The sequence below is a fragment of the Pelodiscus sinensis genome, chromosome 2 (genome assembly GCF_049634645.1).
Source record: "Pelodiscus sinensis isolate JC-2024 chromosome 2, ASM4963464v1, whole genome shotgun sequence".
NCBI lineage: Eukaryota > Metazoa > Chordata > Testudines > Trionychidae > Pelodiscus > Pelodiscus sinensis.
The window spans coordinates 38,153,115-38,297,293 of NC_134712.1; the positions used below are offsets into that span (position 1 = coordinate 38,153,115).

The following is a 144,179-nucleotide window of genomic DNA, read 5'->3' on the forward strand; positions in this document are numbered from 1 at the left end:
CATTACTTATGGTATTCAAACCCCTCAGAATGCCACTTCTAGCCAAGTGCAGAGACTGGGAGCCATGCAAAATAGTTTTGGATATTCACTACAAAACTAAAAGAGGTAAAGTATTTGTCATTAAAAAAGCAAGCAAAATGGGACTGTTATTTAAAAAAAAAAAAGCAAAAGCTTAATATATTTAATGTTTATAACATCTTTAATGTTCCCTTTTTAAAAATCCTTATGGAAAACTATTTCAGTTCAGTTTACATGGAATCCTGGATATGCATCAAGGCTTAAGTGTTACTCCCTCCCAATAAATAAAACAATATTATCAATTTGCTCAATTTATTTTAAACAAATCAACTTAGAAATTTCATTGAATTAAACAAAACTTTTGAACATATAAACATATTTGCCATGTTCTTGACAGGTATGGATACCTGTATAAGTTAGTATTCATTTATTATGAAAGCTGTCAATTAGTAAGGCATGTCTTCAGTACAATTAAGATCAGCTTGTTTAACTATTCTTGTCTTGCAAGTAAATACTATCAAACTGCAGTCCTGTATAAGATAACATTTATGGTTGATCAGTACCATTGGTTACAGCTTCATTTCTTTGCCATACAAAACCAACAAAGCCAATCACATCAAATAAATCATGGCTCTTTACTATAATTCAGTAAGTGATGTTAATTATGGTCCTTATCAAAACACAAGTTTGGAAAGGCTATTTACAGTGTACATGGCTGAGCATGCACATTTATAGATACAAAGAAACCTGCCAGTTTGATACGATGCAATTACATAGTGCCTGAAAATAATAATTCTCAAACACCATTTTAATCAACAGTTTCAAGTGGGAAATATTCTTTATTTTACAACTGCTACACTTGCATGGAATCTCTTATAAAAACACAAATACCCTTCAAGAAGTCTAGATGCATTTTCTACATACTACAGGTTAAGGCAGTAAAAAAATGTATTCCTGATAACTGGTGGTCTTGACAATGTCAATTAAAGCTGTCTGAAGCCATTTTTTCATTCTCCATCAAATCCTTCAGGTCTGTACAGTTAGTGAATAACAGCTGATCTTGCTTTAAAAAACAAACAAGGAAAAAGGAACAAAATTATAATAAATGATAAGGTGAAAGGAAAATATGAATTAATTTTAAGAGGTTAAAAATGATCAGGGATGAGTTTTAAATGCAAGTCTGAATTTATCAACAAAAAACTACAAAGGATAACAGAAAACAATAGAACTGATTTTATGCACATTGCCAGTATCTTAATTAAAATATACTGTTACTCTGAACAATTCAAGTAATGTAATAGAGGCCATCAAAAATAACTTCATGAATCCATCTCAACTTTCAGCAATCACATTCTCAACCATTTAAGCCCACTGATTTTTATTTTCTTTAACTTTTTATAATAAACATGAAACTTAAACTGTACACTGGATTTTTTACACTTAATGATTTTATTTGCACTTGTGATTCCTTTAATGGTTAGCTTGGCTAACCAGCATGTTGTAAAAATATGGCAGATTATGTATTTAATCAAAGCACTTTGATTTAGGCATGAAACAAATTCAAATGGTAGACATTCTGAATTCCTTATGCATCACATGAGATGCAAGAAACACCATCTATTTTACAGACAGGTATATTTCAGACAATCCTTTCTTAAAAAAAAAAATCAATACTTTATTCCCAGCTGCAGATGAGATAGGGCATAATCTGTTGTAAACAGGGCACTGTGTTGTAAAACCAGGTGTTTGTTTATTTGTTTTAAGATCTCTCTGAACGTTGGAAAAAAAAAAAAAAAGACTCTTCAAAGCATCTTCCAGCATTGTAGCATTTTCTGCTGCTTCATCACAATTTCCTTTGATTCCTTCTTAAAGATGGTTGTGTTCACAGCAGGTTTGTTTTTAAAAATCAGTTGAAATATATAAAATTCTGTACACGTTCACAAATTATTGCATAAACAGCATAATCTTCATGACAGCGTTTCAGCAACACACGTCCATCTCTGGAAATTCACGTTTCCCTTCTTGCTTTTTTCTTCTTTTTAACTTGTTTTGGGGACTCCCAGCTATCTTCAGACTTAGCTAAAAAATTATGACAAACAAAATGAAACCAATGGACAGGATAAGGACATTTATGCACAATTCACTTACAAATATTTAGTAACTTTCACATTAATATAAGATTAAGTTAAATTATGCAGAAATATAGCATGCACTGTTAAAGCAATTTTTGCAAAGTTCTACTCCCACTCCTGACAGAAGCATTATTTGATCAACCATGCAAAAGATGACAACCTAAATTTAAAATAGTATATTTATATTCTTCTCATGATGGGATCTGGTTTTGTGCTTTAAAACATTTAGGAATCTTCCCAATTATTACACAATAGTGATTATACTCAAGTAACAGTGTTTTAGCATACTAGTTGGTTCTTTTCTAGATACTTTAAATTAGGGCTACTCAACTTTGGAAGCCCTGGGGGCCACAATGATACCCACAGCATATGCTGTGGGCTATAACTTAAGTGTGGTTGCATATATATGCAAATATATACAAATAACTTTTCACACTGACGGGCATGAATACAAAGATTAAGGCAAGACTATACAACACGCAGACCCCATTTAAGTCAGTTCTGCTGTTATTAGTAAAATGCAATATTTACCTGATTTCCACCCATATAGCAGCACTTTTAATGAGCAATGACAGTTCAGGAATTTAACTACTAAAACACATATCAACAGAAGACCATTACTGACTACTTTTTTGTTTTGGCTTCCTCTCGCAGGCCACGTGTCGAGCCTCACATAAACCTAAACCACACCATGCACTGCAAACAAAGGGGCTGCTTGTTGAGTAGCCCTGCTTTAAATACACAATTACAATTATCTCACTGTCACCTTGTACTCTCCCCCCTGCATGTTGCAATATTCATCTGTTGGCTTCCTTCATACTTACTAGGAATATTACAATTCAATTATTTTTGTAAGTGTGTAACTAAAGAACACAAGAATGCCAATACTGGATCAGACCAATTGTTCATCCAGCCCAGCATCCTATCTGCTGACAGTGGACAATACCAAATGCCCCAGAGGGAGATAACACAACAGGTAATCCTCACATGATCCCTCCTCTATCACCCACCTCCACAGCAACCGAGGGTAGGGTGATTCCATTCCTGTCTGTCCTGTCTAATAACCATTGATGGATTTAACCTCCATGAATCTATCTAGCTCTATTTTGAACCCTATTAAAATCCTAACCTTCACCACATCCTCTGGCAAGGAATTCCACAGGTTGACTGTGCACTGAATGAAGAAAAACTTCCTTTTGTTTATTTTTAACCTGCTGCCTATTAATTTCATTTGTGACCCCTAGTTCTTATATTGTGGGAATAAGTAAATAACTTTTCCTTATTCACTTTTTCCACACCAGTCATGATTTTATAGACCTCTATCATATCTCCCCTTAGTCTTCTCTTTTCTAAGATGAAAAGTCCAAGTCTTTTTAATCTCTTCATATGGGACCTGTTCCAACCCCCTAATCATTTTTGTTGCCCTTTTCTGAACCTTTACCAATGCCAGTATATCTTTTTTGAGATGAGGCGACCACATCTGTATGCAGTATTCAAGATGTGGGCATACCATGGTTTTATATATTAGAGAGAATAAGACAGAAAAGAACTTATTGCCTCTCTCTTTTTTAATGATGCCTAACATTCTATTTGTTTTTCTGACTGCCACTGCACACTGAATATATGTTTTCAGAGAACTATCCCAATGACTCCAAATTAGTCCCCATCATATTGTACATATAGCTGCAATTCTTTTTTTTCCAATGTGCATTACTTTACATTTATCAACATTAAATTTCATTTGCCATTTTGTTGCCCAATCCTTAGTCTGGTGAGATCTTTTTGAAGCTCTTCACAGTCTGCTTTGATCTTAACTATCTTGAGGAGTGTGGTATCATCTGCAAATTTTGCCATCTCACTGTTTATTCCTTTCTTCATATCATTAATAAAAAAGTTAATAGTACTAGTCCCAGGACAGACCCTCAGAAGACTCCATTAGTTACCTCTCTCCACTTGGAAAACTTATATTTATTCCTACCCTTTGTTTCCTGTCTTTTAGCCAGTCATCAATCCATGAAAGGACCTGCCTTCTTAGCTCATGACAACTTAGTTGAAGAGCCTTTGGTGAGGGACCTTGTCAAAGGCTTTCTGGAAATCCAAGTATACTATATTCACCAGATCCCCTTTGTCAGACACATAGATGAACATAATTTGTTTGGGGGAAAGTCAACATGGTTTCTATAAAGGAAATCATGCCTTACTAATCTGCTAGAGTTCTTTTAGTGGGGGTCAACAGATATGTAGACAATTTTATTCTTTACTATAGTTTCAATTAATTTGCTCAGTACTGACATTAGACTTATCTAATTGCCAGGATCACAGAAATTTAAAGCAGTTACACGTTTACACAGAGAGGACTGGCAGGACTGGCTCCCCCCTGCCCCTACTGCCTCTGATACAGAGGCAGCAGTGCAGGGGAGGTGAATAGACTCAGTGGGAGCTGGTACCATGAGCACCAGTTCCCACACTCTCCCCGTGCTGCTGCCTCACTCTGTGGGAGGGCGTGGTTGGTGGGAAGGCTTCGTGTAACTCTGAGGGTTAAGCAATAAGCGCACATGCCTAGTACATTGTAACATCTTTGAGGTAGGCAGCATCTTTTTGTTATCCTGAGTACAGTGCCTAGAAGAACAGGCTCTGATCTCTGATTTGAGACCGCTAGGCACTAACTAGCACAATGGAAATAAAAACCACATCACCACCAGTAGTTCATGCTAAGGTGCATAATGGCAGAATTACAGAAGGAAACCCATGCTGCAAACATCTGCCCAGCTACTCCCATATTATCACTTGCTATTTCATCATTACTTCAATTCTCTGAAACATTCTCTACTACAGTCCACCACTGATGTATTAATATTCAAATCTGTTCAAAGGAAAAAACAAACATTCAACTGTTAATGTTTTTCAACAAGGCTGGTCTTTAGGGTGATTGGCCCCTTACAAATTCTAAAATAGACAAGATAACCAAGACTAATGGCACTTCTTACACAGTAATTAATATGACAGGTAGAAGTTCATACGGGTCTGCCAAAGTATCTTAGTCATATCCTGAATCAGAGGGCTGAAGTAACCAAAATTTACTAAGTGTACTGAGTTGTTCATATTCTACAGTAGGGGTGGGGAACATTTTTGGGTCAGGGGCTGCTGACAGGAAAAAAAAAAAAAATCAGTTGGGGGCCACTCACAAGCGAGAAGCAAAACCAAAAATACCTCTCTTTGATGTTGCCCTGACTGAGAAGGAGAAAGACACTTCTCACATTCCCCTTGCACATGAGAACCTAGGAGGGCCCAGGCTAGTAGATTTTGTGTGCTCCAGCCCCATGGTGAGACGGTGGAGGGGCTGGAGCACCAGAGTGGGCTCCCAATGCTGGGGGGCGGGAGGGGAGAGAAGAGGCCTGAGCATTGGGGGCCAAATCCAGTCAAGCTGGGAGCTTCATCCAGCCAATGCTTGAGGTTCCCCACCCCTATTCTACAGATATGATCCAAGTGACCAGTAAGGACTCTGAAAACACTATGCATCAGTTTAATTTGTGAGAGAAAAAACAAAAAAAAAGATTGGAATCCAGGTTTCCATATAGTGAAAGGCTAGTGCAATTGTCAAATATAGATATTCAGTCTCTTCTCCCCGCACCCAGATGGCTGAATATTACTCCAATTAAGTATGTACATTTAGCAGAAAAAGCCAGTGTGACGATCTTCAGACTGAGTGTTACTTACTTTGTGGAGGAGGCACGCTGTTTTGTTTAGTATTAGAACTGGAAATATCTGTCTCTTGTAGCATCTGTGGCACTTGGGAAGAGATCTTGTCAGAATCACTCTCTGATACAATTACAGATGGCTCAGTAGAAACAGCAAGTGGAGGAGTCTCCTCAGGCTATTTTGAAACAAAGATTTTTGTCATTAATCTGGTGAGACAGAATACTTACACATCTTTTGAAAAGTTGGTAAAATTGATTTTGTTCAGTACCAAGTCATAAGATCATGGTTGCCCTCTAGTGACAAAACTGAATTAGTCTGAATATAATCCAAAGGATCATATTCTCTTTAGTTTATGGGAATAGATTTATTACAGGGGCTGCATGCAGTGTGAAATATATACCATGAAATAAAAACTATGCAATAATTGATCATTTAAGCAAGACTATGCAGAACTCCAATTACTACATGGTTTACAAGATCACACATGCTACAGTATTCAGAAAGTGCATCTAATTATTAATGTTGCTTAAGTATTCACAATCCCTTCTATTTATTTTGAGTTTCCTTATCCTCTAATCATAACTCCGGTCATCTGAAGAAGTGTGCTGTGCCCACGAAAGCTCATGATACCATCTACATGTTTTGTTAGTCTATAAAGTGCTACCAGACCATCTGCTTGCTGCGTTTTTTTTTCTGTAACAGACTAACTCAGCTATCCCCTGAAGCTCCAGTCAAGAATGGGTTAGTAAAAATGGGGCAGTTACGCATCATGAGCATACAGATACTGCAATCCATTCCTCCGTATGCCCGCCTCAATGCTTAGGTAAACATGTACAAGATTAACTTCATCACCCTCCAACCAGTGATGAACACAGCAAGTCTACAGCAGACTCACCTACACACAACCAAAAAAACCAGCTTCATTACTATTTGGTCAACAGTATTCAGCAAAGACAGTGCTATCCATCACTCATGGTCAACCTCACCAATGAGATCATTTGGGGCCAAGATAAGAAATTAGCTCTTAATAATCTTAACCAATCAAGACCATATGTACCAAACAATAAAATATGGTACAATAGATTAAGATATTCTTGCAACAGATACTGAGCTATAGGCTTTGCTGTATTCCAGTGTACACAGACTAGAAGGCTTCATTAGTGTCAAGCAACATTTATGAATAAGAAACTCTTGAAAATAATGAAGGGAAAAAAGAGAGTCTCTTTTAGTGTTCTGATAAGCAATATGAAGTGGGATATGTGGTATACTAGAAGTTGTATCCACTTCCATTAGCTACCATATAGCCATCTGATGCAAATGAATAAAAAAAATCCAGGTTTTATTTTGCAACTGTAAGGTCTTCATATATACACGATACAAAAAACAGGAAAACAGCAAATAAAGCAGAAACTAAAAGCACTAAGAAAAATTACTAGATTTCTAAACTCCAAAGTGTTGCCCATTTGCACGGTGAGGACAAGAAATCAAATAATTTTCATTCAAATCACTACATAGAGTACAGTACAGAAGAGAGGAAATATTATTGTATTGTTGAGAGGTAAGTGAGGGGATCAGAACCTATCCTCTCTCGTGATGACTAATGCAAAGTCTTTATATATTAAAAAAAAGAGGCAAGTGGAGCAAGCAACCCCAATGAATGTGAAAAACTGTCCACTACTGCAACAAACTAGAAGGATTTACTAAATGCCTGGTTCTGTCCAGATAGAACACTACATTTCTTCTGACGTCCAAGGTAATCAAATGCCCGTCTTCCCTGCTCAAATGCAGTTTCAAGTGGAATGTGAGCAAATAAATTGGCTAGTTGATGTGAAAAAGATTACACCACTTTTAGGATGAAATTTGGACAAGGATGCAGGTATAACTTGCCTTTAAAAAGAGGCCCATACATGCAGTCCTCAATATTAATTCAGGCAGCCTCTTTTACTCTTCTGAATGAGGTAAAACACCAAAATACCACCTTCAATGACAGATGCAGAAAAGAGTATACTCTCAACCGTTCCAATGAGGAACACCTAAATCCTGCTAATACTAAATTTCAGATCCCATGGGGAAATGCACTTGAGGGTACACTTTGACTAAGCATTTCAAGCAATATAATTCTAGTATCTAGATATGGAGCATACATGCACTTAAGTGAAGAAACTTTAGTGTGGAGTGGAGTGGGCTCAAGTGTGTAGTAAGATGAGGGCTTGAAACAAAAGCCCATAGAGCACAGGCCTGGTTTGAGGCCCTCATCTTACTATAGAGTGTAGTAGGCCCCCAACCAAAAAAATCTCTTGCAGTTTGAGAGATGAAACTGGCTGTCAGATCATTTATGGACTTGGATGACAAAACAATTCTCCTTTTCACACTTGTTAAATGCAACTTCTACATGCAATTTTCCTCCAATTTTTCAATTCTGGGAGTGCATTTTAAAATTGATTATGAGACAGATTAAGGGAATTTAATCTTGCGAGTAGAGATTTCAAAAACGAATGTGATTTGTTTCAATTACCTCTTCACATTAAATCTAAAGTTTTTTTCTACCTACCAACTCTGAACTCAGACTGTCATTTGAAGGGCCAACAACTCATTGTTACAACCTGAATAAAAATGATGTAACTGGAAGAACAAATCTGTTAATGTGGATGAATATAATAATCCAGGCACCACTCCCATCTTTATATCAGGTCTAACACATTAACTGGGGGCTTTCAAAGTAATAAGTGAATAAAGTAAACTTTTATATTTGCTTACTTGAATAATAAACAGAGTAAAAGTCTACCGAGTCAGCATACCTGCCCTTTAAATCGAGGAAAAAATGCAGCTAATCAATGTCCCAAGCTTATTTCATATTTGAAACTACACTGAAGTAATAGTAAATGTTTTAATTTGTCTATATCCATACAACATTTCAATGCTCCCTCCCCCCATCTTGATTATTTCAAAACAGGAAAAACAGTATCATCATCTTTGTTGATTCATACCTCAGCTGGTTCACTAGTGCTTATGGTCTTCAAAGAAAAAGCTATTTCCTGTTGTGGTTCAGCTTTTGCATTATCCTCCTGAAATTCTTCAACCTCTCTATCCAGGTCATCAGCATCCTAAAGAAAAAAAGAAGCCAACACTGCAGAAGATTCCATTTACCCTTTTCCTTTAAAGTATTGATTCTGTTGTGATACTAACAACTAGGTTGCATGAATGGTAAGAGAAGTAAACATGTAAAGAAAGTATTTGTTTAATACAACTACAAGACATACAGCACAAGACAGGATTATTACAAATCAATTACATATCAAACAAACATGCATCTGACGAAGTGGGTCTTTGCCCACGAAAGCTTATGCTCCTACACTTCAGTTAGTCTATAAGGTGCCACAGGACTCCTCATCGCTTTTGCAGATTCAGACTAACATGGCTACCCCTCTGATACTTGATATCAAACAAAATAATTCAGTGGGCTCAATTAACCTTAACTGTTACATGCAGCTCCCCACCCTCATCTCAAAAGAGGCAGTGGGGGGAATGGGGGGGGGGGATGGAGGAGAAGAACAGAGGGAAGAAGAGAGGTGTGAGGGGGAGGGGGAAGAGAGGGAACAATGGAGGCTCCACAGGAGCCAGTGTTCTGGGGAGCTGGCTGAAAAGCTAACCTGCCTCCCACCTCCCGCCCCATGCTGCTGCCTATAATAAAGCGGCAGTAGCGTAGGGATGAGGGGAGATGTGCAGGCAGCTGCCTCCCTCTGCCCCCCCACACTGCATGTAAACATGTAACTGCTGACATTTTAAGCAGTTATACACTTACAACCCCCCCCCCCATTTTTAACATCCCTACCTTTCTTCTTTAAAGAAGAATCTTACTTGAAGTACAGCATCTCTCCCTCTCCTCAAAGGCATTAGTTACAAATCCCAGGTTACTGGTACATAAATCTCTTTATGAAATGATCTCTGCAGAATCTCAAAGTAAGTTATTTGCAAGCAGTCTCAGTCCGAAGGAGCAAGACTAATTAAAAAACGACCCAAGGACTGCTTCCTCAAAATAGTCCATGTGACTCCAGATTTGAGACAGTAATGATCTGTAAAAAGTCTAAACTGAACTGTGAAAAGCAGCCCTGCATATATCAGGAAGACATATACATTTGAGCACAAGCAGCTAGTCTCCAAAGAAAGAGCTAACAACCTGGGAACACAAATAGCACGAGACAGCACAAGTTTCACCTCTATCTTGCAAATGCTATAAAATATTGAGGCGGCCTAAGGAACTCTTACTCCTGGTCAGGTAACTAACATTTTATTCAGCCCCAGCTAACGGAAGATTGTTCCTCCGATGCATTTATAGAGCGCAAATGTCCGAGTAAGGGAGCCTGGACGGCTTTGCCAATTATAATGTCAGTCTTGACCACAGTGCAGATCTGCAACAAGCAAAACCCAGGCCTATCTCAAGTCTGGTTGCACATAAACACAAAGGCAAGGCTTGTGAGGAGGGAAGCTCTGAAAGGCAGGAATGCTTTTCACAATCATGCAGATAGAGCATGGTACTGTGAGACCATGCCAAGGACATCGGGAGGAACCTTGTACTGATACTTCTATTTCTAATAAGCAAAAATTACAGATGCAGCCATTAACAGTTAACTACGCACATAGTTTTTGAAACATCCTGAATAGCAGGATGTACCCCAAATAAGGGCATTGGGCATTTTAGTTATCTTACATAATATGTAATTAATTGATAAATATTATTAGAACAACCAAGATTTGCTTTGCTATAAAATGGGCTTAGTAAGAAGAATCAATGGGAGGGAATGAGCAGGATTGACCCACAGGTCCTGCTCGTCGTAACTAGAAGCAAATAGATCCTTCACACCGGCTACAGCAGTGCATGGCGTCCCAACAGGTGGGAATCAAAGGGACCACAACTTCCTGCCTGGTACTGTAGGTGGTATACAGGTGAAGTGTAAGTGAACTAGGCTTAATTGTATTATAATAATCTTCTATGAATTGCTTTTGCATTGCATTAATTGCTTTAGAATTTATAGTATTTAAGGTTTCAATTGTATAGTAATTGTTTTTAAGGCTTGTAAAACTAACAATATTAACTGCTTAAAGCTTGCAATAAATAAAGTGGTTAAGTTTCCCTGGAGTGTCCTGGTTTCCTCTGGATCTAAAATAAATCGAACCACACAACAGTCGGGGATGGAAAGTTATTTAAGGGCCAAAGTTGGCACAAAAATAAATGGATACAAATAGCCATCAGCAAGTTTAGGCTTGAAATTGGACAAAGGATCTAACCATTAGAGGACTGGCGCTCTCAATCACCATGACAAGGGACTAGTGGGGACAAAAAGCCTAACTTGTTTCAAGACTTAGTTTTATAGAGGGGGTCTGCATGATGTGGTTACTTATAATGACATGAGGCCCATCCACGACTGTTCTTAGGAAGTATCTCCAATGGCTGAAGATATCCCCCATCTTGAATTACTACAGAGAATTATTTATCAAGCATCTAACTCAGGGCTACTCAACTTTAGAAGCTCTGGGGGCCACAATGATACTCACAGCACATGCCATGGGCCGCAACTTAAGTATGGCTGCATATACATGAAAATAAATATGCAAATAAATGCAAATAGCTTCTTTCACACTAACGGGTATGAATACAAAGATTAAGGCAAGACTATACAACACGCAGACTCCATTTAAGTCAGTTCTGCTGATATTAATAAAATGCAATATTTACCCGATTTCCACCCATATGACAGCACTTTTAATGAGCAATGACAGTCCAGGAATTTAACTACTAAAACACATATCAACAGAAGACCATTATATTGACTACTTTTTTGTTTTGGCTTCTACCCGCAGGCTGTATGTTGAGTCACCCGTAAACCCAAACTTGTACCGCGGGACGCAAACAAACGGGCTGCAGACTGCATGTGGCCCACCAGCTACGTGTTGAGTAGCCATGGTCTAACTTGTGGATCTAGCCCACATACTCAGGCTGTGTCTACATTACAAAGTTCTATCAGAAAAAGTTACGCAAATTGTGCTCCGCCATTTGCGTACCTTTTTCCAATAGTTTTTTCGGAAGAGGCTTCCTGAAATTTGGCCCATCTACAATGGGCCAGATTTTGCAAAAGTCTCCTCTTTCAGAAGAGCCCTTCTTCCTTGTGGGAGGAGGAGACAGAGCTTCCGAAAGAGCGCATCTGCTTTTTTTTTTTGGTGTGTAGAAAAGAGGAAGAGCGGATACTCCCTTGGATGTGGCGGAGTTTTTCTAGGATACTGCCAGTATTGTGGAAAAACCTCAGTGTAGACATAGCCTCACTGTCTGATTACCATGTTTGGGTTCAGGAAGATTGGCAAAGACCCTGCTTTCCTTTGCAACATGGGGTTTTGGTCTGTTATTGTTTGAACTAGAGTAAATTGTGGATTATGTGTAACTTAAAATCTTTAAATCAAGCTTCAAAGACTTCATTAACTCCTCCAGAGATTGTGGTTTTATTACAGGAATGGGTACATAGGATTCTGTGACCTGTAATATTAAGGAAGTCAAACTAGAGTATTACAATGGTCCCTTTTGGCCTTAAAGTCTGAGTCATTCTGCTATTTATACAATATCAAAGCAGTCTCTTCTAAAAAGACAGGCCTCCCAATGCAGAAGAAAACAATGGTGCACCCATTAGATGCACCCTTAGTGAAAATCAAAAACCTTATTTTACTGAGGATGATAAATAGTCCAGGATAAGCAAAACTAGTTTGTCAAGAAGACCTACCTTTCCCATGTGTTTCATAACTTTTCTGAAATTAAAATATATGCTGTTGAAATAAACTGATAATTCAAAAATATATTCACCGAAAAAGTCTGGCAGCTATTTATAATTGGCATTGATGGTTTTATAGCAGTCAAGTATTTGAAGACCCATGTTTAATTTTGAAATGTGTGCTTGATATTTTCAGTACTCTTAAATTCTTCTGTTGCTGCTTGTCAAAAATTATCAAGGATTTTGCCCCTGATAGATCAGTAATACATGTTCTTTTATTTTACCTGTGCAGGCGAGCCAGCTTCTTCACCCTGCTTCTTTTTCTTTTTCTTCTTCTTCTTGGATTTGCCACTAGTACAGCTCTGGAGAGTTGGCTCTACTTTTTCTCTCTCCTCATCTGAAGCCTGAGTATTTTAAGTACAAGAGTGAGTCCAAAGAAAGTTTCTTACTGCTTTTTGCTGACTTTCTAAGACAGTTCACATGTCAATTATTTGTAATGTTTATATTTAAATTTTTAAAGCTGCAAACAGCTAGATAGATTTAACTGGTAAAATTAAGAATATTTTGGTAAAAGAAGACATCATTTTCATAGTATTTAGCAAATGCAGTAGACACCAACTTAAAGAGCAAATGACCAAGATCATGACATCCACCCGCTCTGTACAATTAAAATATCATAGTTATGGTAGGCACTATAAGCTTTGCTCTCAATACCAACATAATACTTTGAAATTTTTAGTCTACAGTAAGAGCTTTATTTCTATCCCTCCCTGCATACATTACTCTAGTGCAATGGTTCTCAACCTATTTATTGTTGTGGGCCACATGTGTCTCCCACAATGTGTTATGTGCACTACATTCAATACTACTTGTATAGCCCTTAGGATGTAATAACGTTTTCAGTAATGGAGAGGTTCACTCTTGATTGCCCAAATTAAGATTGGTATGGGACAGCAATTCCTTGAACATTTTCTCAGTGCTTCCATTTTTCCTATGCATCCCTCCCATACAGTTGTAGGTGGATGACATTTTTTCAAACTATCTTTAATATAACTTATCACAGCATTGGCTCTACCTTTATACACTGGAGCAGTGGTTCTCCATCTGCAGCTCATCTTTTTGACAACTGTGCTTTTACATTTGTAATAATAATAATGGCACCTCTATCTATGTTCAATGAAAGGTCAATGTAAAGTGGGAATGACACTGTTTATTGCTATCAAGCACTACAAAAATAAAGTAGTAGTAAAGTATAGTATAAGTAGGCAATAACTTAGCTTATCTACCTTCTGAACATCAGATAATGGTTCCTCAGGCTGTGGAATAGATGCAACCTTTTCTTCATCTACCCAGTTTCCCCACTCTTCTGATGGCGCATTCCAATCAGAGCTGGGATCAGCAGAAGAAAGACCATCTACAAAGGTTAAAAACAACAGCTTCAGGGAAACCTACTTACTCTACAATTCAATTGCCAGTTTTCAGAAAAATTATAAAAAAAAAATCATAAAATAAACTCTACAATTTCTAGCTGTAAAGATAATACAAATAATATAATATTTTTAAAATGTGTGTATATAATTAATGGGAAGAGGCTTGATGGGGGTTTGAGGTAGGTAAAATAGAAAACTAAATAGAATACCTTTATTTGTTACTTTATCGTGCATTAACAGTGAAACAGCCAATGCAGCAAACTGAAATGCTGGCTAATCATACAATACGAAAAACAAGATCTAACTGCTTTGTGCTTTTTCAATGTAACGCATAAACAAAGACAATATGTAAGATATTATAAGATTTTAAATTTCTTCTCTAAAGTGATTTTTCCTACATGGGCAATACTGTTACTTCATTAATGTACAAAATCCTAAAAGTCCTTAAAGATTCAAATTTCTGGATAATTAGTTTTCTTGGCCAAAATTGCTATCAATATGAATTCTTTATGAACAGAATCCACTGACAAATTCAGATGATGAAAGAATCTTATCAAATAAACTGGTACAAAGAAAATATTAGCTCTCACTTTCAACAATTAGCCCTGTTCTTCAAGCTATGTTATGAGCAGACAAGATGACTGTTACCAAACTGCTATATAAATGCATTCTGTTGATTTCAATCTTGAACTTAAAAGTTAATTTACTGATTTTTGTACTTTTATTCAAGTTTTGCGGGTGTTTGCTCCATTTTCCCACTATGTTTTTTATTTCCTGAAGATGCTGCAAATATGTTGTCAGTGATAAATGTGACATTTAATAAGTCATATTTCACAGAACAGAAGTACTGATTAAAGCAGGGGTGGGCAATAAGCAGTCTGCAGGCTGGATGCAGTTTGCCAAAGTTAGCTTCTGGTGCGCTACCAGACACTTTACTTGTGCATCAACAGTACAGCTACTCACAGCTCCCATTGATTGTCAGTCACCATTCCTGGCCAATGGGAGCTGCAGGAAGCAGCAAGGGCCAGCCTAACACTTCCCGCAACTTCCATTGGCCAGGGATGGCAAACTGCACCCAACCCAGCAGCCGTATCTGCAGACGTGCAGGTAAATAAAGCATCTGGTGGCCTGCCAGGGGCTAACCCTGGCAAACTGCATCCAGATTGAAAGCTACTTATTGCCCACCTGTGATTTAGAGAGAATTATGAAGACAGGTGTACATACTGTCTTGCACAGTGACAGCAAATTGGTTTCAAAGTTAACAGCTGATGCCAGGTGCCATAAATGAGAGGCTAAAAAAAAAAATCAGAGGTAAAGGGAGAACAAGAAAAAACAAATCAACCTGTTCGCCAATGATGAATAGTTTGAATTTAGAATACTCATATTTGCACCCTTTTTGTCCATGCACTGATTGCTCTAATCACTTAAAATTCTGCCAAAACTGAATTCTCTTCCACCTTGGGGAAAGTTAGTAAGAAAACATAAGCATGGACATACTGGGTCAGACCAAAGGTCCATCTAGCCCAGTAGCCTGTCTGCCAACAGTGGCCAATGCAAGGTACCCCCAGAAGGTAATCATCAAGTGATTCCACCTGTCACCCATTCCCAGCCTCTGACAAACAGAGGCTAGGGATACCATTCCTACCCATTCTGGCTAATAAGCATTGATGGACCCTCCCCTCCATGAATGTATCTAATTTGTTTCTGAAACCTGTTAGACTGATATGGTTCAATTTTAGATTAACATCTAAAATCCTTTCTAAAATACTGGCTTCTCACTTGGTCCCAAAGTTATCATTCCTTCCTACTGTTCAATCTGATACTGGAGCTACCACCACATCTGAGTAATTATTTTATTTGTAGACACCCTGAAATGGGATAATGTACACAAACATGTAGGCTTTATGTATTTTCTAATTCTCACGCTTTTGTACTTCGGTAACTTAATATCCATGACTGTGACACTATTAAACTCTTTAAACATAAATATTCCCAGAAGAGCAACAGACTCAGGATTTGGCTAACTATGTCCTTTATAATACAGATAAGTGATTGACACTTACAGATAAGTGATACATATCAGTGGTTGAGCTATAAAAGCAAGTTTGTATTAAACTGGATGACAAAAGATTGAGTGCTAGACTAGTTTAGTGTCAAATTGGTCATAAAGAATCAACACTGTTCTCCATATGTTACTTCCTTGCTTCTCTTCAAGATACTATCTTTCTACAAGCAATTTAGTAATCTACTGTATATCTACATGTCCGTCTATTCATGAGTCAGTCTGTTCAAGAATTCCTCCTCAACCATTAAGAGGTAGGACCACCAAATTTAGTATGCAATTTCCTCTTGTAACTTAAAAGGAAGCAAGAGTCTGGTTGGTGCCAGGACAATGGAATGTACTTGGAATAAGACAGTTTCTCATAAAATGGAAAAAGAAGGGTCTGATAGCAGGGACAGTTATACTTTATAAGGAGCCGGAGATGGAGACTGGGACAGCTATAACCCCATTGCAGGGATGGAATAAGGGACAGTAATCTACTATATATTTCTGCGTCCATCTGTCCACGTGTCTGTCCATCCCCCAGCTGAGGGACATACATCCTTCCACTCACTGCTGCAGCTATGGATAGGTGCTTCTCACCTGGCCATAAGCTGCTGCAGTGACAGAGGGCTGGGGTTGACCTCTTTGCTCAGGGCAGCCTGCATACTGAATCCCTCATCCCCAGCTCCACCTCAGAACAATGATTTAAATAAACAAAAATTGTTTCAGTTAAGGATCTGAGAACCTCTGAATAAATTCTCTAGTTGTTTCATAAATAATATAGTAGTATAGCTGACAGGATAAGATTTACTAGGCAGTAACATTGTAATAGGTATTGTTTCCTAGACTAGTCTGCCAATGGATAAGCAATAGATTCTATGGAGAGCTATCTGCTCATAAATAGGACCATGAAAATAAACATCCATGAGTATTAAGCAGCTTAATGTGAAAAAAATCGGAAGCTAGACAGTAAGCTTTCTTCATAAATTAATAGTTCAGACAGATTTAAATATTCAATTATATTAATATTTTATACCCTTCACATTTGGAAAGACTGATCTGTGTTAAGGAACCACAAGTATAATCATCTTTCAAATTTATAAGACAAATTCAATAATTAAGGATAAAATTGATCTTTATATACTAGTTCCGTGGTCACCAACCTGTCGATCACGATTGACTGGTCAATTTTGGGGGCATGACCAGTCTATTGTGAGGTGTTCCAGCCCCGCCACTTACCCACCACTCCCATGAAGCAGCCCGCACTGGCACTACCTGCTGAGAAAATGGAGGTAGCGCCGGATTCCTGTGGCATAGGGGGAGAAGTCCCACAGCTCTGTGCCAGAGCCAGCATCTCAGGAAGCATCCCCACCGCTCCCCTCCCCCAAACAGCTGGTGCTTTTCCTGAAAAGCTGGGTTTGGTGCACAGCTGGAGACTTCCTTCCTTCCTGTGCCAGTGGCGGGAGGGAGGGGGGGGGAAGAGGGGGAGAGAGAGGAAGTCCCAGGCTACAGGAACACTCTTCCTGTGTGGGGGGATGGGGAAGACAGGAAGCACAGGGAAAGACGTCCCCAGCTGCGTGCCAGATCCAACTTTTCAGGAAGCGTGATGGTTGTTTGGGGGAGGGGAGGAGCAGCCTGCGCATTTCCTGAGATGCTGGCTCTGGCGCACAGCCTGCGACTCCCCCCTTCCCAACCCCGCTGCAGGAAGGAAAGAAGGCTGGCAGCAGGGGAAAGGAAGTCCCCGGCTGCGCACTAAGGATGTTAAGGACTAGTCGCTAGTTAATGCCTGATAAGCGTTTGCTTATCGGATAGTCTGTTGACTAGTCAATTCCACCCCCCCTTGTTGCCTCTATCAGATAGAGGCAACAAAGGGGGGGGAAGGGATAGTTCAAAGCAGCAGCGCCGCACAGTTGAGCTGGGGCTCAGCTGTGCAGCACTGCCACTTTGAAACCCAAAGGCACCATTTCAAAGGGGCAGCCGCTGGACAGCTGATCCGCAGGTCACTGTGCAGCACTGCCCTTTTAAAACGCTGAAGCGTGGAGCCCGGGGTCTGGGGAAAGGCTGTGCAGAGCCTTGGATTAGCTGGAGAGTCCCCAGCTGACTCTGGGTTCCGGGGAAAAGCCATGGCAGTGCCGCACAGTTGAGACGGGGATCAGCTGTGTGGCAGCTGCCCTTTTGAAACGCTGCCTCCGCATTTCAAAGGGGCAGCCATGGAGCCCAGGATCAGCTGAGGACTCCCCAGATGATTCCAGGTTCCGCACGGCATTCCCCCGGAACCCGGGGTCAGTTGGCCTCTGGGGAGTCCCCCACTGACTCCGGGCTCTATGGCTTTGAAATGCACAAGAGCCTCCACTGGGGACTCTCATATACTTCAAAGCAGTTACCTGTGTGCAGTTTGGAGTCAGCGGGACTTCCCACTGGTCCCAGGCTGCATGTGGAGTTCCATATTCCTCCTCTGAAATGGACAAGAGCTCCAGTGGCATCCTGGCAATGCACCCTGGCCAAATCCCTGTCCTGCACCCCGACCCTACCTCCTGGCCAGACACCCACAAACACACGGCTCCTGCTTCTTGGCCAGACACCCACCAGCACCCTGCTCCTGCCCCCTCCCTTCTGGCCAGACACCTACCCACAGCTTGCTCCTGTACCCTAATTTCCACCCAGATTCTACACCCCTATCCCTATCCCACTCACTGGCAGCCCTGTCCCGCACACTGGATCCCTCCTTTTTGGCCCCACCTCAGAATGAAGAGGGGCACACAAGTTCCACTAAACCTGGAACCCCAGAAGAGTTAATCTGGCTTGAGGCCTTGAACTTCAGTTCTACCTACCCTCCCCCCACATGTGGCTAGAGCACCAGGGGACTGAGGTGTCTCAGTTGGGGGTCACATCAGTGAGGCTTGGAGGATTTTGGAGGGGTCTTTTTTTGCATTTCACTTGCATGGTTCCCAACTGATTTTTCTGTGGATCAGTGACTTCTGACCCAAAACAGGGTTCCTTTCCCCTCCCATAAGTAAAGACAATGCTGAAATGTTTTGTGTTGGACATATTTTATTTAAAAATGAAACCTGGCCAAAAAGCCCCCATCTGGCCGCAGCATTATAACACTCCTGCACCTCTCTCAGACACCAACCCTGAGCCCATCATACACCGGAACCCTCTGCCCTGAGTCCCTCACATCCCCAAATTTCTGCACCCCCACATTCCCAGCGTTCTGCCACAACACCCCTGCACCATGGCACACTGCAAATCTGTTGTGAGCCCATCATACTCGGAACCCCCCTGTCCTGAGCCCCGCTCACACTCCAATCCAAACTCTACTCTTGCACCCCACATCCACAAGTCTGCAGCTTACTCAGCACCCCAATCCTGCACCTGATCTCAACACTGCTCAGCCTGGAGTCCCCTCCCTGAATCAGCATCCCCTTCTCCACCTCTTCCTGCACCCAAATTCCCTCCCAGAGCTTGCACCTCTCACTCCTTCCCACATCCAAATCCCTCATTCCCACCCCAGAGCCCACATCTCCTGTCTCAACCCAGTGAGAGTGAGTAAGAGCTGGGGACAGCAAGTGATGGAGAGGAGAAGGGGAACAGAGAGGATGGGGCCTCAAGGAAGGGGTGGAGTTTTGGAGAAGGGATGGGATAGACCTTGGCTTGCCCTGACATTTAAAAAGTGATTTTGAGTGTTAAAAGGTTGGAGACCATTGTACTAGTTTTTCCAGTTATTTCAGGGATACTCTGGGAGGGACATTTATATAGTTGATAACTGTGTGCTTTTACTATAAGATCGTTCACAAAAAACAGACTGAAATCAAATGCCTTCCTATACTCAAAGCTTATAGTGTGCTATGAATAACAGGTAAAATGAGCTCAGAGCCCTGTTACGTTCTCTTATGCTGGAATATGAACCCACTCTGTTGGATCGATCCTATAGCTAGCTGTATCACCATATTAAGCCAGTACAGATCATTATGTGATTCAATTACCTATCAAGACTATATCTAGCAAAAACCAGAGAACTGGATAGAGTCTTTTCGTATTTGAAAGAGGTAAATTTCCTTAACCACGTGTTTTAGCTTAAAAATAACTATTGGAAGTGTATAAAAACAAGTAATCCTGTACAGTCTCTAAGATGCTACAGGACTACTCTTTTTTTAAAGTTACAGAATAACATGGCTACCTCCCCCCCCAAACTATTTGAGGACTACTTTATATTTACATAATTCTTAAAACTATGCAATTTAGTTGTAACTAAATTTCCTGGTATCGGTCTTAAATTGACATTTTATATTACAGAAATGAAACAGATATAAAGCAAAGCAACATAATATACAACCAGAAACCAGTTAAGGTAAATGTTCAGACTATGCAGCTGAAAAAGCAGAAAAAAAATTAAATCAAGAGAAATTTAGAGGAACATACTTAACCCAGACCATTCATCATCAACATGGGCCTGACTGCGGCTTAAATCCCACTGAAAATCAGAAGTACCAGGCTGAGTAACTGGCTCATTGCTGGATCCTGAAAGAGACCAGAAGGAATAAACTCATGAAAACTTAGGAATTTGTTAGCTTATAAACTTGGATCTGCACTGCTGAATTCTCTTAAGAACCCTCCCCTCCTCCACCCACCACCCACCACCCACACTAACAAGGTAAGGTAAGAAAAAAAAAGGGGGAGAATCCAGCCCCCCACCTCCAAATTAGAGAATTCTGAGTGAGCAAGAATTCTCTCCCTTCCTCCTGTGCATATTTCAAATCAGGAGAAACCTGCAGTAACAGAGTACACTTGTGCTGCACTTACACTCTTAGCAAGAGCAACTATCAGGATCTCAAGACTCAGATTCACTATGATATTTCTTGCAATTTGAAATTTTACATTCAGGAGGAGAGAGAAAGTCTGCATGAAGCAGACTAGCCTGCTAGTCTAGTTAGGCAAAAACATAATGGACTACAGTATCAAATTTCCATTTTTCTTCAAGCTATGAGAAGGGAAGATCACTGGAGACTGTACACATTTCAGTCAGTGATAAACTGCATAGAGTGAATCCAAAATGAGGCCTATTCAGAGGGAAGAGAAGGGAGTTGAGAGCCCAGTGAAAAAAGGATAGAAATATTAGAACAAAAACCAAGTTAAGGAATCAAAGGCCATGGGGAAAGAAACACTGACTACACAATATTCTATTGAACCTTGTTTACAATAGTTTCTTTGTATACTGGAAGGTGCAACAATCAGATTCTTATGAAAAAGGGTAAAATTACTTGCCTGTAATTGTGCTTTCCTGAATATATCTACAGTAAACTTCTGATAATCCGGCACCTTTAGGACCCGGGGGGTGCCTGATTATCAGATATGCCGGACTATCAGAAGGGGGGGCTATGAGGGGTCTGGGGTGGGGTGGGGCGATGCTACCCCAGACCCCCTCATAGCCCCCCCTCCCAATAGTCCGGCTCTGCCCCAGGAGTCCCTGGTTCAGCCGCTGCTGGTCAGTTTCAGCAGCTGCTGAATCGGGGATGTCTGCAGCAGAGCAGCTGGGGACAGGGTGCTGCCAGGTTGGTCCCGCAGCGCCGCTCCTCGGCGCTACTGGACAAACCTGGCAGCACCCCAGCTTCTTTGCCCCAGGTGTACCCAAGTCAGCTGCTGCTGAAACTGATCAGCGGCTGATTCCAGGAAGCTGGGGCAGAGCAGCTCTGCCTCGGGCTTCCTGGAGTCAGCTGCTGGTGAATTTCAGCAGCGGCTGAATCGGGGACAGCTGGGGTGCTGCCGGGTTGATCCCGCAGCCCCAAGGGGCAGCGCTACGGGACCTACCTGGCAGCACTCCAGCTGTTCTGCCCCCGGCTTCTCCAGTTCAGCCGCTGGTCAGTTTTAGCAGTGGCTGAATCGGGGAAGCTGGGGGCAGAGAAGCTCCAATGGTCCGGCTGCCCGGAGCACTTCCGGGTTCCTGATGGTGCCGGACCATCAGGAGTGCCAGACCATCAGATGCCGGACCATTGGAGTTTTACTGTAATAAAATTCTCACATGTTGCTCTTTACTACTTTAAGGTTTAAAGGTTTCACCACCTTGTGCAGTGTAGCAGGACATGGTGAGAGCAAGCATTGTTGCTGGCTGCAATATGTATACCCTGTTGAGTACAAATGCTTTCCTTCAAGTCAGTTTTCTTGATTGTGCAAGAGGCAATACTCTCAGGATAAACCTAAACTGGTGGAGTTTTGAAAGAGTGCTGGCAGAGTTTTCCAGCACCCAGAAGGCACAGTAGATGTCAGTATCCTGAAAGGTCTGAGAAATCTATGAATCCTCTTATTCATCCCCTTCCTTCCTGGTCTATGGGGAGAAAAGGATTGCCTGAACTGCTCTTAAATATATTCACAATCTTTGCAGGTCTATCAAATCTCATACTTCAGGGCTTCAGTCATTTATCTGCAAGAGTTGGGAAGGATTTTTTTCCTGATGCACAACTGACTGGATTTATTCTTCTCTGTTCTTTTCTCATCTTCTTCTAAAGCAAAGATTGGCCAGAACAGGGGAAGGGACACCAGACTGGGAAGATCAGCTTTGAGGTGGTAGATGCCTGACTGGTACATCTTGTTAACACAATCAAACTGACTCCCAGATTTTTGGGTGAGAAATGAATTTCTCTCCATGAGAGATTGGCATGGACCTTGGAGAATTTATGATCTCCTCTACAGCAGCGTTTCCCAAACTATGGGCCCAGTATCAGGCCACAGGAAAAAAATATCGGGCCTCAGCATGGCTGCCTAGAGGGGGGCGGGTTGGGAGGAGGTGTGTGTATGTGTGTGTGGGGGGAACTGGCTGCTGGGAAGCAGGGTTGGGGGCAGCGGGGCTGTACAGTGGAGATTGGGGCGGGAGGGGAGGGCGCAACCAGCGGAAGCAGGGCTGGACAGGGGGGTGGTTGTCCAGGGGAGATTGGGAGCAGGAGGGAGGAGGAGGATGGGAGAACCAGCCTCCGGAATCAGGGCTGGACGGGGGCAGTGGGGCTGGCCAGGGGAGATCAGGAGGAGAAGCGGGGGGAAAAAAATCAGCCAGTGGGGAGAGGGAGATGGGGGGTGGGGGGGAGGGAGGGGCCCGAACTAGCCACCAGAAGCAGGGCTGGCCAGGGGAGATTGGGAAGAGATGCAGGGGAGAATCAGCAAGCTGGGAGGGGGTTGGGGGAGTGGGGCTGGCCGGAGGGTGGGGGAAATCAGTGGGAAGCATGGGGAGGGAATGGGGGGAGTGAATCAGCTGGCCGGAAGCGGGACTGACCTGGACACATACAGACCCGGGCACACAAGTGAGTCCAGCCCTGGGGATTCCATTTTGCCCCTCCCCCCATACCTTCTCTCGAGTACTTGCGAACTGCCTAGCTGGTAGACACACTCATGCGGCATGAGCACATCTACCAGCCAGGCAGTTTGCAGCTACTGACTGACGCGCCTAATTATAATAAAATTTACCTAATTAGAAAATACTGAACATTTTATATGTCCGGTATTTTCTCAATTTGTTTCCTGGACAGAACCCTCAAATACCGGACTGACTGGTACAAAACTGGACACCTGGCAACCCTTCCCCTCCTTGTACCCTCCCTCCTAGCCAGATACCCTATTACCAATCTGCTCCTGCTCCCGGTCCCCGAAGCCCTGGCCCAGGCTGAGCCGAGCAGAGCATGCAGCCGGGTGAAACACTGAACATTTATTCATTTTTAATTCTTTTCTTTATATGCATTTATATTTTTGGGCTGCAAAAAACAGTACTGAAAAAAACGGGTTCCAACTAAAGTAAAAAGTTTGGGAAACCCTGGTCTAGCGAGCTTTCTATCCATCTTACAGTCCATTTATCCAGTCCATATTCCCTTAAACTTGCTGGCAAGAATATTATGGGTGACCATATCAAAAGCTTTGCTAAAGTTGGCACTGGGGGCTTTGGGAGGACCGGAAACAACTTATTTGAACATTCATCATTTGCTTAATGAATATACAAATACGCAAATGAACGTTACCAGTCCCCCAAAAGCTTGTGAGTGGATTTACTGGTCCCCATGTCAAAAAGTTTGGGAAAACCTGCTCTACAGGGAAGTGGGTACTTCAAAGTGGAAGTGCTGTTTGAAGACGGAGGCCAGCTAGGGTTTCCCTAGGCTGCACACAGTATTTCAAAGCGGCAGCACCTCAGGGAATCTACAGTTAGTGGGGGAGTCCCCTTTGAAGTGTAGCAACAGCCCTAGGGTTGTTGCTACACATCAAAGGTGGAGGCACCTACTGACTAATAAAATAGTCGATGCAAAATTGGATTAGTCAGTCGATATTTAGCATCCTTATTGAACACATTAGAGATCATCAACTTCTGGACCAGTTAATATGAAAAGCTGGATAATGGAAGGTCAAAGAGTGGAATAGGGGGGGGGGGGGGAATGCCACAGTAAAGGCAGAAGCACTGGAAAAAAGAAAACACTTGATAAGCATTACACAGCAGCACTCAATGCAACTGCTTCACAAAAAAAATAGGTAAATATGCCAAACTGATTGGAGGAATAGATAAATAAATATGCAAAGCAAGTCAGAGATGGAATGAAACAAAAACGCAGTCTCTAACATGCTGCTGCTTCTTTACTGACAGTGGTCTAGGAGGCAATGCAGTGTTTACTCAGCAGCATTTACATGGCAGAGGTAGCATACAAGAGTTATTACAAGGTCTAGCTTGAAATGCTTCATTACTGTACCTTTCTAGGTAAAAAATACCTTAAGAGCTAAGGAGCAAAGACATAGGGATTTACAATCCTACATATATGGGATCTTTAGGGGATTGTGTTTAAGCTCCTTCATTAGAAGTCTGAAGTTTAAAAAAGCCTTTCCTGCAAAGTGAAATTTAAATCTGCAGCAATGGCCAAATGTCCCTAAACACAGATTGCTTCTGATGAATGATGAGCAGAAAAAGAAGGATTTTGAAAAGACACCAAAGTGACACACTCATATTCGGTCATGCTTCTGGAGTTTTATTTATCATTTTGGAGAATGAGGTCTTAAATCTAACTGCATAACACTGTTAAACCACCTCCAATGTGTCAAATTCTTTTTCTACAAGTTGAGCTTACTCTATACTAGCAATTCACCTCAGTGTAACTGTTGCTCAGCAATGACAAAAGTCTACACTCCATGACCAACACAGTTGTACTGATCTAAATCCCAGTGTAAACAGTATTATCTCATTGGGAAGGTTCTCTCATTGACATAGCTATTGCCTATCAGGAGGTGGATTACCTATGCTCACTGGCATACCTAACATCTTCACTGAAGCACTATAGCAATGCAGCTGTAGTCATACTGATGCAGCCTTTTAATTGAAGGCAAGTCCTGGATCTTGAGCGCCGCAAGCTATAACCATTTCTGCATAATGATTATTGCAAAAAAAAAAAAAAAATCAAATTTAAGCATAATCACATACTCTTCTGCCACTTGTTGAAAAAGCTTTGAAAAGTTTAACATACCAGAAATTGCAGGATTCAGTCCTAAGGAAGCGAAAGAAGCAGAGTTTTGTTCAGAGGTCTTGATCCTTCCATCCACATTCCAGGGAGCTGAAATCAATAGTTTGGCATACATTTATACTTTATTTTGCCATGATGAAGGCATCTAAAAATCAGTTGTCTAAAGCTACAAGAATACTGTTAAAGAATCAGAAGTAATTTCAACTGCAAGACAAAGTCCCATCCTACTGAGATATTGCCTGTGGCTTTAAGTTTACTCTTGCTTACTGGGTACTATAAAAGATGACCAAGCGAATGAGGTAATGATTTTTAATTGAACTAGCTACTATTGTTGAAAGAGAAGCTTTCAAGCTATCCTACACTCTTCTTCAGGCCTGGGAAAGGTTCTCAGAGCAAGTATGTTTAAAAGACTGCAATTGCATAGCTTCTCCCATCAGCATACTTAATCCACCTCTGAGAGACCAGGGGTTGAGCCAATATAACAGCATTGATCAAGGGTGTAGATTTTTCATATCCCAGAGTGAGGTAGTTACACTGATTTAAGGGGACAATCCAGGATGAAATGGCCTGTTCACACTTCTGCAATCATAGAACAATAGGGGAGAGGGTTAGTGGGGTACAGACTGTTGAAACAGTATCAATAAAGAGATTGGGTTATGTTTTTAATGTCTAGCAAAGTTGTGAATTTGAGGCTCTACGTTTGTCTTCTGAAGGGCAGATATACACTTAAAATGATGCACTAGTCGTGCTCTCTTCAGTGAGGGTTAGGTCAGTATAACTACATCACTGATCCATCTGTGGAAGACATAGCTATACCAATGTAAGTCTGTAGGTTTCCTTTGAGGACAAAGATTAAAAGGTCAGTTATGAAGTAATAATTTTGTGAAAAGTGTCTACAGTGACAAGGCATTTGTCTTAGTTTTCTGCAGGAGTACATTTGAGACACAACTGATTCTTTGATTTCATCCTTAAGAGTTATTGGGGCATTTAGTGCACTGGATGAGGTATGCCATATGACAGGGTAGGGCCCATTGCTCTTGAAACATGATGTAGTGGAAGGTGTTCATAATCATAACAGTGGAAATATAACTGTGGGTCTTGCATCTGTTATGACAGTCTGGTACTGCTTTGAGTAGGCAGGTACTAGTCTGTATGGATTCTGATTATGAGCTTAGTAAGATGGGGAGGGCGGGCGAATGTTTCTGAACAGCAGAAAAGAGAGAGGGGCAAGATGTAGTCCTCATCAAGTGTGGGCTGTAACTGTTTAACAATACCTTATGTAGGTTCCAGTGCAAGGTGATAGGTGAAAATCGGGCAGTATTCTGTCCAATTCTGGGCACCCCATTATGGAAAGGATATGAACACATCGGAGAGAGTCCAGCGGTGAGCAACAAAAATGATTAGGGGGCTGAAGCACATGACTTATAAGGTGAAGCTGAGGGATTTGGACTTATTTAGTCCACAGAAGAGATGAGTGAGAGGGGATTGATAGCAATCTTCAACCTCCTAAAAGGGGGTTCCAAAGAGGATGGAGAGGTGCTATTCTCAGTGATGACAGAACAAGGAGCAATGGTTGTCAATTTACAGTGGGGGAGGTCTGCATTGGATATTAGGAAAAAAAAAAACCTATTTCACTAGCAGGGTGATGGAGCACTGGAACAGGTTACCTACGGAGGTGGTGGAATCTCCATCTCTAGATGATTTTAAGTTCTGGTTTGACAAAACCCTGACTGGTATGATTTTGTTGGGATTGGTCCTGCTTTGAGCAGAGGGTTAGACTCTATGACCTCCTGACGTCTCTTCAAACTCTATGATAGTAAAAGGTTCAAGAATGCTCGCCTGAAACAATACTTACCGATACCAGGGAACAAAGTGCGCTCACCCCAGGATCTGCTCACAATGGAAACACCCCAATCTTTTCCATTTCCACTAGCATCTCCAGTGTCCTGACCCCAAGCAGATGTCTCAGTTTTCCTCTTCCCTGCTGTAGCTGATGGAACAGATGCCCATTTCTCCTCCCCTACGCTGATCTCTGAGGAGATTTTTACAGATTTCTCATTCCAATTTCCTCCATTTACAGTAGGACTTTCATTCAATCCTGAAGAAACTTTAAAAAATAAATAAATACATGTTAAAAAACAGTGACTGGATAGAGAGTTAAAATATTACTTGAATATAAACCAATCAATTTCATTATTTAATTTCACTCAGTAACTATATTTTATATACCAGAATCATATGCAGTTGCAGAACAATTTTAACACAAACCATGAATTGAAACAATAAATCTCCTAGTCTCTAAAAGAGGTCAACTTAAGGCTGAAAAGTCTAAAGTACCACTCACGTTTCAAATGTCAACACTTCTACATCTGTCCTCCTCACTTCTACCTGTATATTTCATTCCTGCGAAGATACTGAAATGTTTTAACACTCTGCCTCCTTCCTGCTATGTTAGAGAACAGGTTCTATTTTTTGCCCTTCTTTCCCTCACCTCTTCATGGCTAGAGGGCCTCTATTATATCCTTTTTTGCTACACACCTTTCTTTTGCTTCACTTTCTTCCTAGCGGGGGTGTCAAAACACTGCTCCCTCCAAATACTGTTCAATATCGTCTGTCAATATTGTTCTTTCAGTCAGCTTTTGGGGAACAAGAGACAGCAGTGCGCAGCGCTTTTTAGAGGCTCACGTGTAGAACTCCAATACGAATGTGGCAGTATTGTGATATTTACATAAGCAAACATGACACTTTACAATGAAAGTGTGCAAAATAAATGAGAGTCCTAGATATTAAGAGTTTGGAATCTAGCAAGCTTAGTTGCAAGTCCATGAACCAGCCCAATTCTTGAGTACTTGAATACTCTTGAATGCTCATAAGAATAAAACCAGAAGAGCAGAAATATCCAAAAAAAACCCCTATATTCTGGATCAACTACTGATAGCAGAAAAAGCAACATTTTTTAACAATGCTGCAACATTGTTTGGGATCAAAAGAACACTGAAAGAGGAATGCCATTAGTGAGAAGAGGGAGTACTGATGATAGGAACTTCTGCAGATGCCAGGAGGGACCTAGTAGAAGGGAGCCAAAATGAGACATGATGGCAGCTTCTTTACATGTGGCATAGAAGAGGAGCAGATGTTCAATCTCTCTTGGCCCCCTGGTTCTTATTGCTAGAATATTAATAGCGAGAAGAATTTAGGAAGCAACACCAGAAGGCTGTACCTCACTTCCTGTCCTCCTTCTCTCCTTTAAAAGGCTACTACTTCCTGTCCACTGTTACTTCTCATTCCTGCATTAAAAAGGGGACCTCTAGGCTTATCAAGAGCTCTGTATCTGATGAAGACAACATGTCATCTCCCTTGCCCCTCCCACCAGAGGAGCAGCAATTGAGAGAGCTATGAGAAACCTCTTCAGGCAGTTCTAAACTAGGATGGGATGAAGGAAGGTTTCCACTTTATCGAGAAAGGCTAGTGAAATAATCAGGAGCTTTCCAAATCAAGAAGGGCAAATAAGCACTGGGCTTATCAAATCTGAAAATGTAGAGACAAATATTCCATGTTCTACCTTTTTGTTTTCTACCCTAAAAAGCATAAAAACATCCACAGCTTTTTAGGATACCCTAATCCTGAAAAAGCGACGAGGAGTCCTGTGGCACCTTATAGACTAACTGAAGTGTAGGAGCATAAGCTTTCGTGGGCAAAGACCCACTTCGTCAGATGCATGCATGCATCTGACGAAGTGGGTCTTTGCCCTCGAAAGCTTATGCTCCTACACTTCAGTTAGTCTATAAGGTGCCACAGGACTCCTCGTCGCTTTTGCAGATTCAGACTAACACGGCTACCCCTCTGATACCTAATCCTGAAGATGACCACAGTCTGCTTGGAAAGCTGTAAGTGCTAGTAAGGTGGACAGTAATGCTAGTAGTAAAAGAACCTGAATAAAAGAATCTCCTCATCCCACATATATCTTCTTCTCAAGCACTGCTGCACAGCAACTAGGGATGTTAAAATACGTTTAATCAGGTAAACACAGGGGGTAGGTGGCTCTTGACCATAGCCCAGGGATGGGAAACAGATCCAGGGGCCAGTTGCAGCCCCCAGCTTGCCTGGATCCAGCCCTCGAGGCTCAGGGCTCCCCCCCTGCATTGGGGAGCCTGCAGAGCTGGAGCACACAATCTATCTATTAACCTGGGCCCCACAATGCTCTGGTGTATGAGTGGAATGTGGGCAGTGTGTCTTTCCTTCTCAGTTGGGGGAAACGTGAATGAGGATTTGAGGTGTGGGCTTTTTTTGGGAGGAGAGGAGCGGGGGGGGGGGGTTGTTTCTCACTTGTGTTGCCCCAAATGATTTTTCTGTGGGCGCCCACTGGTTAACCTTTCACATCCCCACTTTCTAATGGATGTTATTTCTTATAATTCAAAATAATGCTGATTTGAAAGACTACATGGTCTATATCTGATCACAGCTACACTGGCTTATATAGTTACCATCTGGATTTGACAATGCTGGACTTGATTTCCCAAATGTTCTTGGATCAACTTCTTTTACTAGTAAGACTAACAATATAAGCTTCAACACTCTCATGTATTTATAGTTTGAGCCCAACTTTGAGAGAGTTTGGTTAAAATTATAGTAATTCCATGTACCAACAGGTATCTCCATGTGCAAAATATACATGTTCACTACTGTGGTATTTAGGTACCAAATGACCTATTTGTCCCCAAACTGCAGATCAGATTTCCTGAGAATCAGGACCTGCATGTCTAACTCAAAGCAATCATGCTGGGACTAACCTTTAATTTAATTTAATTTATTTATTTGTTAGGCAAATTGCCAACTCATTAACTTGAGAAAGTGGACTAAGGCTAGTCTGGTCAGCCCACAAATGTTGTTCCAAGACACAAATGTTTGTGATTTATTGAGTATAATTTTTCTATCAAGTATAAACAATGTAAAAATTATAGCTTATAATGTTATAGTATTACAGTAACTAAGGGTAAAGTGTCTGTATAGCCAGTGTACAGTTATTGAGAAATAACTGAACAATGATTGTTCACCCACAAATGAAGAGCAACAATTGCACAACTGAGAAAAAAGTTCTAGATCACAAGCAGTATAGCATGATGCACTCTAAGTGGAGTTCTATTTTTGTATAGGAGACTATTACTCAGATTAACAAATACACAAGTCAAATCCTTTACCTTGCGGAATTGTTGGATCTCCCTTTGAAGATTTTGAGCTGCTAACTTGAACATTCAGAATTGTATCACCTGATTAAAGAAAAGGTCTTTACAAACCATTGTACATCTCATTACATGCATCTATAGTCAGTATTCATTGCTAAAGGTCATATTATATTTCAGAAGGATAAGCTTTTTAGGAAACATTAATGTGCAAAACATTTACATCAAATGAAAGAAAAAGTGTGCAAATACAGCAAGTTTTAGAAATAATATTAAAACTAAAAATATGGGCACTTAATCTTAAAGGCTATTTGCTTTATGTACAGTTTAGACACCTCAATTTAAATCAAAGAACCTCTAAATCAGCTTCAAATTCAGTTTAAGAGTTAATTTGAAAGGAGCCCAGCTACTTTTCCAGTGCTCATGAGCACCATGCCCAGATCTCGTGGGAGAACTACCTCAAAACACCTCCACTAGCTTCTTACAGACATCATTACAAAAGGAAACTGCTGTTTCTACCTCTTACCTAACCCAGGCAGTGCTGAAGAAGCAGCTGAACTCCTTTCAACTTAACCTGGTGCAAGGTGACATCTGAGAACAGGAGGTGCACCTCACATTGCCATGATCCCTGCTCACATAGACTACAGCAGTCATTAACGTCAATAAAGATCACAACACAGTTGCAGTCAATACAGTTCTTGAAGTTGCTGGGTTGCCTTACTTCTTACATGCCTGCAGTGACAAAGGGAAAATGACTGATAGCACACAAGGGCAATGGCAGTGCATTCAGCCAAGATGAAAACAAGTTCTGATAAAGAAGAAACAAGGCTCTGAAGCATCAATGATGCAACGAGTTAAAGTCAGAATGTGAAAGTAATGTAGCAAAGCACCAGAGGGAAGCTAGGCTCAAACTTTCTGCTGCTCTGTCAGAACCTCTGATGCATTGTTCTTTGTTTAATTAGGCATTCAATGCATCAAATGGCACCAGACTGCCTACCGGATATCTGGTACCTTAGTATAACCAGGCATCTACTGAAAATGCAACTCATTATTTAGCAGGCCAACAAAACAACAGTGTCTTTCTGCTCTTCTTACGGGGCTGAGGAAACTGATGAAGCTGTGGTATCAACAGTTGCATCAACAATACCCAGACAAGTAAAACTGGTATGGTGGAGGAAGGGGAAGTCTGTGTTTCAGTTTAATAGGAAAAACTGACCACAAAGGGAAGGGAAGGATGAGAGGAAAATTGGTATAAAACCTTTGGGATCTACCCTCCTCCCTCAAAATGATGATCTCTGTAAGGAATCTCTCTCAACAGTCAGGAAAGAACATGGATAGTGGTGGGAAGAGGCCAAGCTAGGTACCTGATTCAGAGATGTGTCTATAGGTTTCAGTAAGCATAAGGCCTTACACATTTATTATATGCTCTACAGATGAAGTCATGGACGTAATGGGAATCTTAGTGGAGCAGGTCCACAGAAAGTACAACAACCTACAGTTCCAATAACGGTTATATAGATTTAATCCCCTTCCTATTATATTGCATTTCTAAGCGAACACTACTTATTATTCAAATACTCTCTCCTTTTCCCCCAACTTCATACCTTTACTTTTTCTGGGACCAACTGGAAAAGATGGTGTAGGTATTAGTTGTTCGTTGGCTATTGTAACTGCATTTTCCATCCCAGGGAGATTTGATTCTATTGGGCCAGCATCAGTCAGTACCTTGTCACGCTTACGCTGCTGCCTTTTCTCACGATTACTGATTTTAGTTTCCCAAGCTCCTAAAATATGTTCATAAATAAAAAAAGACATTAAACGAGTAATACAATGGCAAAAATAACCGAACTAAAATTGAAGTGGGAACCAAGTTTAATTTGTTTACAAGTTAGCAATATGATAAACTGAAATCAATAGGTAAAGGTGAGAACAAAGGTGACTGAACTTTACATGTAAGAGTTTAAATGGCATTCTTGAAATGCCAGTATGCCCTTTTTTGGGATGTGAAAACAGTAGTCTTTTGTTTTTACAGCCACACAAATCTTATGAACCATAACACTTCAGGTAGAACAAGGTGTAGGCTGAGTGTTCATCTAAGGCAATTTTACTATTTTTCAACTCTTATAATCCAACAATCACAAATCAATTTGCTAGCACTACAGTTCTGAATCTACCATGGTACCTTTCCTATTCCAGAAATCTTGGATTTTCAGATATTCAGCATGCAATCAGTCTTAAATTAAGAATCAGTCTTAAATTTTGCCAACTAGTAACCACTACATGCCCACAGATCAGATTTAAGATAACATGAGCTAATTAAATTCTTTATATGTTTAAAGAAGTAAAACTTAGGTAGAAGTAAGCAAAAATGTCTCACTGCACTGCTTGATCTATGCTGCTGTTAATACCTTCATCTGCTTCTTTTCCATCCAGACGTGACAAGTCCTGAACCGTTTTAGCATCTCCCTTTGATTTCTTCTTATTCTTTTTTGACTAAAATGAACAAAAATTAGGTTCTATGTTATTAAAGACACTAAATGTTTTTATTACAGATATTAAGAAAATACTGTTATCAAAAGAGTAAGATAATTTACAGATTAGAAATGAAAGACATACTTTGCACGATTAATATACTGGCTAGTGCCAAAGTAGTGGCTTTTAGAAAACATTTCTTCACTATGAAGAGCGGGAAAAATAAATTCCCCCTCTCTATTTGTTGCATTTAAATAAAGTGAATGCCCCCAGCCTTTGCTGACAATCTGCAAACAACAAATACTGGAAGAATGGAAAGTGAGGCTAGGTCAGTCATAAAGAGCAATCTGGATTGCTTGATAGACTACACCAGTTAGAACAAAATGAACTTTAATACAGTCACATGCAAAGTTTTACATCTAGTAACAAGGACTAATGGCCAGCCATATCTACAAAATGTGGGACTGTATCCTGGAATACAATGATTATGAAAGGGATTTATGGATTACCGTGCATGAACATCTCAAAAATGAGCTTCCGGTCCAACACTGACCAAAAGTTGTAATACATTCTTCAGAAATAGGGGAACGGTCAATAGGAAGTAGAAATAGAACAGTTGCTTACCTCGTAACTGTGATTCTTCCAGATGTGTTGCTCCTATCCATTCCAATATAGATGTGTGTGCGCAGCATGCACATGCCGTCAGAAGTTTTTCCCTCAGTAGTACCCTTAGGGCCAGCAGGGAGCCCCCTGGAGTGGCGCAGGTATACCAGTCCATATATACCCCTGATGGCCCCTTCACCCACTCAGTTCCTTCTTGCTGGCATATACTGGAGAAAGAGGGGTGGGCGGGGATTTGGAATGGACATGAGCAACACATCTCGAAGAATCACACTTACGAGGTAAGCAACCGTTCATTGTTCTTAGAGTGATTGCTCGTGTTGTATTCCAATATAGGTGACTCCAAAGCAGAACCTAAGGAGGAGGGCTGGAGGATGAAACTACAGAAGAGTGGAGGACTGCCCTACCCAGGGAGCGTTCCCTCTGGCCTGATGCGACAGTGTATAGTGGTTGACAAACATATGGACAGAGGACCATGTGGCGGCTCTGCAAATGTCCAGGATGGGAACCTGCGCTATGAAAGTGGTGGAGGCAGCCACCGGCCTTGCGGAGTGTGCTTTAAGAGGCGGAGCTGAAGCGTCCACCAGGGTGTAGCACTCCCTGATGCAAGTGGTTATCCAAGAGGCTATCCGCTGGGTGGACACAGGTTGGCCCCTCATGCACTCTGCAATAGCCACGAAAATTTGTGGCGACTTCTGGAATGGTTTGGTCCTGTCTAAATAAAAGGCTAGCGCCCTATTGATGTCTAAAGCGTGTAAAGCCTGCTGTTTCCCAGATGCATGCGGTTTAGGGTAAAAAACCGGCAGGAGGTGGTCCTGGGAGGTATGGAAGGATGACACCACCTTCGACAGGAAATCTGGGTGAGGGCGGAGCAGAACCTTATCCTTAAAAAAATACATCAGATCCTGCCTACACGGTGAGTGCCCTAAGTTCAGATACCCACCAGGCAGAAGAGATTGCCACCAGGAGAGCCACCATATAGGTTAGGTGGAGGAGGGAGCACGTTGCTAATCGTTTGAACAGAGGCCCCATAAGTTTGCAGAGAACCAAGTTTAGGTCCCACTGGGGAATGGGCTTGCGGATGTGGGGATAGAGCCTGTCCAGCCCTTTCAGGAACCTGTTGACCATTGGATTGGCAAACAGGGTTTTCCCCCTTTTCCCCAGGTGGAAGGCAGAGAAGGCCTCCCGGTGAACTTTGATGGAGGAGGGAGAGAGATGCTGGAGCCTAAGGTCTAACAGGTAATCTAGGATCAGGGGAATTGGAACCCACCTTGGGTACACCCCCTTCTGGGAAGCCCAAACAGCAGAATCACTTCCACTTAGCCAGATACATGGCCCTGGTAGAGGGTTTTCTGCTACCCAGGAGGACCTCCAGGACTACAGTGCCGGGAACGGTGCCAAGAGCAGGAGTGGCACCACGAGCGAGAACTGGAGGCCCTCGAGGACTGGACAGATTCTGCCTCTCAGTTGGACGAGTACTCCGAGGTGGACCAGGACGGTGCCAGCACAGATGACGAAGGAGTTGCGGTGCGCTGAGACATGGACTCAGGCTTGCCGCAGTGCTGAGGTGGTGGTGGAGGCATGGCTGCGCAGGAGTCCTGCATGGAGGTAGGTGCCAATGGGCCCTGGGACGGTGCTGGTGCTGGGTGATGTTGCCGTGCCTAGTCCGTGCCATACCTTTGGCCGGTACCAGGGGAGCCGGTGCCTCGATGGCCGGTGCCGCATGCGGTGCCGTTGGGACCAGGCGATGTCTGCCATCATGCACCATGCCTTCGGTTGTCCTGGGAGGCGATTGGTGCCGAATGTCCCCATGCCACCTAGGGGATGCTGGAGTCAGAGGAAGAGGGGTGGAGGAGGACTCAATTAGAACCCTCGCTGCTTCCAAGGCCTCCGGTGTGGATGGCTCTGGGAAGTCCTCCAGAGAGCTGACATCCCCTCGCTGGGAGGAAGGCATGCCCAACCCTAGAAGGCCCGGGCTCATCTGCACCACGTGCCCAGGCGGGGACCGACCCTTGTTAGGCTGCCTCTTCTTCTGAGGCGCCGGCAATTGAGAGCAGTGCCCCTGTGGTGCAGGAGAGGCACGGTGCGCAGAACTGTCGTACACCGAGGCCAGTGTGCTTCGGGAGGCTGGTGCCGAGTCCAGTGCTGGTTGAAGCACTGCTTCCATGAGGAGGATCCTAAGGTGCAACTCCCTCTCGCATTTCGTCTGGGGCTTGAAGACCTTACAGATTTTACACACCTCTGTAAGCTGCGCTTCTCCCAGGCACTTTAAGCACAATGAGTACGGGTCACCTCATGGCATAGGCCTATTACATTTTTTGCAGGGCTTAAAACCTTGTGGGCCTGGCACGCCCTGCCGCGGGCACACGGCACGTTGTGGCGGGGAACAGAATACAACAAAAGAGTCTTTAACTTAAACTGCAGACACTTAGCTGAAGATTAACTAAAGAAAAACAATGAAGACAACGATGACGTTGAGGAGCTGAGGGTTGTTCCAATGACCATAACCGCAGTAAGAAGGAACTGAGTGGGTGAGGGGGCCAGCAGGGGAATATAGCAGATGGCATACTGGCGCCACTCCAGGGGGCTCCCTGCTGGCCCTAAGGGTACTGCTGAGGGGAAAACTTCCGATGGTGTGTGCACGCTGCATGCACACACCTATATTGGAATGCGCATGAGCAATCACTCGAAGAAGAAAGAAAAGTTATTTTACTTCTGTATATGGAACTAGTGAGAGATTCTGGAATACAGTGTACAATTCTGCTGTCCACATTTTTAAAAAGATGTTGACAAACTGGACAATACAGAAAAGAGGCACAAAAGTTATTCAAGGGCTGGAGAAAACCTTACAGTGAGAGACTCGGTACAGTGTTTAGTTTTTCAGATGATGACAGGGGACTTGATTACATATAAGTACATTAATTGGGAGAAAATGACAAGTACTAACGTGCTCTATAATCACAGAAAAAGGTACATGAATCAATTGCTGGAAGCTGAAGCCACACAAACGCCAATTAGAAAGCAGACACAATGTTTTAACTTACTCCTGATGCCATTCTATAAAATACTAAAACTTCTGTGCACAATATTTTAAAGTTATTCAAATTTTGTCAAAATGCACTACATAATCACAAGTTTCAGTTACAGGCAGTCCCCAGGTTACATACAAGATAGGGACTGTAGGTTTGTTCTTAAATTGAATTTGTATGTAAGTCAGAACTGGTGTCCAGATTCAGCCGCTGTTGAAACTGACCAGCGGCTGACTACAGGAAGCCCAAGGCAGAGCTGCTCTTCCCCGGGGCTTCCTGGAATCAGCCGCTGATCAGATTCAGCCACTGTTGAAACTTGACACCTGGGACAGAGCAGCTGGGGTGCTGCCGGATTGGTCCAGGAGCGCCCAGGAACGGTGCTGCGGGACCAACCTGGCAGCGCCCGAGCTGCTCTACCCCAGGCGTCGGCGAGAAAAGCCTGGTCTGCTGGAGGGGGAAGGGGGGGGGCGCACTAGCTATCTAGTGCGCCCTCCCCCACCCCCAGCAGACCAGGCTTTTCTCGCCGTCTTCCACGGCGAGAAAAGCCGCTCCACATCTCCCTGGTCTGCTGGGGGGGCCCCCCAGCAGACCAGGGAGACGCGGAGCAAAGCCGTGGAGGACGTGGGCGGCAGGACCGCCGAGACGCGCCGGTCCCGCCGCCCGTGTCCTCCGTGGCTTTGCTCCGCATCTCCCATGTCTGCTGGGGTTGCCCCCCCAGCAGACCAGGGAGACACAGAGCGGCTTTTCTCGCCGTGGAAGACGGCGAGAAAAGCCTGGTCTGCTGGGGGGTGGGGGGCGCACTAGCTGCGCCTCCCCCCCCAGCAGACCAGGGAGACGTGGAGCAGCTTTTCTGGCCACGGAGGACGCGGGCGGCGGGACCGCGGCACGTCTGGGCGGTCCTGCTGCCCCTGTCCTCCGCGGCCAGAAAAGCCCCGTTCGTATGTAGGGATCCAACGTAAGTTCGTATGTAGGGAAATACGTAAGTCGGATCCACGTAACTCGGGGACTGCCTGTATTTTGGTTACTTATTTCAAATACCTACTATCAAGTATGTCTAACAATACAGACACAACATTCCACCAGGAGTAGAGTTAAAGAAACCCCTATGACCACCCAGTCCCTCTTTCTCTGCGCCCTCCCTCTCAGGTATGAGCGAGGTGCCTCAACACCCACTATTCCTCCTTCCTAGTCAATACACCCAAACCATAGGGCTAGCCACCCCAGTCCTGATACTGGACTCAGAGCAGGTGATTCAGAGGTAGAAAAAGCCTAATGCTTGGTTCCAGGCTAGCTCAGAGTTTCCAGCACTCCACTGTCTCCTTTCCACAGGCTGTGCTAGGAACTGCAGCTGCCAGAACCCTTTCACTCCCCCCTCTCTAGTACCTCTCAGCAGTGTGGACTTCCCTGGGTTCAGTGGCCCCTAGTGGAGGCCAGCAGCATTGCAGCCCATTTATGTGGAGAAAAGGAAATTCTGCAGCCACATTAATTTCTGCAACATTCTGTGCAGTGGGGCAGAATTTCCCCAGGAGTAAGCACTATACAAATAGCTAAGGCAAAGAACTTATTCTTAATTTTCTGAAGTCTTCAAATTGACACTTTCTGGAAGATGCCTTAATCAGGTGGGGAACCACTGTTTTGATACCACAGACCGGCAAACCCCTTCACAAACTTTTGGCAGACCAGTAATATTTTATTTGCATATGTATTAAGCAAATAATGAATATTCAAATAAAATGTTGCCAGTCCACCAAAAGGCCCCATCCTCAGAGCCGCCACCACCAACAGCCGTCTTCAGCTCCAGCAGTAGCCACGTCACAGGTGGCTGCTGCAGCTAAAGCCACCTGTTTGTAGCAGCTTTGGGGGCCAGGGTTCACCCCAGCCCCGAGCCCCACAGTGCCAGCCCTAACCCCTAGAGTCCCTCACCCCACTATTACCCCCCCCACCAGCCACTGACCCTAGAGTTCCCTGAACCCACCCCGTGCCAGCCTCCCACCCTCAGAATCCTCCAGTGCCAGCCACCCATCCCAAACGCTTCAGTGCCAGCCTCGTTTCCAGAGCTCCACTGCATTGAACCCCCCCCCCCCCCCCCGAGTCCCCAATTAGCCCAGTTCCCAGGGCCCCCAGTGCCAGCCCTGCCCTTGTAGCCTCCCAGTACTAGCGCCATCCCTAGAATTCCCCAGTGCCAGCTCCCCGCCTCTTAGAGCCCCCTACCCCTAGAGACGCCAGCACTAGCCCCATCCCCAGTGCCCGCCTCGTCCCCCTCACCTAGCCCTGCACTGTCTCCCAGCCACCAGCTGAGTGCTGCTGTCCAGGTCGTGGCTGCTCTAAGGCTGCCGTGCTGGGCTCTGCACAGCTCTCCCGCTGTGGGGTGAACTGCTCTTCCGCATCCAGGAAACCCCTCCCCTGCCCAGTGCTGGTTGGCTGAGAGGCAGGGCAGGATACACCTCTCCCAACAGCAGCAGCAGCAGCAGGAGAGGTGCTGGGGAGTGTACTCTACCCCCCCAGATCTGCTGAGGCACAGTAGCTAGTGGCTTGCAGCCCGGCAGTTGGGGACCACTGTGTTAGTCAATTTGGCTAAACTGGATGAAATTTTATGCGATATACAGAAATCAGATTACATCACTGAATAGCCCCTTCTGGCCTTAGACTGTATAAATACATGCAAAAAAGTACCTTGAACTAACTGATGCATTCTACTAGTGAACCCTACACCACTGTTAACTGTGCAGACACCATGGACCCAGAAAGTAAATTATACAGACTTGGCAGAATTAGATTTTTATTTTCTGCAATTAACAAAATTGATGGGGTAGGTTTGGCTTTAGGGTTGCACTGACAGTGGGGCTGCAGTGGGCTCAGCACAGCCAAGAGGTCCAAGACACCTGGGTGCAAAGGAGGTTGTGCAGGTAGGGCTGCAAAGATGACAAGCTCCGATTACAGCGAGGGCCACCTCACTGCTGCATAGTTCCTGACTGAGGATAGCTCTCTCACTTCTAGCTGAAGAGTAAGTGAGCAGGACCATGACAGCAGAGCTGTAGAGGGTTTTCTGCAATCCCATGGGGCTAGATACACCTGTAAAAACACGCTCCTCTCTGTTTAGGCGGCTAACAACTGATTTGCTATATTGATCAGTAAAGCAAAGTGAGCCAAACGTGGTCCCAGCAAAGTCGGGCCCAGTAAAGCTGCTAATACAATCAATCCTAGTATCTTTATACCCTTAGCCAAACAGTCTGACGTCAGGGCATCCAATTAGAGAAATCCTCAATTAAACTTGGAAAAACAAAGCCTTATCAACAAGATGGCGGACAGGTACGAGGGAGTACATCTCCTGTCCCAACCAGCCCAATTAACACATACCAATAGCCCATCCTGTAGGTCTCTTCTCACGGGGTGACAGAAAGTTCACTCTGGTCTACGTGCTTGAGAGAAAAGCTGAAATGGTTTCTGATGTACAAGATGGCTTCTAGCTAAACATAAAATAGCTTCTACACACCTGACCCCTGCAAGGATAAGATGCTGGTTCTGGCGGGCTGGAAGAGAGACTACAAGATTGGAAGCTTTTATTTCTCCTTGCAGATCTGGCCAGGAGTCTTTGTTTTGCCCTGCATGACAACAACTGCCCACGCACCTTGGGCCTACAGGGACTGGAAGTCACTGGCTCCGCACACATGCAGGGAGACCACTGCAGCCTAGCTATCATGGCCATTTTCTCACTCCCATGACAGTGGGACAATAAATGGCCTTCTGCACTGTCACAGGACTAGGGACACCTAATTCTCATAAACCTAAGGTGCCCCCCCCCCCAAAAAAAGTGCTTAGTCCTGGTGGAGCAGAGCAGGAACCCTTGAAACTCCCAGCTGGTGAGAGCAGGGATGTGACATTCGACATGCAGAAGGCTGTATGATGCCATAGGGCCAGAGACATCCAATTCTGCAGGTACAGGGTATGCGGAAGGCACTGGCACAACAGGGTAGAGAACCCTTCCCAGGATTGCAAGGAGGGAAAAGAGGATGAGCCCCCTGCCATGGGAGATGTCATCTTACTGCTAAATGGCTCCACCCCTGGACAGGAGCCATTCAGCAGCAGGATGGCCACCCCACAGTCAGAGACTGCTCCTCCTGCTAGCCATGGCCAGGGTCTTTGCTTTACCAGTTTCAGAGCTTTTTCCTCACTTGGGGCTACTAGGGATCCAGTGTCCCTAACTCCAGTGTCATGGCCACATTCTCTCATTCCTGAGACTGCAGGGCTCCCTGCGTGCCTGGTGACACCTGATCCCTATTGGTGCTAGTGAAGGCAGGGGGTGCGGGATTATGCAAAGCTGCACCCATACCAACTGTTACTGATGGATTTTTCCTTCACCATTTCAGTGTAAGCTGAAATTGATATTAACTTACACCTGTGGATTTAAATAGAGTCCTGCCAAGTCTAACTATGGCAGAAGAAGCACTTGCTCAGTAACCAAACACTGAATGCTGAGTATGGGAGGGTTACTGACCTCTCTCTAGCCTCCCACCCCAAAAAGAACAAACATTTCAAAAATGTATTTCGCCCTGCATAAGCTATGCATAATTTGCATTTGATAAACTAAAAGTAAACTAAATTCAGTATAGAGAAAAACCACCCAGCTGTATAGGAACTATTCCTTTAATCCAACTCAAAATAGTGTACATATTTTAAACTGCTAAGTGAAACACTACTAGGAGAATCAATCAAAAACTTTCAACTTTTTCAAAAGAATCTTTTTACCAAAACAAAATATTTGAAAAACTGACTAGCCAGTTCAAGTAAGCACTAATAGCGTAATAAGTGGTTACAAAATAGACTATGACCATAAAATAAAAAACATTAAAAACTAATTTAAAAAAGTCAGTCACAAGAATAACTTACATACAAATTTTAGTTTGTTAAAAAAATCAAACTGATTAGATGCATTAGACATCCAAATTTAAGACCAGCTTTTCTACAAAAAAGTCACATTAAATATAGTATAGACCAGGGGTAGCTAGCCTGTGGCTCTGGAACCACCTGTGGCTCTTCTGAAGTTAATATGTTTCCAACTTTCTAATGCTCAACTCCTGGCTCCACCTCCTCCTCCAAGGGTCTTGCATCATTGCACCTTCCCTCCCCCACAGAGCCTCCTGAGGGCCATGAAACAACTGATTGCAGTGGGCAGGAGGTGCTGGGAAGGAAGAGGAGGTACAGATTGGTGGGGCTGCTGGTGGGCAAAAGACTCTGGAAATGGGAGAGGAGACACCTGATGGGGACGGCTGACAAATTACTGTAGCTCTTTGGCAATGTACATTGGTAAACTGTGGCTCCTTCTCAGGCTCAGGTTGGCCACACCTGGTATAGACCCTTATAAATGTGTGTGTTGTTGAGTACAAGGATTTAATACATACATCAGAACTTCAAGTTTCTCATCTTTACTTTCTTAATACCAATTAACAGAACACAGTATGTAATCTAACTTTTTCCTATGACCCGTCAAACTCAGTCAAGCTTTTTAGCATCAGTCAGCATCTCAATGGAGATCATTGACAAACAGTCAGGAGGTGCAAAATGACTGTACAAAATAAAGGTTCTATTCATTCTAAATTATCAATCACCTTCTGCTGCACAAAATGCTGCCAATCTTTAAAAGCTTGCAAATATAATTATGAAGTTTTAGGAAGCTTTTTATTTGCTCTAGTTTGTCTCTTTCTAGTGGATGGTATAACAGTAATAGCAAATTAAGTTGAATCACTTATTTGTTGCTTTTGTGTAACTGAGCAAGGCAAAGAAGAATGAAGAGGGAAGTGGCCAAATTGAAGACAGTACAAGAGGCTAACAGCGATGACAAGCAGAAAATTGTAACCATCTTCAAGGAATGCCTGAGGTTCATGGCCACTGAAGAAAAAAAAGTGTTGCAGAAACACAAGAGGAGCACCATTTTCACTAAAAGCACATTTTTAGCATACAAAACACTTAATATACCGTCTAATTTTTGATATGTAAAAGTCACTTAGTCTAAGGATGTTAAATATTGGTTAATTTACTAGTTGAGTACTCGACAGGCAACTTCTACATTCCTCCTTTAAAATGTACAAGAACCCCCTGACTCTGGGCTGCACACGGCTACCAGCTTTGAAATGTATAAGAGTCCTCAGTGAGGGCCCTTGTGTATTTCAAAGGGGCAGAGCTGTGCTGATTAGCTGTGCAGGGCTGCCCCTTTGAACACCGCCTCAGCATTTCAAAGCAGCAGCGCCGCACAACTGATCCTGGGTTCAGCTGTGTGGCGCTGCTGCTTTGAAACATGCCCCTCTTCCCCCGCCCCCCCCCCCGCCTTTGCTGCCTCTATCTGATAGAGGCAGAGTGGAGGGGGAGGGAGGAAATCAACTAGTCGATTGACTATCCGGTAAGCATTTACTTATCAGATAGTAAAGTAGTCCTTAACATTCTTAACTTAGTCATCAGTTTACTTCTCTAACCCAAACAAAGAAAGAGCACTCCCGCAGGGCTTTCGGAGATTCTAGTTGATGCAGTCAAGGTATTATTAATGCAATGTATATATGTAAAAAGGGTGATTTCTCAGTGTGACTAACACAGTTGCCTCTTTATCCTCACTAAGTTTTAAAAGAGGCTTGGAGCGGTGCTTAGTGGACACTGAAGGGCACCAATTAGCAGCTAGAGTTTAGATTTTAGAGTGGATAAAATGTTTTATTTTTAAAAAGATGGTTTAGATTTATTTTTTAAAAGATATCCTTATTTAAATAACTAATTTAAAATGAACTATGAATTTACTACAAAATGCACTAAGACCTAAACTACTTATAATTTCTTAAAACATTAAAATAAATAACACTCTGAACCCATAAACCTCTATCAAACTTTGAGTAAAAGGCTGTTTTTCTATATAAAGAATTAATTGGGGGTGGGTGGGAGGGGGAGAGAATCTAACTTTTGAAGTCAAGCTTTATAAAATTGGCATAGGGAATGATATACTGTATTAAGGCTTGATCCTGTCAGTAATCAAGGGGCTGCAGTAATGGGTGCAAGAGATTGGACAAGTCATCACAGGGGACAGGACTAGTCTCTGATGCCAGGAGACACCATCACATATCTCATTATCGACGAGGAGTCCTGTGGCACCTTATAGACTAACTGAAGTGTAGGAGCATAAGCTTTCGTGGGCAAAGACCCACTTCGTCAGATGCATGTGCTTATGAAAGCTTATGCTCCTACACTTCAGTTAGTCTATAAGGTGCCACAGGACTCCTCGTCGCTTTTGCAGATTCAGACTAACACGGCTACCCCTCTGATACTTGATATCTCATTATGATAATTCACTGAGCTCATCTGGGTCTCATAGTCCTAATTTATTACTTCTCCATTTCCTGAGCTGTGATTGATTCCACTCTCAAATTACAAATATTTATGACTCCATACACCATGTAAACTTACTCACCAGATGATAGAAAAACATTGAACTCCACAAAACTACCAGCTCTTGCTTCTAGACAGTTCTGGGCACTTCAATTAAATGGCCATGATTTGCTGCATATGTACATACATGCAAACAAATCTATTAATTTCTCAACTGTCTTCCTCTTTATTAAATAAATAAAACACGGAAGTGCAAAAAGCACATGGGTTGGATGAGAGGAAGTTATGGATCACTGTTAGGTCTTGTTTTCTTAGAAGTAGAGGTGTGTGTTGTCGGTCAGTCAAAGGAGAAGTATTTGCATGTTCAGCCAGAAAGGAGCAATACTGGTATCAAAGCAGGATATTGGGGGGGGGGGGAAGGAAGACAGCATTCTTTTGAGTGCAGCCTCTAGTGTGTTGATTTTAAGATCTGAGAACTGGAGGGGAAAAAACCTGCCATGGCTGCAGGTTAAAAAAAAAAAAAAAAAAAAAAAAGAACCTCATTTGGGAATATTTTCATAACATTCCTATACATCTGGATAAAAAGATGTGCTAAATGTAAACTGTGAAACAAAAAATGCAATTCCTGGTTGTCAAAATTAATGACATGACAACAAATGCTTGTGTTCAAAATAAAATTAGAATGTTAATTTGTTATGGAGGTCTTCTAATTTTTTTTTATTAATACTGCTGAATAGCTAAAATGATTTTTATGGCTCAATATAATCAAATATTCTAGATGACAACTTCCTGTTTAAAAGTAAAGCTTTATTATGTATTTATTAATTTTAACATTAAAAAATTTCCCCTTCTTCATCTGCTTGATGTTGCCCAACATAAGCATTTAAATAAATGTAGATCCTTATGATTTTTTAGTTATTTTCCCTATAAAACTAGATTTAGAATAAATTATACAATATAACAGTGTTACAAACAGCTGCAGTAGGGAGAAATCTTTAATTTATCTTTTTTTAAAGCAGTACAGTAACCAATACTCCAGGAGAGAGAATGACTAACCATTTTTGTTTCAGGATAAAGTTTAGACATAGGGGTTATGAATGTCTATCACCTGCATCGTCTACAACATCAGAGTAATCTGTATCACTAGCAATGTTGCAGCTAAATAGTAACTATTTTAAAATAAGAACTACTTTTTTCATCACCCAGTAAAACCATCAGTAAGTTTGCTGGAATTTGTCTTGATGGCTAACTGCTTTGGCACTTGCCCAGGTCATTTACACAATAAATTCTCCCTTCGGTCTCATTTAGAACAAGGATTTAAAGTGCCATAGTTCAATAACAGCAAACAGGTTACACTCAACTGAGCAAAGGAGACAGTGCTGGTTTCAGTGTACAAGAAAAATTGAACAGAGTGTAAAAAAACTGGATGGGAAATTTGTTAATCAGAATTTTGATGGGTGGAACAATCCATAGAATGATAGAGCAATACTGTTTGTCACACAAGTAAGGACTGTCTATCTTACACAAACAAATTGGGAAATGCCGATGCAGCAGAATACTTCAAAGTAGTAGCAGGTAATAGAACAAAATTCAAGTGTCTCTCTCTCGCACAACCTGCAAATATAGCAAAGATGAGAAGAAATCTAGATGATAAAGACAACCTTAAAACTTATGACATATGGATTCAGTGCTCATTTGATTAAAATACAACTCCAAGAATAAAAGAAACTGTTGAGACCACAAAATACTTCAACAACCTCTTTTCTTCAGTGAAGCTGAAGTAAAGTGGAGAATGCAAACTAATTTTATGCTAAGATATGCACTTGAATTCAGTTCGGAGCCATTTATTAAGATTTAGTCTATTCTGATGACGATTTGTGAAGAGACTTGTGTCAAAATAGATGGAACTGTAATAGCCAATGTAGTCCTAGTCAGACTTAAAGGAAACATTGAAGACATGCTGAATATACTGAAATCTATTTCCGATTTCTTTGGCAAACTGCAGAAAGCTTGCTAGTATATTGCTGAGGCTGTTGAAATTTGTAAAGACATTTGAGTCATAGAAGAAAAGACATACCCAACAACATTAAATTGCAAGCAGTAAAGAAACAGGTGGATCAAGCAAACCCGCGTACTGCACTCCTACAAAAGAAAAAGAGTCTAGACCACTGCAGACACTGGGCTAACACCAATAACCATTACTGAAGCTTGGATTGTATCCAAGACCAGAGAACCTTTTGTTTTATTACAAGATACTGAGGCAATAGCCCTAAACAGTGCTCCAGTGGGATGTATACCTCCCAACGCTGGTGTAAATCTAGGAAACCACCATGAACTTTTTGTATATATACCGCTTGCTGTTGCAGCGCTTGCATTCGCTGTTGTTATAGACTGAACTATAGAAAAAAACCTAAGCTGAAGCAAGACATGGTACTCCAACTTGCCATGGTCTTCTTTCTCATTCCAACTGCTACTGCTGTACCAGAACACCTTACTTGACTCCTCTTCTAGACTGGAAATCGAGTTTGTCCCTCTCATCCCAAACAACTAGTGAAACAAGAGCGACATCTCCCAATGGAGACCAGTATAGTTCAATGACAGCGACCACCGCAATCCTCAAAATAACTTTAGAGGGAGGCAAGGGAAATGGCAACAGACTGTATAAGGTAAGACATGCTGTAACTAAGAATGTAAACATCTCATGGCTAAATTAGTTAGCCCAAGAGCTAGAATTTTCCTTAACTCCTTTCCTACACTCTATTATAATCATTGTTTTAACCATTGTAATTGTTGTAATCATTTTCTGCATAACCCTATGTATTGCAAAACGCCTAGTTAATGTAGCTATCTTTTCTGTGCACATTCAATACACAGCACTAGGAAAAGACCTTAGCCAATTCCTAGATCCTAAACCTTCTATTCCGGCCTGAGGCACTTCTAGATTCCCCCAAGGTGAGCAAGAGGTGCTAGTATCACCGTCATCTTGTATCCTAAGACGTAGTGTGTCGTATCAGGGGGTGGAATGTAGCCAGACAGGAACCCCCCTGTAACATCCATTTTTGCTTGCCTGGAGCATACAAGGCACACAGAGCAGAAGGCCCAAGCTGTGTGACCGTGAATGGCTGTAAACAGAGATATGCCAATTGCTGACCAAGAGGCTGCCAAAGAGTGCCCTTGACTTAACCCATATTGATACGAACACAGCCGTCCGCGAGGGGAGGAATCTCTCGCTCAGTAAAAAAATGTCTAGTACTCACAATTTAGTTCTCTCTCTTGCAAGTGTAAATTAACTTGAAACTTGCTTGTAAGAACTGGCGCCACAAAACGGACCAGTACAATTTGGCCTCTTAGATAAGAAAGAAGATACAGGCCCCCAGAAGTATAAAGATAGGTCCAGCAGTACATTTACTCTGAGTGTCAATCTACCATCTATCTGCTGGTCAAGTTAGGTGTTTGATCTCCCGAGGTTCCAAGGGGACGCCCACCTCATATTCGTCTTTCCTAGGAATTGAGAGACCGGCCCTGGCCTGACATGCTGAAGTCGAGAGGCACAGAAAGGGGTAAAAATTGTACCTAGATGTAGTCCTTTGTCTTAAGTGTACACATAGACTTAGAGCTCTTTAAAGATTAAGCTGTCACTTGGTACCATTATTTCTATTTTCTATATTTTCTTTGTAACCATTTTTAAAAATCTGTATTTGCTAACAGTTAAGAAAGAGAGCAATAGCCATTGTAACCATATGCTTTTATAAGTCTTTTTAATAAACCTGTAACTGTTTAAGTTTTAACCTGACTCCTTCAGTTGCTATAAGAGAACCAAGCACAACTTAAAAGAACTTCAGCCAGTCATAAGAGACAGGTATAAGAAGAGCTTAGGCGTTTAGATTTGTGTCACTCCCAGGTGACAAGTCCGTTAGGGCACCTTTCAGTCTTTCCCTAAGGCTGCTCGCTGCGAAAGAATCTTGCATTCTAGCAGCTAAAATCTGAGGTGTAATAAGCTCTTCCTATAAAAGGGTGTCTGTTGGCCTGCTAGCTACCCTCTGTGACAGGACCCCAGTCCTAGCAGTGAAGACACAGACGTTAAACCTTTTCTCGAACACACACACACACACACACACACACACTGCCCTGACCGTCGGCTGACAGGGAGGAAGGAGAAAAATGAGCAGCAAAAGAGAAGATTGTTTCTTCACATACAAAATTTTCTTTGCTTCCAAATACAAAAACCTATGATATATTTTAGAATACAGGGTTCAACTTAACATCAGAACATTTCTTGTTATTCAAATGCAGAATTAACTTAGTAATTGAAAGCTCCTATAGTGTTATTTACTGACTCAAGCTATAAAATCATTAACAGTTAGGAAGTCAACTAGTACAAAGTATTATTTTTAATCAAATAGCCTTTTATGCTCTACAACTTTTTAGTAAGTTACACAGGTAAACACTTATGCTGTTTATGGAATAGATCTTCTGATAGTAGTACATAATCTCCAACTGTCTCATGAGACAGTTTTAGGCCTATGAAAGAAAGAGTTAAAAAATTCCTTGAATGAGAGACTATACTTATTAGAGTACACTAACTTTAATGTGGCAATAATTTCCAAATCAGAGTTACTACCCAGTTTACTTGACATTATTCAAATGAACAGATATCTTGTATTTGCAATTACAGGAATTTGTGAAGAGCCAAGATACAGAAAAAAATGTATGGCAAACTTGGGGTATATTTGTTCAGTGATTTCTGACACACAAATCTGGAAGAAATTAGACTTTTGCTCTCAGTGCATAAGAAATGAGAAATTTAAATGTAATGTGATATTCTATTTAAATGTTTACAACAAAGCTTTAACAGAAGATATATGTTTAACCAACTAAGTCAGTAACAGAATTAATTTTATAACAAGCTGAAAATTACTTTTTCTATTGCCAAAGATCAGACTTCAAGGTTCCAGGTGTGTCTTCAAAAGACATCAAAACACCTAATGGACAGATCCTGCAACCCTTAAGCCTGAGACATCCATTCAAATAAAAGGGAGTTTGCAAGAGTAGAATCTGGCCTTAAATCAGCACTTCCTCAACTGTTACATGATAGCATAATTGTAAGTTATTTGAAAGATTACACGTATCACCTCTTGAATACCTACAGAGAGTAGGGAACAACTAAATAATGATTTGGCCAAATTATATTTTCATGCATAAAAGACTTGTGCATCTTGATACCACAGGATATAATCTTAAAAAAAAAAAAGACAGGTGACTGCTCCACTATCTCCTCTGCATAGTGACTCTTTGCCCCATGTCCAGCTGGGCTATCTCGCTCTGCTCCTCACATGCAGCAGTTTCTGAGGAGCTGACCCCCTCCCGCCCCGCGTGTAACCATGTAACCTTCAGCGGTTACACATTTGCTTGATTAAACACATTTACCATGCTACATAAAGCAGCTAAGCTGACATGAGAAACTGCTCCTTCCCACTTCCTGCCTGGGCTGCCAGGAGAGTGTCCGAACACCCATTTCCCCTCACCTTATGCCCCGAGATTCTAGTGGAGCAGGGAAGTTTTTAAGCCAGCTTCTCATGCATACTAGGAGCCTGCATGTAACTGTGAAGGTTAACTGATGAACCCAAGCTCACTGGTTAACCATGTATACACAATTACACTTTTACATCACAACTGGAGGCTGCCTGAGAGCAGCCTCCATCTCAGATGCTGACTAAGGATGTTAAATATTGGTTAACTAAATAGTCAAGTGACCTCATGAATTCTTATTGATTAGTTGACTATCCGATAGTATCCAGGGATGGGGCCGGAAGCCAATGCACTCCAGCTCCACTTCCAAGGAGCCCCTTGCCACTCTGTGCTGCTGCCTCTGTATCAGAGAGAGCAGTGTGCATGCCAGGCGTGAGCTGGTTTGCAAGGGGAGCCAGTTTAAAAACCAGACCTTCTCATGGACCGGCTGCCTGCTGCCCTATGCTGCTGCCTCTGATATGAACGCAGCAGTGCGGGGTGTCAGCAGCCCCTGTCCAGGGGTGGGGACTGAGCAAGAGCTGGACCCAGCATGAGCTGGAACGGAGATGGATTGCCTGCCAGCCTACCGCCTAAGACACTTCAAATTCAGAGCCACAGCAGGGGTAGGTCCCAGACCCACTGCAAGCCAGGACTGAACCAGGTTGCTGGCACAGCCTGCTAAAAAATTTACTGGGGAGGTGGGGAATGCATGTAGTCTATAGCATTAATCTATAAGTTTTCCTTATCGATTCATCGACCACACTATTATATCCCTAATGCCAAGTACCTGGAAATATTCAAAGGGAAGGGGCTGGGTTCCAGTAGAAAATAGAGAGTGCAGGGCAGGCCACTGCCCCAGCCAGGCTCTTGCTGGCAGGACAGAGCAGCAACCCTGAGCAGCCAGCATAAGAAGCAGCTGGTTCTGCCAAGGGTGTGAGGGGGTAAGCACAGTGGGAAAAGGATAGAGTCCTGCCAGCTCCCCAAACTGGCCACAGAGAAATCTGGGGTGGGGGCCACTTCACACCACATACCCTCCTTACACTAGGGATTTGAAGGTCTAGGCGATTAGCCACTTCCTCAGATAGAGGCAGCAAGGGCAGGGGAACAAGAGGGGATACTTCAAAGCAGCAGTGCCACTTGAAGCCTGGGGCCAGACACCAGGCTCCATGCAGCGCTGCGACTTTGAAAAGCTATGTGCAGCGTGGGGCCAGCTGGGATGTCCCCAGGCTGCATGTGGCATTTCAAAGCAGCAATGCCGCACGGAGCCTGGGTTCAGCGGGAGAGTCCCCAGCTGACCCCAGACTCCACGCAGCACTTTCGCCTTTGAAGTGTAGCAAAAGCCTTAGGGCTATTGGTATACTTCAAAGGCACCGGCACCCTACTGACTAATTGAATAGTCAATGCATCCTTAACATCCTTTCCTTACACATCAACTATGACTTCATGTACAGGAGTTGCTACTCAGCATTTTTAATTCCTTTGTTTTAAAAGTTCAAACATTAAATTCCTGTTGTACTATCTTACTATATTTTAAGCTTTTTTTAAAAATATAAGTAGATGGAATACCATTACTATTTTTGTAAACTAATTTAAATTGTGTAAAAACTCTTCAGGTCCGGGATAGCTTTTTTTTTTTTTTTTTAAACACACATACACAATGGAAATAATGGAACTCAATCTTAGTGGAGGCCTTGATATAACAAAAATATATAAAAATTAGTCTCAGGAAAATTACTATAGTTTCAAAGCCATAAATAACCTTCTCATTTTTCTTTTCTGCATCCAGTGGCTGCTTCAAATTCTCTCTTCGAACCATCTGAATTATTTCATCCTCAGACACTTCAAGAACAGGCCGTCCATTAGGCTGCATATGTAATGAAGAATTGAAGTCAGATTAAATCCGATAGGGCAGTTGAAACAAATCATACAATATCAATTACATAATTTTAAAGACAGCAGAGGTTTTCTTTAGATACCTGAAACTTTTCAGGCTTCTTTTCTAAACTAAACAAGCCCAATTCTTTCAGTCTTCCTTCACAGGTCATGTTTTCTGACCTTTAATCATTTTTGTTACTCTAGTGCTAGTTTACCTATTAGTTTTACATGAAACATTTTCAAAGCTCATTTTAAAAATTTCAGACTGTTACTATGATTGTATTTATTGTGAAGTCAAGAAACAAGTATATGAAAAGCAGACTGATAAAAATCAGACTAGTAATCTCTACAGGCAATACCTTCCATCTCATATGTAACTGCCTTTCCATCTCATATACAAGCAGTGATCGTCAGTGAAGGAAAGCCATGACTTTAGAGTAATATCTATACCAGTGACCAATTATGCAGTAGATTGTTATACAGATTTACTATTTTTAATGTAAATGAACACAAAATGGAAGTAGAGGACATAGGAAGTATTTTATCAATCTTTATATCCAGGGGCAGGGCTCGCCAAACGGCGGCGAGCGCTGGCCAGCCGCGTGGTTTCGCGCTGTTCTGCGCATGCACAGATCACTCTGTGCCGGCTCTACTGGGTCATAATCTACTCGCCACGGGTGAGTAGATTACATTATTTGTTGAGCCCTGTCCAGGGGTATTAAATATAATTGCTCAAAGACAACAAAATATGCATTTGTAAAACTTTCATGAACTTTTGGTTTGATGTCAACAACTGTAGCTTCGATTCCCAATAGTTTTGCTAACTAGGGATACAAGCAACTAGTCAACTACCCAATAAGCCTAGGCTTAATAGGTAGCTGAGTCACTTCTCAACTAGTCACTTGCTGTATCTTGCTGATACAGAGGCAACAAGGGGGATGGGAAAGAGCAGGAGCCGAGGTTGGGAGAAGCCAGCTTAAGAACTGGCTCCCCCCAGCACTGTCTAAGAAGGGAACAGGGGAGGCAGAGATGCAGCGGGGGAAAACGGTGCAAACCGGGACTGAGCAGTCCTGGCTTCTACCGGGTCCCAGATGTTGCATCTCTGCTTTTTAAAGCTAGTAAGAGCTGCTGCGGGCAGAGGCTGCTTTGCAGCACACACCCTCCCATCCCCCCTGCTACTGCCTCCAATAGAGGCAGCAGCATGGGGGCAGGGCAGGCAGCACTGTGGAGGTGGTGATGGGGGGGAAGCCAGTTTTTAAGCCAGCTTCCCACCAGCACCGGCTCTTGTTTCCCTCCTACCTCGCTGCCTCTGATAAGCAGGCAGCGGAGGAGAGGGGGAAAGAAAGGAGTAAGTAGTTGAGTACTCAACTACTTGCTTACATCCCAAGTCTACACTAGTGACACAGCTGTAGCAATGTAGCTATACCACTGTAAGATTGCTTATGTACCCACTCTGTAAATGGGAGAGAGCTCTCCTATTGACAGAGTGCCATGCGTACAAGCATTCATGGCAGTGAAAAGCATGTCACTCAAGGGTGTGTTTTTTCACACCCCTCGATCAACCTAGGTTCTGCAGACATGTGGTAGTGCAGACATTGCCTTGGGCTTAGCCCTGCAAGAGACAGTAGCCACTGCTGTGGGATGAGCTCATTTTCCAACACACCTGCCTTAGCCCCAGACCCATGGTATATCTAAACCTTCCCACAATAGACTATTTGGGAAACATTGATGCAGAACATATACATACGTTGCACATACTTAGCTACACAAATCCCTCCACCCACCTAGGGTCAAACCACTGGACTACTGGACACTTTGGTGTGGCAGTCTTAACGTTTCCTGTTGAAACTGTTCTACAATGTATAAATAAATAACTTTACAAAGTAATAACAGTGAATAGTCATCATGATTGTGAAAGTAATAAATAATTTGGTAATTTGGGCTGTTTGACTAACAATTTTTATTAAATATTTTAGATTGGATATTTTTGACTAGCATACTAGCAAGTAGTGCACAACTCTTATTCTTGTAAATTGCAAGAAGCACAGATGTAATGGTATTCTTTACGCTTCCCTGTGGTAGTGGGTGTCAGCTCTGAATGCAGAAATACATGAAAGCTGTAGGTTACTTACCAGAGTGAAAGCTCAATAATGAAACAGAATACTAAAGTCTTATGTTTTTAAAACAAAACATTAAATGAGATGTAAGCTACTATACACAGACACACACACACACACACACACACACACACAGTGGATGTGTGTGCGGGCTCACATATTATTCTATATTCACTATTTAAAATACTACAGTTAAAAATATTTGATCTTTTATTTAAATCTTGACTATACTAGAGCGATTAAACTTCTGGGTCAGCTCCTGCTAACTTTGTTCCTCATGAAAAAAGTTAACTGGATTAGATGCATTAGGAAGAAAAGTATAGTTAATTATGTTTCATTGTGCACGTGTACACACATTTATGGTTTCAGTATGTGCATCTTCTTTAATGACAGAACTTATGTTCATGAACAAAAATACAATTAATTAAAAGACAATATAGCTACTAAAAACCTCAAATACCTTGGTAGCAGGGGATGTGAGAGAATCAGTAAATAGGCCTGTTCCTTTTTGTTTCTTGGAGGACTAAAAGGTGTGTTAAATATGTATCTAATAAAAAATAAAAAATGCTAAGTCTGTTCTTTTCTGGTTGCTGGACAACTCAGGTGTGTGTCTTCCCTGGGAATAAGCAGGATGTTTAATCTTTAACCTCTCTCTAAAATGTTAATTAACGTTTTAAACATCCTGAATAAATGCCCTCTCCATTCCAATGTCTCAGCTTTCACTCTCTTGATTTTTAAAAGGTAATCATTTCATTAATTTTTAGTCTCCAGAGAGCTTTTCAGGAGTCAATACCTTAATTTCTAATTTAAAAAAAGACTTATCAATTCTTCAGCTAGCAAAGAACAAGAAAAAAGGTACAAGCCCTGTTTGTGTCCACCTGCAGAGCATCATTTAAATTTGCATATATTTAGATCTTACGAAAGGCACTGAAAGTCATGGTTATAATAAGCCAAATGACATTCACTCAATTTTCTTCCATTCTGTTTTGGATAAAACAGTATTAAAACCAAATAGCCAAAGCAGAAAACTGCAGACCAACTGTACAGCTATGACCCAAACCTCTGACGAAAAAGGAATAGCTTTAAAAGGATATGCAGTAACTTGATGAATGAGATTAGTTTGCTCACTAAGTGGAGGTACAGAGAAGCAAGCAATATAAAAAACAAGGTGGATGAGGTAATATCTCTTACTAGACCAACTTCTGTTGGTGAGAGACAGGGAATGACGTTAGGATACGCCTTAACTCACTTACGACTGCCTTCACAAAATAAGGCCACTCCACCAGAGAAGTAGACTGCACCAAAAAATGGGCCACCCAAATACACTGTAGTTTCAATACAGAAATAAAATCTCCTGTAACCACACATCACTAGTTGCTACCAACCCTCTCACACTAGAATCCATATGGAGTATCAAACAAGGACAATCTAAAATTGATGGGGACCCCATTCTGAAAGAAGGCTTTCCTGAACTCCCACTTCTGGCCTTCAGACAACCCACCCTCCAACATTATCAGAAGCAAGCTCCCCACAGACCAGGACACACCAACTCAAAGCAGCACCAGATCATGCCACATTAAGAGATGCAAAACCTGAAGACATATCTCCACTGCTAGAATGACTAACACACCATTTAAGATTCTATGCATGCCTATCATAATACTTGGCATTCCTCATCTAGTGCAGTAAGTGCCCCACAACTACGTGGGTGAGTCCAGATAATCACTATGCTCTCAAATGAAGCTGTACAGGAAAATGATAAAGACAAAAACCTACCCGGATGAACACTCTTCACAAAGTAATCACTCTGTGATGGAGTCATCAGTCCTTATTAGGGATATTAAGTATGAAGTAATTGAATAGTCAAGTAACTGCCTGAAATCTTACTGGTTACATAACTACTCAATAGTCCCCACGGGAGGGGCCAGCAGCCAGAGCACTCCTGGTCCCACTGCTGGGGAATCCCCTGCTATCCTGTGCTGCTGTCTCTGTAACAGAAGCAGCAGCGCAGGGTAGCAGGGGAGCCCATCTGCAAGGGGAGTCAGTTTAAAAACCAGCTCCACAAACAGCCCCAAGCTCCTGCCTCTGCTGGACCCAAGCCACTGTGCATAGTGACTCTGTCCATGGGGCACTCAGGCCTGCCACAAACAGAGGCTGTTTTGCAGAAGCCTCCACAGTCCCCCTCTCCCCTCACTTGGAGGGAAGGGAAGGGTTGCACCACAAAACTGGTGCTGGGGGGAACTGGCTTTTAAGACCGCTTCCCCCAGCACCACCTTCCCCCCCTTGCTGACTTTGACAGAGGAACCAAGGGGGGGAAGGGGAATGCATGTAGTTGACATGATTAACTGATAAAGCCTAGGCTTATCAGTTAATCATATAGATGACTACATGTTGATATCCCTAACCCTTCTTCTAGGGAACTCTGCACAATGCTTTCACAAGAGGAACCTGGGAGCTCAAATATATAACTCTGCTAGACGCTAAAAAGCATGGATTGAACAGACACACTTTTATCTTATTACAATAATCCATAACTCACTAACCCCCTCTTTTTGTCCTATGACTGTGGTGTTAACTGAATACTCTACCTTTAATCTACTCATCCCTTAGAATTAGGGATGTTAAAATGTGTTTATTTAGATAAACATGTAACCGCTGAAAAATTTCAGCCATTACATATTTACACGTGGAGGTCTCCTGCACACATTGGCTCCTGCCTCCCTCTCCCCACTCATATCTGAGGCAGTGGGGACGGGAAGGAAGGAGCAAAATTGCCTAGGCTCATCCATTAACCGTGTACACGGGATTCATGTTCACATGCCTACTTAGAATATGGGCTACCTATGTATGCTCTCTTGCATTTACCTGTGAAATTCTAAGCACTTTCCTGGACATGAAGAAATGCTGTGTGGCTTGGCTTGCCTTTCTTGCCAACAAACATTTAGCCAATAAAAGATATTACCTTGCCCACCTTGTGTCTCCAATATCCTTGGACAGACAGTTATAACTACACCGAAATATCAAAAACAGATATTTAAAAATCTGAAAAAAAAAATCTAAAAAATGTAATGGAATCCTGCAGTACAATGGAATTTTAAGTGATTCATAAGTGGGTGCTTATGAAACAGCTTTACTTACCCAAGGTTCTCCTTAGGGTGCCTATCATATCCACCAAGTCTCTCTCATTTAGAAATCGTTTTTAATTATAAAAGTGTGTTTCTTTATGAATCAGCAATTTCTCTCTATCTTTTCAACGTGACAAGCAAAATCTCAAGTCTCTCTCAAAATCTGTTACAGGCAGTCCCCGGGTTACGTACAAGATAGGGACTGTAGGTTTGTTCTTAAGTTGAATCTGTATGTAAGTCTGAACTGGTGTCCAGATTCAGCCGCTGCTGAAACTGATCGCCAGTTCTGACTTACATACAGAATCAACTTAAGAACCCCAGGCGTCCCCAAGTCAGCTGCTGCTGAAACTGATCAGCAGCTGATTCCAGGAAGCCCGGGGCAGAGCAACTCTGCCTCGGGCTTCCTGTAGTCAGCGCTGGTCAGTTTCAGCAGAAGCTGACTTGGGGACGCCTGGGGCAGAGCAGCTGAGGTGCTGCTGGGTTGCTCCAGTAGCGCCGCTCCTCGGTGCTACTGGACCAACCCAGCAGCACCCCATCTGCTCTGCCCCAGGCATCCTGATTCAGCCGCTGCTGAAACTGACCAGCAGCGGCTGAATCAGGACCTGGGGCAGAGCAGCTGGGGTGCTGCCGGATTGGTCCAGTAGTGCCCAGAGCGGCACTGCAGGACCAATCGGCAGCGCCCCAGCTGCTCTGCCCCAGGGTCCAAAACAAAAGCCTGGTCTGCTGGGGGGGGAGGGGCACACTAGCTGCGCCCCCCCCAGCAGACCAGGGACATGGGGAGCAGAGCCGCAGCGGCAGCAGGGTGCCGCGCCTCTGAGGCTTTGCTCTGGCAAAGTCTCAGAGGCGCGGGACCCCGCCGCGGCTGCCGCTTCAGTCCCGGTGCCTGTGGTCTGCTGGGGACGGTCCCCAGCAGACCACAGGCACCGGGACTGAAGCCACAGCCACGGCGAGGTCCCGCGCCTCTGAGGCTTTGCTCTGGCAAAGCCTCAGAAGCGCGGGAACCCGCCCGGTGCCCCTGGTCTGCTGGAGACGGTCTCCAGCAGACCAGGGGCACCGGAGCAGCTTACGAACAGGGCTCTCGCGCCCCGGAGCTCGCATGTAGCAATCCGCCACCTCGACCTCCGGGGTGAGAAAGCCCCGTTCGTAAGTGCGGATCCGACGTAAGTCGGGGACTGCCTGTACTTATTGCTGCAATTTACAGCACTTTGTATGGACTGCCTAATAAGCATTGAAAAACCTAAATCTGTTGAGTAAAGAGGAACAGACCTTTAACTTATGTAGATTTAAAGAGTTATTAAATACAAGAGAATTATACTAAGGATGTTAAGAGGTAGGCAATTCTCTAATTATGTAATCAGTAGAATTTTTATTGTCTATGTGATTAGTTGATAGGAGAAGAAGTGCTCAGTCCTGGCTCATGCAAGGTCCAGGAGCTACCTCTGCTGCAGCTTTGCAGTTTAAATGCAGTAAGAGCTGGATGGGCAGGCAGCCAACCAGGTTCCTACTGCATTTAATCTGCAGAGCTACAGCAGTGGTAGGTCACGGACCCAGTGTGAGCCAGGACTGAGCAAGCCTGGCTCAATCCCAGCTCATACCAGGTCTGAAGTTGAGCCAGGCTGCCTGCTGGGCCCCTCCCCCGTCTGGCCAGCCTGGGCTGCTGCAGACAGGAGCTGCTTTGCAGCAGCCTCCCCTCACTGCTACCTCTGATAGAGGCAGCAGCCCTGGGGGGAGGCAGGGAGAGGAGAAGGGGAGGAGGGCACAGGAGGCAGCACCATGGAAATGGTGCTGGGATAACCAGCTCCTGCTTCCCACCGCTTGCTGCCCCAGACACAGGCGGGTGGGGAAGGATTGAGAGAAGAGGGGAATGCGGTTACATCCCTACAATTATACCTCAAGACCTTACGGTTTCTAAGATTTCTCAAGATGAACCAATGCTGTTCCATCTCCAGGCAAAAAACTTCAATACATTTACATTAGATAAAGTGAGTCTTTGTCCAGGAAAACTTATGTCCAAATAAATCTGTTAGATTTTAAGGAGCCCCAGGAGTCATTGTTTTTGAAAAAACCAACACACACGTCTACCCTTCTGATACCTGTCGCAAGGCATTTACCATTACTCAAAGCTTCCCAAGTAGGAAGGCAATTGACAAGACGAGGCAATCTCATTATAGCTATTCCTAACCGGAGAAAGCATGCAAATGTCACAACAGTTTCACCCTGCAGCTACTTGGGAAACCTAAAGCACTAGGGCTACTTGCCCTGGACATCAACAGCAGCCCTCACACACTAGCATCCAGCTTGCAGACTATGGCAAGTTTTCCAAACTCTAGTTATAAATAAAAAGACTAAAACAAGAACGGCTGCGGCAGTTTCACCTGAGTCCTAAACTAACTGTTCAAATTAAGGATTTGTGCTTCTTTACACCTCCCAAGTGCAACTGTGCCTTACCTGGCAAGTGGTGAAGCCAGTCACCACCCCCCCCCCCCCCCCCCGCACAACCCTCCTTCAGTGAGCCCCCAGCTCCCCTACTCACCCTGGCTACCCCTTTCTCCGCAAGTCTCTTCTTGTTTCGTTTCTTCTGCTCCTCACCCTTCAGCAGCAGCGCGGCCGCCGGGCCCGGGCCTGCCTTGTTGGGGCCGCCGCCGCCTGTCAGGCCCAAGACTGCCCCCTCATCGTCTTCTTCCCGGCCAGCCAGGCTCCGGGGCTGCTTCCTGCGGGAGCCCGCTGCGCAGGCCACGGCCCAGAGCAGCCCCAGCAGCAGCAGCAGCCCCAGGGCGGCCGTAGCGAGCAGGACGAGCCAGGTCGGGAGGCCCTGCGGCTCCAGGCCCAGCTCCAGACCCAGCTCTGCGCGCAGCAGGCCCAGCCCGAGCGACAGCGCGTCCCGCACCCGGTCCGACACCTCCTCGGCCTGCTGGGCCAGCGCCTCCTGCCAACTCCGCGCAGCCATCGCCGCTCCCACCCCGCAGGGGCCGGAACCGAGCGCGGGGCGGGTGCTCAAGCCGAGCGCATCTCCCGCCGCCGCGCCTGAGGGTCGGAGTCGCTGAGAGCGGCCCGCTCAGCTCCGCGGCGCCTCGCTCTATCCCCGGCCCGCCCCCGGCTCGAGTGCAACGTCACCGCTCCGGCTCCGCTGAGCGGCGGCCGCGCAACGTCCCGCCGCACGCGGGGGCGCAGGGTGACGTAGGGGCGGGGAGGTGGCGCGTGCGTGCTCCTCTGGCCTGCCAGAAGGGAGCTGCGGGCGCTGTTGCCCTGCCCCCCCCCCCCCCCCCCCGGCTGCTTCCCTGCAGCTGTCAGTCTGCCTCGCTCTAGCGGGGCGGAGCGAGTCGCTAGTTCCACGTGGCACTGAGCGCCCGGGCTGTCCTCTGCCACGTGCCGCCAGGGGCAGCGAGCCCCGATCTGGGGGCGGGGGGAGAGGCACCAGGAGCCGCCCAGGGGGGCTAGGGCTAGGGCTGCTGCCCTACTGCAAAATCTGTCGGGGACTGCACAGAAATAAGCAGCAAAAAACACCCCGTAAGTAGAAACAGAAAGACACTCTCCACATTTCCCTCGCCAGAGCCTAGGGGTGCCCGGGCTAGTAGATTTTACATCCCCCCCCTAGGCTCTGGGGTGGGGCCAGAATGATGGGTTCAGTGTGTGGGAGGGGGCTGCCAGGAAGCAGGTTTGAGGTGTGGGGACTGGGAGAGAGAAGGCAGGAGTGGGTTGGTGGTTGGATCTGGAAAGGTGAGAAGGGGCAGGAGCAGAGTGGGAATCCAGAGTCTCTAGGGGAGGTAGGGTGCAGGCTGGAGATTGAGGGTGTGTAGTGGGGTCTGGACAGGAGGCAGGGTGCAGCTGTGAAGTGGCAGTGCAAGGTTGAAGTGAGGTTGGGATGGGAGGAGGTGGAAATGGAGGTTTGGGAAGAGGGTGAAGGAGTGAAGTGGGGGTGAGGCATCTGGATGGGAAGGGGTGAAGGATTTGGGCAATGGGAGTGCACTTCCCTAGTGGCAAGGACAAATCCTCCAGGCTGAACTTTGCTGCCCTGCTTTTTCCCCAGCTGCGGGATGGGGCAAGGAAGAGTGGGAGTGGCAGTGCACAGAGCTATTTCCTCCCCCTTCCCTGTGGGTTGAATCTGGTCCCTGCTTGCCTGATTCCTGCCTGCAAGGCTCTGGGCTACTTCCCCCCCTCCCAGCAGGGAGTTGGCTCTGCAGTCCTGCAGCAGAAGAGGACACAGATCTGGGGCACCAGCATAGGTTCTCTGATGCTGTGGAGACCAGGAAGGGGGCCACCTGAGCCTTAGAGGCCGGATCCAGGCAAGCTGGGGGCTGGATCTGGCCCTGCTGAACCATAGATTTCCCACTCCTGCACTAAACCATTTTCTTTCCAAGGTCCTGGGAGCCCACAAGTTGCCACTGGAAGGGGCTAGCTCTGAGCTACACAATTTAGGGATACCCCAAGCTATTGCTGGAGAGAGCAGCATCATGCCACAAGCTTTATTAACTGGCTGCTACCCCTGATTGTGAACACACACAATTGCCATTGACTTTGACAACAGAGTTTAGTTTTAAATGTAAAAATGCCTTTTAGTTAAAACCTGACTCTTCTAAATATGTTTTACTGAAGTAATGTGAGCTATGTGTAGTCTGGCATTATCATCTCTTCTCCAGATAAGAACATTTGAGCTGAGTTGAATTTATCTATTATCAGTCTTCATTATGAAAGATTTTTGTGCCTGAATGGAGGACATGATGAGATTGCCAATATGGGGGGGTGGGGAGTGCTATCTTGTGTGTTATGCTGACAAGTGCCTAGAGACCAACATTGTGCATTGTGCTGCAAAGAATGTATGTATATTACGTGAATTAACCATACTTGTAATCTCTTTCAGTTTGCAGCTTGTCAAACTCTATTTGGATGACTCAGAGATAGCCATGTTAATCTGTAACTTTAAAACAAAACAAGTAGTTCTGTAGCACCTTAAAGACTAACAAATATATATCATGAACTTTCATGGGTAAAACCCACCTTCTCAGATGAAAATGGAGAAAAAAGGGGAAGAGGAGAGAGAAAAAAGTTCCCCTCCTTTCCCCTCCTCCCTTCTTTTTCTGTTATTTATTGTGAGGTTCCCCTTTTTTCTCCACTCTCATGTGAAGAAGTTGGTTTTGCTCACAAAAGCTCATGATACTATATATATATATATTTGTTAGTCTTTAAGGTGCCACAGGACTACTCATTTTCCATCTGAATGAGGAAAAGAGATTTAAAAGAAAAAAAAACTCTAGTAAATCTTCTGTGTAGTCTATTGATAACCTTAAAGACAGCAAGCCAAATTCTGCTCTCAGACATAAGTGAGCACACAGCTCAGGATAACTGCAATGGAAGTTTTGCATATAAAGCTTGCTTCTCCATTGTACAGGCATAAATAACTACACAAGTAGCAAGGCAAATTCACTATTATAACCACGTTCTCCATCCTAGCTGAATTTGGTGTATAGATGGGACCTTGGAAAACCTTGTTGTTATAAAATAAAACAGACAAATCAGGCTTTGATTAATTTTCATCTTGAATACTGGTCATGGGTCATCTAATTAAATATAGTACTAAAGACCAGATTTTCAATAGGACTCAGCACCCACAATCAGCAAAACTTTCAAACACAGTCATCGTGTCAGATGCTAACCTCTTTTGATAACCTTGCCCTTATTTTTGTGTTAAAACTGAGCTTTTAAAAATCTGACCCCAGTTGTGGGTGCTGGAAAATAAAAAAAAATGTTCAAATGATCATCCAACAATGGTGGAATTTGTGAATCATTAATTGGCTGGCAGGATACAAATATTTTAAATTCAAATAAAACAATGTAGTTACTTGAGCAAGGTAGTTACTTGAGCAAGGTATTTTCTTTCAATCTCAGGTTATCATTTAGGTAATAACGATTTATATACTTTTCCAAAAACAAACTACAGTATACTCCTTTTAAAAGTCACATCTGTGCTGGATTATTTGATTCTCATAAGTGGTTGATTCTTACAAGTAGAGTATTTTATTAGTATAGAAATGATTTTTGTCCCAGTGGTTTTGATCACTATGTGGTTGAATCTTACGTCAGTGATTCAGACAAATGGAGTGAACGTTATACAAGAGCTAGGTATTAGTCCTGTTATAATAAACTAGCACAGGGGTTCCCAGTCTTTGATACTGGGGACCAGTAAATCCATTCACGAGCTTTTGGAGAACTGGTAACATTTATTTGCATATTCATTAAACAAATGATGAATATGCAAATAAATTTTCTCATCCTTCCAAAGCCCCCAGTGCCAACTTTAGCAAACCTTTTGATATGGTCTCCCACAATATTCCTGCAAGCAAGTTAAGGGAATATGGATTGGATAAATGGACTATAAGATGGATAGAAAGCTGGCTAGACCAGGGTTTCCCAAACTTTATATACTTGGAACCTGTTTTTTTTTTCAGAACCTTTTTTTGCAGCCTAAAAATATAAACACATATTTTAAAAAAATGAAAAATGAATAAATTTTCACTGTTTATTATTTATTCACAATAATAATAATACATAATATAAATCTTGATATAAAATACTTAAGCGCCTAAATTATTGTTATTGCCTTAATTACAATTTAACCAGTAGAATTTTAACAGTTGTAAAGTTTATTTATTTATAATTGAATGAGTTGAATACAAGTCATTTATTATGTGTGCAATTTATAGCTTTTAAATAACTAAAAGGAGAACTAATGGGAAGGATGATGTTGTTTTGCATCACATAGCAACTTTGTCAGGAGCAAAAGAAGAAAGTTTTATCCTCAAATCTGGTTCGACATTCAATCTATTTTTATATTTATTTTTGAAGAAAACCAAAGACGAGAAACTAGTTTCACACTTACATGTCGTGACGAAAGGCATTAAGAATTTGACTGCTTTCTCAGATAAATGTGAGTATTCATTTCTACAGCTCATCCAAAAATCAATCAGGGAGAGTTTATCAAAGTTCTCTTTTAAGGCAGAGTCACAGGAAAGTTCAATTAATGAATCCACTTTTCATGCATTCAATTGTAATATTTCTTCATTTTCGGTGTCAACAGTAAACGCGTTCTTAATCCACATTTTACTGCTGTCAATTGGAGGAAAATATTCATTTATACTTGATGTTAGTCCCAAGAGATGTTGTGGGGGGTCTGGGTGAGGAGGAGGAGACAGGGACCAACACCTGGGGATCCTGTAGCTGCACGCCAAGGCCCAGGAAGTGTGTGGGCTACTCCCCTGTCCACCCAAACAGTGAAGAGGTACCTGAAACGCTGGTCTGTTGCACGCCTGATGCCTTCCTGCACGGGGGGAAGGGGACTTCCGGACCGCGCCAGCAACAAATGCTCAGGCAGCATGCACCTTGCCCCTCCGCTCCTCATGGCAGCGCGCGCTGACCGAACAGCTGGAGCCGGTGAGCTACGGACTTTATTCCCCTGCTGCCTTCCCGCATGGGGAGAGGGAAGGTAGAGGGGGAATACCGGACTGCGCCAGCCCCAACTGATCGGGCAGCGTGTGCCTTGCTCCTCCGCTCCCCATGGCAGCGCACACTGCCCGAGCAGGCGCAGTCCCGGACTCCCACCCTCTCCCCCACACGCAGGAAGACAGCAGGGGAACAAAGTCCCCAGTGCACAATGGACCTTAGTTTTAGGTACTGCGCCGGCTGATGGGGCAGGGGGAAAGCAGCCTGCTCACTTTCGGGACCTGACGTGCAGCTGCAGAACTGCCCCCCGACCCTGCAGGAAGCCCGCACTGGCCCTACCTATCCGGTGGGTTGTTCTGCCCCCCCTCCTGTCTCAAATCCCGGCCGCTTTATGAGCCAGCGCCAGGCATTCTGCGTCGGTGTGACCAGCCTTCTTCCTGGATCCTAGCACCCGCTGGATCTAGCCCCACTGCCCGGGAGCATGGTTAGCAGAGACTCCGTGGTGGCAGGCTCTCTGCCAAGAATTTTTCTGAGGACCGGTATATATATATATTTTTTTTTAAGGACTGGTACCGGGCCTCAGACCACACTTTGGGAAACGCTGAACTAGCATATGCAGGAAAACATTGCAAGAATCCAAGCCAAGGCTAGATTTCAAAATACAACTGATTGAACTTAAGGACAACCAAAACTATCTAAAAGTAGTACTGTGGCACCATCATGTGGTAGCATTACTGATAAGAGTACAGTTCTGGGAAATAGGTTTCTTTAGATCTCTAGGGGATAAAAACCATGTGTTTTAAAATCACCCTAGCCTTGTTAGCTAGATAACATTATTTGAAAAGTATCTTGGCTCAGTTCTCTTAGGGTTTGTCTAGACTACAGGGTTTTGTTGACAAAACTATACCTGCATCTACACTGCTGCTGAGTTCTGTCGACATAATGTCGACAGAACTCAGCAGTTTTGTCGACAGTTGTAAACCTCATTCTACGAGGAACAACGCCTTTTGTTGACAGAGTTCTGTCGACAGGAGACGTTATTGCATCTACACTGTCCTTTGCATCTACATTGTCATGTCAACAAAGTGGCTTGCTTTGTCGACAGAACCGGATGTAGTCTAGATGCTCTTTGTTGACAGAAGCTTTGTTGACAGTATCTGTCAACAAAACTTTTTTCGACAAAAGCTTGTAGTCTAGACGTATCCTTAAATTGGCAAAATAAATTAAGCAAAAATCAAAATAGAGGTTTTTAATCCCAAACACCCAGACTTCCATCATAATAACAAAAGGTGTGAATTAAAACTGAGTTTATTTCAGTGCAAGTCTGTTGTCATTTACCCTTATAGGCTATGTCTAGACTAGAAGCCTCTTTTGAAAGAGAGCATCTAGACTGCAACCACTTCTTTCGAAAAAGCAAGCTCACAAGAGAGTGCATGGGTACATCAGCCAGTAGATTGATGAAGCCTTATCACAGCAACTCTGCAGTTGTTTCACAGGCCGGGCTTCCATTTTCTCTCATCCGTATCTGCTATTCAGGCTTGATGATAGGAAAAGATGTGTACCTTAAAGGTAGCTCTTGCTCAGCTAGTAATATTGCCTCCTGTTATCTCTTCTTGTCTAAAACTGTGTCTATGCTGGTATAACTGTCTGTTATAGACACAGCATACATCAACAGAACAAGGAGTTCTGCCAATATAGGAACACTAGCTCTTCAAATGACATTAGACAGACAGACTGAAGCCTTCTTAGGCACAGCTATGTCTACATGATGGAAAGGAGCTGGGGAATGGGAGTTGTAAGCATAGCTGTATCACAAGAGGTCACATCTTTGACTGATATAGGTTTTTAATAAACATTTTAAGAGTGAACAATGCCTAAATGAGAGACCCAAGACCAGATTGTGCATCGCAAAGTGACTAATTTACACTTCATCACCAGTGTGATCTAGTCCTAAAACCAGTTTAACTGATCTATGAAATTTCACCTCAACGTGAGGGTGATCTCTCAGTTAGTGTAGGTGCACTTATACTGCTCCTTTTCCTTTCTGCAGGTCTAACATGGAAAAAGGAGGATGATGAGAGAACAAAAGTGAAAGTAAGGAGGTGCGCCCGAGTGTGCTGCTCTGGCAAAAGCCAGCCAGGGCACTGTTTAAAGAGTCAGCATGGAGCTATTTAAAGAACCATTAAGGAGCTATTTAAAGGAGGTCTTTCACACTGCTGCTGGTTTGCCAGCACCTGTGCCCCCACACAGACAGCCCACAGATTACCAGGTCTCAACTCCACCCTCCTTGCTCTCTCTCAGGGGACACCAGACTACGGGAGGATGTAAGGCTGTCCTATATTTCTCTCCTCTTATCTCCATGTTTCCCTTCCCCAACTGATGCCCACAACTGTTCTCCCTTCCTTTATCTCTCATCCCTATTTATTCCCTTTCTCTCACTGCAGCCTAAATCCCTCCCCACATATTCCTTTGCTCCCTAACTTTCCCTCTCCTCCCAGCAAGAGCTTGCATGTGTAATTTTTATTTTAAAAAATTGCTTTAGAGCTTTCTGAATATTCTGCTGTACTCATATTACATTTCCCAAAAATACAAAACCCTTTTAGACAGGTGGATTGTAAGAACATGCTCTTTTATTTCAGATTTCCACTCACAATAGGGCTAGAATTCATGGTGCCTGGGTGATGATCAGGTTGAATAGACACAACAGTATTGCCACAGAGCAGTGCTTCTCCACCAGTTTATCATTGTGAGCCACATATGCAGCAATCTGGGTGTTATGTGGGCCACATCCACACTAGCCGTATGGCCCTGAGGATGTTACATGCACTACTGCTGTGTGCTGACTGGGCTGCAAAGAAGTCTTTCATCTGCAGATTGAGAGCCACTTCCCCAGAGCCTCGCTCTTGCTATGAGTAAAGTTGGCTTTCAGCCCTCTTTGGCTCTCTCTGTACATGCTCATTGTAACCCAGTGGCTTTCAACCTATGGTCTGCAGACCTTGTGGGACTGCAGACTATGCCTATGATTTCCAAATGGGTCTTCACCTCCAGTCAAGGTGGAGGTCTGAAAGAGAGAGACTGAAAACCATTGGGCTGCGTCTAGACTGGCATGATTTTGCGGAAATACTTTTAAGTTTTTCCATTAAAAGTATTTCTGCAAAAGAGCATCTGTATTGGCAAGTGCCTTTGTCAATAGTGTCTATATTGTCTATAGTGTCTATATTGGCAAGTGCCGGTGGCCATTTTCACCATTGGGGCTTTCTACACTGGTTCTCTTGTGCAAGAACACTTGCGCAAGAGGGCTTTTTCCCGAGCGGGAGCATCAGAGTTCTTGCACAAGAACACTGACAATCTTACATTAGATCGTCAGTGTTTTTGCGCAAATTCTCGCGGCCACTTTGGACAGCTTGCAAGATTTTGTGCAAAAGCAACTGCTTTTGCGCAAAATCTTGCCAGTCTAGACGCACCCTTGGTGTAATCTATTCAGCATCATGAGCCTTAGAAGTGAATTATTTTGCTAATCACAAAGAGACAGTGCATGCCATGCACTTTGAGGGCAAATTTCAAGTGAGTAAGACCCTTGTATTATTATTAAAACCATGGTTTGATCACCAGGTCTGTGGGCAAAAAAGATATTGGTAGACTAGATCAACTTTTCTTAAAGTTTTGTTTTTTCTTCCTAGGGGCTGTATGTAGAGGGACTCTTTAGTTAAATTACACCAGATTTGGAATACTAACCATACCCAGCCTCCAGCAATGACTCCTGCACATCCCACATCCCCAGTCCTCTGCCCTGAGCCTCTTGCACCCTCATCTTCTGCCTTGAGGCCCCCCCACACCTAACTTCCTGCCCTGAACCCCCCCCCCCATCTCCTGCCTTGAGCTTCCAGCACCCTGCACCCTCTGCCTCCCCACACTCACACATATTCCAATGGGAATCAAACTGCATTTATAACAGAAAATCTGAGTAATTGCTTTCATTACATACATTTTACAGTCACAATATTTTAGATTACAAATCCTCTTCAGTTTTCAGCTTTTACTTCTTGGTAGGCAGAATACGTTCACTTCTGGTCTGATATGATGCAACCACACTGTCTAGGCCTCAGTCAGACAGTAAAGGCGGTTCCCTTTGCAGTAAAGCAGTTTTATAGTCAGTAGATAAACAGAGATTGGGACAATCTCCCCCACCCTTAGATTAGTCTGTCATGCCAGGTGCAGAATTGACAATAGAAAGTAAGTGAAAAAAATGCCTCCTAAAAATATATATGCCACCCCCAGCCCAAAGGGAGGTGGGTTGTGATAGAACAGTGCCTTTAAGAAATTTAAGTTACTTTCACCCCGGCTAGAGGTTTGGAACACAGCCATAATGCCTTTTTGCCAAGCACATCCTTTGTTATAATTTTGGTCCCTTCAAGTCTTTGCAACCAGTATAAATTAGAGCAGTCCTGTGACAAGCATTAGAGGGGTAGCTGTTTTAGTCTGTATCTGCAAAAACAATGAGGAGTCCTGTGGCACCTTAAAGACTAAGGGGGGTTACACTACACTAGAAAATTTCAAAATAACTCCCAAAATAATAATTTTGAAATAGCATGTCCACACTATGGGGAAGCATCAAAATTAGTCCGAGGCAGGCTCCGTTAGTGTAGACATGCTACCTTGACTTACAGCTCCAGGAATCATTGGGGAGTAATTAGTCTAAATTATTCTGGGAAGTAGTTATTTCAAAATAGCAGCACCGGAGCATCCACATTACCACTATTTTGAAATTAGCATTATTCCTTGTGGAAAGCAGGAGTTATTTTGAAATAACCAGAATTATTTTGAAAATAATGGGGTTGGTAGTTTGGATGCTTCACTTGTTATTTCGAAATAACTCCCTAGTGTAGACCAAGCCTAACAGATTTATTTGGGCATCAGCCAAAGACACTTCGAGTCCTGTGGTTGTTCTAACTTGATGCAAGGTAACTGATCCTACTCAAAAGTTGCAGAATCACAAAGTGAACTTTGAGCCACCTTCAGATATGCACAAACATGGTGTGAAGTTCAAATGATCTGCACCACAGGCCGCTAGGCTGATATTATAACCTATGTCTTTTCTCTGATACATATATATCATACATAAATACACACTTTAATTCTAGAATAGAGCATCAAGCATTCTGAACTATTCATTATTGTTATTATTTAATATTTGTATGTATTACCAGTTCTGCATTCTGATTTACATAAGTAAAAGCATGCCCCAAAGAGCTTGACTTCAAATAACCTAGCCATGAGTTTAAAGTCTAGAACATACACAAGTGCAGGATTGATTTATTACTAATCACTCAATTCTTGCCTTTTATTGTTTATCTGTATTTGAGGATGTTCTTAGTAGTCAAAGTGGATGCAACATTTAACATACCTCATTTCTTTTTCTTATCTTGTTCTTTCATATCCATATGTACTATACAATAGGTCAGTTCAATGTTGGTATCAACCTACCTGCTAGGCAATGAAACCCTCCCTTTCGGATGTTCTTGCATAAATTGCCAAACTCTTTTGGATATTACTGGAACAATCCCTCTCTTTATAAACCATAAGACCTAGGCACTAACACTTTTCAGTTTTCTTTTATATTCTCTGAGGAGGACTTTCTTCTTAGCTGCTCTCAAAATTTTGACACTTTAGATTCTTTGAAATGTTCAGTAGTATTTATTTTTTTAAACGTGTTCCTCTTTGTGTCTTTTTCACATGGCTTTAATGTAGAAAAAGATCAGAGTACTCTTTTAAAAATGTTTCAAATAATTACGCAGAATATTGTGCCCCAAACTATTTTATTAATTTCAACATCACTCTTCTTTATTTTTTATCATATCTAACATGCAATGTTGTGAAGATACTGTAAATAACCATATACAAGTTGGACCTCTGTGGTCCAGCACCCGTGGGACCTGACTGGTCCTGAATGAGGGAATTTGCCAGACCAGGGGAAGTCCCCTGCTACCAGCCCCCCAGTCTGCCTCCCCAACCTGCTGTCAGCCGCCCCCCTGATAGGCTACTGTGCTGCTGTGTCCCTGGCAGCTTGGACTGCTGTGTCCCTGGCCCCGCTCTCGGGGTTGTACACCCCTGGCCGCCCTGCTGTGGCTGCCGCAGTTGCTGTGTCCCTGGCCCCGCCACTGGGGCTGCCAAGGCCCCACCAGCTTGCTACTAGGGCTGCCAGCCCTCTTGCCACTGGGGCTCCCAGCCAGGATTCACTGATCCAGGAACATTTGTGGTCCAGCAGGACCATTGATATTGCGAGATAAGTCCTGGTTTTTGGAGGTCTAACTTGTATCATCTGATCATCAACTCACCAACAAAAGAATTTCAGACTTAATTTTTGGTTATGTCTACTTTCATTAAATTCTTCATAACAGGTACGTCTAGACTACACCTCTCTGTTGACAGAGAGATGTAGATTAGGCACGTCGAAATTTCTAATGAAGCAGGGATTTGAATATCCCATGCTTCATTAGCATAAACATGGCCGCTGCTTTTTTCGAAACCCGCCCCCCCAGCAGTCTAGACGGGGATCTGTCGAAAAATAAACCCTTTTTCGACAGATCCTGTATTCCTTAAAAAATGAGGTTTACAGGATCCTATTCAAATTTTCTTAAATCTTGAGTGTTAAAATAAAATCTTAAAATTTCACAAAATCATCATGCTACAAAAAAAATCTCTGAATACAACAAAACCAAATAACATAGATTTGCAGAAATTAGAGATTAAAAAACACTTTGTCATACACCTTGCCTATGCAAAATTATCTTCCGCAGTACACTTTCTAGTATTTTGTCTAATCTAATTTTAAACAACCCTAATGATAGGTTGTCCACCATCTGTGGCGATTATTCATGTCCTAATTCATTATACTGTCAGGACAGGTTTCCTGATGTTCAAGATAAAATTAAGACAGGGAAAATTTATCTCATCCCATCCCTTTTAGTTACATCTTTGTATACTGCTCTAGTAACTATTCTATAATCTTAGAGCTAGGGTGTACAACCCTTCCCTATGCCTGTGTTAACATACTCTGGTGAGTGGTCCCACTGATTTAAGAGGATTATTCATGTAAATAAATGCTCATTAATATTAATAACTGCCAATTGTTGTACAGCCTGTGTGTGAAATTGTATGCATTTAGTTGATTAAATGGCGTAATCAAAAATTTCATTTTCCAAAGATTGTAGGAATGTAGTGCTGATGAAAGGCATTATCTAGAAAGCCATGGTGCATGAATTGTTCTTATCTACACAGCAGCAGATGCCAAGCTTTCCAAATAACTCAGTGCCCCGGATCTATGGGGATGTCCCTCTCAGCATAACAGGGGCAATTCAATCTCTGTTGGCCCATACAGTTCTTGGCCTCTCAGCTGAGTGTGCCTTTAAGTGCAAAGTGCAGTTTTGAGTTGAATGGTGGAGCTGGAACAGAGTCCCAATGAAACTCTTCTCTAATAGGAGACACCAAATATCAATTGGAGGGGACAATTTTTCATCCTTTCTGAAATTAGCTGATTTTAAAATGATAACCAACAGATGAGAGGCTCTGTATTTTATTAGCAGTTCCCAGAGGCATCCACTCCCATAGTAAGGGTTAACATACTATTTCTTTCTTTAAAGTATTCAAACTAGCTCAGTCAAAAGATTGTGTGGAGGAGGAACTTTGTGTAGGGGAAGAGCTGCACAGGATTATGCAGATGAGGAGGAAGGGAACCTCAGAAACAGTTCAGAGGAGGGGCTTACTAGGAGGAGGAAGAGAAAGATCCAGGAGTGATTGTATGAGGGGGAAGCCACAAACACAGCAAGGGGTCATGCAGAGAAAGATGAGTAACAGTGCAGGGAAAGATTATGAGGGAACATACAGAGCTGAAGGGGCCATGAGAGATCACGTGAGGAGAGGCCTTGAGAGACTGTATGGAGGAAGAAAGACCCTTTGTCATGATAGATCACTTGGAGGAAGAGCCGGAGGGAATTATGAGGGACTGCATGGCAGAAGGAGCAACAGGTACCATGAGGGACCATGCAGAAAAGGAGCCATTATGAGAGTATGCATGGAAAAAGAAGAAAGAGCATCCACAAGGGATTGCCAAGAGGAAGAAGAGGAGAAGGGATAACTAGAGATCAAGAGAAGGAAGGATTACAAAGAAATGTACAGAGGAAGAGGGGCCACAGGAGTTTTTGCAGAGGTGGGGGAAAAAGGGTCCATGCTTAGGAAGAGGAATGCATCATGAAGATGCCAAGAAAGAGGAGGGATTGGGAGAGACTCTGTGGAGGTAGAACAGAAGGGACTGTGTCAATGAAGAGGAATGACTGTGCTGAGGGAAGGGATATGATCAGCTGCCCCCCCGCCCCCCTGTGAAGAGGTGCTCAAATGAACTGTTCTCTGAGTACATAAAGTGCTACAAAATGGGGAGTACTTGGAAAAACCACGTGAGCTGCTGTGTGTCTCAGACTGGGTACCTAGAACTAGTTGCCATCTTTTGAAAATTTTGGCTTCACTCTCTGTGCCTTTGTACCACATCCGTAAATAGGGTTGTTCTGAAAACAGCTGCATTACTATTTGTAAAGCAGTAAGATGCTCTGATCAGAGCACTATAGAAAGATCCATCAGGAAATTATTAAGGCTATTTTCATAGAAGGTTTTGAATAATACATACTCAATTTTAAAGCCTGGGATCACACATTGTTTTATGAAGGTAATAAGAAATGCCAACAAGTTATCTATTCAGTGAGCACTATCCATTCTGAGGATTTCACCCCAGGGTTAAATCAGCTCCTGTGCGTGCAGAGGACCTATGCAAAGTCTAGGCATCTACATAATTCTTCAAAAGAGAGAATGACTGGAAATCAGATCCTTGGGAAAGGATCCGGGCAGGGGTGTTTCGTTTATGTGATTAGAAAGTTGGCAACCTTACAGATGGCACAAAGATTTAAAATAAACTGAAAAAAATAAAGTAAAACTCCGGTCATGTGAAGAAGTGGGCTGTGCCCACGAAAGCTCATGATACCATTTACGTGTTTTGTTAGTGCTACCAGACCATTTGTTGAAAAAAATATGAAACTTCAGAGGCTGAAAAAATATCAGTAGCACACACTTAGCACTTACGACTTCCAAAAGTTGTACAAACATCAAGGACTTAATTAAACAAAATCACAGGAGCTAATTTCATACCTAAGTGACTAAAACCACACCTGTATTCAGCATAATGAATGGTCCAAATAGTAGAGGCAGACCTCACAGAGAATGGGTAGATGATATAGTAGATTGGTACAGAGCTAGTCTACAGAAACTAAGGGTATGTCTACACTACAAAGTTAATTCGAACTAACAGACGTTAGTTGGAATTAACTTTGATAGGTGCTACACTAGCGCTCCGCTAGTTCGAACTTAATTTGAACTAGCAGAGCGCTTAATTCAAACTAGGTAAACCTCATTTTACGAGGACTAACGCCTAGTTCGAATTAGCTAGTTCGAATTAAGGGCTGTGTAGCCACTTAATTCGAACTAGTGGGAGGCTAGCCCTCCCCAGCTTTCCCTGGTGGCCACTCTGGGCACCACCAGGGAAACTCGTCTGCCCCCCTCCTGGCCCCGGAGCCCTTAAAGGGGCATGGGCTGGCTACGGTGCCCGTGTCAGGTGCAAGCCTGCCAGCACCCAGCCAGCAGACCGTGCACCTGGCATAGCTCGAGCCAGCCACCCGCTGCCACCCAGCCCTCCGCCTCTTCCCGGGACCAGGCTGGCGGCTCCCGGGAGCCTGCCCGGGTCCGCAAGAGGCGGGCGCCCGCCTGGTCTAGTGCGGAGATCGTGGACCTCGTCCACGACCTCCGCACTAGGCACAGGAAAGTGGCTGTCTAGGGCAGGAGAGCTGCCAGCCTTGCCACCCAGGAGCAGGTGTGCATGAAAATCAAGGTGGTCCACTGAGACCCCCGACCCTGAGCCCTGAGCTTACAATGGCCGTACTGGGTCAGACCAAAGGTCCATCTAGCCCAGTAGCCTGTCTGTCAACAGCAGCCAACACTAGGGACCCTGGAGGGGATGGACCGAAGTCAATGACCAAGCCATTTGTCTCGTGCCATCCATCTCCAGCCTTCCACAAACAGAGGCCAGAGACACCATTTCTACCCCCTGGCTAATAGCACTCCATGGACCCAACCTCCATGACTTTATCTAACTTCTCTTTAAACTCTGTTCTAGTTCTAGCCTACACAGCCTCCTGCAGCAAGGAGTTCCACAGGTTGACTATTTGCTTTGTGAAGAACAACTTTCTGTTATTAGTTTGAAGCCTGCTACCCATTCATTTCATTTGGTGTCCTCTAGTCCTTCTATTATGGGAACTAATGAAGAGCTTTTCTTTATGCACCCTCTCCACACCACTCATGCTTTTATAGACCTCTATCCTATCCCCCCTCAGTCTCCTCTTTTCTAAGCTGAGAAGTCCCAGTCTCTTTAGCCTCTCTTCATATGTGACCTGTTCCAAACCACTGATATTGTAGTTGCCCTCCCCTTTCCCACCCTCTCTCTTCCCCTCTCCCACCTCCTTTTCCCAGTCTCCCTGAGTTTTCTTCAATAAAGAGAGTTTCTATTTTTGAACACATGTTTCCTTTATTTTGTACATCAGGAAGGGGGGCTAGGGAGGGGTAAGTGGAAGGAGGTGAGGGAGGAATGGGGTACGAGCCCCCGATGGGGAGGACTGGGGTGGCTCTGCGGGCTTCTCGGGGTGGAAGCTCTCCTGAAGCCCCTTGATTGACCCCCCCCCAGATGGCAGCCTGCGGCAAGTGCAGCCGGTCTGATGGCTGAGTGCTGTGATGTGCCGAGTGTGGGCACTCAGGGCACTCCAAGACAGGACTGCTTTGCAAGCGGGGAACCCCTGAGACCTGTCTGTCCGGGGTGGGGGTCGGGTCCCTTTAAGCACAGCCCTCGGCTAGCCTGAGACAGCAGCTCCACGCTCTAAGTCCTCCTCTGATGCCCTGCCGGCACTGCTTCTGGACATCCTTACCCTCAGTTCAGGGTCCACTCAGTGTGGACATGCTAGTTCGAATTAGCAAAATGCTAATTCGAACTAATTTTTTAGTCTAGATGCACTAGTTCGAATTAGCTTAGTTCGAATTAACTAATTCGAATTAAGTTAGTTCGAATTAGCGCTGTAGTGTAGACATAGCCTAAGCTACTCCTCACTGGACAGGGAAAGATGGAAGGAAATAGTGAGGGAGGCATCGGACAACAATGTGCGTTGAGCCCTTGGTTGTTGATAATGATGATGAGCAGGGCTCGCCGAACTGCGATGAGCCCCACTGTCCGGCGATCTGTTCATACACGGTTCGTTCTGCACATGCGCAGATCGCCCGAACCCGGCTCTTCCGGGTTGCAGTCTACTCGCCACGGGAGAGAAGATTGCATTATTTGTCAAGCCCTGATGATGAGCATCACCTGGAATCATACAAGAGGCAAAGAAAGTATATCAATGTTCCACATGACATTGCAGCCTTTATACATGTATATATGGTTTTGTGAAACCAAGACATTTTTGTAGCTTATACCACTGAATTTAATAGAGCTAAAGAATGTTTTGAATTTCTTTGGTTTTTTTACGACCGTGGCAATTCAAAATATTAAATGTTATAAAACAAAGAGGAACACTTTGTGAGTACAGGCAGTCCCCAACTTACACGGATCCGACTTATGTCAGATCCGCACTTACGAACGGGGCTTTTCTCGCCCCGGAGCTCACGAGCGGCGGATCGCCACCCGTGTCCTCCGGGGCGAGAAAAGCTTCTCCCGGTCTCCCTGGTCTGCTGGGGGGGTCCAGCAAAGCCGCTGGACCCCCCCAGCAGACCAGGGACACCCGAGCAAAGCCGCCCAGGCGGGGGGAGTCCCGCTGCCTGGGCGGCTTTGCTCGTTTGCCCCGGAGCAAAGCTGCCCAGGCAGCGGGACTCCCCCCGCCTGGGCGGCTTTGCTCCTGTCCCCCTGGTCTGCTGGGGGGGTCCAGCGGCTTTGCTTTACCCCCCCAGAAGACCAGGGGGACAGGAGCAAAGCTGCGGGCGTGCTCCAAGGCTTTGCTCCCCGTCTCCCTGCAGACCAGGGAGACGGAGAGCAAAGCCGCTGAGCACGCCCGCTGGGGGACAGCCCAAGCGCCACCCGGGCTGTCCCGCTGCAGGCGTGCTCAGTGGCTTTGCTCCCCGTCTCCCTGGTCTGCAAGGAGACGGGGAGCAAAGCCTTGGAGCACGCCCGCAGCGGGACAGCCCAGGCACGCTTGGGCTGACCCGCTGCGGGCGTGCTCCGCAGCTTTGCTCCTGTCCCCCTGGTCTGCTGGGAGGGGGTGCAGCTAGTGCCCCCCCCCCAGCAGACCAGGCTTTTCTTGCCTACCCCTGGGGTAGAGCAGCTGGGGGCTGCCGGGTTGGTCCCACAGCGCCGCTCCGGACCAACCCGGCAGCACCCCAGCTGCTCTGCCCCAGGCGTCCCCAAGTCAGCCGCTGCTGAAACTGACCAGCGGCTGACTACAGGAAGCCCCAGCAGAGTTGCTCTGCCCCAGGCTTCCTGGAATCAGCCGCTGATCAGTTTCAGCAGCAGCTGACTTGGGGATGCCTGGGTTTCTTAAGTTGAATCTGTATGTAAGTCAGAACTGGCATCCAGATTCAGCCGCGGTTGAAACTGATCAGTTTCAGCAGCGGCTGACGCCAGTTCCGACTTACATACAGATTCAACTTAAGAACAAACCTACAGTCCCTATCTTGTACGTAACCCGGGGACTGCCTGTATCTGTTTTACTAGGTACCATTTACGGAGAATATCCTTCAACAACTGCTGCTCCATTTTTAACCATCTCTAAAATATTCACATTCAGGTTTCTGCATAAAAATCATCCTGCAAAATTCCATGTGTGCAGATGTTCACAGGGGAATTCTGGGTGGAGATTATGAACAGAATACTATAAACAGTATACTAGTTCTGTCTATGAGAGTCATGATAATGGTGGAGCAGACAGCTGCTGAATGAAAATTGCTTACAGGAGAACAAAATCAAAGGTGACACAATTGTTGCAGAAGCCAAAATTCCCCTGGCAATGACACACACATTCTTTGGTCTTGAGGTTTGGATAATTCTTTAAGATGTTTTCCATTTACATAGAATCTTTTATACTGAAGCCTCGGTGACAGAGCTACAGCATTGCCCCAAGGGTCCTGCGCTTCTAGGCAGAAAATGTTTGCCTCGGAGGCTTGCTACGACCCTCCATGTAGCCTCTCACTTTTTTACTAGAGGCAAGGATCCACGGGCATCATTTCAGGAAGGTAGGGGGGCTACCGCCGTGCACTCCGGGAAACAGCTTGCTTTTCATCCTGTTCCCCAGATGCCAACACCAGCTAGGTGTGAGAGGCAAGCTCAGATTGCAAGCACTTCCCCTCACTCCCTTAGCACCCAGGAAAAGGGATGAAAAGCAAGATGCATCCCAGAGCTCAAGGCTGCTGCCCCCCTACTCTCCCAAAATGGCACGCTTGCAAGTATCCCAGCACCATCTTCATTATAGGCCAGCCAAACAGATTTTAGATTGGGACTAATGAGGGGTCAAACTCCCCCTCCAGGGGTGGCCACCACAGTGAGGCAAGAAGGGTTGGGGGGAGTCCAGGCCCACCCTCTATTCCAGGTTCCCACCCAGGCATCCTAATTGCAGCAACAGGTAGCAATTCCTTCACCACCAAAGTTGCAGCTTTTCCCCTGAGCCACTTCCCCAACGAACTCCCCCAACTGCCTGTCTCATGGTACCTGATTACATCCTTCTGCTTTTCCTCAGCAGCTCTTCACCCCCAATCCTTGGTCTGCCTGCCCTTTTTGAAGGGAAGCCTTATAAACTAGCCTCAGCAGGTCCTTAATGGGCTGCAGGTGTTCTGATTAGCTTGTTGCTTCTGGCAGGTTCTTAATTGGCCCCAGGTTCTTCCTGACTGCGTTGAAGCACCCCAGCCCTGGTCAGTCAGAGAAGAGAAAACTCTTCACCCAAAGACCAGCATATCTGCCTTCCATTAAACTACCTAGGCGTGTACTTGGCGCACCCCCACCTCCGAAACGTGCCTCTTCTGTGGCGTGAGGGAGACCCTGGCGCACATCTACGTCGAGTGCCCCAGGCTACAGCCCCTCTTTTGGCTCCTACAGAACCTCCTGTTGAGGTTCTGGCTGCACTTTTCCCCCCACTTGTTAATGTACGCACATCCCATTCGTGGCTCCACAAAGTCTCGGGACTTCCTGGTCAACCTCCTCCGGGATATGGCCAAATTGGCAATCTATAAAACCAGGGAGAAGAGGTTGGCTGGGGGAGGGGCCTGCGACTGTGGGGCCCATTTCCGTTGCTGTATCCGCTCACGTATCCAGGCAGAGTTCCAATGGGCAGCATCCACTGGCTCTCTTGAGACCTTCGGGGGGCAGTGGGCGCTGTCCGGGGTTCTCTGCTCGGTATCCCCATCCGGTTCCCTCTTTGTAACCTTTTGACCCTCACACCCGTACCTGTTTTTTCGTTATTTGTCCCCAGTAATAAAAAAAATAATTAAACTACCTAGTTCATTAGTCTGGGTCTGACACACCACATGGATACTAAATACACATAAACCCCACTGAAGGTGGCCGTATTTTAAAGAAGCCTTATTAAAGGCATAGGAAGAAACCATCCCATTGCACAATAAGAAAAGCAAATATGGTAGGTGACCAGATTGGCTTACCGGGATCATTCTTGGTGAGCTTAAACACAAAAAGGAAACTTACAAGAAGTGGAAACTTGGACAGATGACTAGGGAGGAGAATAAATATATTGCTTGAGAATGCAGGGGCGTTATCAGGAAGGTGAAAGCGCAATTGGAATTGCAGCTAACAACATATGTAAAGGATAACAAGAAAGGTTTCTACAGGCATGTTAGCAATAAGAGGGTGATCAGAGGGTGTTGGGGCCCTTACTGGATGAGGGAGGTAACCTAGTGACAGATGATGTGGGAAAAGCTGAAGTACTCAATGCTTTCTTTGGTTCTGTCTTCACAGACAAGGTTAGCTCCCAGACTACTGCACTAGGTAACATAGCATGGGAAGGAGGTGGGCAGCCCTTGATGAAGAAAGAACAGTTAAGAACTATTTAGAAAAGCAAGAAATAAACAAATCCCTGGGGCCGGATTTAATGTATCCAAGGGAACTGAGGGAGTTGGCAAATGTCATTGCAGGACTTTGGCCATTATATTTGAAAACTCATGGAGATTGGGAGAGATCCCGGATGACTGGAAAAAGGTAAATGTAGTTCCCATCTTTAAAAAAGGGAAGAAGGACAATCCAGAGAACTACAGACTAGTCAGACTTACCTCAGTCCCTGGAAAAATCATGGAGGGGATCCTCCAGGAATCTATTTTGAAGCACTTGGAAGAGGGGAAGGTGATCAGGAATAGCCAACATGGATTCACCAAGGGCAAGTCATGCTTCACCAATGTGATTAGCTTCTCTGATGAGGTAACTGGCTCTGTGGATATGGAGAAGTTGGTGGATGTGATATACCTTGACTTTTGCAAAGCTTTTAATATGGTCTCCCACAATATTCTTGTCAGCAAGTTAAGGAAGTATGGATTGGATAATTGGACTGTAAGATAGATAGAAAGCTAGCTAGATTGTCGGGCCCAATGGGTAGTGATTAACCGTTCAATGTCAGGTTGGTGGTCGTTTCTAGCGGAGTGCCCAGTTTTGTTCAGCATCTTTATTGAGGGTGCGGGGATGGATTGCACCCTCAGTAAGTTTGCGGATGACACTAAGCTAGGGAGAGAGGTAGATATGTTGGAGGGCAGAAATAGCGTCCAGAGTGACCTAGACAGATTAGAGGATTGGCCCAAAAGAAATCTGATGAGGTTCAACAAGGACAAGCATTGTTACAGTCTGGGGACCGAATGGTTAAGTAGCAGTTCAGCAGAAAAGGACCTGGGGTTTACAGTGGATGAGAAGCTGGATATAATTCAGCAATGTGCCCTTGTAGCCAAGAGGGCTAATGGCATATTAGGTTGTATTAGGAGGAGCATAGCTGGCAGATCTAGATAAGTGATTATTTCCCTTTATTCGGCACTGGTGAGGCCACATCTGGAGTCTAATTCTGGGCCCCCCACTATAGAAAAGATCTGGATGCATTGGAGAGGGTCCAGCGGAGGGCAACCAAAATGATTAAGGGGCTGGAGCACATCACTTATGAGGAGAGACTGAGGGATTTGGGTTTGTTTAGTTTGAAGAAGAGAAGAGTGAGGGGGGATTTGATAGCAGCCTTCAACTTCCTGAAAGGAGATTCCAAAGAGGAGAGAGGCTGTTCCCAGTAGTGACAGATGACAGAACGAGGAGGAATAGTCTCAAGTTACAGTGGGAAAGTCTTGGTTGGATATAAGGAAAAACTATTTCGCTAGGAAGGTGGTGAAGGACTGGAATTGGATACCTAGCGAGGTGGTGGAATCTCCATCCCTGGAGGTTTTCAAGTCTCAGCTTAACAAAGCTCTGGCTGGGTTGATTTAGTTGGGTTTGGTCCTGCTTTGGGCAGGGGGCTAGATTCGATGACCTCCTGAGGTTTCTTCCAGCCCTATATGTGTATGATTCTATGAAATACTGCCACCTTTGGGCTGGAGGTAGACAACACTTCACAGTGATTGAAAATTGAAATGTAAGAGACAGCAACGGGTCAGTCACCTTCAGAACACCCTGGATACAAGTGACATCATCAGATTGTCTCACTTTGGAAGCTGTACTTTTTTTTCCTTTGCTCCTTATTTGTTCTTCTCCATAGGCAGCAGATACTGTAGGCAGGGCAGGCTGTAGCTCCTCAAACAGCCCACCATGACTTTGTCCACATGCCACCCCTAGGTCAGGCCTCCCGCTGCTGTTCACAGTAGGAAGGGTAAGAATCAGGTATTTCACTGATCGTGTATTCGATAGAATTTGTATCGACTACACAATTAGTTGATAAGGGAAGGCACTCATTCCTGGCTTGTGCCGGGTCTGGGAGCCACCCACGCTGCAACTCTGCAGTTTAAATGTAGTAAGAGCCAGGGGGCAGGTAGTCAGACTCCTACTATATTTAAACTGCAGAGCCGCAACGGGGGTAGCTCCTGGACTTGTTGCAAACCAGGACTAAGCCAGGCTTGCTTAGTCCTGGGTTGCACTGGGTCCAGCAACCCCTGACCATGGGGGTTCCCAGAGCACCCTCTACCCATGGTGAGCCTGGACCTGCCACATGCAGAGTCTACTTCTTGGCAGCCTCCCCTGCCCCGCCATGCTGCTGCCTCTGATTGAGGCAGCAGTGGGGAAGGGGGTGAGGCAACATTGGCTTTTAAGCCGGCTCCCCTCAGCACCAGCTCCTGCTTTCCCCGTCCCTTGCTGCTTCTGATACAGAGGCAGCACACAGGCAGGCAATCAAGTAGTTGAGTAGTCGACTTGACTAATCTATAAGCCTAAGCTTATCGGTTAGTCGACTACTTGATTACTCACTTACATCCCTAGTTCATAGTGCTTTGCCCTGGCTGGCTCAGGCTGACAGGGACTGGCTGGTCTCTCTTCCACAAGAAGTTGTGGCACCTGATGCTGGGGCTGTGCTGCCTGCCCAGCACTCAGACCATGCTGCCCAGTGCTCTGAGGCTGGTTGCCCAGAACCTCTATGCCATGTTGCCCCATTTTTGCGATACAGGCTGACTTAGCTACCTCTCTGAGACTTGCTTCCTGCTATTTTGGCTAGAGTAAACGTGAAAGGCTATTTCCTAGGCTACGGGTCTTGAATGTGGATTGTCTCAGAAATAATGAAAGACTTATAAGAAAGAAAACTACTTTGTTTACTGCTCTGTGTTTTGGCACTGTCTTACATTGACTTACAGCCTGACTCAGTGGAGTCAGATAACTATATAATCAGATAACTATCCAAAACTCGAATTACAGGAGACATAAAAGCACATTTTGAAACGGCTTTCTCCAAAGGACTATAACAACAATGCTCAAGAGAAGAGGGTTACAGTATCAAAGGAAAGCAAATTTTGGGGGAGATTACAGGTATTTAGGGACATGTAACCCCAGACAATTTCAGAACTCCTCCACTTTCACTATGCTGCTATGAGCTACCATAATGTCACTTGCTTGCAGTTAAGGCAGTGGATAGGAAGACACTGGGATGACATTGAGCGGTGGAATTTGGAGAGCCAGGTGGCGATATCTAAAGACATTTTTCCACAATTAGAGGTGACATTTTCAAAAGAGGCACCAAATTAGGCTAGTTGCAGCAGGGCACTTGGGCAGATCTCTACTCCATTTTCATTAGCATATTAGAATGAGGCATTAGCAAATAGGAATTCCTAGGTGGTGCTCAGCTGATAAGAGTGTCAGATGCTGCCAGGATGTCAGCATTTGCTTCTGGTGTTGGTGAATGCTGGGATACCATAACAATAAATGGAGGGCATTCTACCATGGTCCCAAGAAGCAGCCAGCCAAATAGGCAGTGTCTGGGGAAGAGAGTGAGGGAGAAGTGTATAGGAGCAGACTACCATGGTACAGTCCAGCCAGAGGTCATCTAGGGTGTGTCTAGACTACATGTCTCTGTCAACGGAGCCATGTAGATTAGGGTCATAGGCATAGGGAAATGAAGAGGCGATTTAAATAATCACCGCTTCATTTAAATTTAAATGGCTGCTGCACTGTGCCGATCAGCTGTTTGTCGGCACAGCGCGATAGTCTGGATGCTCCCCCATCGACATCAAAGGCATTTGTCAACCTCCCCGTTATGCCTCATGGGATGAGGTTTACCGGGGAGGTCGACAAATGCCTTTGATGTCGACGGGGGAGCATCCAGACTAGCGCGCTGAGCCAACAAACAGCTGATTGGCACAGCGCGGCAGCCGTTTAAATTTAAATGAAGTGGCTCTTATTTAAATCGCCGCTTCATTTCCCTATGCCTAGTAAACAAATCTACATCGCTCCATCGACGGAGCCATGTAGTCTAGACATACCCCTACAGAGTAGGTGGGAACTGGCCTGCCCTATCATCCTCATTAGCCATCAGATGAGAATGCAGCAGGTGTGAATTTTTACTCTGGTTTTTCAAGGCTGAAAATTTAGGAATTGTATATCCATTTCCTGTCAACTTAGACTTAAATAAATTCATGTTAGACTCACACCCTTTCTGTATCTCCTCCCAGTAGTCCTATTTCCTCCAAAAGTAGATAGCTTTGGATGTTCCTCAGAGCAGCTTCTGCCACACTAAGGTTACATCTACCCTGCAGGCTTCTTGCGTGAGAAGAAGCTTTTTGAGGAAGAGATCTTCCACAAAAACTTCTTGTGCAAGACCGTGTACACATTGCAAAAGCACATAGGTAAAGCGATGTGCTTTCGCACAAAAGAGCATCCATACTGCATGGTCGCTCTCTCACATGAAAGATCTGATTGTCATTAACAGAATGGCCACCAGGGCACCCGTGCTTCTTTTGATAGGCTGTTTTTGCACAAAAAACCCGTGACCTGTCCACACACACCTTTTTGCGCAAGAGCTCTTGTGTAAAAAGGAGTTATTCCTCATAGAAAGAGGAATACCTATACCTCAAAAACACCTCTGTTCTGTCGATTCCCTGTAAATTTTCTTGCGCAAAAACGCATTTGAGGTGTGGACACTCCATTTTTGCGCAAAAACTCTGCAGTGTAGACATAGCCTAAATGGGTTCCAAAGAAAAAACTGGGTAAACACCCAATCACTTTGGTGTATCCTTAGATGTGCTAATGCCACAGCACATCTATTATTTATACTGTAATAGCACCTCACAGCCCCAGTCTTGGATAAACAGACTAAAAAGATAGTCCCTACCCCCACAAAGTTTACAATTTCTGTAATAAATTATTTTATGTGATTCTCCCACCCTGTTACATTTGAAAAATCCATGTTGGATGCCTAACCTATTGGCTATTTCCAGAATGCACACACAAAAAAAGGTATCACATCCAAGTGCATACAGCCCTCCTATCCCAACCTATACAGGCAGTCCCCAGGTTACGTCAGTCCAACTTAAGTTGGACCCCTAGTTACGAACTGGGGGGCGGGGCAGCGCAGCTAGTGCGGGGTGCCTCCCCCACTGTCGCCGCCTCTGGCAGCACGGGAGGTGCTTCCCCCCAGCAGACCAGGGAGACGCCGAGCTAGCAGCCCCCCCTCCCCAGCAGACCAGGGAGACACGGAGCGGCTTTTCTCGCCGCGGAGGACGTGGGCGGTGGGACTGCCAAGATGCGCCACAGTCCTGCCGCCCGCGTCCTCCGCGGCGAGAAAAGCCGCTCCACGTCTCCCTGGTCTGCTGGGGGGGGGGCACAGCTAGTGCGCCCCCCCAACAGACCAGGCTTTTCTCGCCGACGCCTGGGGTAGAGCAGCTGGGGGGCTGCCGGGTTGGTCCCACAGCGCCGAGGTGCAGCGCTACTGGACCAACCCAGCAGCACCCCAGCTGCTCTGCCCCAGGCATCCTCAAGTCAGCCGCTGCTGAAACTGACCAGCGGCTGACTACAAGAAGCCCGATGCATAGCTGCTCTGCCTCAGGCTTCCTGTAGTCAGCCGCTGGTCAGTTTCAGCAGCGGCTGACTTGGGAACACCTGGGGCAGAGCAGCTGGGGTGCTGCCAGGTTGGTCCAGTAGCGCCGAGGAGCGGCGCTGCGGGACCAACCCAGCAGCACCCCAGCTGCTCTCCCCCAGGCGTCCCCAAGAGCAGCTGGGGTGCTGCCGGGTTGGTCCCGCCGCCAAGGGTCGGCGCTACCAGACCAACCCAGCAGCACTCCAGCTGCTCTGCCCCAGGCATGTCTGATTCAGCTGCTGCTGGTCAGTTTCAACAGCGGCTGAATCTGAACGCCAGTTCCAACTTACGTACAAATTCAACTTAAGAACAAACCTACAGTCCCTATCTTGTACGTAACCCGGGGACTGCCTGTACTTATGTCAGCTTTCTGAAAATCTTCATGCTGCAAGAATGCCCCTTATGAGCATAACTTTCTATTTATATGCCTATGCAACTTGGAAAATTCTGACTCCCTTGTTTACTTCTAAGGGTGAGAAAGAAATGGGATTTATTTAAAAAAATGGGGAAAAGGTCCATCCAGATCCTAGGAATATAAACAGTTCTGAAAGGAATAGCTTGAAGAGTTGTCAAATAAGGAAGTAGTGTTTAGAAGAAGGGTTACAATCTCACTGAATTCAATATGAGTTTGTGTGCATTGGCATGTGTATGTGAACTGAGGCTGGAGCATCTGAGAAACTGAAATGCTGAGAGACAAGAGAAAGCTCAAAGTGAGTCCCAAAGGTTTTCTTGAACTCATTTATTTAAATATGTAGCCATCCAGGAAGAGGTATGGAGAATAAAAGAATAAATATACACCACTACCACCACAATGAAATATATTTCCATTACTTGGACTCTGACTGACAGTAACTAGGCAAAATGAAATAATTTTGTTACCCTAAAGTCAAATTAAAAGAGCACTTTAAATATTTCAAGGTTTGTTTTTATATTTGGTTTTGTTATGCCTGAGGCAACAGCACACAACACGACAGAGATGTACAGACTAGAGATTGCACAGCACTCTTATTTCCTCCAGGCACTAGGCAGTTATGCCACAGTTATGGCAGTTATGCCAGCTTGCACTCACATAAACCCAAGAGAGGAACAAACAGTAGCAAACTGAAAAGATTTAAGAAAAAGGCACACTGTTTAAGAGGTTTGAAAACATCTGCTTTCAACCACTCAGGAAAAGTTTGATGTCTGCCACCAGAGAGCAATGCAAGCCTTCAAGTGTACACATCACCACCTTAATTAAAAAGACATTTTGTCCACCACTGAGAGTGAATAAGGTGGGTTGTTCCTTCACTTCTCTCTCAACTCCAATCTCAAAAACAGTGAAGAGTTCAAGCTTGTCCTACTGCTCACAAACAGGGAGGAACTAGTAGAGGAAGTAGAGGTGGGTGACAATCTGGGAAGCAGTGATCATGAGATGGTAGATTTCAGGATCCTGACCAAAGGAAGAAAGGAGAGTAGCAAAATATACACCCTGGACTTCAGAAAAGCAGATATTGACTCCCTCAGAGAACTGATGAGCAGGATTCACTGGGATGCTTACATGAACGGGAAAGGAGTCCAGGAGAGCTGGCAGTATTTTAAAGAAGCCTTATTAAAGGCACAGGAAGAAACCATCCCGATGCGCAGCAACAAAAGCGAATACGGTAGGCAACCAGATTGGCTCACAAGAGACATCCTTGGTGAGCTTAAACACAAAAAGGAAGCTTACAAGAAGTGGAAACTTGGACAGATGACTAGGGAGGAGTATAAATATATTGCTTGAGAATGCAGGGGAGTTATCAGGAAGGTGAAAGTGCAATTGGAATTGCAGCTAGCAAGGTATGTGAAGGATAGCAAGAAAGGTTATCAATAAGAGGGTGTTAGCAATAAGAGGGTGATCAGAGAAGGTGTTGGGGCCCTTACTGGATGAGGGAGGTAACCTAGTGACAGATGATGTGGGAAAAGCTGAAGTATTCAATGCTTTCTTTGGTTCTGTCTCCACGGACAAGGTCAGCTCCCAGACAAATGCACTAGGCAACGAGTTTGGGAAGGAGGTAGACAGCCCTTGATGGGGAAAGAACAAATTGGGAACTATTTAGAAAAGCTAAACATACACAAATCCATGGGCCTGGATTTAATGCATCCGAGGGTACTGAGGGAGTTGGCAAATGTCATTGCGAAGCCTTTGGCCATTATCTTTGAAAACTTGTGGAGATTGGGAGAGATCCCGGATGACTGGAAAAAGGCAAATGTAGTTCCCATCTTTAAAAAAGGGAAGAAGGACAATCCAGGAAACTACAGACCAGTCAGCTTTACCTCAGTGGCCAGAAAAATCATGGAGGGGATCCTCCAGGAATCCATTTTGAAGCACTTGGAAGAGGGGAAAGTGATCAGGAATAGTCAACATGGATTCATGAAGGGCAAGTCGTGCCTGACCAATGTGATTAGCTTCTCTGATGAGGTAACTGGCTCTGTGGATATGGGAAAGTCAGTGGGGGTATGTTTAGACTACATGCCTCTGACACCAGAGGCATGTAAATTAGGCCACCCGACATAGTCAATGAAGCCGGTATTTAAATATCCCCAGCTTCATTAAAATAAAAATGGCCGCCGCGCTGTGCCGGCTCAGCTGATTGTCGGCACAGTGTGTGAGTCGAGACGCGGGTCGGTCAACAAGGGAAGACTTTGTAAACCACTCCCTTATTCCTCGTGAAATGAGGTTTACAGGAGTGGTCGACAAAGGCTTTGCTTGTCGACCGATCCGTGTCTTGACTCGCACGCTGTGCTGACAATCAGCTGAGCCGGCACAGTGCAGCAGCCATTTTTATTTTAATGAAGCTGGGGATATTTAAATCCCGGCTTCATTGACTATGTCGGGTGGCCTAATTTACATGCCTCTGGCAACAGAGGCATGTAGTCTAGACATACCCCCATGGATGTGATATACCTTGACTTTAGCAAAGCTTTTGGTACGGTCTCCCACAATATTCTTGCCAGCAAGTTAAGGGAATATGGATTGGATAAATGGACTGTAAGATGGATACAAAGCTGGCTAGACTGTGGGGCCCAATAGGTAGTGATCAACGACTCGATGTCAGGTTGATGGTTGTTTTCTAGCAGAGTGCCCCAAGGATCTGTTCTAGGACTGGTTTTGTTCAACATCTTTATTAATGACGAGGGGATGGGTTGTACCCTCAGCAAGTTCACAGATGACACTAAGCTAGGGAGAGAGGTAGATCTGCTGGAAGGCAGGGATAGGGTCCAGAGTGACTTGGACAGATTAGAGGATTGGGCCAAAAGAAATCTGATGAGGTTCAACAAGGACAAGTGTAGAGTCCTGCACTTGGGATGGAAGAATCCCAAGCATTGTTACAGGCTGGGGACCCACTGGCTAAGTAGCAGTTCTGCAGAAACGGACCTGGGGATTACAGTGGATGAGAAGCTGGATATGAGTCAACAGTGTGCCCTTGTAGCCAAGAGGGCTAATGACATATTAGGGTGCATTAGGAGGAGCACTGCCAGTAGATCTAGAGAAGTGATTATTCCCCTTTATTCAGCTCCAGTGAGGCCATATCTGGAGTATTGTGTCCAGTTCTGCCCCCCACTATAGAAAGGATGTGGATGCATTGGAGAGGGTCCAGCAGAGGGCGACCAAAATGATAAGGGGCCTGGAGCACATGACCTATGAGGAGAGGCTGAGGGAGTTGGGTTTGTTTAGTCTGCAAAGAGAAGAGTGAGGGGGGATTTGATAGCAGCCTTCAACTTTCTGAAGGGGGGTTCCAAAGAGGATGGAGAAAGGCTGTTCACAGTAGTGATGGATGGCAGAACAAGGAGCTATGGTCTCAAGTTACAGTGGGAAAAGTCTGGGTTGGATATTAGTAAAAACTATTTCACGAGGAGGGTGGTGAAGCACTGGAATGGGTTACCTAGGGAGGTGATGGAATCTCCATCTCTCAAGGTTTTTAAGTCTCGGCTTGACAAAACTCTGGCTGGGTTGATTTAGTTGGGATTGGTCCTGCCTTGGGCAGGGGGCTGGACTTGATGACCCCTTGAGGTCTCTTCCAGCTCTATGGTTCTATGATTAATTTTACAGGTTGGACCTCCCGGATCCAACAACCTCAGGACCTGAGTGGTCCCAGGCCATGGAATTTGCCAGACCAAGGAAGGTCAAGGCTCCCTATCCAACTGTAGGCTCTGCTCGTGGCTGGGGGTGCACTCCCTGCTACCTGCCCCCCTGTCACCACCCCTCCACCGTGCCAGCCTTGGGGCTGCATCCGCCACTGTGTCAGCCCCAGAGAGGGGCCAGTCTTGGTGACTCCAGCCCTGGCCTGGGCTGCATGCCCAACGACCAGCCCTGCTGCCTCAAAGCTTGGCTGGTGCTGTGCTCCCCGCCACCAGCCCTGCCCAGAGCTGTGCCATTTAAAATTCTACCCAGATATATGTGAAATATTTCCAAATCTTTAACCTTTTATTTTGTGTTGTCAGTTGAACTCATAATAGTAGAGCATAAACCGGGTTGCCAACCCTCTCAGTTTTGCCAGGAGTCTCCCAGAATCAGGCACTATCTACCAAAGGCTATTGAAGCCAAACTGGGAGCTTCTAAGCTGCTAAAAGTCTGGCAGTGCAGTGGGACTAAGGAAGACTCCCTGCCTGCCCTGGTGCCATGCCACTTCCAGATGGGTCTGGCATGTACCTGTGGCCTCTGTGGGAAAACAGAGGGTCTCTCTGTGCTGTCTTCACCCCGAGTGCTGATTCCTCAGCTCTCATTGGCCAGAAACAGTGGCCAATGGGAGCTGCAGTGGCAGTACCTGGATGCAGGGCAGCATGTGAAACCCTCTGGCCCTCCCCAAGGGTCTGCAGAGCAGCAACCTGGGTCCAGAACAGCCAGGGAGCCTGCCTTAGCCCCTTTGTGCTGCTGACTGGGAGTCCCTGAGGTAAGCACTGCCTGGCCAGAGCCTGCAGGTCTCACTGCCCCACACCCTAAATCCTCTTCCCAAGCCCTGAGCCCCCCATCTGCACCCAACCTCTTGCCCCAGGTTCAGTCCAGAGCCCCCTCCCACATTCTGAACGGATAGGCCCTAGCCCAGAACCTTCACTCCCTTCCTCACCCCAATCCTCTGCCCCAGTTTGGTGAAAGTGAGTGAGGATGAAGAAGAGTGAGTGCTGGAAAGAGGAGGAATGAAGTAAGTGGGGTGGGGCCACAGATAAGGGCCAGGGTAGGGGCGGGTCTCATAAGAACGTAACATAAGAACGGTCCTACTGGATCAGACCAAAGGCCCATCTAGCTCAGTAGCCTGTCTGCTGACAGTGGCCAGCACCAGGTGCTCCAGAGAGGGTGGACCGAAGACAATGATCAATCAATTTGTCTCCTGCCATCTCTCTCCAGCCTCTGACAAACAGAGGCCAGGGACACCATTTCTATCCCCTGGCTAATAGCCTTTTATGGACCTAACCTCCTTGAAATTATAGCTTCTCTTTAAACTCTGTTATAGTCCTAGCCTTCACAGCCTCCTCTGGCAAGGAGTTCCACAGGTTGACTACACACTGTGGGTATGTCTACACTACCCCGCTAGTTCAAACTAGCGGGGTAATGTAGGCATACCTCACTTGCAAATGAAGCCCGGGATTTGAATTTCCCTGGCTTCATTTGCATAAGCGGGGAGCCACCATTTTTAAAACCCCGCTGGTTCGAACCCCGTGCAGCGTGGCTACACGGGGCTCAAACTAGGTAGTTCGGACTAGGCTTCCTATTTCGAACTACTGGTACACCTCGTGGAACTAGGAGGGTTCGAACTAGTTCGAACTAGGAGGGTAGTGTAGACATACCCTGGGTGAAGAAGAACTTTCTTTTATTAGTTTTAAACCTGCTACCCATTAATTTCATTTGGTGTCCTCTAGTTCTTCTATTATGGGAACTAATAAATAACTTTTATTTATCCGCCCTCTGCACACCACTCATGATTTTATATACCTCTATCATATTCCCCCTCAGTCTCTTCTTTTCTAAACTGAAAAGTCCCAGTCTCTTTAACCTCTCTTCATATGGGACCCGTTCCAAACCCCTAATCATTTTAGTTGCCCTTTTCTGAACCCTTTCCAAGGCCAAATTATCTTTTTTGAGGGGAGATCACATCTGTACACAGTATTCAAGATGTAGGTGTACCATAGTTTTATACAGGGACAGTAAGATATTCTGGGTCTTATTTTCTATCCCTTTCTTAATAATTCCTAGCATCCTATTTGCCTTTTTGACCGCCGCTGCACACTGTGGAAGTTTTCAGAGAACTGTCCACGATAACTCCAAGATCTCTTTCCTGACTTGTCATAGCCAAATTAGCCCCCATCATATTGTATGTATAGTTGGAGTTATTTTTTCCGATGTGCATTACTTTACACTTATCCCCATTAAATTTCATTTGCCATTTTGTTGCCCAATCACTCAGTTTGGTGAGATATTTTTGGAGTCCCTCACAGTCTGCTTCTGTCTTGACTATCCTAAACAGTTGGTATTATCTGCAAACTTTACTACCTCACTGCTTACCCTTTTCTCCAGACCATTTATGAATAAGTTGAAAAGGACTGGTCCCAGGACTGTCCCTTGGGGGACACCACTAGTTACCCCTCTCCATTCTGAAAATTTACCATTTATTCCTACCCTTTGTTTCCTGTCTTTTAACCAGTTCTCAGTACAAGAAAGGACCTTCCCTCTTATCCCATGGCCATGTAATTTACACAAGAGCCTTTGTTGAGAGACCTCAGGGAAGGGGTTGCATATGTTTTCAATGTGATTTTTCAGAGACCAAATTGGTACACATTTGAAAATCATCCATCTACAGTGCTATGCAGATTTGTAGCTTAGGTTTGCTTCTGCTTTTATTAAAGTTAAAGGAGTTTCACCAGTGTTTTCAGTGGAAACAATATAAAGCCTCTTATATTGTCTGCTTGTTAATCCTTCCTCTGCCCTCATTTTAATAAAGTGGTTGCAGCCATTCTACAACTAAGATTGCCACGCCATTAAAGGACTATTAGGCCAAAAGTTATTAGAATATCTATGGAATCAATTTAGAATTTTCCCACCAAGTTATAGGCACAGTGAATGGGGGATTCTGGTGACCTGACCAGGATGGTGACAGTGACTGAAATATTCGGGGGGTGCGTCTAGACTGGCAAGATTTTGCACAAAACCAGGCGCTTTTGCACAAAAACTTGCCAGCTGTCTACACTGGCCGCTTGAATTTGCTCAAGAGCACTGACTTTGTAATGTACAAGATCAGTGCTTCTTGCATAAATACTTTCATGCTCCCGCTCAGGGATATGCCCTCTTGCTCAAGGATACTTGCGCAAGAGCACCAGTGTAGACAGGCACCTTAATTTTTTGCGCAAGAAAGCCCGATGGCTAAAATGGCCATCGGAGCTTTCTTGCGCAAAAGCGTGTCTAGATTGGCACGGATGCTTTTGCACAAAAGCCCTTTTTGCACAAAAGCATCCATGCCAATCTAGATGCTCTTTTGTGGAAATACTTTTAACGGAAAAACTTTTCCGTTAAAAGTATTTCCGCAAAATCATGCCAGTCTAGATGTAGCCAGGGAGATTAGAGTGCTGCAAAGGCAGAAAACTAAGTAATAATGGCTGGATATATCACTGGTATATATCACCTCAGTACAGGATGCAGAGGTAAAATTTGTAGACACCAGGAGATATTGCTTCTTGGAGCAGCTTGTCCTGGAACCCTCAAAGGGAGAGGCAATTCTTGATTTAGTCTTAAGTCTAGCAGGATCTTGTATAAGAAGTGTACGTAGTTGAATCACTCAGTAAAAGCAATCATAATGCAATTAAATTTAACATTAATGTGTGTGTGCGGGGAAGAGGGGAGTGCCAAAGAAAGTCATCATAGTGGCATTTACCTTCAAAAAGGGAAATTATACGACAATAAGGAAACTAGTTGCACAGAAGTTAAAAGGTTGAAATGCCTTCAATCTGCATGAAGACAATCTAATAACACTAGAAGAGAGGCTGAAACTAAATGTACACAACAAATCTTAAAAAAAAAAAAAAAAACCAGACAAAAAAAATAATAAGACCAACAAAGATGTGACCATGGCTAACCAGGAGAAGAAAAGAGGCAGTGAAAGGCAAAAAGGTATTTTTGAAAAATTGGAAGTCGAATTCAAGAGAGGAAAATAGAAAGAGCATAAACTTGAAGAGCAACTAGCTGTATATCCCTTCACATAACATGAAAACTAACAGTATTTTTAAGGATATCAGAATCAGAAAGCCTGCCACAGTGGGGTACTTGATGATTGAGGTGCTAAAAGAGCATTCAAGCAAGATCAAACCAGTTATGGAGAAACAAAAATAATGCTTTGCATTAGTCTTCACTGCAGAGAAGATAGCGGGTGAGATCCTCACACCTGAACATTTATTTTTAGATGACAATCCTGAGGAACTGTCCAAGGAGGAAGTATCTAAAGAGCAGGTTTTGGAATAGAGTGATACATTAAAAAATAATCAGTCACCAGGACCATATGATACTCACCCACAGTTGTGAAGGAACTCAAATATGAAATTGCAGAGCTCCTAATTGTATGATATGTAACCTATACTTATATCAGCCTCTATACCACATGACTGGAAGGTAGCTAATATAATGCCTATTTTTCGAAAAGGCTCTAGCTGTGATCTTGGCAGTTACAGTCTTGTAAACCTAACTTCAGCACTAGACGAATTGGTTGAAATTATAGTAAGGACTAGAATGATCAGACATGTAGATGAACAAAACATGTTGGAGAAGACTCAACATAGATTTGAAAAGGGAAATAATGACTCACCAAACTACTAAAATTCTTTAAGAGGGTCAACAAACAAAGCTGATTGGGAAGAGTTACAAGGGGATCTAGGTAACCAAGTAATGAAGCAACAAAATGGCAGAGGAAATTCATTGTTGATAAATGCAAAGTAGGGGACATTGGGAAAAAAATCCGAACTATACACAGTGGCAGTGTATTTTTAGGATGGAGATGCTGAGCTGCCTCCCCCTCTCCCTTACCCTTGTTCTTCCAGATTTCTTCCGGATTGGGCAGACCAGACACCATTGCTGCAGATGGCATCCAGTCCTTCTGGTTCAGGAGAACTGGCAATCCTAGCCACAGCTGGAAGTGACTGCAAAGCGCCGGGACAGTGGCAGGACCCCGGGGATTGTGGGCTGCAAAGCTTGCAGGTACAAGGGCACAATCTTGAGAGGGTAAGAGGGGCTGCAGCGGCATGTATTGGCATGCTGCTTGTTCCTCTTCCTGTTCCTGTCCCAATCAAAGGCAACAAAAATGATTAGGGGTATAAAAAGCTCCTCTGCTTCTATCAGAGGAGAGATTAAAAAGACTGGGACTGTTCAGATTAGAAAAGAGATAACTCAAGAGGGATTTGATAGAAGTGTATTCAATCGCGACTGGTGTGGAGCAAATGAAAAAGGAAGTGTTATTTATCTTAACATAACACAGGAACCAGAAGTCACCCAATGAAATTACGTAGTAGGCAACAGACCTAAAAGAAACGTAAGGAAGTACATCTACTGATGCAAAGTGCTATATAGGAGGTAGGTGCTATTTTTATAGGGGGATCTCTTTGCTATCTCAGGGTATGTCTACACTACCCTCCTAGTTTGAGGAGTTCACGAGGAGTAACGGTAGTTTGAACTAGGAAGCCTAGTTCGAACTACCTAGTTCGTGCCCCGTGTAGACGGGGTTCGAACCAGCGGGGTTTTAAAAATGGCAGCTCCCCGCTTATGCAAATGAAGCCCGGGAAATTCAAATCCCGGGCTTCATTTGCAAGTGCGGTATGCCTACATTACCCCGCTAGTTCGAACTAGCGGGGTAGTGTAGACATACCCTCAGAGATTAAGTTTTTCAGTGGTAAAAGCTACTTTTTAGAGCTAAAAACATTATCTGATTATCTACGAGCCATTATTTTTTAAGAGAGTCTTCAGAAAATTTGTTAGTTCAGACTTCTTGGAGACTGTGGTTTATCAGAGGGCTAGTAGGCCAAAACACCACACTGACATTGGTGCTAGAATATATACTTCCAGCAGATGGCATATATTGCTTATCCAATAAAATCCTAACATTCAATTTATAATTCAACCACAGAGCCTGAAACAGCAGTACAAACAAGAACTAACCAGCTGAATAACTTTACTGACTAATATGTTTGCCATAAATCATAATTAGTATGATTAAAGTTGCCTTCTTCCTTTATAAAATTTGGTAGTTGACTAATAGGAAAGCTGAGATACATGCTTTCCTATAAAATCTTCTGTTTTAGTACACTTGCAAAAGGCCTTTCTGGAAAAATACTTATGAATGATGTGAAGTAATGATAAGTGATCTAGCTGATTAAAAACAAGGAGTTCTTTTCTTACCTGGAAATGTGTTCAGGGCATCTGTGGAGTAACATTTCCTGTGATTGAATCACATGAATTGCTATTGATAATGTGAATTAATGACTTTAGCCTTCCCCAGGCAGCAGTTCACGTGCCACCTATGATACAGAGACAAGGTGGGTGAGGCATTATCTATTATTGGACCAACTCTCTGACCAACAGAAGTAGGTTCAATGAAAGATATTCCTCACTCACGTTGTGTCTCTAACATCCTGGAACCAATGCAGCTGCAACAACAACATACACAAACGTATATGTTGTGTATCTCTAGACTCTGTTTGCCAGAAGCTGGGAATGGGGGACAGGGGATGGGTCATTTCATGATTATCTGCTGTGTTCATTCACTCTGGGGTAATTGACATTGGCCACTGTCTGAAGACTGGATACTGGGCTAGATAGACCATTAATCAGACCTAGTATGGCTGTTCATAAGTTCAGTTTTATGCAGCTTAGACCTGGAAAGGCCATCTCTTGTAGGGATTATATTGGATTCAATTTTCATAACTTCTTTGGCATCTTCTCAGCAGAAACTTTCTATCTTCTGTGGGTTGAGACTGTGATGTCTAGATTTTTGTTCATTAGGAATTCAGTTGAGAGGACAAAATTACCCTCGCTTGGAACCTTAAAGATGACATGGAAAGGAATATAAACTTGTTTTTTTTTCCATTTCTGACGTGTATAAAAGACTATTTTAAAAGCATTTAAATTGTATTTGTTTTTTACATTAATACTAATTCAGTTCTTGTGTGCTCTGGAACACTCTTTGGATAACCAGAAAACCAGAAAGATCAGAGCAGCACCTGATTAAGTGAGGTGAGAAATGGATATCTGTTTAAAATCCTTTTTTTAGTTAACACATATATGACTAAAATGCTCTACAAAGAACTAGAAGAAACAAAATCTCTTAAGGTAAAGATCCCTTTATGCTGCCCTTTCACTTAAGGTGTGAGTGCTCACCATTGGGGAAGTTGCCTAGTACAGCAATGTAAAACAAGATTGGACTTTCCTGTTGTTTCTAATGTCAAACAAACAAACAAACAATCAAACAAACAAACATCCCCTATCAATGTCCAGGCCTTCCAACAAAAGCAGAAAAAAATTGAGAAACCAAATTTTCTTCTACATGTTGAACCTCTCTAATCCAGAATTGTCTTGTCCAGAAATATCTGTCATCCAGAATGATTTTAGTTAGCTGGATGTGCACTTTTCGTGAGTGTGGCCAAGTTTTCTGTGGTCCCATAATGTTTGTTTACAGCCACCAGTCCTAGCTCTCAGTGTTCTGTGTTGTTTGTTAGCTCTAATTTACCCCTAAATGTCCTCTAACAGCACAGTAAACAGTGGAAGTGTTAGTAACGCTGCTAGACAATATTGACCTCCCGTGGTCCAGAAAATTCTCTTATTTGGAACAGTCAGGTCCCAAGGGTTCCGTACTAGAGAAGTTCAACCTAATCAAATTAGCTTTAATCTGTATTTCAGCATTCGCCTGAATGACTCACCAGCTTCTCTTATTTTCAAAGGAAGGTTAACCCATGTTCAGGTTACAGAATATGACCCTACAGGAGGGCATTTCCCATTGGGTAAATGCAAAAGCAGCCATATAGAATTTAAATAGTACATCAGGAAATCATCTTTACGAGTACCTGAGGTAAAAGACTTCCAACAGAAAATCTGTTAATACTGAACAAGGTCCAGCTTTCACACTGATGTGAAATATGTATAACAAGGCGTATTTAAGTGCTCCTCCATCAGTAAGTAATTTTCAAAGTCTGTACTGTCAGACTTCGAAAATAATAATGGGAAAGGTATTTCTAAACCACATATGAAGTGACTTGTGGTGAGGTGGGGCCTTCAATGTCAAAGAATGCACTACTGTCCATCTTCATATTACATTATACCATTTTTACTGAATAGTGCAAAACTATAATTAATGCTCACACACTGGTATCTCAGACACAAAATATTCTTTGGTCACAAAATAGTGTCCCTAACTCTTTTAGGGTATGTCTACACTACCCCGCTAGTTCGAACTAGCGGGGTAATGTAGGCATACCGCACTTGCAAATGAAGCCTGGGATTTGAATTTCCTGGGCTTCATTTGCATAAGACGGGCACTGCCATTTTTAAATCCTGGCTAGTTCGAACCCCGTGCCGCGCGGCTACACGCGGCACAGAGTAGCTAGTTCGGATTAGGCTTGAGGAGTACAGCTAGTTCGAATTGGAATGAGGAGTACAGCTAGTTCGGATTAGGAAGTCTAATCCGAACTAGCTACTCCGTGCCGCGTGTAGCCGCGCGGCACGGGGTTCGAACTAGCCGGGATTTAAAAATGGCGGTGCCCGGCTTATGCAAATGAAGCCCGGGAAATTCAAATCCCGGGCTTCATTTGCAAGTGCGGTATGCCTACATTACCCCGCTAGTTCGAACTAGCGGGGTAGTGTAGACATACCCTTACAGAATATTACATGGTTATGTCATTGGGGGTATGTCTACACTACAAAGTTAGTTCGAACTAACGGACGTTAGTTCGAACTAACTTTAATAGGCGCTACACTAGCGCTCCGCTAGTTCGAATTTGAATCGAACTAGCGGAGCGCTTAGTTCGAACTAGGTAAACCTCATTTTACGAGGATTAAGCCTAGTTCGAACTAGCTAGTTCGAATTAAGGGCTGTGTAGACCCTTAATTCGAACTAGTGGGAGGCTAGCCACTCTGGCCAACACCAGGGAAACTCTATGCCCCCTTCCCGGCCCCGGACTCCTTAAAGGGGCACGGGCTGGCTACGGTGCCCGTGCCAGGTGCAAGCCTGCCAGCACCCAGCCAGCAGACCCTGCACCTGGCACGGCTCGAGCCACCCACCCGATGTCCCCCAGCCCACCCCCTCTTCCCGGGACCAGGCTGGCGGCTCCCGGGAGCTTGCCCTGGACCGCAAGAGGCAGGCACCCGCCTGGGCTAGTGCGGACATCGTGGACCTTGACCACGATCTCCGCACTAGGCACAGGAAAGTGGCCGTCTAGGGCAGGAGAGCTGCCAGCCTGGCCACCCAGGAGCAGGTGTGCATGAAAATCAAGGGGGTCCACTGAGACCCCTGACCCTGAGCCCTGAGCTTACAATGGCCGTCCTGGGTCAGACCAAAGGTCCATCTAGCCCAGTAGCCTGTCTGCCGACAGCGGCCAACCCTAGGGACCCTGGAGGGGATGGACCGAAGACAGTGACCAAGCCATTTGTCTCGTGCCATCCATCTCCAGCCTTCCACAAACAGAGGCCAGGAACACCATTTCTACCCCCTGGCTAATAGCACTCCATGGACCCAACCTCCATGACTTGATCTAACTTCTCTTTAAACTCTGTTCTAGTTGTAGCCTTCACAGCCTCCTGCAGCAAGGAGTTCCGCAGGTTAACTATTTGCTTTGTGAACAACAACTTTCTCTTACTAAGTTTGAAGCCTGCTACCCATTCCTTTCCTTTGGTGTCCTCTAGTCCTTCTTTATGGGAACTCAGGAAGAACTTTTCTGAATGCACCCTCTCCACCCAACCCCTGCTTTTAGAGACCTCTATCCTGTCCCCCCTCCGTCTCCTCTTGTCTAAGCTGAACAGTCCCAGTCTCTGTAGCCTTTCTTCATCTGGGACCTGTTCCCAACCCCTGATCATGTTAGTTGCCCTCCCCTCTCCCAGCCTTTCTCTTCCCCTCTCCCCACCTCCTTTTCCCAGTCTCCCCCAGTTTTGTTCAATAAAGACAGAGTCAATGTTGGAAGAAACGTTATCTTTATTTTGTACATCAATAAGAAGGGGGGCTAGGGAGGGATAAGTGGAAGGAGGTGAGGGAGGAATGGGGTACGAGCCCCCGATGGGGAGGACTGGGCTGGCTCTGCGGGCTTCTGGGGGTGGAAGCTCTCCTGCAGCCCCCCAATTGCTCCCTCTCCCCAGATGGCAGCCTGCGGCAAGTGCAGCCGGGCTGATGGCCGAGTGGTGTGATGTGCCCAGTGTGGGTACTCCGGGCACTCCAAGCCAGAACTTCTTTGCAAGCGGGGCACCGCTGAGAACTGTGTGTCCGGGGTGGGGGTCAGGACCCTTTAAGCGCAGCCCTCGGCTAGCCTGAGACAGCATCTCCACGCTCTAAGTCCTCCTCTTATGCCCTGCCGGCACTGCTTCCGGCCATCCTTAAGCCCTGTTCAGAGTCCACTCAATGTGGACTTGCTAGTTCGAATTAGCAAAACGCTAATTCGAACTAGTTTTTAGTTCTAGACGCGTTAGTTCGAATTAGCTTAGTTCGAATTAACTAATTCAAACTAAGTTAGTTCGAACTAGCGCTGTAGTGTAGACGTACCCTATCTGATCAAGGCTTAAATTTTTACAGAGTATTTCCTGGAGCCCTCTAAGTCCCCTGCCCACTACATGCTATAAAAAGATCAGCAGAGCTTCACTCAGGACAGCTCCCGCTTAATTTAAGCCCTGGGTCTGATAATGATCAGAGATTTAGAACATTTCATATGTTTTCAGTGTGATTAATGAGTCGTCAGAATATCGTAAAAATAGGTCTGTGAAACTCTCACAGTTGTGTTCTTTTTTTCTCTTTTTCTCTTTTATCTAGAGAGAAAGATAGAGGAACATGGTAAGACAGACCAAATCTGCCTATCTTGTCACCTGTACTTATCCTACTTCACCCTGTCCCATCACAATAGGCATTCGGCATCTGGAGATGTGTTTTTGGTTTTCTGCAACTAATGAAAGTTAGGAAGAATGTCTGAAAAAAAATCTTATTTTTAGGGCCTCACTGACTAGGAAGATAGTCCTCTTAGTTGTTTCTGAACCTAAACACAATAGATCAGATTCAGATATGATATAAATGGTAATGTAAAATGTGTATGTATTAGTGGGTAGAAGTTAATTGATACAGCTTATATATCAAGGATAAGAGTAGGAGGAAAACAGCAGGATAGAAGATAAAACACGAAGGTTTACAGCTTCTTTAACAAGCTACATCTCTGCTTCTGCATTGTTGTTGCATAACATAATTTGTATAGGTTGAACTTTATTTACTTGTGTTACTTAGGCCGGTATATATGAGATGTCATAATATGAACCGCTGTTACACCCCACTGGAATTACACCCCCTAGAATTGGGCCTAGTAATACCGGCTCTGTGCTGAACTCCTTACTGAGGCTTAAATCCTACTGTGCATTGGGCTTTCAACTCTCAGGTGTGAGTAGGAGTGGGTGTGCTCAGTGCTCTCCTTCAAATTCTCTCAGAACTTACCTCAGTTGTGGTGCTTACAAAATGACAGCTCTGTACTTTGAGAGGCACTTGTGGATAGGTTAAGCTTATTTATAACTATAAACCTTTTCAACTTTTACAGTGACCCACACCTGTGAAATGTATCTCTGACAAAAATGCAGCTCATTGCTTGATCTTACAGCATGACCAATCTTTTAAATACACCATCTTCATTTGAAAGTTGGATATGGCAGAATATAAACAAAAGAGAAAAACAGTGGGTGTGACAGTATCTTTTATTGGACCAATTTTTGTTGGTGGACATGTTAGTTACCTTCTCCAGACCTGAAGAAAACATCCACTTAGTGTACAGTGGCAGTCAAAAAAGCAAACAGAATGTTAGGAAGACAGAGAATATCTTATTGCCTTTTTATAAAACTATGGTACACCAACATCTTGAATACTGCGTACAGATGTGGTTGCCAGTGTTCCCTCTAATCTGCGCAGCAGCACAGCTTCCCAGGTGACTAATCAGCCTCACCCAGTCAGTCAGCTTCATGCATGGAGCCCTGAGCCTCTGATGGGGTGGAGCTGATTAATCACCTGTGAAGCTGTGCTGCTCCACATCTTAGAGGGAACACCGGTGGTCACCTCATCTCAAAAAGGATACATTGGCATTGGAAAAAGTTTAGAAAAGGGCAACAAAAATGATTAGGGGTTTTGAAGAGATCCCATATGAAGAGAGATTAAAAAGACTTGGGTTTAGAAAAGAGGAGATTAAGGGGGGATATGATAGAGGTCTATAAAATCATGACTGGTGTGGAAAAAGTGAATAAGGAAAAGTTATTTACTTGTTCCCATAATATAAGAGCTAGGTGTCACCAAATGAAATTAATAGGCAGCAGGTTTAAAATAAATAAAAGGAAGTTTTTCTTCACACAACACACAGTCAACCTGTGGAACTCCTTGCCAGAGGATGTTGTGAAGACTAGGACTTTAACAGGGTTCAAAAAGGAGCTAGATAAATTTATGGAGGTTAGATCCATCAATGGCTATTAGCCAGGGTGGGTAGGAATGGTGTCCTTAGCCTCTCTTTGACTGGAAATGGATGACAGGATACGGCTCACGTGATGATTACCTGTTGTGTTCACTCCCTCTGGGGCATCTGGCATTGGCTACTGTCCGAAGACAGGATACTGGGCTAGATGAACCTTTGGTCTGATCCAGTATGGCCGTTCTTATGTTCTCTGTGATACTTATCCCTTGCACCAATAGAAGTTGCTCTAACAAAACATATTACCACATCCACCTTGTCTCTCTGGGACCAACACAACTACGACACTGCAAGCAAGAGTATGTGCAAAACAGTAAACTCGGATAACCACAATTTTTACATTGGATACCACAAATCTTGACAATAACAGCACTCACCTAATTTCAGTACAGGCAGTCCCCAACTTACACGGATCCGACTTATGTCAGATCCGCACTTACGAACGGGGCTTTTCTCGCCCCGGAGCTCACGGGCGGCGGACCCCCCCAGCAGACCAGGGACACCCGAGCAAAGCCGCCGCCTGGGCGGCTTTGCTCGTTTGCCCGGGAGCAAAGCCACCCAGGCGGCGGGACCCCCACCGCCTGGGCGGCTTTGCTTCTGTCCCCCTGGTCTGCTGGGGGGGTCCAGAAAAGCCGCTGGACCCCCCCCCCAGCAGACCAGGGACACCCGAGCAAAGCCGCTGCCTGGGCGGCTTTACGAGCAAAGCCGCCCAGGCGGCGGCTTTGCTCGGGTGTCCCTGATTTGTTGGGGGGGTCCAGCGGCTTTGCTGGACCCCCCCAGCCGACCAGGGGAACAGGAGCAAAGCCGCCCAGGCGGTGGGGGTCCCGCTGCCTGGGCGGCTTTGCTCGGGTCTCCCTGCTCTGCTGGGGGGGGAGGGGGCGCAGCTAGTGCGCCCCCCCCCCCACAGCAGACCAGGCTTTTGTTGCGGGACACCTCGGGTAGAGCAGCTGGGGTGCTACCGGGTTGGTCCTGTGGGAACCTACCGGGCAGCGCCCCAGCTGTTCTGTCCCAGGCTCCAAATTCAGCAGCTGTTGAAACTGATCAGGCTGATTCCAGGAAGCGGAGGGCAGAGCAACTCTGCCTCCGGCTTCCTGTAGTCAGCCCCTGGTCAGTTTCAGTGGCAGCAGCTGAATCTGGAGCCACTTCCAACTTACATACAAATTCAACTTAAGAACAAACCTATAGTCCCTATCTTGTACGTAACCCGGGGACTGCCTGTATATATTTTCAACTAGTACATTTATATTTACAGCGTTCATGATTTAAGTAACTACTACAGTCGTGACAGTGGTGGTACAAATCACAGTCGTGGTATAATGCTGTCATGCATAGGATAGGAATTAGATGAAGTAAGCACTTGCAAGTCTGCTTCTGGGAAAGAGAGAAGGTGTTACCTTTTGAATGGCAGTGACCCATGTAGCCATTTTGGAAGCAGTGATCGTGAACTCTGGACATAAGAACAGCCTTAGTGGGTTTTTCTTGTGCCAGGTGCTTCATAGAATCATAGAATCATAGAATAATAGGACTGGAAGGGACCTCGAGAGGTCATCGAGTCCAGCCCCCCGCCCTCAAGGCAGGATCAAGCTCCGTCTACACCATCCCTGACAGATGTCTATCTAACCTGTTCTTAAATATCTCCAGAGAGGGAGATTCCACCACCTCCCTTGGCAATTTATTCCAATATTTGACCACCCTGACAGTTAGGAATTTTTTCCTAATGTCCAATCTAAACCTCCCCTGCTGCACTTTAAGCCCATTACTCCTTGTCCTGTCCTCAGAAACCAAGAGGAACAAATTTTCTCCTTCCTCCTTGTGACACCCTTTTAGATATTTGAAAACCGCTATCATGTCCCCCCTTAATCTTCTTTTTTCCAAACTAAACAAGCCCAGTTCATGAAGCCTGGCTTCATAGGTCATGTTCTCTAAACCTTTAATCATTCTTGTCGCTCTTCTCTGTACCCTTTCCAATTTCTCCACATCTTTCTTGAAATGTGGCGCCCAGAACTGGACACAGTACTCCAGCTGAGGCCTAACTAGTGCAGAGTGAATGAACAAAACAAGGCAATTTATTAAGTGATCTATCCCTTGTTCAGTCCCAGCTTCTGGCATTCAGAGATTCAGGACACCCAGAGCATGAGGTCCATCTTGGATAATAGCCATTGATGGACCTATCCTCTGTGAATGTATCTAAATCTTTTTTGAACACAATTACACATTTGGCCTTTACAATATACCCTGGCAACAGTTCCTCAGCATTGTCACTGAAGCCATAGCCAGCTTTCTGTGGCTAATGATTGGTTTGCTATGAGTCAGTGTCTATTTTTAATTAAAAAAAAATAGGGACTATTGGAGGGAGACATTTTAAGAATTCTGAGAGGGAAACTGGAGGCTTTTCATTCCTAAACTGAACGGGTGGGGGAGGAATGTGACAAGGCTGAGAGTACAGAGAAGCAGCAGAAAGAGAGCTGATAGAAAGCAGAAACAAGATAAAGTTGTTAATAATCTACCAGTCCCTTTCCCCTGACCTCTCACAGGAACATGAGTCACTGTAATCATGCAGCAGCCTCTCCACTTCCATCCTCATCCATATGGGGCAGGATCAAGAGGAACCTTCCAGGTTTCATGCTCCAGTGTCAGATATAGACTGGCTACAGAGCTTGCTTCTGAGCAAGATGCACAGCAGATGTGTTCATCATAAGATCCTTTATGTGCTGCCAAGTACAGTTGAGATTAGCTTAAATAAGGTATTTTATGCACAGTCCTACCTACTGGCTGAAAAATATAATATAGTTCAACATTCCATTTTCTTCCCCATTGAGTTCTATATTTCTACCATTTACAATATTTACACTGTCATGTAAATACACTGCAGTGCATACATGTAGAGCCCTGCAAATCTGCAGATGTCTGCTTTATATCCACAGGTATCTGCATCCACTCATGGCCTCCATACTTCTCAAAAGACTGTGGGATGCAGCATTAAACTGGTCGCTTTTTGCAATGTTTTGTGTGGCTCAATAGACCAATGTGAGAAAGGCATGTTCGGCTGCAGTAGGTACAGCTCCATGCTGTAGTAGTGTTAGTTATCATCCATTCTTTCCTCTTCATTCTTTTCTTGTTCTGGTTTTCTGCCAAAGTCTTGTCATAGTGCTTTTGTCCTTGGCGGAGGTGTTGATGCCAGGTTCTTCTGTCCATTGCCAGGTCTTCCCAACTATCAATGTCTATCTGAAACTTTAGCAAAGCAGCTTTGCAGTAGTCCTTGAAGCAGAGTTTAGGGCGTCCTTTTGGTCTTGTTCCCTCTGCCAGTTCTCCGTACAAAATGTTCTTTGAGATGCGGTTATTGTCCATTCTCTTCACGTGACCCAGCCACCATAGCCTTCTGTTATGCAGAATGGCTGCCATGCTTGACATTCCAGCTCTTTCTAATACTTTCTCTTTGGGACTTTATCTTGCCATTTGCTGTTCAAAATTTTGCATAAGCAACGGAGATGGAAAGAGCTAAGTTGTTTTTCTTGGCTTGCATAGGTGGTCCACGTTTCTGATCCACAGAGAAGAATGCTCAGCACACATGCCTGGTAGATAAGTATCTTTGTCCTAATTGTGAGCTGTGAGTTTGCCCATGCACGTTTTGTTAGTCTGCGGAAAGTAGTAGCTGCCTTTCCAATATGAATGTTAATTTCTGCATCTAATGACAAGTTGCTAGTTATGGTTCAACCTAAGTAGCAGAACTTCAGAACTACGTCCAGAAGGATGTTATTTAGCATAATACATGATGAAGTTGTGTTACCTTATGCAAGGACCACAGTTTTCTTAAAACTGATGGCAAGAGCAAATTGTTGACAGGTTCTTGACAATTGGGCCATAAGATCCTGGAGTTGTGTTTCATTATGAGCTACAATAGCAGCAGCAGCAGCGAAGAGCAGTTATCTGATAAGCACTTTCTTTATCTTGCTTTTCGCCCGCAATCTAGCTGGACTGAAAAGTGATCCGTAAGATCTTGGATCGAGGTAGATGCCACCATGTGAGTTCTTGAATGCGCAGCTTAGGAGGACTGAGAAACATATTCCAAATAGGGTTGGGGCAAGAACACAGCCCTGCTTTACTCCTGTGTTCACCTGAAAGCTATCTGATGTATATCCATCAAACTGGATAGTAGCTCTCATACCCTCATGAAAAGCTATGATCAGCTGCAATAGTTTTGGTGGGCAGCCTATTCTCTCAAGTAGAAGGTAAAGTCCTTGTCAACTAACAGTGTTGAACGCCTTTGTGAGGTCCACAAAAGAGATATAAAGTGGCATATTTTGCTCACGGCACTTCTCCTGTAGTTGGTGAAGGGAGAAGGTCATGTTGATGGTTGATCTTCCTGTACAAAAACCACACTGTGACTCTGGATGTATGCAATTAGCCAACAGTTGGAGGCGTCTTAAGATGACTTTTGCAAAAGCTTTACATGTAATGCTAAGGAGAGATATGCCACGATAGTTGTTACAATCTCCCTTGTCTCCTTTGTTTCTTATATAAGGTGACAATATTTGCATCTTTCATATCTTGTGGTTTTTCCCCTTTCGTCCAGCACTTCAGAATGAGATTATAAAGAGGGAGAATGAGACAGTCTTTGTTGTGCTTGAGTACCTCAGCAGGAATGCAATCTGTGCCTGGTGCTTTTCCGCTTGACAGTGCATCTATAGCATCTATCAGTTCCTGCTTGCTTGGCATGGCATTAAGTTCTTGCATTTTTTCCATATTGGGAATGAAGTCTCCGGTTTCTGACATGATGTTTCGTTCCTCTGAATACAGCTCTGAATAATGCTCAATCCATCTGGCCATTTGCTTGCTGTTATCTGTAACTGATATACCCTTCTTATTTTTTAGGGGAGCAATCTTAGTAATGTTGGGACCTAAAGCGTTCCTTAGGCCTTCATACATGGCTCTTGCATTTCCTGTATCGGAGGCAACCTGGATATCACTGCAAATATCTATCCAGTACTGATTTATGCAATGCCTGATCTCTCTCCTGAGTAGGCCTTTTGCATGCTGTAGTTTGGCCTTCGCGCTGTCGGATGGATTCTTGATGTATTCAAGATATGCTTCGTTCTTCTGCTTTATGAGGGACATCAATCTGTCAGCATTTTCCTCAAGCCAGTTCTTATTGGATGACTTTTTTTGCCAAAAGCTTCACGGGCTGCTTCATAAATAGCGCTACAAAGAGTTTGCCATGTTTCTTCAACTGATTCTATATGTGCATTCTCTTCCCACTTTTTTGCAAAGGCTTTGGCAAAGTCTTCATATTTAGCACTATTCCTTGTGTTCATACAGTTAATTTTTGGCTATTTGTTCAGCGTGGTTCGATGGAATTTTTTTGCTTTTGGTTTTGTTTTACTGACAATGAGGGAATGGTCCATGTCACAGTCAGCACTATGGACTTTATGCTGTTTTGGTTCTTTCTTTGCACTAGGACAAAATCCAGTTGATGCCAATGGCCTGACCGTGGGTGGTGCCAAGAAACTTTGTGGCATTCTTTTCCAGGAAAGAAGGTGTTTGTTATGAAGAGTTCATTAATAGAACAAAATTCAAGTAGCCTTTGGCCATTCTCATTCATTTTTCCGATGCCATTATGTCTCAGGCAAATAGGCCATGATGAAGTATCAATGCCCACTCTTGCATTGAAGTCTCCCAAGATGAAAAGTTATTCATCTGATGAGATAGAATCAACTACTTTCTGCAAGCTCTCAGAAAAATTATTTTTATCTGCGCTATTTGTTGTCAGAGTTGGTATGTAGGCACGGATGATGTTGACGTAGCCTGATTCAGTGAATAGTCAAAGAACCATGATGCGCTTGGATTCAGCACTTGGTGTATATTGACTTGAGCAGCGAGTTGCAAATGGCAAAGCCAACTCCATTCAGGCATTTCTCATCACTATGTTTTCCTTGACAAAAAAAGGTGTAGTGGGACTCTCTTATAGATCCAGAATCAGCAAGTCTAGTCTCTTGAAGGGCAGCAATATCAATGTTCAACCTGATGAGTTGTTGATCCATTAGCGCAGATTTTCTGATGATTATGGTCATATCGTCAGAATCATTATTAATTCCAGGACACATGGTTTTTATGTTCCACGTTCCCCTTCTGAAATTTGAAGTTTTTCTATTACTGTTAGGCACGTGATTTCATCTGCTTTTTGACTTTTGGTCTAGTCCCATGCGCCCAATGGGACAGCCAGACATGGCGGGTCAGCACCTAACTGTCCGGGGAATGTCCGGCTTAAGGCGGGCGGTAGCTGACCAGTGGAGTGCGATGACTCCTCCCACCCTCGAAAGTGACCCCTGGCATCTTCCTCTTTGCCAATTTAGGAAGGCTTATAACCGGCATCTGCCACTTTCCATGTTATGACCATGCTTAACAGCAAGAATGGAGTGTCCTCTCTATGCTGTCTTCTGCTGCTTTGCCTGGGCAGATAATATGGAGATCGTTCATTGTCCAAGGACACTATCCCCCCTGTCAATCCTTCTAGTTAATCCCAAAGGAAAGACAAAAGTCTATACATTTGGAACTGGACTGGTTGTAGGAGATGCTGGAAAACAGATTGGATGTGTCCTTTCTGCTAACTGCCTTAGGATCTCCACTCCTGATTTTCTGTTTGGGTTTACTCCGATGGCCTTTGACTCGCCTGAAACTACTTGCAAGGCAGTGAGGGATTTTCTTTCAGGGGTTTCTTCCCTTAGACTTTCACCCTCCCAGTCTAACCCACAAGGCAGTGGGGGCGGCAGCCTTATTTAATGGTGGGCTACACTTGCCATTTCACAATGCCGTCATTGGGAACATATGATTTTTGATCAGTACAACGGACGCCAACCCATATCCCATCACACCGTGGTAGCTTTGCCACTGCTGGTCCACGGCTGCATATTAGCATGATGAGACATGCGTATTTTTCAGCAGACCTCTCACATGAGGTCTCCTGTCCGCCACCTGGAGACACGCCTGGTAGCAGGCAGCTCTGCTCTTTGGTTACCAGGGACCAAGATAACAGTGTGCATCTACACTAAAAGCCTTTATTCCGAAATAATGTCAAGCTGGAGGACTTCTAACTGTGACTCATGATAACCCTAATTTCACAAGGAGTTAGGGAAGTCGAAGGAAGAGTGTTCTTCCTTTAACTTCCTGCTGTGTAGACAGTTCCAAAAGCCAAAGTAAGCTATTTCAATTTCATCTACACAATTGACATAGCTGAAGCTGCATAGCTTAATTTGACTTTAGCCCTGCTGTGTAGACATACACTCAGGGACATGTTATGTCTTTCAGATACCTTATTTCTATATACTTGGAAAAATAGTCCACAATGACCAGCCTCTACACATGCATAATTCTGTAGCTAGTCTCTTCCAAGGTCTCTCTGTTAAGAGTTATTAAATGTTCTTTGTGTTGTGTTGGTCTGTTAGTTCCATAATGCTCACATGCAGATAAAGAATAAAATATGTCCTTGCATATGCCCAGCCAACACACTGACTGGTCAGACTATTCATAGCATTTAGTTAACACACAATGTCCTTCTTGGATGAGGTTTAGGATTTCTCTTCTCATTTCATTTGGAACTAGCATTTGATTACCTTTAATCATGCGTCCATTTGACTCACTTAATTGTTTACACACTGCAAAGTGGACTCTTGTTATTTCTTTAGTATCTTTTACATAGTTGGCCCTTACTCTTAGGCTGTGTCTACACTGGCAAGTTATTCCGGAAAATCAGCCGCTTTTCCGGAAAAACTTGCCAGCTGTCTACACTGGCCACTTGAATTTCAGGAAAAGCACTGACGATCTAATGTAAAATCATCAGTGATTTTCCGGAAAAACTATGCTGCTCCCGTTCGGGCAAAAGTCTTTTTCCGGAAAACTGTTCCGGAAAAGGGCCAGTGTAGACAGCACAGTAGTGTTTTCCGCAAAAAAGCCCCGATCGCGAAAATGACGATCGGGGCTTTTTTGCGGAAAAGCACATCTAGATTGGCCACGGACGCTTTTCTGGAAAAAGTGCTTTTCTGGAAAAGCATCCTGCCAATCTAGACGCGCTTTTCCAAAAATGCTTTTAATGGAAAACTTTTCCGTTAAAAGCATTTCTAGAAAATCATGCCAGTGTAGACATAGCCTTCATGTAACTTAGCACTTCCTAAGTTTGTCTGTTGAAGTTGCTTTTTTGCACCTGGGGTAGTCTCTTTTCTTACAGTGGTCTGCATACATCCACCACATCCCTATACACCCTTACTTCATCTTTGAACTCAAGAATAGGTTGATGCAATATGGGGCTCCATGACAGCCTCTCTGCTACTATTATTTTTTCTCAGGAACATATTTAGCAATTGGATGAAATCACAGTTATCTATAATAATATAGAGATATAACTTTCTCATAGAGCCGGAAGGGACCTTGAGAGGTCATCAAGTCCAGTCCCCTATCCCCATGGCAGGACCAAGTACCATCCCTGACAGATTTACCCCAGATCCCTAAATGGCCCCCTCAAAAACTGAACTCACAACCTTAGTTTTAGCAGGCCAATGCTCAAACCACTGAGATGCTGGCATCTCAGCTATACCTGAGCCAGGCCTTTTCCATTGATGAGGGCTATGCATGACTTATGGTCTGCTATCAATGTAAAAAAATTCAATCCACTGAGACATCTGTAAAAGTTCTCGCATGCCTATTCACTTGCCAGGCACTCCTTTTCACGCTGTGCACATTGTTTTTCTGCTTCTGTGGGTATGTGAGAGCGAAATGCAGCTGGCTTCCACTTAGGGCCAAATTATCGCAACAATATATTACATAGGCCATAGGTGCTTGTATGTTTGGGTTTGTTCAGCTCGTAGTGCTGAACTTGAGGCCCAGAGCTACTGAGATAATTTCTGTTACCTCTGTAAGCAGGGTCAGGATAAGCTCTACCCTGACTTCTGGTGGTGAATTGTGGCGAGTAGTGCAAAAAGACTTCAGGGGCTGATCTCATTTGCATAGGCACACCCACCCCGCCTAGTATGTGCTCACAGCAGCCTAAATGGTCACTCTGGCCACTGTGGGATCCCCAGTCCCTCTGTTATTGAGGAGGGGGGGATAAAGTGTTGTTACCCTGATTATGTGACTCAAAGACAATGGACTAGTGAAACTGTTCATGACAGAGGGATTCGCCATAAACTAAGTAGCACTCACTAGACAAGGGACATGGGTTCCAAATCCAGTCAAGTTGAGAGAGGCTGTGGCTATGTCTTTGTACCTGGTGGTGGGGCTCCTGTCTGAGTGCCTAACCAACACTGATTGTATCCCCTCCTCTCTCCGCTGTGGAATATCAGAGCTAATTTAGATTTTGTTAGGAGTCTAGTTGCAAGGTGCTAAACTGACTTCACTGTGGGCCAATGGAGCACTAGCACTGAGGCTTCTCTATTATGAGCTGGACTTGCTAAAGAGCTGAAATCACTGGTGCTGAGGGGAGCCTGGTGCTGTACTGCGGAAGAGCTGATCTCACTGGTGCTGTGAGGAGCCTGGTGCTATACTGCTGAGCTACTAGCAGAGCAGCTTGTGGGGACAACCAGCAACTACAGGTGGCCAGCAGAGCATCTGGCAAGGATGACCTGTGGGCAGCCAGTGGAGCAGCTACAGGAGCAACCAGCTGGCAGCCAGGGGCGTGGACCAAGACGGCTGGCAGAGCAGGGCAGTTTGTGGGATGGCTGAAGCGGCTCACGGGACATTAGGTGGAGTGTGGCGGAGTGACTCTACCGCCCCGCCCCTTCCTTGAAGCCCCGCCCTCTCTATTCGCCTCCTGTCCACCATTTGCTATCCCCAGCCCTTACTTACACACTCTGATAAACAGTTTATTTTTAAATTATGTGATATATAAAATTAAAATCACGTGTTTATAGTTATGAAATAAATGGTCTGTTTTTTATTCATGCTATTTAAATCTAAAATGAAGCATTTATAATTATATATTTTGTGGGGACAGGTTTCTGCAGCAGGGGACAGAGTGCCAGTGGGGACAGGTTTCTGCAGCTGGGGATAGGGTGCCAGTGGGGACAGGAATAGGGACAGAGTTCTGTAGCTAGGAACAGAGGAGTGGGAACAGAATTCTGTGGCTGGGGACAGGAGAGTGGGGACAGAATTCTGTGGCTGCAGACAGGGGAGTGGGGACAGAGTTTGGGGAGTGGGGAACAGAATTCTGTGGCTGGGGACGGGGGGTGGTGACAGAGTTCTGTGGCAGGGACAGAGTTCTGTGGCTGGGGGCAGAGGAGTGGGGACAGCGTTCGGGGAGTGGGGACAGAGTTCTGTAGCTGGGGACAGGAGAGTGGGGACAGAATTCTGTGGCTGGGGACAGGGGAGTGGGGACACAGGGAGTGGGGACAGGGGAGTGAGGACAGAGTTAGGGGAGTGGGGACAGAGTTCTGTGGCTGGGGAGTGGGGGCTGGGGAGTGGGGTGCCAGTGGAGGCAGAGAGTCCCCTGTATCTGCCTCCTCCTAGGATTCCCCTGCCCCCAGAGGGAAACCAGTGCGTGCCTGCCCCGGGGCCGACCCACCTGCGGCGCAGGGAAGTTCCGTGCACATGCGTGCGCCTGCCCCAGGGCCGACCGCCCCGGCGCAGGGAAACCTCGCGCGTGCCTCCCCCGGGGCTGACTCACCCCTCCCATGCGGTGCAGGGAGCCGATGCTCCCTCCCGCAGTACACCCGGCAGAGCAGCTAGCGCTACTTCCGGAATCGCCGGAAGTGGCGCTAAGCTGCAGGACTTCTGTCCATCCTTGGGAAGTCTACACTACCTCCATTTTCACTGAAGGTAGGTAGTGGAGCTTCTTGGGGGTGAGAGGGAAATGGGGGCGGGGCGGACAGGACGCCTCGCGATCGACTGGTCAATCGCAATCGACCTGTTGGTGACCACGGATGTAGATGGTATCATGAGCTTGAAGAAAATAATTTAAAGACACGTTCTGTCTGCCTCCCCTTAGCATAAATTAAGGAATATACCTGTATATCTCCAGTTTCTTTGTGGCGCTTCTTTGCAATTCATTGCTACCCAATGGCTTAACAGCATAATATAGTTTAGTGTTCCATTGCATGAAAGTCAATCTATAAGAGTACATTTACACGGAGCAAGAGACCTATGCATGCTCCAGCTGCAACTGGTCTGGATCAACTGAGTTGGGCTTGTGGGGCTCTGCCTGAGGGATTAAAAATTGCTGTATAGAGGTGCTCTAACTTGTGCTTCAGCCTAAGTCTCACTCTACACAAGAGATTGATAGCCTTATTATAGGCTGGATGTTCTGTATATTATTTGTCTGTATAAAGAAAGAGTTAATTGGATTTACTGCAAGAAGGGTTCTGGATTTAAATATTAAATAGTGTTGAACCTTTTACAATATTCTGGATACCTGCTATTGAATTGATCCACTTTTTTCTAAACTTATGGGCTACGTCTACACTGGCCCCTTTTTCGGAAGGGGCATGCTAATTTTGAAAGTGGGAATAGGGAAATCTGCGGGGGATTTAAATATCCCCCGCAGATTTAAATAAACATGGCCGCCGCTTTTTTTCCGGCTTGGGGAAAAGCGTCTAGACTGGCCCGATCCTCCAGAATAAATCCCTATTCCGGAGGATCTCTTATTCCTACTTTGAAGAGATCCTCCGGAATAGGGCTTTATTCTGGAGGATCGGGCCAGTCTAGACGCTTTTTTTCCGGCTTTTCCCCAAGCCGGAAAAAAAGCGGCGGACATGTTTATTTAAATTCGCGGGGGATATTTAAATCCCCCGCGGATTTCCCTATTCCCACTTTCAAAATTAGCATGCCCCTTCCGAAAAAGGGGCCAGTGTAGACATAGCCATGATGTAAAATATGATGAAAGGACATATATTCTTCTTGTATATTAATATCTCCATACAAATATATGAAAAAGAATTTCCCCAAAACAAGCAAACAAAAGCTTATACTAGCTGAAAATGAAAAAAAAAAAAAACATGCATTATAACACAAATTAACCTATGGTTATGTCTGGGTAGTTCTTATCTAATTGTTCTCTTTAATATTATTTGTAAATTTAGGCCCTGAACCTGCAAACACACATGTGAGTAGCTGTACACAAGGGAGTAGTTCTATTGACTGTTGTGATTGTAAGCACAATAAGACTTCTCCCTGGGTAAGTGGCTTCAGGATTGGGGGCTGAGATGCGAATGAGATGATTCACAAGGTGTTAAGTTAAGCATATCTATAAATCTGTAAGATCAGAGCCTTAAACTGTCATCTCTTCAGGGCAGGGCTCATTTATTCGATTAGTCTTTAAAGTATATTATATACATACATAAACAATATAATCCCTGACACTAGTGATGAAACTGTTATCAAGGTTATGCTTTCCTTGTAAAGATATATTTCCCTGGGATCTTCTCATAGAAGAACATGCCATAAGCCCTGGATATGCTTCAGAAAGCAGCCAGACTTCAAATGCCAAGCTACCTATTAAGAGCATAAGAACGTCCATACTGAGTCAGACCAAATGTCCATCCAGTCCAGTATCCTGTCTGCCAACAGTGGCCAATGCCAGGTGCCCCAGAGGGAGTAAACCGAACAGGTAATGATCAAGCGACTTGTCTCCTGCCATCCATCTCCATCTTCTGACGAACAGAGGCTAGGGACACCATTCTTTACCCATCCTGGCTAATAGCCATTAATGGACTTAACCTCCATGAATTTATCTAGTTCTCTTTAAAACCTTGTTATAGTCCTAGCCTTCACAACCACCCCAGGCAAGGAGTTCCACAGGTTAACTGTGCACTGTGTGAAGAAGAGCTTCCTTTTATTTGTTTTAAACCTGCTGCCCATTAATTTCATTTGGTGGCCTCTAGTTCTTATATTATGGGAACAAGTAAATAACTTCCTTATTCACTTTCTCCACACCACTCATGATTTTATAGCCCTCTATCATATCCACCCTTAGTCTCCTCTTTTCTAAGCTGAAAAGTCCTAGTCTCTTAAATCTCCCTCATATGGGACCCGTTCCAAACCCCTAATCATTTTATTTGCCCTTTTCTGAACCTTTTCTAATGTGAGTATATCTTTTTTGAGATAAGACCACATCTGTACACAGTATTCAAGATGTGGACGTATCATGGATTTATATAAGGGCAATAAGATATTCTCCGTCTTATTCTCTATCCCTTTTTAATTATTCCTAACATCCTGTTTGCTTTTTTGAGTGCCGCTGCACACTGTGTGGACGTCTTCAGAGAACTATCCATGATGACTCCAAGATCTTTTTCCTGATTAGTTGTAGCTAAATTAGCCCCCATCATATTGTATGTATAGTCAAGGTTATTTTTTCCAATGTGCATTACTTTACATTTATCCACATTAAATTTCATTTTGTTGCCCAATCACCTAGTTTGGTGAGATCTTTTTGAAGTTCTTCACAGTCTGCTTTGGTTTTAACTATCTTGAGCAGTTTGGTATCGTCTGCAAACTTTGCCACTTCACTGTCTACCCCTTTCTTTAGATCGTTTATGAATAAGTTTAATAGGATTGGTTCTAGGACTGACCTTTGGGGAACACCACCTCTTCATTCTGAAAATTTACTATTTATTCCTGCCCTTTGTTTCCTGTCTTTTAACCAGTTCTCAATCCATGAAAGGATCTTCCCTCTTATCCCATGACAACTTAATTTACGTAAGAGCCTTTGGTGAGGGACCTTGTCAAAGGTTTTCTGGATATCTATCTAATCACTATATCTAATCACTATGTCTACTGGATCCCCCTTGTCCGCATGTTTGTTGACCCCTTCAAAGAATTCTAATAGATGAGTAAGACATGATTTCCTTTACAGAAACCATGTTTATCAATTAATTCCAAAACCTCCTCGAATCACACTTCAATCAGTGACAATTCCTCAGATCTGTCACCTACAAAGGATGGGTCAGGTTTGGGAATCTCCCTAACATCCTCAGCCGTGAAAACTGAAGCAAAGATTTCATTTAACTTCTCCACAATGACTTTATCGTCTTTAAGTGCATCTTTTGTATATCCATCGTCCAGGGGCCCCACTGGTTGTTTAGCAGGCTTTCTGCTTCTGATGTACTTAAAAAACACTTTATTATCATCTTTTGAGTTTTTTTCAAACTCCTTTTTGGCTTTTCTTATTACATTTTTACCCGTAACATGGCAGTGTTTATGCTCCTTTCTATTTTCCTCACTAGGATTTGACTTCCACTTTTTAAAAGATGCCTTTTTATTGCTCACTGTTTCGTTTACATGGTTGTTAAGCCACGTTGGCTCTTTTTTAGTTCTTTTACTGTGTTTTTAATTTGGGGTATACATTTATGTTGGGCCTCTATTATGGTGTCTTTGAAAAGTGTCCATGCAGCTTGCAGGGATTTTACTTTAGTCACTGTACCTTTTAATTTCTGTTGATTTCTATTGGAAGACAAGACAACTGCCTACGGTGGCAGATTTTTGGCTGACTACCTAAGATGACAGATTTGGTCCAACAATCCCTTGTGACCTCGTATGCCAGGTTACAATACCTCTCTGCCACTCTGTCATGGTCAGGCCACATCTGCCATTCCCAGGCCGATGAAGAAGGAGAAAGCACATTGAAGTTTTGCCTAAGGCAGCAGTTCCTCTTGAGCAGCTTCCATCCACTCTGAAGTCCATTGCTAATTCTTTACAGAATGGTAGTTGGCAAGATGGGGGTTGTGCTAAAGGGAAAAGAGGAGAATTGGCATTTTTAAGAAGTACGTGGGAGGACCTAATGCTACCTCCACAGACAAACCAACCCTTGCAGCATGTATTTGTTCCAGGAGCTATGAGCTCATGTCTCAACATGGGAAAACAGATGTGTAGATGAAAAGAGAGGAAAAACAGAAGCAGGAATACATCCAAGTTCCTTTGGCTAGTATTCAGGTGTTCCACTAGCTGAGTTGATGGATCACATGGAGAGACAGATTCTTTTTGCACCTAAATGCTACTCCTATCTCTGTAAACAAACAAACAAATAAATAAACAAAAACAAAATTAGCTCCTTATTCTATTCTTTGTTTGTTTTAGGACTATACTTTTAGTTATATAAGACTTCAATTGGATTATTATGAGAAGGTAGAAATTTATGACAATTAAAGAGGATTGTATCCTTTTACTATGGAGTAGGAGGTTGTGAATACTGACAAATGAAAATGGTAAAGAACAAAGCTTTTTTGTAACAGAACTTTATGGGAACAAGGAAGACAATATAATTGAAGCTACACTGCTTCTTTTGCTTCTGAATCAGTTTTAAATTTAACAGCAGCATTGCAATTCTTGACACTAAGGGTCTGATTTTTTCATTGCCCTATACACTTTGCACATTCATAGGAAAAGGCATAGGGAAAGGCAGTGTGATTCATGAATGCCATGTCTGAATACAGATCCCAGAAAACTGATCTGGACACAGCAGTGAATAAGAACAGATAGCAATAGATTTTAAGAGACAGGTCCCAATTGTATTAAACTTAAGACGGGGAGGTGCACTACACCCAGACTTTCACATACCTGGCAGTTAAAGTGGCTCCAGTGCATGATTTTTAGGGGCCCTACTGTATAACCCATAGGTTGGGGGTAGACTCTCAGCCTTGGACTCTGCTCACTCTTTCAAATTGTTTAGCTCATTGCCCCCGCTGCAAGGGAGGCAGAGAGTAATATAAGGGAACCTTGGCCTTTTAGCAAAATCCTTAAGTCTTTTCCCCTCTTGGAACCATCACTTTTAGCCTTAAAAAGCACCAAATATTCTGTAGCACTTTAAAGACTAACAAAACATGTAGATGGTATCATGAGCTTTCGTGGGCACAGCCCACTTCTTAAAATGATCGGCTGTGCCCACAAAGAAGTGGGCTGTGCCCATGAAAGCTCATGATTCCATCTACGTGTTTTAGTGATAGAAATGTAGCCGTGTTAGTCTGGGGTAGTTGAAGCAAAATGCAGGACAATGTAGCACTTTAAAGACTAACAAGATGGTTTATTAGATGATGAGCTTTCGTGGGCCAGACCCACTTCCTCAGATCAAATAGTGGAAGAAAGTAGTCACAACCATATATACCAAAGGATACAATTAAAAAAAATGAACAAATATGAAAAGGACAAATCACATTGCAGAACAGAAGGGGGATGCGGGGGGGGGGGGGGGGGGCGGGTGGGAAGGGGGAGGAAGGAAGGTAAGTGTTTTGTTAGTCTTTAAAGTGCTACCAGACTATTTGTTGTTTTTAAAGTTTTTCCTATTACAGATTAACTCGGCTACGCCTCTGAAACTTTTAGCCTTGTAACTGCACTGAAAACTGGCCAACACTGAAACATGAAAACAGTACTAACATTAATTATTAAATCCTCCTCCTATTTAACCTGCCTAAGCCTTCAGAATTCTGCATGCTAATTTGGCCTCAATGGGAAGAAAACATTCCTTCCAGACCTCCCAAATAGGCGGTTGGTTAGTGCCTCAGCATCTGCAAAAATCAGCTCTGGACATGTAGTTTCAGAGAGGATGGATATGAAATGGAGTAAGAAGAGTCTCCTCAGGATCAAGACTGGGGTTTAAATTATTGTAATGGGAGATCAAGGGAGTAATCAGTTCCCATCCTTCTCTGGGTGGGCAGAGCTTCCAGAAAAAAAGAGCTACCCCTGCATACCCCTATGTGTGCTCTCCTCTCCCTTTCTACTGGAGATAGTTCAAATACTCCTGGTCCCATCAAGTTTCCCACACATGGAGACGGGTGGGTGGCATAAGCACATCACCCATGAAAGGGCTTTCTAATTCTTTTGCTTCAAAAGACACATTCCCAATGACTTTTTGCTTACATTTGCCATGCATTTCTGCCAGGTGGCCAGACTTCATTTAGCCTAAGATCACCCATGCTGCACCTACCACATTTCTGCCCAGAGAACTCCATACTCTTAAGGAGGCCTTTTCTATTTCCCATGGCTAGTTTTTCTTTTCTATTTCTTGCATTATGCCTCTCCCACTTTCTTGCAGGGTGGCTTGCATATTCACTTTCTCCAGCTGCTATGACAGTTGCGCTGCTTGTTCCAGAGTTATCTGACATATTCATGGCAATTTTTCTCAAAAATCCTTGTTTTAAAACTCAACTCCTAGAAGATCCCTTATGTGTTCATCCTTACTAACACCAAAAGCACAATGATCTACTCGTTCAGAAAAGGCTCTTTGAAAGTCTTCTGTGCTTTCCCTGGCCCTCATTCTGCATCCTTCATCCATTTGTGTTTATATTTGGGAATGTTATACACCACATTTTGCAGAAGGACATATTCATTATTCTTCTCTTCTTCCTCAGTGAAGGCAAATGGTTTATAAATATTTTCATCTTCACTCTTTATTGAATAAATGAGTCAGCTAGCCTGTGCTTTACCACTCTGTACCACTCTTCATGCAGTTTAGAATCCAGTACAGCAGTCTTTCCTTTCAGGCCATTCTATGAATTTATCAAACTGAAAATCCCCTTCAGGTTTGCAAGTTGGTATTTTCTGTTCTTCTTACGTAGGCTTGCTCAAGATGAGTCTGTGCTTGACACATCAGGTGATCATGGTTTAAAAAAATCACAAAGTCACTTCCTTGTGGCTTTTTTTGAGTATAGAGGACAATCTGATCCCTATAGTTGCTCTGTTTTGTCTTCACGGAAGAGCTTTTGACATGAATCTTCCCTAATCCACTCCTGCCAAGAGTCTTGCTGCAGTTTAAAGAAACAGCCAGGATAGCCACAGCACAGAAGTGCAGGACTGGAAGGGACCTTGAAAAGTCATCTAGCCAAGTTCCCTGCACTCAAGGCAGCAATATGTAATAACTAGACCATTCATGGAAGATGTTTGTCTAAATTATTCTTTAAAATCTACAATGATGGAGATTCCACAACTCCCCAAGGAAATGTATGCTTAATTACCCTGACAGGTAGGCCATGTCTTCACTAAACGGAAGAGCAACTCTGCTGCGATTAATCTTCTGGAGTTCGATTTTGCAAGTCTAGATAAGACTCGCTAAATTGAACTCAGAGGACATTGAACAGAATTGGACCCAGGGCCAATCCCTGCGGAATCCCACTCAATATACCATTCCACCTTGACTGTGGACCAGACAACCACTCTCTGGGAGTAGTTTTCCAACTAGTCATGCACCGACCTTGAAGTACTTCCATCGAGGTTCTATTTCCCTAGTTTGTTTATGAGAAGGTCATGGGAGACAGTATCCAAAGCCTTACTAAAGTCAAAATATATCACATCTACTGCTTTCACAGGGCTTGTTACCCTGTCAAAGAAAGGTATTAGGTTAGTTCAACATGATTTATTCTTGACACCTTCTTCTAGGTGCTTACAAATTGATTACTTGATTATTTGTTCCATTATCTTTTCAGATACTGAAGTTAAGATGATTGGTTTGTAATTCCCCAGCTTGTCCTTATTCCCCTTTTCATAGATTGGCACTATATTTGTTTCTTCCAAGCCTTTGGAATATCTCCTATCTTCCATGTGTTTTTGAAAATAATTGCTAATAGCTCAAATATCTTCTTACTCAGCTCCTTGACTATTCAAGGATGTATTTCATTAGGGCCTGCTGATTTGCAAACAACTAGCTTGTATAAGTAATTTTTAACTTGTTCTTTCCCTATTTTAGCCTCAGATCCTACATAATTTTCACTGATGTTTTCTATGTTAGATATCCAATCACTACTAACCTTTCTGATGAAATCTGAAAAAAAAAGTCATTTAGCACTTCTGTTATTTCCAAATTGTCTTTGCTCCCCTCATTGAGTAACAGACTTTTCCGGTCTTTGGTCTTCATCTTGCTTCTAATGTGTTTGTAGAATGTTTGTTGTTAGCCTTTATGTCTCTAGTGAGTTTAATTTCATTTTGTGCCTTGGTGTTTCTAATTTTTCTTTACATGTTTGTGTTATTTGTTTATATTAATATTTTATAATTTGATTTAATTTTCACTTTTTGTAGGACTCTTTTTTGAGTTTCAGATCATTGAAGATCTCTTGATTAAGCCAGTGTAGTCTCTTGCCATATTTCCTATCTTTCTTTTGCAATGGGATAGGTTGCTTATGTCCTTAATAAGGTCTCCTTGAAAAACCACCAACTCGCTCAAATTTTTTCCACTTAAATTTGCTTCTCATGGAATCTTATCTACCAACTCCCTGACTTTCCTAAAGTCTGCTGTCTTGAAATCCATTGTCTTTATTCTGTTATTTTCCTTTCTACCATTCCTTAGACTCATTAATTCATCATTTCACCTATGCTGCCTTCTACTGTCAAATCCTCAATCAGTTTCTACCTATTTGTCCAAGTGCAATCTGGAACGGCCTCTCTTATAGCTGCAGTCTCTACCTTCTAAAAAAAATGTCTCCAATAAATTCCAAGAGCTTGATGGATAATCTGTGCCCTGCTGTATTATTTTCCCAATAGATGTCTGGGTAGCTGAAGTCTCCCATCATCACCAAGTCACATGCTTTGGATGTTTTTATTATCTCTTTAAAAAAATGCTTCATCCACCTCTTGTTCCTGGTTATGCATGTTGATAAATATCTTTTTAGTTGGATCAGAAGTATTAGTTAAAGGTGTATTTTGAAGTTGCATGGTAATCCCATAATATTAAATATATTTCTAATGATTTAATCGTTGTTTGCATAATTTTGTGATGGGGAGCAGCAGCCCTGCACTGGTACTGAGGAGGTTAATCCCACTCTTTGAGATGAGGAGTCTGTGCTCCCCCACTTTGGGATTGGTTTTGCCTAGAGCAGGGGGCTGGACTTGATGATCTTCTGAGGTCTTTTCCAGCACTATGGTTCTATGATTCTATGAACTTTGCTGGGCATGCTTCCACTGGGGAGCAGATATAAAAGGCAGTAACCAAGCTCAGTCAGGGCAGATGGCTAGAGAGGAAGGACCTGTGACAGAGGCTCCTGCCAAAGAACCACGAATATTGTGGCTGAAAAGTCCTGCTGGCCCACGAGGCCTAGCATCCAAAGAGGCCCGCAGTAGGATTCCAGCAACCCTAACAGTCCACTGATAGCAATCTCAGGACATAGGTTCAAAAGTGACCCAGAGAGGGCGTGTGAGGGGTGCTTCCCACCCGATTGAGTCAGTATGTCTACTGAGCCCTATAAAAGGGGGGAATGTGGTCTCATTGAAAAAGCAGTAGTTTGGGAGTTAGGAGACCAGTGCCATGTTCCTATCTCAGCCACTAACCATGAATGAGCACCGTAATTTAAGTCACTTTGCTTAATTATTCTATATCATCCTTTGTCAGTCATTTCTACTTGAAATGTAAATCCTTTGGGGCAGGGACAATCTCTTAATATGTGTTAATAGAGGGCCTAACACAAGGGAGCACCAATCTTCATAGAAACATAGAATACTAGAACTGGAAGGGTCATTGAGTCCAGTACTCTGCCCTCACAACAGGACCAAGCACTGCGTACACCATTCCTGACAGGTGTCTGTCTAACTTGCTGTTAAATATCTCCAGTGATGGAGATTCCATAATCTCCCTAGGCAACTTATTCCAGTGTTTAACCATCCTGACAGTTAGAGGAAGTTTTTCCTAATGTCTAACCTTAACCTCCCTTGCTTCAATTTAAGCCGAGTGGTTCTTGTCCTATCCTCAGAGGCCAAGGAGAACAAATTTCCCCCCTTCTCCCTGTGACACCCTTTTAGATATCTGAAAACTGCTATTATGTCCCCTTTCAGTCTTCTCTTTTCCATACTAAACAAGCCCAATTCTTTCAGTCTTTCCTCATAGGTCATGTTCTCTAGACCTTTAATAATTTTTGTTGCTCTTCTTTGGACCTTCTCCAACTTCTCCACATTTTTCTTGAAATGTGGTGCTCAGAACTGGACATAATACTCCAATTGAGGCCTATTCAGCACAGAGTAGAACAGAAGAATGACTTCTCGTGTCTTGCTCACAACATTCCTATTAATGCATCCCAGAATCATGTTTGCTTTTTTTGCAACAGTATCACAATGTTATTTAGCTTGTGGTCCACTATGATCCCTTTCTGCAGTACTCCTTCCTAGACAGTCACTTCTCATTCTGAATGTGTGAAACTGATTGTTCCTTCCTAAGTGGAGCACTTTGCATTTGTCCTTATTAAACTTCATCCCATTTACCTCAGACCATTTCTCCAGTTTGTCCAGATCATTTTGAATTATGACCCTATCCTCCAAAGCAGTTGCAACCTCTCCTAGCTTGGTATCATCTGCAAACTTAATAATTGTACACCCCATGCCAATATCTAAATCATTGATGAAGATATTGAACAGAACCAGCCCCAAAACAGACCCCTATGGAACCCCACTTGTAATGCCCTTCCAACATGATTGTGAACCATTAAAAACTACTCTCTGAAAATGGTTATCCAGCCAGTTATGCATCCACCTTATAGTAGCCCCGTCTAAGTTGTATTTTCCTAGTTCATTGATAAGAAGATCATGTGAGACTATATCCAATGCCTTACTAAAGTCTAGGTAATACCACATCCATCGCTTCTCCCTTATCCGCAAGACTTGTTATCCTATCAAAGACACCTATAAGATTGGTTTGACATTATTTGTTCTTTACAAATCCATACGGGCTGTTACCTATCACCTTATTATCTTCTAGATGTTTGCAGATCAATTCCTTAATTACTTGTTCTATTATCTTCCCTGGCACAGAAGTTAAACTAACTGGTCTGCAATTTCCTGGGTTGTTGTTATTTCCCTTTTTATAGATGGGCACTATATTTGCCCTTTTCCAGTCTTCTGGAATCTCTCCCAACTTCTATGACTTTTCAAAGATGATAGCTAAAGGCTCAGCTACCTCCTCTATCAACTCCTTGAGTATTCTAGGATGCATTTAATCAGGCCCTAATGACTATCTTTTCTAAGTCATTTTTAACTTTTTATTTTTTAAATTTTACCTTCTAAACCTACCCCATTTTCACTATGTTAGGCATTCCTTCATCATCAGACTTCCCTCTGCCATTTCCAAGTTTCCTGTTATTGTTTCTCCCTCTTCACTGAGCAGTGGGCCTACCCTATCTTTGGTCTTCCTCTTGATTCTAATATATTTATAGAAAGTCTTCTTGTTTCCCTTTATGTCTCTAGCTAGTTTAAGCTTGATTTGTGCTTTTGCCTTTCTAATCTTGCCCCTGCATACCTGTATTGTTTGCTTATATTCATCCTTTGTAATTTGACCTAATTTCCACTTTTTATATTACTGCTTTTTGATTTTTAGATCATGCAAGATCTCTTCATTAAGCCAAGGTGGTCTTTTGCCATAATTTCTATCTTTCCTATGCAGTGGAGTAGTTTGCTTTTAGGTCCTTAATAATGTCCCTTTGCAAAACTGCCAACTCTCTTCAGTTGTTTTTCCTCTTAGGCTATGTCTAGACTATGCTGAAGTTTCGAAAGAGAATATGCAAATTACTCAAAAAATGAGGTTTACGTGGCTTTTCGAAAAAGGGAGGGGTTTGCCGAATAAAACCAGCATCCTGACTACTTTCACTTTCATGAAGAAGATCCACGTGAATTTGCATATCCTCTTTTGAAACTTCAGCATAGTCTAGACGAGCCCTAAATCTTGCTTCGCATGGGACCTTACCTGTCAGCTCTCTAAAATCTGCCTTCCTGAAATCCATTGTTTCTATTTTGCTGTTTTCCCTTCTACCATTCCTTAGAATCATGAACTCTATGATTTCATGATCACTTTCACCCAAGCTGCCATCCACTTTCAAATTCTCAACCAGTTCTTCCCTATTTGTTAAAATCAAATCTAGAACAACTTCTTGGTTGTGGCCCCTAAGAATTCCTGTAATAAATCAAGATATACTGAGATTAAACATCAGAGTATGTTGTCCTTTGGAATGTTTGATTAGGAGATGGTATTAAAGGAATTGGTTACAGCATGGTCTTCCCATTTTGGGAGGATTTATGCAACAAAATGTACTGTGTGTCTTAGAAAATATCTTTCCTTAGCATAGTGGTTTCCAACCTTTTAAAGCATGAGATCACTTTTTGAATTTACGTTCAATCCAGGATCTACCTCAAACCCAAGACCCTTGCCCCGCCTCCTTCTCACCTCTCCCCCTGTCCTGCTCACTCCATCCTCCCTCCCCCATCCTCACTCACTTTTATCAGGCAGGGCGCAGTGGTTTGGGATGCAGGAGGGATTCAGGACTGGGTTCGAGGTTTGGAATGTGGGCTCCAGCTGGGCATCATTTACCACAGGTGGCTTCTGGGTGGTGATGTAGGAGGCTAAGGCAGGTTCACTCCTATTCTGGCTCTGCACCACTCCCAAAAGCAGCCAGCAAACTCTCTCCATCCCTGCCCCACTCTGTTCTGTGGAGATGGGGTACAAGGTGGAGGAAGGGGCTCCCTGACATCAGCACCCCTGTTCCTCTTCTTCCTGTGCCCTGGACAACAAACAGGATGCTCTCAGAAGTGAGGGGCAACTCCAAGGTAGAGGACAGGAGCAGCATGGCAGTGCTGTGAGGGGCAGATGAAGTGCTGGTATTTGACAGTCTCCTGGCCAAACCTCTCAGGATCACCTGTAAAGGCTCCAAGATCTACCAGTAGATCCCGATCTACTGGTTGGTGACCACTGCTTTAGCAGATAAGCGACTATTTAGAATCTGTGGTCCCTAAACATTGATTTCCAGTGTATGGCATTCTGCTACTAAGATGACAAATGCGTGTGAAATACATATAATAAAATAATCAATAGTCATCCATAGCTTGCAGGTTGCCAAGACATATTTGTAGCATCACATTATTGTTCTTTCATTTCCGTGGAATTATTAAGTCATTTCTGTCCAAGACAATTCTTACTGAACTTAAATTGAAATGGAAACAAATACAGCAGGAAGAAGCAAAAGCAACCAGGGGAAAAGAATGATAAATAGCCCTCATCAGTTGACTAGAGAAATAAGATTAAGAGCTAGATTGTCAGCTATGCTGAGCTCAGGGATAGAGAGGGTAGTGGCTCTAAGCCATGTTTCTCTTTCCTGACAGTAAGGCAGAAATGGCCCCCGGAATAACATATTTAGGGCTCTACCAAATTCACAGCCATGAAAAATGTGTCATTGACTATGACTCTTGTTTGCTTTTACCCTACATTACATAGATTTCATGGGGGAGATCAGGGTTTCTCATATTGGCAGTCCTGACTCAAAAGTGAGCTCCAGGGGATCGCAAGATTGCCACCTTTACTTCTTCTTTGCCTTTAGACCTGGGCAGCACCATGTCATCCTTACTTCTACACTGCTGCTGGCAGTGGCTCTGCCCTCAAAGCTGGGCCTCCAGCCAGCAGCTGCTGCTCTGCAACTGCCCAACTCTGAAGGCAGTGCTGCCACCAATAGTGCAGAAGTAAGGGTAGATGTACTGCAACTCTCCTAACTCCATTTTGGGTCAGAACTTCTAGAATTTACAACACTGAAATTTCAGATTTAAATAGCCAAAATAATGAAATTTACTATTTTAAAAATACCATGACTGTGAAATTGACCAGAATGGACCATTCATTTGGTAGGGGCCTACTGACAATAATCAGGCCAGCTCTGGCTGTTCTCACCCTAGCATGCAGCTCCTCACCTCCCATGCCAAGAGAGGAGCAGAAAGGTATAGCTATCTCTGTACTATTGCTATCCAAGGATTTCCCTATCTTCTGAGACTTCTCAGGTGCCTGCTTGAGGCAGTTTGAAGAGCCTTTTTCACCAGTAGCCCCATGCAAAGAGAACTTAGCAAGGTCCATAGCTCTGACTTGATAATTGTTGTAATTTTAAATAATTTTGCATCTATTTCTTATATCCCATCAAAGCTTTTCCATGAAAGGCAATAGCCCATTGACAAATTTTGGAGATTTTTTTGTGAAATCCTGGGTCCACTTAAGTCTATGGGAGAAGTCTCACTGATTTCTGGTCCAGCATTTCACCAGTGGTCCAAAATGGAGGGACTTAGGGGTAGATTTTCAAAGCTAGTTACATATCTATAGAGGTAGATAAGCACCTTGTCGAATTTTCAAAAGCACCTAAGCTCCTATCTGAGTTAGGCACCGAGGCTAGATCTAGACTACAGTCCTTTGTCAGAAAAAGCTATGGAAATTGTGCTCTGCAATTTGCATAGTTTTTTCCAATCCCTTTTCTGGAAGAGGCTTTTCTTACCATTTCCCTGCCAAATGGTGGGAAAGCCTCCTCTTTCAGAGAAGCCCTTATTCTTTGTAGAACGAGGTATACAGGGCTCCCCAAAAGAGCGTGTTTGCTCTTCTGGAAAAAAGAGCAGAAGAGCAAATGCGTTCTCTGGACACGGTGGAGTTTTTCTGGGATACGCATTTAGACATACCCCTAGAGTCTTTTGAAAAATCTTACCAGGTGCCTACTTGAATGTTTACCTGGCTAGTCCCAGAGAAGTGAGGGAAGGTGCTATTCTCTGGACACAGGAGCCTGACAGGCAGCATTTATGGCTGGATACACTTACACTGGGCTTGGAGAGAAAGTAGACCCTAGAGAGGGTCACCCTGAGATGGGGATGGAGATAATAGGGTCTGATAAGAAGAGGCCCAGGAAAGTAGCAGCAATGAAGGACTGATGGGAATGGCTCTGTGATGTGATGGATTCAATCACTGTGGCTTTCTGGGGAAGGAACATGGTCCTATTATACCCTGTCCCAGGAAAGCAGCAAGGGGTCAGATCAGTTAAAGGTGAGACCTCCAAGCTTGCCCAAAAAGTACTCCCCAGAGCAGATATTTTGGAAACTACAGAGACCTGGTCCTCCAGGTCTAGAAGAGCCAGTCAGGGCTGGCTGCTACAGATAAACGATACTGCCTGACCCTAGGAGGTCAGTTCCAGGCTGGGTGAGAGAAGTGAAGAAAGGTGCTGTTCCCTGGCCACAGGAACCTGACAGGCAGCATTTATGGCTGGACACATGTACACTGGGCTTGCAGAGAAAGCAGTTCCTGGAGAGGGTCACCCTGAGATGGAGATGGAAATAAGAGTGTGGCAGGAAGAGTCCCAGGGAAGTAGCAGTAGTGAAGGACTGATGTGACTACTATGTGGCAGCTGTGTGCAGGGCCGAGCTGGACCCTGGAGTAGTGGATGTGCCTGGGTACTCCTACAAGTAAAGTGTCAACCCGCCCAAGAAGGGGATAGATCCCCCATTAGTGGAACCTGAGTAGGATTTTGGGTTCTCCATCAATCTTGCATACCACAGCTCCATAGAGACTCAGTGCAATAATGCAGGAGTTTAGGAGTGATCGAGCAATCAGTGGACCAAAGCAATGTGGATCTTCTGGCCATTTTTCCCCATCAGGGAATTCATGTTGACCATGAAGGATCTTCTAGCCTTTAAACTGTAACCTGCCCAGGAAAGAATTCCTTCCAAACCTCACAGATTACTTTTGTTCAGAGAAGACAGAATTAGGGTCTTAGATTTCATCTTTAGCTGGTGAAGGAGCATGTTATTGAATTACTCTGCCACTTGGGAATATAAATCATTTGGCAGCTGAGTTTTTCTACTGTTTTACATCTATCTCCCTCTCCACCAAAGTAAGAATCAACAAAATTTGTCAATGAGCTATTGCTTTTTGGAGAATTCTCTCCCCTTTCATCCTGAAAGCAAGCACCAGCACACCTATGTTGTTTCACTAAGACCATTACTACAGTATATGGGCTGCTTATTTCTATGGAGAATGGCATCATTCTGCAGGGTTTTATGGCATTCTGGGAGTTGTGGATTTCCTCTCTGCAACCTGACTGCTGCCCAGCCTCCTCCTCAGTGAAATGGAGCAGTAGTATTTATGCAGAGGTTCTGACTTTCTCTGGGCAATGGATCAGGCATTCTTTATCCTGAAAGAAGTATATTAGCCAGTATGGGTAAGAAATGGTGTCCCTAGCCTCTGTTTGTCAGAGGGTGGAGATGGATGGCAAGAGAGAGATCGCTTGATCATTACCTGTTCGATTCACTCCCCCTTGGACACCTGGCATTGGCCACTATTGGCAGACAGGATACTGGGCTGGATGGACCTTTGGTCTGACCCAGTATGGCCATTCTTACGTTCTTATACACTAATAAGAAGCTGATGTTAAAAAAGGGACAAAGGGAAAATGAGTCTGTTCACAATACTCATGATGGATTTTCTCACATATCTGTTGTAACACTGATTTGTTTCCTGCTTTTCAGACACAGTGCCTGTGTCTAGACTGGCAAGTTTTTCCGCAAAATCATCTGCTTTTGCGGAAAAACTTGCCAGCTGTCTACACTGGCCGCTTGAATTTCTGGAAAAGCACTGACGATCTCATGTAAAATCATCAGTGCTTTTCCGGAAAAACTATGCTGCTCCCGCTCGGGCAAAAGTCTTTTTCCGAAAGACTTTTGCGCAAAAGGGCCAGTGTAGACAGCATAGTACTGTTTTCCACAAAAAAGCCCCGATCATGAAAAAGGCAATCGGGGCTTTTTTGCGGAAAACCGCGTCTAGATTGGCCATGGACGCTTTTCCGCAAAAAGTGCTTTTGTGGAAAAGCATCCTGCTAATCTAGACGTGCTTTTCCGAAAATGCTTTTAACGGAAAACTTTTCCGTTAAAAGCATTTTCGGAAATTCATGCCAGTGTAGATGTAGCCTCCATGTATTTATGTATTCTGTACATAAGGTAGGTGGTTCTCGGACAGTTCCAGGCTTCCAGTTAACACTCCATACATATGTACATTCTAAATTTAAAATCAATAGTTCAGTTTTTAAAAAACCCATATGGTAATCCCACAAACAGAAAATCACAATAGCAGTATTTAAGGCAACATAGAAAGAATCACACCCAGAAAAAGAAGATGCATCCAATATCAAAAAGCTAAAACTTACTGACAGTTATCTGATGCATACTGAGGAAATTCCACCCCTGTGCAGAAGGTCAACACTAGACTTATGCCCTACTTTTGTATTAAGGTGCATGATTTTATGCTAGCACTCTACAAAAGGGTGAACTTCATTCAGAGATCACATGCTGCTTTCTTTGTAGAGACCCTTTCACTTCATTTAACTAATAAGTATGATGGGTGAGGCTGTGTGAAAGAAAGACAGCCCTAACCTTCATTCTCAGGTGTAGTGTTTCTTGTTTTGTTAAGCAAAACAGGTGGGAATACTGATTGATAATTGAAGTGATGCCTCTGTGTTTAGACCCAGTTGTAATATATTGTCTTCAGTGTTCCCTCTAATACGTGCATGGATTTTTTCTATCAATGTGCAGAATAATTTTATGTGTATCAAGGCATGTGCAAATGTGCACCACCAGTAGAAACAAAACCTACCTGTGGGCATGCTGCTAATCAGCTAGACAACATTTTAATCTCTCTTGAATGGCCACATAAGTACACAGCTTGCAGGGAACACTGATTGGCTGAGGCTGATAAAATAGAAAAAGGTTTTTATACCTCAAAGGATATGGTGTAGTACCTAGCTGGAACTTATCTGGTTCTGTGCTACATGTTGCTTTTGTATTGCAATTGTGTTTTTTCTAGTGTTACAAAGGCACCATTTCACAAACACGATAGATGAGAATGTGCTGTAAGACACATTTCAAATGGTGCAAAGTTCCACAATTTGAATTAATAGTGCTCCTTCGTGTTGTCACATACAATGATACCTTAATGAAGTGTTGGAGAACACCAAACAAAATTATTGGGCCCTTAGAAACTACTATATTATGTTGCATGTGGTAATAGGTCTTTGCAGGAATCTTAGAAATCCAGAAGAAAAGCATTAGCTTATTACTGGAGCTTAAGCTAAATACTCTTGTAGAAAAAAAAATATTTTCTCGAGACAGCTTTCTTATACCTAGAATAGATCTATGAAGGTATCTGAGAAGTTTACTACAGGATTGTCGCAAAAGTAGATACTGAGTAGATACAATAACTATGGCAGACATTGCAGTGGAATTATTGCACAATTAAATTTGCACCCAAAATCCCTATAAATGAAAAGTCAATATTTTTTTCGCTAACAAAGTTACTAGTCTGCCAAAAGACAAGTAATTTAATCTCCTCATCAAATAATTCACATCATCTGAAGGAACCTCATTAAACTGGAGTCCAAATTTAACCCTATTGCTTTAATGTGCATTACAAAGATGGTAGTCATTTATTAGAACAGAACAAAACAAAACAAACAAAAAAGCAATAGCCTCAGTACTAAAGACATTGCAGTGTTCATACTTCTTCAGATGGCTCTGTAGCAGAGTTTATCTAAACTAATTAACCCTGTACATTTCACTGAGACTTTGCAAGAAAGTCCCTCCTCATTTTGTGGATTTTACAAACTGTTATCTCATCCTGGTATAATTCCTGAGTGTTATCCCAGGAATTAAGTTGCTCCAGAGTTTTGTGAATCCTGTACTTACTGTGGAGGAATAGGTAGCAGCCAGTTAACTAATAGACACCCATAATCAGGATAGAATCCACTTTTTTATAGCATCTGCCAATGGTACAGGTACACAATCCTTCCAGTGTTACAGTTACAAGGAGGTTGGCTTGAATGAGTGCAGCACTGTGCATGTATAGAAATGATTCTACTCCCAACTACATTACATTTTATCACTAATCCCTCTCTCTACAAAGCCCTCTCCACCAAGAATAAATAAAGCCAACAGCAAATTAATCAGAGCAAGCCAAATTTCCTGTAAGCAGGAACACCAGAGAATCCACAAGGTTCACTGCCAATCTAATCAACCTGAGGGACCTGCTTGAATGCTATATTGTTGGTCATCAGTAGGAAACCCTAAAGAGGTGTTTTCTGTCTACCTAACAGGCCCCTCTCTTAGCTCAGTTGTTTGCAGGAGAGTACTTGAACTTGATATAGGGCAGGCATGGGTTTTGGAGAAAAAGAAGAGAGGCCAGCATGGCAGAAGGGTCACCACTAGCTGTGGGGAATAACATAAGCCTATTTACCAGATTTTCATTACCAAGGGTTGAGGTGCACAAAAGCAACTCACAACAAACCTCAGGCTCTATTCAAGTAGATTTTGAAGTCTGATGTAAATACATTGCCTTGCTTCAATAGGGCCTCAGGCACAAGGCTGAATTGTGCAACCTTTGCTTCTCCATGTGGATACTTTAGAGTGATGAAGTGTATCTATGTAGGGATTGGTTTAAAAAACAGAAAATAATTGTCTTTTGTTTCAGATTATGTTTATTTTGTTTGGCTTTGGTAATTAGAGGAATAAGATGTTCCTATTGGAATACAATGAATGTGCTATGTTAATGCTCAGTAAACACTCCTTGGATGTTTGCCATGCTTACAACGTAAGATTATGGTGTCACAGAAATACTTAGTAACAACAGTGACTATTAATCAAGAGGCATGGTCCTCAAGGTACTGGGGGATTAGCTAACTCCCTGGCTGTTCAGAGACATCTTGCTGCCCTAAATCACCACCTGCTTTCACTGCGGAGGAGGGTGTTGTTGGCCAGGCCAAAGCCACCTTGCTGCAGTGGCTCCTTCTCTTGGCTGCTGCTGAGGGTGGGAGGAAGTGCCTGTAAAGAGTCTGACCCCAGCTGTGCTAGGGCTCAGCATCCAGGCCACACCTAATATGCTGTAGCAATTCTGGGCACAGTTGATTATAGAGGCAAGAAGAGAATAGAATCACAGAACCACAGAGCTGGAAGAGACCTTAGAAGGCCATCAAGTCCAGCCCCCTGCCCAAGGCAGGACCAATCCCAACTAAATCAACCCAGCCAGGGCTTTGTCAAGCCATGACTTAAACACCTCTAGGGATGGAGACTCCACTACTTCCCTAGGTAACTCATTCAAGTGCTTCACCACCCTCCTAGTGAAATAGTTTTTCCAAATATCCAATCTGGACCTCTCCCACTGCAACTTGAGACCATTGTTCCTTGTTCTGCCATCCATCACTGCTGTGAACAGCCTTTCTCCATCCTCGTTGGAACCTCCCTTCAGGAAGTTGAAGGCTGCTATCAAATCCCCCCTCACTCTTCTCTTCTGCAGACTAAATAGACCCAGCTCCCTCAGCCTCTCCTCATAGGTCATATGCTCCAGCCCCCTAATCATTTTGGTTGCCCTCCGCTGGACCCTCTCCAATGCATCCACATCCTTCCTGTAATTGGGGGCCCAGAACTGGACACAATACTCCAGATGTGGCCTCACCAGAGCCGAGTAAGGAGGAATAATCACTTCTCTGGATCGACTGGCAATGCTCCTCTTAAAGCAACCTAATATGCCATTAACCTTCTTGACTACAAGGGCACACTGTTGACTCATGTCCAGCTTCTCATCCACTGTAATCCCCAGGTCCTTTTCTACAGAACTGCTACTTAGCCAGTTGGTCCTCAGTCTGTAACAATGCTTGGGATTCTTCCATCCCAAGTGCAGGACTCTACACTTGTCCTTCTTGAACCTCATCAGATTTCTTGTGGCTCAGTCCTCCAATTTGTCTAAGTCTCTCTGGACTCTATCCCTGCCCTCCAGCATATCTACCTCTCCCCCTAGCTTAGTGTCATCCGCAAACTTGCTGAGGGTGCAATCCATCCCCTCATCCAAGTCTTTAATAAAGATGTTGAACAAAACCGGTTCCAGAATTGAACCTTGGGGCACTCCGCTAGAAACCGACTGCCATCTTGACATCGAGCTGTTGCTCACTACCTGCTGGGCCCGACCTTCCAGCCAGCTTTCTATCCATCTTACCGTCCATTTATCCAATCCACATTCCCTTAACTTGCTGGCAAGAATATTGTGGGAGACTGTATCAAAAGCCTTGCTTTAGTCAAGGTATATCACATGGGGATACCTTCCCCATATCCAATTACCTCATCATAGAAGCTAATCACACTGGTCAGGCACGACTTGCCCTTCATGAATCTATGCTGACTATTCTTGATCACCTTCCCTTCTTCCAAGTGCTTCAAAATGGATTCCTTGAGGATCCCCTTCATGATTTTTCCAGGGACTGAGGTAAGACTGACCGGCCTATAGTTCCCTGGGTTGTCCATCTTCCTTTTCTTAAAGATGGGAACTACATTTGCCTTTTTCCAGTCATCCGGGATCTCTCCTGATCGCCACGACTTTTTAAAGATAATGGCCAAAGGCTCCTCAATGACATTTGCCAACTCCCTCAGTACCCTTGGATGTATTAAGTGTGGACCCATGGATTTATGTACGTGAGAGGAAAGTCTTAAAGGGGCTGATGCTGCTCCCTGCTGGTTGTCAGGATCCCAACAAGGGCAGTTATGGCCAAGGGTCAGAACAGGGGCAACCTAAGGCTGGGAGTAGCAGAGGAATTCGTAATCAGATTCCAGGCAAGGGTCAATACCAAGGTCCAAATCAGAAGGCAAAGCCCAGGCCAAGCTAAGGTCAAATCCAGAAACTTAGGGACAATAACTGTCATGTCAGCTACAGAAAATCCACACTACTGTATTTTTTAAATAATTCCTGGAATGGCTCTTGGGTTTATATAGGGCAGGTAGCCAATCAGGAACCACGAAGTTGCTGTCTGTCAAACGCCTGAGGCAGAACTTCCCCCCGCTTGTGTCCTTAGTGGGTTCTATGAAGTGGAATGGCTGCTGGGTGGCAGCCTGTAGATGGCACCTTCTTGCTAGCTCTACAGACCTGGGTTCTAGATGTGTAGGGGCCTCATGCTGGTGTAGGGTTAGTTAACTTTTGAAAATCACTAGCACTGTAGCTGCCTATTAGTGTTCATGCATCATATTTAGCTCACCCAATACAACTTCTCACCGCTTCTATGCCCTTTTATCCTCCAACATCACATGACCAATTTGAATAATCTGCAGCTTTCATTGGATCTTTCAGCCTCATGAATGATTTAGGAATCTGAACTTGAAAATCAGCGAGTGCTCTCAACTCCGCTTGACTGCAATGGTAGTTGAGTACTCAGCAACTTGCAGGACTGAGCATTGGGACAATGTCCATCAATATGCAACTATAACTCCAGTAACATGGTCTGCAGCAATTAAAGTAGCAATGTGAAGAAAAACAGAGATGTAGAAGAAAAGCAGCAGTCTCTGCCTGATCATTAACTTGTTGCCAGCAGTTCATTGAAGGCACAAAAGGAGAGGCTCTTTTACAAATGTTTGCCCTAAAGCAAGTAATTTGTTAATAAATCCAATTCATATTTTGATTGTCCACCTCTAAGATTTACTATATAGTACCTGAGCAACAAGTCTGTTTTCATCTATAAGCCATGAGTCCTCTCGTCAAAAAGGTGCATTTTAATTTTTCATCTTCATTTAACCTGAGTTAACTTACCACATGTAGGGAAGCTTCATAGTGTGGCAGCCACTGGAAACAGAAATAACAACCACATTTATTTTCTTTAGACCCAGCCTCTGCAGCAACCTTAAACAAAATAGTGTGCAGAACAGGCTCTGAAGCTGCAGAAGTGAAAGGTCAACATCTGATTTCCAGAAGCTTGTGATCGCTACAAAAACCTGTCTGTATTTCCAGGTCTTTTATATTCTGCCAAACTGAATGTAGTTACATGGGATTTATGGAAATACTCTCGTGAGTTGTTGTTGTTATTGTTGAGATACTCTATAAAGAATGCTTAATTGCAAGATGGATGTTTAATGAATGAAAATTTCAGCCAGCGCAGCAAACCCTCTGTGTAAGGCTGATCTGAGCTGTGTTGTACTGTTTCATGTCATGGAGTGTGATTATTATAAACTGCAGAACCTTTGAAAGGAAAAGCACAATAATCCCCAATAAACAGAAACAGTCTTAAAGTTTTATAGCGAGGGTACACTGTATCCTTGGCCTTCAGGGCTTGGGGAATAGGTTCCATCCATCACAACAAATGTTGTTTGCTTAAAATAGAATGCAGCCTTCATTCAGTTTCTCAAATCACCCTCTGATTGTCCGTTTGCTTTCAGGTTAGATTTCTTTGCTCTGCACCAGTGGAAAACAAGACTCTTCAATGGCTCCCCTATTTTAGCTCACATTTAAATCCACATTAACACCACCCCAGAGTAATAACCATCCACTTCTTTATTATTAACAACAGTGGTTGTCAACCAGGGGCACATGTACCCACAGGCGTTTGCAGAGGTCTCCCAGGGGGTACATCAACTCATCTAAATGTTTGCCTAGTTTTACAAGCCACATAAAAAGCATTAGTGAATTCTGTACAAACTAAAATTTCATATAATGACTTATTTATACTTCCTAAGTATTATCCAGTGAAATGGAAGATATAGATAGATATACATTTTCGTAAGTAATAGTGTGCTATAATGTTATATTTTTATGTCTAATTTTGTAAGCAAGTAGTTTTAAAGTGAAGTGAAACTTGGAGTATGCAGGACAAATCAAACTGCTCTTGTCCCAGTCCTCCCGAGGCTATGTGTAGCCTAAGCTCTTGGCACTTGTTCTCAAGCACCAAGCCTGACCTCCTCAACTTCCCTGGGTCAGCCCAACTCCATCCAGGGAGACTTATCCAAAGGGAGTGCAATTGACATCTCCTGATACCATTTTAACTTGAGTTCCCTAACTTAGGTTTTCAAAGGCTAGAGGGAGGCATTTTGGGCTCGTCTACACTGGCCCCTTTTCCGGAAGGGGCATGTTAATTTCAACTATCGTAGTAGGGAAATCCGCGGGGGATTTAAATATCCCCCGCGGCATTTAAATAAAAATGTCCGCCGCTTTTTTCCGGCTTTTAGAAAAGCCGGAAAAGAGCGTCTACACTGGCCCCGATCCTCCGGAAAAAGCGCCCTTTTCCGGAGGCTCTTATTCCTACTTCAAAGTAGGGTTAGGGTTAGGGTTAGGAATAAGAGCCTCCGGAAAAGGGCGCTTTTTCCGGAGGATCGGGGCCAGTGTAGACGCTCTTTTCCGGCTTTTCTAAAAGCCGGAAAAAAGCGGCGGACATTTTTATTTAAATGCCGCGGGGGATATTTAAATCCCCCGCGGATTTCCCTACTACGATAGTTGAAATTAACATGCCCCTTCCGGAAAAGGGGCCAGTGTAGACGTAGCCTTTATGTTTTTGCCTGAGGTTGCAGAGGGATGCACTGGGTCACCATTCTCCTGGCTTCTCCGATAACACTGCCCACTTCTTGGCCTATCTGGAGTTCTCTAGTCATACTTAGTTGTAGCTGTTCCCATTGACATAGCATCTGTTCCTATAAGAAGACTTTCTGATGCAGAAACTTTGGATTAACCCTGCCAGAAGCTGGCATAAATCTGTCCTGAGCATAGGCTGCAATTCCTTAAAGTAAAAATGACAATAAATTAAAATGCCTCAAAATACACTATTAAATGTCACTTACTATAAACAGCAGATGATCTACTGCACTTCATTTCTGGACTCACAGAGGTGCCCCCAAATCACAATATACTTTGTTTGAAATATGGAATAAATTCCTATTGTTAACATCTTTCCAACTTAAATATGATGCAAATAGAAGCATGCTCTAGCTTCTGCTAATTCTCTGTTTTGTCATCCTCCTGCCATTCTGCCTCTGTTCCATTAGTAATCAACATAGCATTTTCTGGCACAGTTTTATATTAGTTGAAATCTAGAGAACTGGATAAATTAAGAGGGGACTTAAATGAATTCCTTATCTGGCAATATACAGAAAATATCTTGATTCCTAGCTCAGCAAGTATGCTGTGGAGTTCACTCTTCATTAAAAAAAAAAAAAAAGAAGAAGAAAAAAGCAGAGACTACAGTACCAGGATGTGGGAAGTGTTAAAGACTAATGTGTACATTTATGCAGATACAGTCTTCTGGAAACCAGCATGTTTTTATCATAAAAGAGCCCTTTAAGTAATTTTAATGAGGAGTTAGTTGAGGAATTTATTCTGAAACTTTAAACTATGTGTAAATTCCTGAGAGTCAAATTAAGCTGAAGGTAAATAATGTTCAGAATGGTGTTTAGTCAAGGCAACCTAACAGCCAAGACATTGAAATCCAGCTTAGAGAACATTTCTGGTCTAACTAGAGACTTCCTTAAGGAGCCCAGACAGTTGCCATATGCTGCTGATAAAACATCTTTCACAACTTGACTTTTGGAGTCTGTGCAAAAGATCAGTCATTTTATCTTTTCTAAGGTTGTAGCTTTTAAAATAAATGGCCAGTAATTATAAGGTGGAAAAAGAGGAATAAGCAGTACTTTTGTATTGTCCTCAACTATAAAATGCTAATAAACAGATGTTTTGCTTTACATGCTGGGAAGTTTGGGATAAAAGAAACTGTGAGGCTAGGGACTGCAGTTTGGAGGATACTTTAAGCACATTTTTTAATACATTGTCATGGTATTCCTCACGTTAGATATGGGACCATATTCAGAGTTCCCTTTGCCTGAATAGGGGCAGTGTGTGGCTTTGTCAAATCGTTCTTTGTGTTTTCCCCGAAATGGTGCCTTTTAGGAAATGTTCTTGGGTATGTTTCCTGCAGAACCATATTTTATTTAAGACAGGGGTAGAGGACCTAAGGCCCAGGAGTCTGATTTAGCCTCCGGCTTGCCTGGATTTGGCCCCCAAGTCTCGGGGCTCCCCTCCAGGATTGAGGAGCCCGCACTGGCACTCCAGCCCCACACCCTGCCGTCCCCCTGCGGGGCTGACGCACACAAAACCTAGTAGCTTGGGCCCCCTAAGCTCTGGTGTGCAAGGGCAATGTAGAGATTGTATTTCTCCTTCTCAGTCAGGGGCCGCATCAGTGAGGGTTTAGTTGTTTCTCACTTGTGTGTGGCCCCCGACTGATTTTCCTGTGGGTCAGCAACCTGAAAAAGATTCCCTATCCCTGATGTAAGATTTAGAATCATCCATGAAATGTAATGTAAGAAAAATCAATAATAGGAAGGGAGAGAAGAAAAGAACAGCATTATTTCTCTTTTCCCCTACTTTGCCTGCATTTCCTTGTCCTCTCTTGGGAGATGCTGGTAATGCACATAGCCTCAGGCCCCACAGCTGAGCATTGTTTTTAAATATTTACAGACACTTATTGTCATTTAAACTTGTATGCAAATTACATTTATACTAACCAGGCAAAATATTTTCTAACACTTGGATTCACAGAAGAAGCTGGTGGTGGTTAGTGCTGATAATTAAATTATATATTGAGTTAGAAGAAAGTATCAATAGAGTACCCCATAGATCAGTTTTAGATCTGAATTTATTTATATCCCTATTAATAATTCTGAAGAGTGATTAAACACAGCATAATATTTTTTAAATAGTTCATTATCATGCAGCCTATAGAGAAGAAAAACAAGAAAGAGACTTAGAGAGATTAGAAATGTGTCTTTTTAAAAATCCACAGTAGAATATTTTGTTCCTCTTTTTATACTTCTGAGGTTCTACAGATGTTTATTTGACCTGTACATATGTAGAACATTATGCTCAGACTGCACTGCTTGGGACTCATGATTTTATTAATCTTTTTACAATATCTGACAATGTGTTGTTCACATTAGAGGAACATATAAAAAGACAATATGCCTGCCCAGAAGAATTTAGACTCTTTAAGACCCAGCCAGTCCTGTGAATGGACACAAAAAATTTAACTCCTGCGAGCAGATCCATACAACTCAGAGTACATGTTTGCACGTATGGACCTAATTTTAGACACAAGGAGAGGGTGACAAACAGTAGAAGAAGACAAGTCTCAGAGAAGTAGCCATGTTAGTCTGTTTCAGCAAAAACAATTAGGAGTCCTGTGGCACCTTGAAAACTAACAAATGTATTTAGGCATAAGCATTTGTAGGCTGAAGTCTACTTTGTCAAATGCATAAAGTGGAAACTTCAGTTTGGCAGGGGTATACACATTCATACAAAGATGGGAGTGTTACATTACTGTGCAGAGGACAGTGCTAACAAGGCAATTCAATCAGGGTGGCTGTGGTAGAAAAAGTAGGTAAGGACAGTGTTATGCAGTTAGACAGGCCTTGAGGTTCTGGTAAAAGTAATATAAATAATTATTTCTTTTGTTAGACCTCAATCATGCACACACTTTTGGATGTGAATAACTTGACACATGTGGGAATCTCATTATAATTCAACATATAAACCCATTGCAAAAAGTTGCATGCATAAATCTTGCCAAAGTTGCTGTCTCTTGTGAGCTCATTAGTTTTCATCTGTTTTTACAACACTGAACACACTGTTGATGCTCAATAAATATTAATATCAGAAATATACGCGGGAAATGAGTGATTTAAGATGAAGTACAAACTAACATGTGGAGAGGGAATTGATCCAGCATACGAGAAGGGGCAACTTGGAATAAAGTAATGGTGGAAGAAACCACAGGGTAATAGTGGATAGCAAATTACACACTGGCAAGTCTTACAAAATAATAAAGAAAAGGGCAGTGCACCCAAGTGCTGCATAAAATAGAGGCTCCTTTCTTGGTAGTATCTCAGTACAGCACTCAGTATTGGTCGTGCACACCTAGAATACTGTGTTCTGTTCTGGGAGCTTCTATAAAAAAAGGCAAACAAAAGAGAATACAAAGTAACAAAAATGATTAAGGGACAGCAGCAGAAGCATACTGGCAATTGAAATAGGCCCGGGAAATGGGTTGAGAATGGCCCTCTCCATGACGTCACCCCTGCGTGCTCCTCAAGCCCCACCCGCTGCGTCATGTCCGGCATGCGGCGCAGGCAGCGAGTCTGGCTCTGCGTGCCGCATACAGCACAGACGCGGAGCCGCTCGGAGTGAGGGCGAATGGCATGCGGACACAACGGCCCACCGGGAAATTCCTGGTATCCTGTTGGACCAATCCGCCCCTGGAGAGCAGGATTAATGGAAAATTGGGTCTGTTTTCAGAAATCCTGAGCACTTGACAATTACAACTAGTCATGAAATGTGTTTTTTTTTTATAGAAATCTTAGACCTTGAGAAACCTAACATCCAACATTTGAAACTTTTTTCAAAAAAAGATTTTTCTTTCGGCTTTTCTTTTGCTCATTTTTAAATGCTTTCTGCAAATATTTTTATTTAAATGAAAACCCATTTTTGTATTGGAAGAAAGTTTTAACTGGACATGTTTTAGTAACTCTAAAAACTTAAGCTGAAGCCAATGGGGAACTGCAAAGGCTCCACATCTCTGAATCTCAAGTCCTAGAAGCTGCAGCTTGCCATATGTGAACTAAGAGGGCAGGAAATAACATTCTATAAGAAACTGATAAGTGATAATAGCAAGCAGGAAAAGGAACTATTTAAAGCACTTTAAAACAGTGGTTCCCAAACTTTTCAGCATCATGCCCCCATTCTGATTTTTGAAAAACCTTCACCCCCCCCCAAAAAACCTTGCTGAGCAAGAAAAAAAAAGGAACTGAGCAGGGCAGCAAAACTTTATGGGGGGGCTGGGTCTGTCCCCCCTGGAATTTCTTCACGCCCCTGTTTGGGAACCCATGCTTTAGAAGAGAACTTCTTATTACTACATATAGGAGTAATTGGATGAAATTGAACAATGTCTCTTACCTCTCTGAAACAAGTATTGGGAGAATTAGGTATCTAGTGGGTGTACAGTGTTTGGAATGTGTTAAGCACTGTGTAAGTGCTAAATGTTATTTCAGTCTCCATGGCTAGACTGTCTTTGGCCTCAGTGAGATTTTTCAGAAGGGTAGTATTTGTGACAGTGGTTTGTGATATGGTAGTCTGCTTACAATAATCCGGATAGGAAGCCATACAGACGCTAAATTCTTGGGGAATGGGAGAATCTCCAGCCCCAAAACTTAGTATTAACATACTGATCCTTTTTGGTCATAGGTTTAAATTTGTCTGAAGCTGAAGTGTGGTGGCCTGGTTAAGGTTACTTAATAGTTTTAGTCCCGTTCCAAGTAGACCAAAGACCAAATCCCCAAACCATCAGCATGTTTATAACAGGAACAAGCTTCTGCCACTTATATAAATATTTCTGTGCTATTTCTTGTGTAATTGGAGATCTTGCTGGCTGGAGTAGTCAATAGAAAGACTGCAGGCCAAATCCGGACTGCCAGTTGCTTTGGAATAGATCCCAAATCTGTTTATTTATTTATTATCATTATTGTTATTATTTTATATTATTTTCTATCGACTTTGGACTAGGGTTGTAATAGTGTAGTTCAGTGGTGTGCAACCCGTTGGTTGTGACTGCCAAGGGGGTCGCGGATGTCTTCCCAAGGGGTCGCGGCACTTAGATCTGGCCGGCCGGAGACTGTGCCTGGGCAGTTGGTGGCCCCTGCAGCGCAGGGGTTGCAAATCAAAAATAGTTGTGCACCACTGGTGTAGTTGATTAACCAAGAAGCAAAAGCTTCTAGGTTAATGCTACAGACTATGTGCATTCCCCATGCCAAGTAATTTTTTAGCAGGATGACCAGCAACCTGGCTCAGTCCTGGCTTGTGACGGGTCCAGGACCTACCCCTGCTGCGACTCTGCATTTAAAGTGTATTAGGAGATAGGCTGGCAGGCAGCCCAGCTCAGTTCTGCCTCATGCTGGGTGCAAGAGCACAGACTCCCACCCCAGACAGGGGCTGCTGCCACCCCGTGCTGCTGCCTCTATATCAGAGAAGCAACAGCATAGGGTGGCAGGCAGCCAGTCCATGAGGGGAGCTGGTGTGACAGACCGGGCTGGGTCTGAGCACAGCGGAGGGTGTCTCCTCGGGGTGAATTACTCAAACTCGGGGCTCCTTACAGCCCCAGATCGGGGACCTTCCCAAATAGGCCACAAACCAGTCACACCAAGCGTTTCAGCTGCCGGCCAGCCAGAAGCCTCACGAGCAAAACCTCTCTGACACCCCAGCTCTTCCTGTGCCCCAATCAGCCCCAGGCCTAACACACAGGTGAAGGGTTATAGAACCCAGTCTCACCTACCCCAAATAGGTTCTTCTGGTCCCAAGAAACCAGCCACAGTTCCCAGGTCAATTTATACTTTGAATCTTACCCACAAGACCACGCTGAGCCAATCCTTTAGAATCTACAATCGAAAGGTTTATTACTAAAGGAAAGAAAAGCATGAGAGTAAGGTTGTTAAAGAAAATACATTACATGCATCAGATCACCCAGTTCTCAATACAGGCTCACAGCAGAGATGTTATAAACTGCTATCTTAAAAGTCTCTGGTGTACATTCTATGTCAGGATGGGTCCACAGTTCTTTCCGGCTCGTTATTCCCTTCAAGGCTGCATCTGGGAACAGGAGCTAAACTGAAGACAAGATGGTGATTGCCACATGGCACTTATATACCTCTCCCGGCATCTTCCAGGCCAGAGCAGGTCACTGCAGGTCATGTGGTACATTGACCTATTCTTGTGTCCCAAGTCAGCAACCATTATTCTGGCTGGCTTGCAGGTATCCAGACATTCCTCAGGTGTGTCTCTGGCACTTAGGCTGTGTCTAGACTGCAGGGTTTTTTCGAAAAAAGTAGCTTTTATTCGAAAAAACTTCACCTGCGTCTAGACTACAGCCACGTTCTTTTGAAATTAAATCGAAAGAATGTGTCTTTTCTTTCGACGGTGGTACTCTTCATTTCACGAGGAATAACGCCTTTTTTTCAAAAGTGCTCTTTTGAAAAAAGGCACTATGTAATGCAAACTGTGCTTTTTGGAAAGAGAGCATCCAGACTGCCTGGGTGCTCTCTTTTGAAAAAGCGGCTTGCTTTTTCGAAAGTACTGGTTGCAGTCTAGACGCTCTTTTTCGAAAGAGGCTTTTTCAAAAGTATCTTTCAAAAAAGCCTCTTTCGAAAAAGAGCGTCTAGACTGTAACCAGTACTTTAGAAAAAGCCTCTTTCGAAAAGTATCTTTCGAAAAAGCCTCTTTTGAAAGAGGCTTGCACTCTAGACGTAGCCTTAGAGAGCTATTGTCTCTGGAGCCTTGCTAATTAGCATAGCCACTGGCTGAACATTCTTTTCCCATTGCTCTTTCTCAGACAGAGAACCTTCCAGCATCAACATAGAGTACATAATTATAACTCCACATACAGACATTATACAAGTACATGAATAGCATATATAGAATTAGTAGAACATAAGCTTTCATTTGACACCTCACATGGCCCCCTTTGTACAGACTTTTGGGGCACCCCCCCCCATGAGTGCAATAGCGATCTGGCTTCTCCCTTTAAAATCCAGTAATGTGACAGCTGGTTTTTAAACTGGCTCCCCTCACAGACCAGCTCCCTCCTGGCTCCTCACACTGCTCCCTCTGATACAGAGCAGCAGCAAGGAGTGGCAGGGAATTCCTCGTAAGTGGGGACAGAGTGCACTGGCTGCCAGGCCTGCCTCCGGGTACTATAGAGTAGTCGACAAACCGATAAGAATTCACGAGGTTACTCGACTATTCAGTTAACCGATATTTAACATTTCTACTCTGGACCTTGACTATCCCTCGACCAAGAAATTTGGACTTTGACAAAACATAGTTGACTACCCTTGTTATAAGCACTTCCTCTGATTCTTACTACAACAGGCCAGTATGAACATTCTTTCAAAGTGTGTGGGTGTCATGATTAGGATGTGGGTGGTCTGACCTAATGGCCAGAGCAGGAGTCAGGCTGGGTTAGATGTCAGGAGGTCAGAGTCCAAGACAGGCCAGAGGTCAAACTGAGAGTCAAGCTGGGTCAGATTACCAGTAGATCAGCAGTAGGAACAGGTGCTGCAAGGGAAGCAGTCCTGAGTAAAGAGAACTTAGGTG

At 43.8% G+C, this 144,179-nt stretch overlaps 1 protein-coding gene and 1 long non-coding RNA gene across 3 annotated transcripts; one reads left to right on the top strand and one right to left on the bottom strand.

The window, feature by feature from the left end:
* Positions 1 to 313: 313 nt before the first annotated feature.
* On the bottom strand, positions 314 to 59,943 carry MTDH (metadherin). 2 transcript variants are annotated; one of them, XM_075920335.1, is made up of 13 exons: positions 59,377 to 59,942; positions 51,486 to 51,590; positions 33,143 to 33,227; positions 32,339 to 32,518; positions 30,753 to 30,821; positions 27,410 to 27,661; positions 25,558 to 25,644; positions 20,501 to 20,599; positions 13,891 to 14,018; positions 12,889 to 13,008; positions 8,837 to 8,953; positions 5,868 to 6,024; positions 314 to 2,097 (listed from the first exon to the last, which is right to left on the bottom strand). In XM_075920335.1, the coding sequence occupies exons 1-13, from the start codon at positions 59,788 to 59,790 to the stop codon at positions 2,027 to 2,029; spliced, it is 1,884 nt and encodes a 627-aa protein (XP_075776450.1). In that variant the 5' UTR covers positions 59,791 to 59,942; the 3' UTR covers positions 314 to 2,026. The 2 variants fall into 2 exon arrangements, with proteins under 2 accessions (XP_075776450.1, XP_075776451.1); XM_075920336.1 differs by lacking the exon at positions 51,486 to 51,590 and having other exon boundaries at positions 59,377 to 59,943.
* Positions 59,944 to 60,102: 159 nt separating this feature from the next.
* LOC142826988 (uncharacterized) lies at positions 60,103 to 74,941 on the top strand. The gene is made up of 3 exons (XR_012901305.1): positions 60,103 to 60,350; positions 63,684 to 63,765; positions 66,328 to 74,941. It is a non-coding gene; the product is annotated as an uncharacterized LOC142826988 (long non-coding RNA).
* Positions 74,942 to 144,179: the final 69,238 nt, after the last annotated feature.

Bases quoted from the DNA above. Each gene is read 5' to 3' on its own strand.
- MTDH (XM_075920335.1), bottom strand. From the start codon at position 59,790: ATGGCTGCGCGGAGTTGGCAGGAGGCGCTGGCCCAGCAGGCCGAGGAG. The intron at 51,591-59,376 runs GTGAGTAGGGGA...TTACATATGCAG, and splicing joins CGGAGAAAGGGGTAGCCAGG to CCTAATGGACGGCCTGTTCT. The intron at 20,600-25,557 runs GTATGTTAAACT...GGTCTCTTTCAG, and splicing joins ACTGAATCCTGCAATTTCTG to GATCCAGCAATGAGCCAGTT.